Consider the following 144,179-nt stretch of genomic DNA (forward strand, 5'->3'; position numbering starts at 1 on the left):
CTGAATAATGTTCTCATCCTGTTTTTGTAGGGTCCCGGTCTCTGAGGCATATGTTAATGCAGGAAGAACGGTGGAGTTGAAGAGATGTGCCCAGAGCTGGAGGTTTTTCATCCTCTTAGCTATTTCTTCAACTCTTTTGAAGGTGTTCCAAGCCACTCTCTTCCTCCTGTGCAATTCAGATGCCAGGTCATTCATCATGTTGACTTCTTGACCTAGGTACACATAACTGCTGTATTCGGAGATGTTCATTCCGTTGAGAGTGAATGGAATGAACGAGTCCATTTCTCATGAACATTGTCTTTGTTAGATTCAGCTGCTGTCCAACCTTTCCACACTCATGGTCGAAGTCAGTCAGCATTGTGCCTCTTAGCTAATGTTTGGTGTTATTAGAACAATGTCATCAGCGAAGCAGAGGTGGTGTAGTTGCCGACTGTCTATCTTTACTCCCATTCCGTCCCATTCCAGTTCCTCACATGAAGTTCTCGAGGGTGGCACTGAAGAGTTTCGGTGAAATGGTATCACCCTGCAGAACCCCTCTCTTGATGTCGATGATCACTTCCTTGTAGAATGGTGAGACACTGGTAGTGAATCCATAATACAGCTCATGGAGGATCGAACGCCCTGTTTGGCTAGGTATTTGATGATCGTTTCAGTCTCAACCCCCACTTCCTCCACTACCCAGCCATCGTCATGCTGCAGGCCACTTTCCGGACCTCACATCATAAGACACTTACTACCGATCTTCCAAGATTTCGTCGATTTTTTCATTTCATCATCCTGTTATTCGTCGATTGCCTCGAGCAGGCCCCAGTAACATCTCTTTCATCCTAGCCCTGAGATTATATTCAAGGCTATTTAGGAGAATGAGACCCATCATTGTTACTGGTATCTGGCATATATGGTACGCCACGGGGAGTTTGCCAGACTCTGCCCTGTGGGCAGGCTACAATCGATAGCCTGCAAGTTTGTCCAAAGTAGTAATGAGACAATAAGATGTCATTTAAAAAGTTCTGATAAGATGTCTTGGCCGCTGATGGGATTACACGGCGCCACGGGGCCAGGTGGTGGGTGTGACCCCCACCTACTGGAATTTGGAGGATCTGGGTGGAAGATGCTCGACTCCAATTCGAGTAGGCTTGGAGGTCTCGGCCCCGGAACCCGCGTGGCTTTGTCCCTCTGCCAGTACCTTCATGTGTGCGGAGAGTGGTCTCAGCATGGTGGTGGCTGGTCCTGGAGGTCTTCGGCTGCCGGAGCCCTGGTCGGGGCGGGGAGGAAAGCTCAACCCGCTCCCCTCCAAGGGACTCCGGGAAGGAACACCCAGGCGCGGGGGCAGAGACTGCGCTGTTCTCGTTCTGGATCTGGATTTTATAGTCTCTGAGTCTTGGCCGCTGATGGGATTACACGGCGCCAGGGGGCCAGGTGGTGGGTGTGACCCCCGCCTACTGGAATTTGGAGGATCTGGGTGGAAGATGCTCGACTCCAATTCGAGTAGGCTTGGAGGTCTCGGCCCCGGAACCCGCGTGGCTTTGTCCCTCTGCCAGTACCTTCATGTGTGCGGAGAGTGGTGTCAGCATGGTGGTGGCTGTACCAAGATTACTGTACCATATTTGATGGGGTTCAAATATGATTTGAACCACGGGAACACCTGCAAGGGTGATTAGAGGCCGCCCTAAAAGCCTCTATCCCTCTCACAGACCCCTGCAAGCTACCCAGAATATCCTGCCCGCATGGCAGAGCCTGGCAAGCTATCCATGGCATATTCGATATGCCAAAAACATAAATACAATGGTTCTCATTCCCCTGACCCTGAAAGAGCCCCCAATACGGCAGCGTTAAATCAATTAAAATAACATTTTTTAAAAAGAAAATACAAAAATAAAGGTCCACATTAGCAAACAACAAAATTTTCAAATAAAAAGGAAAAGACTGACCAACCCAAACAAACATTGGTTCTGGAAAGACAAACAAAATTAACTAGGGGGAAAAGAGGCACTGTCTTTCCACTGTCCTCCCGTTGTTTGTCGATGTGCTCAAGCGGGCCCAGTAATATCTCCATTTTGAGACTTGTTGTTACTGTGTTTGGCATATTGAATACGTCACAGGTAGTTTGCCAGGCTTTGCTGTGCGGGCAAGATACTCTTGGAAGCTTGCTGGGCTCTCCGAGAGGGGCGGAGGAATCGAACCCAGCTCAGCCGGGCTGGCTGCACGCAAGGCAAACACCCTACCGCTGTGCTATCTTTCCAGGGGGAAAAGAGAAATGACCTTAAATGACAAACTTTTTTTTCCCTTCTTTTTCATGTAGGAGTACTGCTATTTACCCAGCCACTGATCAGCTGACTGAATTGGGAATGAACTCCACCTTAATTTTTCTTTTTTTATTATTTACAATGTTATCCATTGAATCACTGTGAGAGCAGTCACAAAGCTTTTGGGTTTAAGTCTCAGTCACACAATGAAACAACCGTACCCTCACCAGTGCCCATTCTCCACCACCAAAAACCCCAGTATACCCCCATACCACACCCTCCCCTTATCTGTGGGGCAGATGATTTCCACATTCCTCTCTCTCTCTACTTTGATCACATTTAACATTTTGACACCTGACTCACCATTATTATATGGGATTTTACCCCAACACTCAGATCTGCTGAAATGACAAACTTTAAATGAAAAGAGGAGACATTTAAATCAGTAACGGAAATGCAAAGGAAAATATTGAAAAATAGATTATGGGTGAAAAAAGGATTTTAAAAGATCTCGGGCAAATCGACGATCAACGGGAGGGTCTTTACCTTTACCTTTTACCTTTATTAGTTCTAAGTTTAATAAGTCAGTCATGAAAAATCTCCCAGCAAAGTAAAGCCCAATAGAGGGTAGGTTCAATGATGATTTTACCAAATATTTGGTGAGACCTCAAGCTTTACTCCTGCTGCTCAAACGCCCAGCTCTCAGTTCCACCAGCTTCCACCAAAAACAAATCATCTTGGAGTGAAGATCTCAAAATTAGACCAGCATCTACAAAACGCATTGAAGAAAACATGCAGAACTATTTTGGATAGGGGCTTCAGAAGTGATATTAGTGATTCCACTGGACAAAGAAATCAAGAGCAGAAATAAACAAATGGGATCACACCAAACTAAAAAGCTTTTGTATAGCAAAAAAAAAAAAAAGAAAAAAATGCTAAAATTAAAAGTTATCTTATTGAGAGGGAAAAAAACATTTGAAACCTATGCTTTTGATAAAGAAATTGATATCCAAAATATATAAGACTAAAAAACCAATAACTCCATAAAAATAAAAGATTGGTCTATAGTTACTGATGGCAACATGTATGTCCTTAGGGGTGATGCTACATGGAACACAGGATGAAAACCATATTGTATGAATACTACACCTGTACCTCATTTGCAAACACACCCACACTGAACTTTACTTCCCCCAGTACACAGGCACCGTAAACTCCTAAAGAGGCTCAGAAGGAAAATGAAGGATGCTGACCCTTCACCCTCACCCTTTTCTGTGTCCTGAAGGGGAAGCAGTAAAGCTTCCGTGACTGGCTACTCCCAGGAGAGGATCACACAGTAAACTGCAGTCTTCTTTGTGCCCGTAAAGCATCTTCCTTCCCGCTGGGGTTTCTCAAGACTCTTTCCAATTGCTCTTTGCTCGCCCTTTTGATAGCAGACATATCCTCCCCTGACAAAGTCCTGGTGGGGTAAAGGAACCAGAAGTAGCATTGTCCCGGTACCAGAAACGCCCAACACAATGGGTAATTCTTGTTTGATGGGTTCGATGTGCTCACCTCTAATCCAGCAGATTGCTTCCCCAAATAAAAAACACAAAATCCATGTCTCTACCCACTAGCCTTTCTAGTGCTCTCTTTGAAACTAAGGTGCTTGAACTGTCAGAGGTCTGGGATTGCAGCATCTCACTCATGTGCTTGTGTGAAGCAATGACTGAAGCGCCATTGCTCTCTGAAAAACAAGGATCTGTGTCGAACAGTATCATGGAAAAAGAGCAAACACTTTACAAACTAACAAAATACACCAAAAGTATAGTTCTATTGTCAATTTAATTTGCTCAACTGACTCTGAGCTTTTTGGATCACACCCAGTGATGCTCAGGGGTTACTCCTGGCTCTGCATTCAGGAATCACTCCTGGCAGTGCTTGAGGGACTGTGTGGGATGCCAGGGATTGAACCTGAGACAGCAGCACTCGAGGCAACACCCCACCTGCTCTCCAATCACTCTGGTCCCCAGACCTAATTTTTTATGTTTGCTTAACTCTTCCATCTCCTGCCACCTTAGGTACCAACTGCACCATAATTGGGCATTCAGGTAAAGATGATTTCATTACTCTTAGTCAAGAAATCTGTTTCATTTACTGAAAAGTGCTGAAACACAGATGTGGGTTTCTAATTCTTTTAGGAAAAGAAAAGCAAATTTATTTGAAAATAAATTGTCTTTCATTCATGTTGGGAACGGCATCTAGTTCATTCTGGAAAGCAGTGTGAAGATTCCTCAAAAAAGTAAACAAAGAACTTCCATATGACCCAGTGATTCCATTTCTTGGTATCTACCCCAGGAACACAAAAATATTAATTAAAAAATATACAGGCATACATATGTTCATTGCATTACTGAGGATAATAGCCAGGATATGGAAATAATTCAATTATCCAATAACAGATAATTGGATAAAGAAAATGTGATATATGTGTATACCTCCACTCCAAGAACACAAAAAATATTAATTCAAAAATATATAGGCACACCTATCTTCACTGCTGAATACAACAGCCAGGATATGGTAATAACCCAGTTATCCAATGACAGATGATTGGATAAAGGTTGATATATGACCGATGTGGCACAAAAACAATGAAAAAAAATCCTCAACAAAATCTTATGAAATTGAACAATCCATATTCATGTATTGGAAGAATCAACATTGTCAGAATGACCTTTCTACCTATTGTGTGGAGTCAATGACATTGTTATACTATTACTGTTGCTTCTTTGTTGTTTCATTGAATTATTTCCTTTTAATTTGTTTGAATTTAATTTGCTCCATCTTCCCAGCTTTTTTTTTTTAAGGGAGCCCATCAGCAGTGCTCTCCTTTGGAGAGAGTACAAAAATCCTAACAGCAATTGTTCTAATTTGTGGATAGTATCTTTTCGTTAGACCTCTCCAAAACTTTTTGGAGAGGTTTTGGCTTATTCAGCCTAGGTGTTGTAATTGTTATGTTTTCCAGGATTGACCCTGATTTTATTGCGAGATGATCTTCTATGTCTCATGTCACCATTTTTATTGCGAAATCTACTTTACATAATATTAGTATTGCCATTTCAACTCTGTTTACCCCTCGCATTCCCCGTCTTGTTCCAGTTTTTAAATTTCAATTTCTACATATCGCTGCGTTTGAATTATGTAACCTGTAAGTAGCATATGGTTACATCGTGGTTTTTTTTTTCTTTTTGGGTCACACCCAGCAATGCTCAGGGGTTACTCCTGGCTTTGCCCTCAGGAATTACTCCTGGCGGTGCTTGGGGCACCATAAGGGATGATTGAACCCGGGTGGGCCGCATGCAAGGCTAACGCCCACTGTGCTATCTCTCTGGCCCTCGTGGTTCTTTTTTAATATGCTGATCTCTGACTTTAAATTGGAATGATCAGTGTATCTACTTGATTTTAGTTTTGGTTTGGGGCCCACACCCGAGGTGTTCAGAGGCTACTCCAAATGTGGGGCTTCGGGGATCCCTCCCAGCAGCGTCAGAGGGACTGCGCGGTCCAGAGACCACACCTGGGAGCTGAAATGCAGTGGACACCGCCCTCCCGGTGTAGACACACCCCGAAGTGCGCACCACAGTCAGGGGCTCCAGACACGGGTGCGGGGTGTAGAGCCAACAGCCGGGCAACAACGCAGGGCAGAGACCCCTCCAGAGATGCCACTACTTGTCTATGTGCATAAGGGACCAGGATGCCGCCCCACGAGGCCGGGTAACTGGCCTGATGTCCGTTAAGGGTCCGCGCTTGGCAGTTGTGCACGTGACATCACGCTGACTTTGAGGGGGGCGGGGTAGGAAAGCCTTGAAGGATTCTGGGAGACGTTGGAGGGCGATCGTACCGCGAGACTGGGCACGGGGCAGACTGCAAGAGGGCCCAGGAGCTCCTGCAAGAGAGCCAAGCAACGGACTGCTGAGGGTTCCTGGGAGCTCCGGCCCTTTCACGCGAGCCTCAGTGCTGGCCCTCAAAATCAGCGCTGGTGGAAGGAGTCCTCTCGATTTTAAAATGAGAAATGCCCGTCCCACGCAGCTATCGTGAGCATTTTGGAGCGGGCTGAGGAAAAGACACTAGCCCCAAATGGGGGCAATTACTATTATGATTTTGGGGCTCAGTAGCAGTTGCAAAGGTCCCATAAAAGAACAATCCTGGCAAAAAACTCTAGACCCTATAAACATTCTTAGAAAGTACATGTCTCTGACTGTATTCAGAGTTTCCCCCAAAGCATTTTTATACTTAGAGTATTACTGTGGAAAAACAGTATTTCTCTTACAGCATTTGTTTAACACTTGGAGTTTACTATGAATTCTCATGCAACTCCTTTTAAATTCATATTCTTGTTCTTGTTTTTTTTTTTTTCAGGGACAAAACACTTTCTAAGTACCAACAAAAGTCCCTTTCAGAGAATGTTCACTAGGAGGAATGCTCCAAATCATTCCCCTCTTCCCACAAACCCTACTTTCTGTAGTAGCTCTACTTCTGCAATATTCAAGAGAAGAAATGTCTGCCATGAGATTTGGTCAAGCTCCTCTGAATCTGAAACACCTCCCTGCCTGTAGTCTTACTGCAAAACAAAAAACAAACCCACAAACATGCTTCCACATCATTGGACATCAACGATGGAAGTAGATGAAGGGGAAGATTAGAAGATGAAAGTAAGGATCAACAAGTCTCTTTAGGGGGCTGGAGCGATAGCACAGCAGGTAGGGCGTTTGCCTTGCACGTGGCCGACCCAGGTTCGATTCCCAGTATCCCATATGGTTCCCCGTGCACCACGAGGAGTTATACCTAAGTGCAGAACCAGGAGTAACCCCTGTGCAATGCCCGGGTGTGACCCAAAAAAGCAAAAAAAAAAAAAAAAACCCAAAACAAGTCTTTTTAAAGATTGCTACATAGATTCCATAAAGATAATATCACACACAATGATAATATGGATTCTAAAGAGCATGCATATGTGACGCCGTAAGGAAATACACTACACTTATTAAGGACTAGAGTGGCAATACAGGGGATAAGAGTCGACTTGCATATGACTGACTCTGGTTTAATCTCTGGCGCCATATGTTCCCAAGGTAATACAGGGAGTGATACTTGAGCACAGAGCCAGGTTTGCAATGCTGGAAATGACCCCCAAAAAAACTAAATCATGAAGAATTAACTAAATAACAAAAAAAAATCACTGAGAATATGAAGATGTGATTTCTCCTTCAAAGCTTTGGCTTCCTATGTGGATCAGAGATTATGTTCTGAATTTTACTAAGAAGAAGTAGACTTTGTTGAAGTAGGTCAACAGGGAGTGAGAATTTAAAGAGGTTTGAGGGCCACACAACTAGACTGGTACTAGATTGGTGAGTAAAACATTGAGGTACAGTGAAGAGCAAGTTAAACCTGTGTGCTGAGAATCTGGAAAGTTGCTAGAAGAGGCCATGTCAGCTGTGCTACCAACTGACCAGTTTGAAGGAAAGCTCTGGTTCTGGCCGTCCAATCAGAGCCCTTCACGGAATGTTTCCCCAGCCAGGCCCTCCTGGCCCTCCCCTCCCCCACGGTGGAATGTCTTGGGTCCGACATTCTGAGGTTTGAATTCAAACTTCACCCTCACCCACTTGGATCCTGAGCATCTGCGTGAGCAGTTAACCCTCTGATCCTGGTCCTGACTTTTGCCATTGTGAAGGCTGATAAGCTGCGGGGGCCCTGGCCTCATCTACATGAACGATGTCAGAAACAGGTAAGCCTGTGAGGGTGTACTTGTATGTGGTGTGTGTGGGTTTGAGAGGAAGTCTCAACCAACCTTAGATCCTCGGGATTCAAAGGGTCACACTCACTGGGGACTCCATCTTGTGAAGGTGTAAGAAGGGAGAGAGCCCTGGGCTACATGGATGTCTCACCTGTATATTGGGGAGAGCCCAGAAGAGCCTGAGCGGGTAGTCAGGTTTGGAGATAATAACAATAATCGTTATTATTTATAATTATTTGTTCTGTCCATGGAGGTGGGTCAGACTGATTCAGGGGAGATTCAGAGTAAGGCAGCAGGCACATTGCTTCTTCATGTATGTGTCTGTGCATGATGGAGGGAACGGAGCAGTTTTTCATGTGTTTGTAGGAGCCTTGGTGGCTGAGTCATGATTTTAATGGTGACATAGGGAAGGCCCAAGGATGCTGAGCCGCATGACATTGCCTCAACCCCACTGTGACTGTCTAAAGTATCTCAGCTAGGGTGAGCTAGACCTGATGGTGTGTAGTGTGTCCTGTGCCCATCACCGGGAGTGTGTAGTGTGTCCTGCGTGTCTGTCACTGGGAGTGTGTAGTGTGTCCTGTGTCTGTCACTTGGAGACCTGCTGTGGGCATCTCAGCAGAGATGGTCTGAGCCAGAAAATGATTGAGACTGTTTGTGTCCAGTTCTGCCATGAAATGTCCTCTCCGGAGCCGGGGCCTGACTCTCTCTCACTCCTCTCTTGGCCCAGGCAGCTGTCCTGGGTGGGCAGGGCTGGCAGACAGGCAACTTCAGCCTAGTTACTAGGACTTGAAATTCCGAGTTGCTCTGGATTGTTCTCCCTTTAGAGGAAATTCACTCTTCCTGTCTAGCATCTCGTGGTGCAGTCCCAACCTGCGTTTCAGCACTGAGGGAAAGACTGATTGAATTTCACATTCTCCGTCACAGACAGGGAACGTGTGTGTGTGTGTTTGTGTGTGTATGTTTGTGTGTGTGTGTGTGAGAGAGAGAAAGAGAGAGAGACAGAGAGAGAGAGAGAGAGAGAGAGAGAGAGAGAGAGAGAGGCAGACAGAGAGACAGCGACAGAGCCAGTGGGGCGTTGGGGGGCTGATTTTCCCAAGGAAACTCTGTGAAGGCCAATTTGTTAGAGAGCAGGTGGAGTGTAACAAGGCATAAAGACCATCTTCGGCAGTAGCAGGAATGTCAGGCCGCTGTCCTGACCATGATGTCCACAGGCTCTGGGTTCTCTCCTGCTACGCTCTCCTAGGCTCCTCAGCGCATGGATGGCTGCAGACGACATTGTCTCTCCTGGCAGCTGGCTAATGCCTGGTGTTTAGTGGCCCGTGTCTGTCCCTGGGAGCTTGTGGCAGGAGATCCACAGACAGTGTCACTTCATGTCCGATCTAACATGACAAGCAGTTCCAAGGAGTGTGATGGTGTATTCTCTGGCCTTTTCCATCCCTGCTGCCATCATGGGAACCCAGGGCCCCAGAACCACTTTATAGATCCCTCTCCTGTCAAAGGGACTTCTGAGGTCAGGAGTGACTCGGTGTCTGGGACAGTGTGGCAGTACCAGCCAGTGTGAAGAGTTTGCTGTGGGTCTGATAGCACAGGGCCGGGCAGTGAGTGGTGTGCACGTATCTGAGCCCTGGGCTCTTCCTGAGTAGGAAACATCCCCGAAGAGTCTCGTCTCCTTAGTCTGGGAAGCAGGAGGGTCAGCACTGAGCCCCAGAAACTGCCTCTCCCAGCACAGTGTTTTAGGCTCAGGGTCATGATGAATAAGAATCCAGCCGGCAGGTGAGGAATTCCACCTGGGGTCGGGGACCGAACGCTGAGGACACTGCGTGCTGCCCTGTGCCTTGTAAAAGGGCCTTAATAGGGACCATCAGGACTGATGGACACTGGGGAGTAGAGGGACACGGGCTGCTACGCCTGTACATTCTCCCTCTCATCCCTCCTTCCTTCCATTTCCACAGCGTCTCCAGTGCTGACCCCGGAGATGACCATGGACCTTGGGGTCTCTGGCTCTGCTTTCGGCGACTTCTTGCCCTTCCTCAATCCAGGACTCCCCCAGTCACCACCCTGGGAGCTGATCCAGACGCCCCCTCTGGTGACCTCGGCCATTGCTCCTCACAACCCTCTGGTGCTGTCACCTTTCCCCACAATGCCCGTGGTGGCAGGAACTGCTGGACATGGCCCCTGCGACCCTGGACCTTGCAAGGTCATCATCCAGGTCAGTTCTGAAGGGAAGATTCTGGAGTCAGCCCAGAACCAGTCTGTCACCCAGACACAGGCTCCACCCAACCAGGGTGCAACAGAGGCTCCATCTGGGCATCCTGCACCCATCTACTTGGCATCCTCTGTGCCAAACACCGTTACAACCACCCCAGCTACTACTGTCACCCAGTCTGGTATGGGAGACCATCTGCCTCATGCTCCACCACCAGAGGCTCAGATAGTCCCCACTCTATTCTTATCCTCCGGTGGGATACAGCCCCAGTGGTTTTGTGGGGACAGTGATCCAGTCCCTGCTTGGAGCCAGGCCCCTCCTGAAGCCTCGCGCAGGCCCAACAGTGTCTATGAGAACTTCCAGCGCTGGAAGCTTTTGAAGGCTCTGACCCGGAGGTACCTTCCCAGGACTCCTGACACTGAAGTCCTTTCCTGCTTCCTCATGTGAGTCTTTCAGTGGTCATCGGGTTCATGGAGCTTCCCAGGAGGGGACTGGGGTGACCCCCAGGGTAGGGTCCATGGGACAGATGTTCTCAGGGATGCCATCCCGGGATTCTGGCTCAGGAGCCCGTAGTGACCAGCCATGTCCGAAAGCCTCACCTCAGTCATCTCATCAGGGTTGGTCCTGATATGTGGTCTGAGGGACAGACATTCTGTTCCTAAGACCAGACACAGCACAGATGTGCCAGGGTTCAGACAGGCCGTGACTTCTCGGCCTTGGCATCCCATGACATATCCCCAGAGCTGAGGGTATACGCCAGTACAGCCACCAGGGTAGGGTGTGGTATGCGAGGTCCACTCTGGGAGGGGAGACCAGGCCACCATTGGAGGTCAAGGCAGTCAAGGTATGGATGTGGGGCAGTGTGGGCTCCTGGCAGATGCAGACCCTGACCAAGCCTGTCCTTGTAGCCCGGTGTTTCGCACTCTGGCCCGCCTGAAGCCCACCATGAGCCTGGAGGAAGGCCTGCGCCTGGCCCTTCGGGAATGGCGGGGCACGAGCAACTATGACCGCATGATCTACTCCGACATGGCGGCCAAGTGAGTCAGGCCTGGGCAGAGAGTGGGGGTCAGGGTGGCTGCAGGCCCGAGCTTCAGGGGCTGGTCCCAGATGGCCAAGGGGCAGGGAGGGCTAGGCAGCCCCAGGAGACCCTTCCCCTGCAGAAATTTGTTCCTCCCGGAGCCGGGACACTTTTCCCCAGCCCACTCCGGGGCTCCTGACCACAGTCTGAGGGTCACAGTCCCTGACCTGCTGTGACCCTCCAGGGCCAATGTGGGGGATCGCTGGGGGTGCTGGGGTCCGTGTCCACCCCATTCTCTACCCTCCTGGGGACTGGGCCATGAGCATCCCCTGTCCCTTACTCATCCTGCTCAGTCCCGTTCAACCCAACTCATCACGGCCTGTGTTCCCCACACCAGGTTCATGGAGTTCGAGGCCGAGGAGGAGATGGAGGTGCAGAAACTGCAGTGGACGAACGGGGTGCAGGGCCTGCCACTCCCCGCCCCACCCAGGCCTGGGCCTCAGGGGGCTCCAGGCCCACCGCCAGACCAGCAGACAGGTACGGACCCTGCTCCCAGCTAAGGGCCACAGGACCTGGGAAGGCCCTCGTGGGTCTTGACCTGACAGGGAGCCTTCACTCTCCCGATGAACCCCAGACCTGTGGTCAGCGGCCCCCTGTTCACGGGTTTCTCCCTCTCCTAGCACATCCCATGCTGCCTCAGGCGTCAGACTCACCTTTGAAGTGGGGTCGGAGACCCTGGGGACACAGTTGGTCCCTCCTCCCATTGAGGGCCACCTCATCCCTCACGCAGCCACTGGATTCCAGGGCCCTGATCCAGCCCACTGGGACCTGTCCCCAACTCTGTGCTCAGTGCTGTGTGTCTGAGGGCATGGACGCGGGGTCCCCTCACATCCCTCTCTTCTTTCTTCCTCCTCAGCCTGTGTCCCCAAGAAGGCCAGACCCCAGGCCCAGGCAGCTCGCCCCAAGACACACAAACCTCAGCAGCCCCCCAAGTCCAAGGCCCCCGAGGAGATCCCTCCTGAGGCCGTGCAGGAGTACATGGACATCATGGACGAGCTGCTAAAGGCCCCCGACTCAGTCTGCAGGGCGCCCCTCGGCCAACGGGCAGTGGACAGGGAGGAGCAGCAGGAGGAGCCTGGGACCTACCCTGACCCGGGGCTCTTGAGCTATGTGTACGAGCTGTGCTCCCAGGAGGACTTTGTCACCAAGGTGGGGGATTGGGTGCTGCTGTGGGGTAGGGAGGGTGCAGGGCTGCTTCTATCCAGGGCATGGCAGTGATGTGCAGTCTTTGCTTTGAGCTCTCTGTGTAAATGCACACCTGTGTTTGCATATTTCTGCTTGTGTTTGTACGCATGTGTGCACATGTCTCTCTCTGTACACAAGCAGTGGCCCTTGTTTGTGCATTTCTGAGTTTGGTCAATGTGTGAATATCTCTGTGTGTCTACATTTGTGTGTAATGTGTGGGCGCAGTGCAGACATGTGCAGAATCATGTACACGTACCTAGAGGTGGAAGAGAGTGTATCATTTGTATCAGGTGTGTGCTTGAATCCATTTGTGCTCACATGTGCTACTCTGTGAGAGTAGGTATATAGTTCGTGTCCCTTTGTGAGTGCGGGTGTGTACATGTCTCTGTGTGTGTGTGTGTGTGTGTGTGTGTGTGTGTGAGCGTTCCCGGCTTGTGTCTGTGTGAGACTGTGCAGCCGTCCAAGCTGGTGCAGCCGTCTAAGCCCCTGAACTGTGCTGGGGACAGGAGTGTTTGCTTCCTCATTCCCTCCTGTTCCCTATGAGGACCCTCACCCCTGCTTCCCTCTCCCAGGTTGAGGCGATCCTTCATCCCAGCTTCCTGGAGCTCCTGCTCTGCCCAGAGTCCCAGCTGGATCTCCTGGACCTGGCTGAGGAGCTGGAGAAGGAGGAAGGACTCACCCCCACACAGGTGAGGGCAAGTGGACCTCTGCAGGTTTGTGTCAGGGACCGGGGCGTTCAGGTAAGGAGGTGAGCAAGGACCCTGGGCAAACAAAAAGGAGTTTTCTGGGTTGGTTCGGGGAAGGAGAGTCTACGGGTTAGACGGTGACTAAGCCTGGGAACTCAGATAAGTGGGGCTGCATGGGTCAAGGAGGGGCGCCCCAGAAGCGAGTCCCAGCAAGTGCGATGCCCCCCATGCCCCCTTCATGTGAGGCTTCAGGGAGAAGAGGACATGAATACTGGGTGAAGTGAGGATGATGGAGAGTGAGAAGGCTCTAAGGGAGCCACAGAGCTCAAGCATCTTCTGCTGAGAGGAGTAGGAGTCACTCTCTGTCCCACCCTGCACCCCCACATGCCCACACTGTCCCTTCTCCCCCCAGATTGTGGACAAGCGTCTGCAGGCCTCAAAGGCTAAGGAGGTCATGAAGGCTTGTCCCCAACACCAGGTGACAATAAAAGACTCCTGCCCCCCTGAGACTGACTCTGGACATGCCTCATGGCCTGGGCAGGCTGAGGCCACTGTGATGGCACCTGGAACCTCTGCCCCCTCCCTGGGGAGACTGCAGTCCCCACCCCTGCAGGCAGGACCAGTGCCCTGTCCCAGCCTCACTGCCCCCACTCTGGACAGCAGGCCTCCCCGTATGCTGGGAGAGGTCCCTTCTGGCCGGGGGTCGCTTGGGGCAGCAGAGGGCTCCAGTGAGGAGAAAGAGAAACTGACCAGCCAGGTCTTCCTCCAAGCCTCTCACAACAGCCTGCTGCCCTGGGGCTTACCCAAGAGCCCTGGCCCTGACACTGGCCCCGACACTGGCCCCCACCTGCCTGGACGTCAGGGGTATCCCGAGCTTCCATCCACTCGCACAAGGGCCTTCAAGTCTAAGGCCCCTACCAGGAAGCATCCTGTGTGTGGGGGCCCAAGGCGGGGCACTGCTAAGAAGACCCACTGTCCCAGGGAGCACCCCACGGTGTCTAGTGGTTCAGCTTTGACTGAGAAGCTGGAGGGCCCCTCCCTGCCCCCCAAGAGAAAGTTCCAGCCTGCCATGGCCCAGAGGAGGGGGAGGGGGCACAAGAGACAGTAGGATATCGGGGGGCTCCTCCTGACCACCTCCCAGGGTCTGGCTGCACCCAGAAGCCTTGTGTTCCCCATGATCTTCAGCTAAGACTGCTCTGGAATGGGGGGGGGGGGACTGTACCTAGAATGGGGGGTTTGACTGGAGCAGCCTCTTTGTGTCATTGTGTAAATAGTGAATAAAATTCAGTTCATTGGAAACATCTCAGTGTCTGTCCTCTCACTTGTGCTCCTTGGGAGGCCTGAGAGCACAAAGGGTGAGGGGAATCACAGGGGAGGGGGGAACCCTGAGAGTACTGTGCTCCCTGGAGAGTGGAGGAGTCCTTCCCATCAGGAGGAAGATGTGCTCAGTCACCTGCAGGCCCACACCATCCTGAGGGCATAGACAAGGCTCACATCTTGCTGCATTAGCCTGGACCAAATAAAAAATTAAAGCTCATTGGGTATTTGCATATCATATTCTTCACTCACATAAAATGTACAATGCTTTGATTTGACATCATAGAATTTAAATGTTTTTGTAACCAGACATATTTGAACATTTGCCATCACTCTTAAAAAAATATGTGGGAGGGATAGTACAGCAGATATGTCACTTGCCTTGCCCATAGCCAATTCCCAGCACCCCATATAGCCCCCACACTGTGATAAATGAGTCTGTTCCGAGATCCAGGAGTAAGATGTGAGTATACCAGGTGTACCCCCAAAACCAAATAATCATATAATAATAATAAAGGGGGCCGATTTAATGTACTGATTTAATTGTTAAGTGTTTTACCATTTAAATATGGTCCTGGTACCTGTAGAGAAGGTGTTTGAGAACCATTCTTCATTTTCAGTGACAAGATATTTGAAACTCAGGACCTTAGAGATTCTCAGGGAATTAGACTACTAGTTTTTAAAAACTAGTTACAACTCTAATTATTGAGAAACAGTAGGAAAACAACTCTTCAGTGTTAAACATTTTAATTCTCTGCACTTATCACTACTAACGGGCTGGAGCAATAGCACAGTGGGTAAGGCGTTTACCTTGTAGGCGGCCAACATGGCTGACCCGGGTTCGATTCCTCCGCCCCTCTCGGAGAACCCAGCAAGCTACCAAGAGAATCTCGCCCACTGGGCAAAGCCTAGTAAGCTCCCCATGACGTATTCAATATGCCGAAAACAGTAACAACAAGTCTCACAATTTGTTGTGAGACATTACTGGTGCCCGCTTGAGTGAATCGATGAACAACGGGAGGACAGTGCTACTTTTAATGAGGGCTGGAGCAATAGCACAGCGGGTAGGGTGTTTGCCTTGCATACAGCCGACCCAGGTTCGATTCCTCCGCCCCTAGTAGAGACCGGCAAGCTACCGAGAGTATTTCGCCCACATGGCAGAGCCTGGCAAGCTCCCCGTGGCATATTCGATATGCCAAACACAGTAACAATAAGTCTCACATTTGTTGTGAGACATTACTGGTGTCTGCTCATGCAAATTGATGAACAACGGGAGGACAGTGCTACGGTGCTATTACTAATGAAAAGTTAAGCATAAAATGTGTTTCTTAAAATATTTAGTGAATTTGAATTCACGTAAAATTACATTGCAGAGAGGGAAGGGACGAACTAGAAATTACAAAAAGGCAGTGGCAGAGGTGTTTGGACACGTTAGTGGGGATGAAAGTGAATAACATGCACCCCCCAAACAGAATTATTAAAACAATTTGGGGGCAGTTGGGTCACACCCAGAAGTGCTCAGGCTCCTCATGGCTCTGTACTGAGGAGTCACTCTTTGTTTCTGTTTGTTTATTTGTTTGTTTTCTGTTTTAAGGAGAGGAAGCTTTTTGGGTCTCACACGGCCATGCACAGGGGTTACTCCTGGCTCTGCACTCAGGAATCACTCCTGGTGGTGCTCAGGTGACCATACGAAATTCTGGGAATCGAACCCGGGTTGGCAAACGCCCTACCCGCTGTGCTATTGCTCCAGCCCTGCTGAGGAGTCACTCTTGACTGCTCCAGTGAACATACGCTGTCCCGGGGACCAAACTTGTGAGCTTACCCTGCACTGCTGCTAAACCCTGGCAGACGTCTGGGGCCTCCTGGGGCCTTATTGCCTCAGAAGGTGCCCGTCTGCTGGTCCATACAGGACTGCCCCTCTGCGGGTGCTGCACCTGGGCAGAGGCCGGGGCACCTCGGCTGTGCTCCCCTGGAAGGCTATGTTGGCTGCTGGGCCTGCAGGAGGACAGGACACCCCCCTGAAAGTGGTTCTGGGCTGGGCGTGTGTCTGGCAGCACATGGCCTTTGCGCCCCTCAGTACGCATGTGCAGCCATTGGGCTGGTTTCAGGGTCTCTCTTGGGGTTGGTGGGGGGGGGGGTCTTCCCAATGAATGCTCAGGAGGTCTGGGGGCACCATGAGGGATTCTTTATATTTTTAAAACATTCGGTACCATGATTTCTAATGCTACTGCGATAGGGTTTCATGGACAGAGTGTCTCTCCACCACACCAGCACCAGAGTGCCCACCGCCCTCTGCTACAGTGATGGAGGTCCATGAACACAGTGTCCTACACACCAGCACCAGAGCACCCACTGCCCACTACGCACTGCTACAGTGATAGGGGACCATGGACACAGTGTCCTACACACCAGCACAAGAGCGCCTGTCTATCTGTCTGTCTGTCTGTCTCCCCCCCACCCCCTCTCACTTCCCTTTTAGGCAGTGTGGTTTGCAATACTGTTACTGAAAGGGTATCATGAGTATCCCTTTACCTCCTTTCAGCACTGCCCACTGCTACAGTGGTAGGGGTCCATGGACACAGTGTCCTACACACCAGCACCAGAGCACCCACTGCCCACTACCCACTGCTACAGTGATAGGGGACCATGGACACAGTGTCCTACACACCAGCACCAGAGCACCCACTGCCCACTACCCACTGCTACAGTAATAGGGGACCATGGACACAGTGTCCAACACACCAGCACAAGAGCGCCTGTCTGTCTGTCTGTCTGTCTGTCTCCCCCCCACCCCCTCTCACTTCCCTTTTAGGCAGTGTGGTTTGCAATACTGTTACTGAAAGGGTATCATGAGTATCCCTTTACCTCCTTTCAGCACTGCCCACTGCTACAGTGGTAGGGGTCCATGGACACAGTGTCCCTTCACCACACCAGCACCAGAGTGCCCACTGCCCTCCCCAGCCATGGCTCCAGTCCCCTCTCCCCCAGACCATCTTCCCCTGCCACCCAGGAAACTCCACTCTCTAAACTCTTCCTTAGTTTTTATTGTCTCTGGCATTTATTATTTCCTTATTACAACTCTTTATATGCCACATCTGAGGGATAGATCTATGCACACCTATGTAAACTTCATCACTGGCATTTCTTGGCCAATTCAATGGCAATTCAGTGGCAGGGTGCCTCCAGGGCTGCACCCAATGATGCATGCTGAACATGCTCCCAAACAGCTCTAAGAGCTCCCAGACCCATGGAGGTCAGTTCTTTCAAAGGGGTGATTAACAGGAAAGAGATCACTGATAAATACCCAAACCCAACAGGACTGGTGTCCTGATGAGAAGAGACACGGATTCACACAGAGGCACCCACACATGAAGTGGAGAGGCCTCGGGTGCGATCAGCCCTGCTGCCCCTGCATCTCAGACCTCCAGGTTCCAGAGATGTTTCCATCATTTGCGTTATGGGCCTGTCCTATTGTTTCTGAGAGAGGGCAGAGATTGATCATCATCTGGGAAGTTATGCTCACCTTCGACACAGGGGAGAGTCTACCAACGTGGACACAGACAACTCTTTTAGCAGGTGCCAGTGGCCTCAGTGGCCTGCCCTCCTGCCAGTCAGCCTTCCTGCCAGACCTCTTTCCTTGACCAGGGGTTCAGATGACCAGTCCACAGGAAGGGACATGCACCAATTTCAGAGCAAGGTGAGCCTTTATTTGGTTTTGCTTTATTTTTTCCAGGCTTGGGTTTGGGATCATAACAGATGGACAGAACCACAGAGATGGTGGCAAGTGTGAGGCTCCAGTAAGAATGCTGAGGACTGGGGCAAAGAGCAGGGACAGAATGTTCTTCGGTCACTAAAGGTCCTGCCACAGGGCCTTAAGCACTAAAAGCAACAGTAGCCAGAGCTGTAGAGGTCTGAGGGTTAATATCGATGAGCTGGAAACTGGCTAGGATTCATATAGAAATGGGACCTCAGGAGGAGCAGACAAGGAAACAGGAAGAGGCACAAGTCTCTGGATCTGGACGATCCACTTGATGAAATGGGCAACACTGGTGAAGACACTGAGGGATATGGGACGCTGGCAGTCCAGACCCCAACTGGCCAACCCCAGAAGAACCCAACTCTTGGAGAAGTTAAAGACCAGAAGGCCTCCAGAATCACCCTAAAAAAAGAGAGGGCAATCAGTGTGGACAATTGAGGTGGGGCTCAGAATTCTAATTATAAGGGCAGGTTATTGGGCACGGCTGTTTGGGTGTTTTCAGTGGTTCCCTGGGATGATCCTGATGCCAGTGTCCTAATATAGTTCTAGTGTCAGGGGTCGGAACTACCATCCTGCACTAGGAAGCTCCAAATTGATCCTTGGGACAGTCACAGATGGAAATCTATCAATCATGCAGTTAAACTTGGCCACTGGCCAAGGACCTTGTACTAACTCAGCATCAGAAGTGATGGTTAATGAATAAGGGCCGAGAGACTAAGCCTGTGAGAGGCACTGGGTGTCTGAAGCCACTATAGACCCTAGGCTTTTCAGAAAGCTGATTACAGCAGTATGCACCACCTAGAATCCTTCCTCTCAGTCACTTCAGGCTCTGGGTTTCTTAAAAATGTTCAGACTCTTTGGAAAATGCTCCTACCTAGGTGTGGTGGAGAAACTCTATAATGCTGGGGCCTGAGGGGTGGGGGGCGCGTCACCACAAAGCATCCTGAAATAATCTCAGGGAAACCAGTGTGGGCAGAAGCCCTCTTACTGCATCAAAGGGAAAGGCTCATCTAGGCAAGGGAGTTGGGGAGCAGGAACTATAGCTCTGAGGCTCCTCTAACCACACTGCAGACAAATGCTCCCTGAGTACCCTTGTGTGATTCCTAGTACTGGAGCTTTAAGGCACACAGGCACATACAGAGAAGACCAGAAACCTCTCTCAGATTGACACGTGCAATCAAATCTCATAAGAGAAGGGAGCTGTCTAGAAGGGAGAGGCGTTGCTCATTGCTGAGCTGGGATTCCAAGCAAGAAACTGAAAATGACCTTGTGATCCTGGAGTCAAGGGAGCAGAGGGTACAAAGAGGAGGGTCCAGTGTGGTAGGAAAAGCAGAAGCATTGTGGGGAGCAAGGAAGGCAGTTAGGGATTATACTGGTCAGCCAACCATGGAGAAGTAGATCTGCAGCCGGGCGGGTCTTGAATTACTATGAAGAAAAGACAGCACTGACTGAGAATTCAACAGAGGGGCTACAAGAGAATGTCAGACATCATAGATGAAGGAAGAGTTCCAAAGACCTGAGATTTGGGAGAATATTTACAGAAAGGCACTATGAGATCTGTGGGTTCTAACCATTCTCACCAGGGGAAGATAAAATCAGGTCCTGGGGTCTTGTGATCCAGTTGTTAGCAGGGAGGAACCAGGAGAAGAGCAGACAAGGCCAGTGGCCAATCCTATGACAGGAAACAGGGCCAACAGCCCTCCCTTATATTGGCGAGAAGAGTTGGGGACTCTTGCAGCCTGGGCAAGATCACAGCTGCCAAGGAAACAGACCACAGAGTGATGGGGGCAGAATGGAGACACAACTGGGTGTGGGGATCGAAGAAACAAAGGGTGAGTAGGGGGAGGAGACTCGGAAAAGGTAGAGCGAGGGATGGTGGCAGCAGATCAGAAGCTAATGGTATCTTCAAAGATGTCACGCCACTGGCCAAGCAAGTGAAAACAGAGATAGACAAATGGGACGATCTTAAACTAAGAAGCTTCTGCACCTCCAAAGAAACAGTGACCAAAATACAAAGACAGTCTAACAGAATGGGAAAGAATATTCGCCGAACACACATCTGACAAGGGGTTGATATCAAGGATATACAAAATACTGGTTGAACTCCACAAGAAGAAAACATCCAACCCCATCAAAAATGGGGCAATGAAAGGAACAAAAACTTTCTCAAAGAAAAAATCTGAATGGCTAAAAGGCACATGAGAAAATGCTCTACACCATTAATCATCAGGGAGATGCAGATCAAAACAACAATGAGATATCATTTCACACCACAGAGATGGGCCCACATCCAAAAGAACAAAAGCAACCGGTGCTGGTGCGGATGTGGCGAGAAAGGGACCCTCCTTTACTGCTGGTTGGAATGCCGACTGGTTCAACCCTTTTGGAAAACAGTATGGATGATTCTCAAAAAATTAGAAATTGAGCTCCCATTTGACCCAGCTGTACCATTCCTGGGAATATGTCCCAGAGAGGCAAAAACGTATAGTCGAAGTGACATCCGCACTTGTTTGTTCATTGTAGCACTCTTTACAATAGCCAGAATCTGAAAAAAACCCGAGTGCCCGAGAACAGATGACTGGTTGAAGAATCTTTGGTACATTTACACAATGGAGTACTATGTAGCTGTTGGAAAAGATGAATCATGTAATTTACATACAAGTGGTAATACATGAAAAGTATCATTTTAAGCAAAATGAGTCAGAAAGAGAGGGATAGACACAGAAAGATTGCATTCATCTGGGGAACATAAAATAACAAAATAGGAGACTAATACCCAAGAGTGGCCGAGATTAGTGCCAGGAATTTTGCTCCCTGACTTGGAGGCCAGCCACACGTGCTAGGGGAAAAGAAAGCTCAGATAGAGAAGGGAGCACCAAATAAAGGGTGTTAAGAGGATCCTCCCAGGATGGGAGAATCATGCTGAAAGTAGACTATAGACCAAACACAATTGCCACTCAATGCCTCTCTGGTAAACCACAGCACCCAAAAGGAGACAGAGAACAAAAGGGAATGCCCTGCTACAGAGACAGGGTGGGATGGGGGGGGTGGGGGATGGGAGGGATACTGGGACCCGTGGTGGTGGAAAATGGGCACTGGTGGAGGGATGGGTTCTTGATCATTGTATAACTGAAACCCAAACACAAAAATTTGTAAGTCTATAACTGTGCTTCAAGGTGATTCACTAATAAAGTAAATAAATAAATAAATAAATAAAGGCCGTTAGGGGTTGGAAGGCATTTGTCTTTCACGCGGCTGACCCACATTCGATTCCCAGCATCCCATATGGTCCACCGAGCATCGCCAGGAATAATTCCTGAATGCAGAGCCAGGAGCAACCCCCTGAGCATTGCTGGGTGTGACCCAAAAAGAAAAAGAAAGTAAGAAAGAAAGAAAAAAAGACAGACAGATGAAATAAAGAAAGAAAGAAAGAAAGAAAGAAAGAAGGAAAATTCAAAATAATGGTGGTGGGAAGGTCTATGGAGGTGGGATTAGTGTTGGAATATTTAATGTAATAAATTATTGTGAACAACTTTATAAAAATAAAAAAATTTAAAAGGCAAATAAATATTTCCTTTTCCCTAATCAGTATGCCATCAACATTTCACTAAAGTATAAACATACTTCTCTGAACAAGTTCATGTTTATACTCAATGTTTATATTTCTCATTTAACTGAAAACCTCCACAAAGTTTTGCCCTGTATTCACCCTTTATCTCCATTCACCTAACAAATCCAAGAGGCAGATAGGAGACAAAGGTTAGGAGAAGAACAAAACTTATGTGATGGAGCTGAGATAATTTCAGGCCATGATCGTTCTTCCCCGAGGTTCTTCAAGAGCTTTTTTCTTACTTTTACGTGTTCCTTCTGGAGCGACAGCACAGTGGTAGGGCGTTTGCCTTGCATGCAGCCAACATGGCCGACCTGAGTTCAATTCCTCCGCCCCTCTCGGAGAGCCCGGCAAGCTACCGAGAGTATCTCATCCGCACGGCAGAGCCTGGCAAGCTCCCCGTGACGTATTCGATATGCCAAACACAGTAACAACAAAGTCTCCAATGGAGACGTTACTGGGCCCGCACGAGCAAATCGACAAACAACGGGAGGGCCTTTACTTTACTTTACGTGTTCCTTCTATGGCCATGGAAAAATTAAGGTATTTCACAGTAGAAAGAGAAACACTCAGACAAATTAATTTCACAAAGTCATGTCTGATCTACATCAAATTGAAATATTAGAACCAAGGGGCTAGAAGCTAACAGAAGTATGAAATACATGCTTCTCACAAAATCATTGCCAGTCATATCTCTGTCATGACATGTTCCCTGAGCATCAAGATAAAGCCTTACAGGCCCTTGAGCACAACCAGACGTGGCCCAGAGGTTTCCCCAGCATCAGTGGGGTGGCCTGCAGGACCGAACAACACTGCATCCTCAAACTGAGAAGGTAGGCCATACACCAATAAGAGGAGTTCTCTGGCCACCTGAACAGCATTTTTGAGAAACCCTAAATCAATTAATTTATCAGTTAAATTTGGACACCCAAACCAGAGAAACTTTGAGATCCAGATTCCTGACTCCAAAAACCAAAGGACCCCAGAATTTCAGTGTCTTCAACTTGAGTAACTTTGAAGCTTTCAGAAGGACACATTTTTCACAAGAGGAACTAGAAGAGTCCAGCTCTCTGGAAATGAGGCACAAAGGGACAAGGTCCACTGGCCTCCATGCTAATTAGAGATTTTGATGAGCTAGAATCCCATTCCCCATCTCCCACCCACACCCACACCATAGCCACTCACTGTTCTCGGTGAGCTTTCCCCAGCCAGTTATCCAACAAGATGTGCCAAGGGGCAGCTCCATGCCAGGGGTTGGAAGGCAGACAGGAATGATATAGGAGCTGAAGTTCACAGGTTGGTGCAGTTGTAACACCGTTGCAAAATGGTGGAGCTTCTTAAAGTCTGGATGGATGATAATGCAGCTCACAGTCACCCTCCTGGCATATTGGGTGTCCTGGTAGAGCTGCGTACTTCCCCCGAACCCCCAGTAATCTTCAGGGGCATGAGACTTCCTGCAGGAGGGAAAGTGACAGTCATTATCTTCTGCATATGGCAGCTTGCGCCTCTACACCATCATCTGACCCCCAGCACTGCCTTGTCTGCACCACCCCACATGACTCTCCCTTTCTGTCAGCCCTTCTCTCTGGAGACCAGCGGCGGTTTTAAACAGAACTCAGCACACACCCACTACTGGAGGAAGGGATCACAGAGGGCTGGAGGCCCCCCATGAGGCTAGACAATCCTGACCTTCCTTGGGCACATGCAGAGAGCCCTGGCTCCGTCTTGGCTCTTGACCCGCCTTATGACCAAACTGCTCTAGCACCACTCCTTTCTCTCACTTCCTTCTTTTTTATTTTTTATTTTTATTTTTATTTGATTTTTGGGTCACACCCGGCAACGCACAGGGATTACCCCTGGCTCTGCACTCAGGAATTACTCCGGGCGGTGCTCAGGGGACCATATGGGATGTTGGGGATCGAACCCGGATTGGCCACGTGTAAGGCAAACGCCCTACCCACTGTGCTATCGCTCCCGCCCCTCACTTCCTTCTTGGTACTCACCTGTTCTAAAACTGCACAAAATCATTGGTCAATGGGAGACCATGTGTGCAGGATGTCCTGTGTTCTGACCATGAGGGAGGAAACATCCCACCTTCCACTCCACCACCTAGAAATTCCTCCCCACACAGTCGGTGACCAAACTCTTGCTTCCACAAGCTAACCTATGCCGCAGGAGCCTACCCATCTGACTTCCACACTCCAATGGTGTCAGCCCTGCTCATCCACAAGGGGAACTTTGGCTCTGACTAAATGGAGACACAGTGAGGTGGGTCAAGCCAACCTAATCCATAGTGAGTCTCAAGTGGGACACAGCACAGAGCAGATGCTTGTGGTTCTCTATGTACCGAAGATCCAGCTCCTGGTTACTGCCCCTCCCAAACCTATAGGAACAGCCAACCAGACCCAGGACAGAGAGCAGCTCTGTTCTTCTTCAAGGTCACGGACTCCATATCTAGTGTCCATGCAGCTGGCCAATAGACATGTGGTGAGCAGAGACCCCAGGCCAGAGACATGCCGAACACCAGCATCTGCCCCTGCATCCCAGGTTCCAGCCTCTCTCTGCCAACCAGGATTGCAGGGACATTGAGGGAAGCCCTGGTGTGAGGTGACAAAGAGCCAGCTCTCATTGCACCTGGGAGGCAGGATGAACACTGCCATCTCGGGGGCATACCTGTGTCGGGGGAAGGCACAGGGATGAGGATGGAAGATGAGCAAAGTCAGGTGAGGAGTGAGGACAATACAGGAGAGGACAGGTCACAGGCAGAAAGACTTGGACTAGAACGACACAGATTATCCCAGCACACAGCCTTGAGGACTTCGGAGCTCTAATCTCTTAACCCTCTCCCCCTGCCAGCCCAGCTGCAAGGAGTCAAGAAACAACTCACTTTGTAAAGCAGTGGGCGGTAGAGAACACCCAGTGGGAATCAATGAGCACAGCTCCACAGGGATGAATGCCCCGGTACTGCAGGCGGGCCTGCCATGGCCACTGGCCCTCCACGGCCTCCTGGCCACCAGTGATCATCCCTACACCCCTGGGCTTCCCGCACACTGTGGAGACCAGCCCGATGCCGTGTGGGAAACAGGGAGGTCCCGTTTCCTCTCCGGTAGACCCTGGACCACTTCTCGGTGGGAAAGTCAGGAGCAGGGCTCAACCAGCCCCAGAGCCACAGGGCAGCTTGGGGTCTGATGTCCCTGCCCGCTGCCTGGGCAGCAGGAACCTGGACAGCAGAGCCGCGTGAGCAAGCCCCGTGGGAGGACGCGGAAGGGATGTGGTGGCCACAGCTGGTTCCAGCCGCATCCCGGCGACCCCATGCCCACAGCGCCCCCCACCCCACTCCCACCCCGGCCCAGACACCAGCTTTGTGTGCGGGGCTGTCCTAGTATCCCGCCTCCACCTCCCCGCTGTCTCGGGAGGGGCGGTGGTGGGCCGTGTGGCCTGGACAGGGCGGGCCGGGTGTCCCAACCGCGTGGACGCAGTGGCTGGCTGCCCGCACAAAGACTGGGGAACACCGGGAGGAACAAACAGGCTGGGCCAGTCCACTCCAGGCTGTTCCCTGCCCAAGGCCATCCGCTCACCTGTGCCCAGGGCGCCCCAGGCACCTCCTGGGCCCCCGGGCTTTGGGGGCGGGACTTCCTGCCAGGGGCTTCCCGGTTCCGTGCCCAGGGCCAGAGTGGCCCCGCCCCTCTGTCCTCTGACCCCACCCTGACACTGCCCCCTGACCCTAAGACATACATGACCTCTCTAATCCCACCTCCTCCTTGGACACAGCTCTCTCCTGAGCCCTCCTTGACCTCCGACCTGCACCTGCAATGTCCCTGCCCTGGCCCCGCCCTGACCCCGCCCTAATCCCCTCGGACCCGAGCTCTCACACCCCACCTTGGCCCCACTCTGACCAGGTCAAGCCCTGGAGAGTTGGAGCAAGGTCCACGGAGCAGCTGAGTGCTTCTGCTCACTCAAGGGAGGACCTAGGAACTCCAGGTGGCTTTTGGAAGAGATCTGGGCTGGAGAGGTCGAGCTCCGAGTTGAGTAGGGGCCTCAGGCGCAGCTGGAGCTGCGGGATGGATCCATCCTGAGATGAGAACGTTGGAGCAGAACGGGAGACCCCAGGAGCGAGCCGAGAGGAGGGACCCAGGGAGGCAGGATTGTGCGAGGATGCTTCAACCCAGGAAGGGCAAGCCACACCACTAGATAAGGGATACGTGTCTTAGCTTGTTACAGAGTTCAACTGAGATAGAATTCATGTCATAAAATTCACCCATTAGAAGGGACAATTCCATAATTTTCAGTATCATTTAGAATTTTTCAGTAATGACTTTCACTAGAAATAATCTGAAAGATCCTTAGTGAGTGAATCATCAGGGAAAACAATATAATCCGTTGTAACAAATACTAAAGTCCAATATAAGAAACATTGATTCTATAACTGGATGTCAAGTGGATTTTGCTCAGTCATTTAGTCAGTAGTCATTTCTATAACATTTCATTTTCATAGCATGTATAGTCCCGTTTGGAGAATATCATTCTCAATAAGACGAAGTTATAACGATGGAAAACTGTGGCATGGTGATCACTTACCATGAAAACCGTCTTACTCAGAATATGAGATTTAAATATTGATGAAGTTCAGTTTATTCATTTTTAAGCTTATTAATCTGGTGTTTTCTATCATCGCTAAGAATTTTACTTTTGCACCTTTGTCAAAACCAATTTTGTTTTTCTGTTTATGTGTCTGGGATTGGCAGAAATTTCTTATAAATTGCTAAGTCTGGAAATTAGATTCTTCCTCCTGGTTTTCTTGGCTTACTGTAGTATTTTTTCCTCCCCTTTTGAAATCTACAATAATATATATGCTGATTTGGAGATTTTTCCAATTCGTTGTTGATTTTCTGTCGCAAAGCCTATTCCTTGTCGTGTGTAGTCAGTGATGTTTCTGTTCTTTACTTCATGTCCTCCCTGTGTCCATCTGAGCTCTCAGCTCCCTGAAACCCATTATAACACTAGTGAACAAGAGACAAGAAAATGTAATTCACATTTTCCTCTGCTGTGAAATGTCTTTTCTGTCAGATGAACCTACAGGAGAGATCAGAGGCAGCTGATGTCAGAAAGACCCTGTCTTTCATCTTCTCTGCTGAAACCTATGTTAAAACGCAAAGAAGTGGGGCTGGAGCAATAGCACTGCAGGTCGGGCGTTTGCCTTACACGTGGCTGACCCGGGTTCGATTCCCAGCATTCCATATGGTTCTCTGAGTAGCGCCAGGAGTAATTCCTGAGTGCATGAGCCAAGAGTAAACCCTGTGCATCGCTGGGTGTGACCCAAAAAGAAAAAAAGAAAAAAGCAAAGAAGAGCCAGAGATAGGTACAGAGTTAAAGGCTTGCATGTGACTAAATCGTGCTTTTTTTTTTTTTTATAATTTATTTATTTATTGAATCACTGTGGGAAAAGTTACAGAGCTTTCGGGTTTAGGTCTCAGTCATGTAGATACCGAACACATTTCCCTTTACCAATACTCATTTTTAACCCCAAACCCCAATAGACCCCTACCTCCCACCCCTCCCAATTCTTGTGAGGCAGATGAGTTCTAGTTAATACTCTATCTACTTTGACTAGATAGATTATTTCGATAGAAGATGCACAATTATTGTTTAGAGTTTATGACCCACCCCCCACAATCAGACATGCTGAGACAGCGTTGTGAAATGATTTGCTTTCTACAACTTGGTTTAAGAATAGAATGATGTCCCGCGGCCGCTATTGCGGCCGCGCGGTTTTGAATTTCTGCTATTTTACTTATTGGCCCTGGAAGAATTTCTATTAAAAGTTAGCTAGTTAAGAGATTGGTTTCTGTGCCCTGGAGTCGTGGCCGTGCCGGAGAGCCGCTCGTGGGGGGCAGCTGGCGACCTCGGTGGGGCGTGGGGGACGGCCCACAAAGCCCCCTAAATCGTGCTTTGATCCAGGAAACATTTATGGTCCTCTGAGCACTGCCAGGAATGATTTCTGAGCACAGAACCTAGAGTAGGCCCTGAGCACCACTGGGAGTGTTCCAAAAGCCAAATGGGAAGAGAAAAAAATAACAAAAAAAGTAAAGAGAGAATATCTCAGAAATTTACAGTCAAAGGCCCTTACTTTGTCATTTATGAGTTCCTAGAAAAAGAAGAATGCCTGAGATAGAATTTCTTTCTGCATCACATCCACCAGACACTTTAGGAATGAGATTCAAATAATTTGGGCTCCTATGTCATTTTAATTTTTGTTCATTTATAATCAAGGTCCTATCATTTCCTTCTGCTAATTTTTTCTTTCCGTCTCCATATTCTTCACATGTGACCTCAAATTGATTATTTGAATCTTTCTTACTTTTTCTTTTCTTTTTTTAAAAGTAGGCCTGTATCGCTTTGATCTTCCCTCATTCCCATCACTTTCTTTGCTGCATATCCTAGTTTATTTTTACTTTGTCTCCTGTTAATGTTCATACATCTTATTTATTTCCTCATTGTTTCAAGAGCTATTCAGAAGAATCTTGTTCTGCTTCTGTATAGTGTGATTCTTACTGTTTGCTTTTGGGTTGATTTTTTTTCCTTCATAACTTTGTAATGGGAAAAGATGCTTAATTTCACTTAAATGTTTATATTATTATTGATACTTTTGTAGAGATCTATGATTGAGTTGAACTGGACAACGATCCACATTCACTGAGAAAAATGTGAGTGTTTCCTCATAGGTTCGTTCATTCTCTTGAAGCCTTGCTAGCTTGTGATTTCTAAATAGCCTCTTTTTCCAATACCAGAAGGTGTCGCTGTGACCTTACTTCTGGGTTTCTTTTGGGTCCTGTTGGAGGAGGGGAAAGGCAAGCCAGAGACAACTTCCCTTAGCCATCCACAGCCCTGGGCACATGGACTATTCACCTATTCTCACAGAGAAGCACGTGTGAACACACATGGATTCATGCACACACCTGACATAAAGACACACACACTTCCACCTCTAGGTACGTGTACATGTATCTGCACATGTCCGCGCAGATCCCACACTGTACACACAGATGTTGACACCCAGAGATGTTCACACATCGATCAAACTCAGAAATGCACAAACAAGGGCCAATGTTTGTACACAGAGACACAAATACACACATGCACACAAACACAAGTAGAAATATTCAAGAACAGGTGTGCATACATACACAGAGCTCAAAGCAAAGATCACATGTCACTGCCAAGTCCTGACAGAAGCAGCCCTGCACTTTCCCACCCCACAGTAGCGCCCAAACCCCCACCTTGGTGACAAAGGCCTCCTGGGAGCACAGCTCTTCCACGTAGCTCAGGAGCACCGGCTCAGGGCAGTTCCCAGCTTTCTCGTGCTGCTCCTTCCTATCCGATGCCAGTCGGCCGAGATGGCCAACCTGGGTTCCATCTCAGTCATCCCAGATGGTACCTTGAGCACGGCCAGAGTAATTTCTGAGTGTGAAGGAATTACTGAGCACAGCCAGTGTGGTTTAAATCCAAAACAAAAGAATCTCAAAATAAAACAGCAATAAAACAGCAGGAGCAAACAAAGCCCTACTACCTTGTGGACATTTTCTTATGATGCAAAAGCAAACATAAAGTGTTTAGTTATTGAAAACTTTAGCCCTTGAACGTGAAGAAAGTCAGGTCAGTTGTAAATGGGGAAAATGGGAAGCTCTAACATATGTGAAAATACATACATAGAAAAGTTTCACCTTTGTTTCCCAAAACGGTTTGGAACCAACAATTAGGTTCCATCACTATTCCCTCATCAATAAATGAAACAGTTTTCTTGACTTAAAATAATGATAATAATCCTAATCTGACATCCAATTGTTGTGCAATTGGTAGCAGGGTACCTTCTTTTGTTTAAATAGCACGTTGAGATCATACAATATTTGTCCTTTCTCTGAATTATTTTGCTTGTCAGGATGCCCTCCATCCATCCATCCATCCATCCATCCATGCATCCATCCATCCATCCATCCATCCATCCATCCAAATTGCAGGAGTCTGCAAGATTTTACCTTTTCTTGTAGCTGAGTAGTGTTCTCTTGTGTGTGTTTATACTACAACTTTATCTGTTTGTGCGTCCATTTGGGGGTTTCCTGAGTATTGTACTTAGCACTGGAGTGAATATAGGAGTGCATATATCCTTTTGATTTTTCTATTAAGGGGTTTTGGAGGTAACATGCAAATGTGAAATCACTAGGTCTTTTGGAACCTATATTCTTGCTCCACTACCCAACTGCTGCCACAATCCAGGCCGCTTTCCAGACGCTTGGGCCAAGCCTCACATATGAGCGAACATATTCCTGGACAACACATCATAAGACACTCCCATATGTGTGTATATATATGTATACATATATGACATATATATATATATATATATATATATATATATATACACATTTCCACGAAGCCAACATGGCCAACCCAAGTTTAATTCCTCCACCCCTCTCGGAGAGCCCGACAAGCTACCCAGAGTATCTCGCCCGCACGCCAAAGCCTGGGAAGCTCCCCATGGCGTATTCGATATGCCAAACACAGTAACAACAAGTCTCACAATGGAGACGTTACTGGGCCTGCTCGAGCAAATCGATGAACAATGGGAGGACGGTGACATATATATATATATATATATATATATATACACACACATATATATATTATATCTCAGAGAATCCGGCAATCTACTGACAGTATCCTAGTCTCCTGCCCACACTGCAGAGCCTGGCAAACTACTCATGGTGTATTCAATATGCTAAAATCAGCAAAAATAATGAGTCTCATTCCCCTGACGCTGAAAGAGCCTCCAATCGTTGGGAAAGACGAGTAAGGGAAGGCTGCTAAAATATCAGGGCTGGGAAGAATGGAGACGTTTTTCATATATATATATGTATGTATATATATATACTCACACACATATACGTATATATCAGTTATATTTAGTTATACATAGCTAAAATATATGTCTTTCTGACTCATGTGACTTGAAATTCATTGCTTTTTAATTTTTGCTTTGCATTTCTTAGATAACAAGTGACTAGTAATATCTTTTCAGATGTCTGCTGGCTTTACTTAGCCATTTTGGGAAAATGGATACTCATCTCCAGTTTTTTTTTATATTTATTTATTTTTTAATAGTGAGGCACCATGAGGTACAGTTGTAGACTTACACATTTTTGTGCTTGGGTTTCGATTATACAATGCTCAAACACCCATCTCTCCACCAGTGCTCATTTCCCACCACCACGGATCCCAGCATTGGGATTCATTGATTTTTAATTTTTGCTTTGCATTTCTTAGATAACAAGTGACTAGTAATATCTTTTCAGATGTCTGCTGGCTTTCATTAGCCATTTTGGGAAAATGGATACTCATCTCCAGTTTTATGTAATTGTTGAGTGTTTCTAGTTGAGCTTTATAACACTTTATGTATATATAATATTTAACCCTTTACCAAAAGCATGGCTTTCAAATATTTTCTCCCATTTCATAGGAAGTGTTTTAATTTTAAGAAAGTCTGATTTTGATTTTAAGGAAGTCTGATCTTTTTGGCATGCATAAGCTTTCAGATGTAGGCCCATTTGTTTATTTCTGGTTTTATCTTATGTATTTTTTTCCTGAGTCAATCCTGTTTAGATTTGTTGGTGTACCATTGTTCACAGTAGCTGTATTCTTCTTTGTATTTTAATGTTGGTTTAAATGTTCACTTTTCAAGTTTTATCATTTTAGGCTATTTATTTATTTTTCTTCTCAATTTTGTTTATTATTCCAGAACCAACTGGTAGATTGGCTAATTTTCCCTTTCATTTGAGAATTTTCCTATATTTCTTTTTTTTAATTTTATTTTTATAAAGTAGTTCACAATATTTGATTACATTTAATATTTGATCACCAATCCCAACACCATTACACCTTCCCACTACCATATTTCGGATGTTTTCACCCCAAACCCCAACCCCTGCCCCAAAGTAGAACCAAAATAATTTATTTTGTGTTGTTTGTATGAATAAGCCGCTGAAAATGCTCCAAAAAAGTTTCCTTAGAGAAAAGTGTGTGACAATTGTTGTATTTCACCCAGGACCCACTAAGTCCTTCTATAAGACATTATGAGATTATGAGCATGTTGTTAAAGGTTGAGCCTTGTGTGTGTGTATGTGTGTGTATATATATATATATATATATATATATATATATATATATATATGGCTGGAGCGATAGCACAGCAGTAGGGTGTGTGTTTGCATGCGGCCCACCGGACCGTCCCGAGTTAAATTTCTGCATCCCTCTCGGATAGCCCAGCAAGCTACCGAGAGTATCTCGCCTGCAAGGCAAAGCCTAGCAAGCTACCCATGACGTATTAAATATGCCAAACACAGTAACAACAAGTCTCAAAATGGAGACATTACTGGGCCTGCTCAAGCAAATTGATGAACAACAGGAGGGCAGTGACAGTGAGATATATATATATATATATATACATATATATATTCATTTATATTTATATATGTGTAAAAATATATTTCCCTCTGGGATTGCTTGCCTTCCACTTTAAACCCCATCAAATGTGGTGTGCCACTCTTGGAAGGTGAGTGGTGTCAGGTATGAGATGCAGCCACACGGTCCAGGAATAGGTTCACTCATGGGTGAGGCTCAGCCTCAGCATGAGGAGAGCGGCCGTGAGCATGGCACCTGTTGAGTTCTGGAGGTTTTTGGCTGCCGGGGCTTGACGTAGACCTTCAATGCTGTGAAATTTCTCTTAACTATGCAGCATGTCATGTGTTTTAGAAAGCTGTGTTTACATTTTCATTTGTTTCATTTTTCCCCCTCTAATTGCCATTTAACTTTCTTTCTTGTGCCATTGGCTGTTCAGAGAGTTGTTTTATTTCCATGCATATATGTAGTTCTATTTTTTCTTTATGATTAATTTCTACTTTCTTGCCATTGTGTTCACATCAGTTACTTAGCATGATTTAGATCTTCTTAAACTTCCTAAGAAAATTTTTGTGGTCTGATAAAAAATTATCAGACCTAGCAAATGTCCCATGTGCACTTGAGAGAAGATTGTGTTGCATCGAATGCTATATATATATATGTGTGTGTGTGTGTACTAAATATGTATGCATGTATATTTTTCCTTCATTGCTTTAACTTTGATTTCTGATTCTCTAGCTCTGCTGTGTTGGTTGTGCTCTGGGTTATTTGCACTCTGACTCTGTAGGTGGAGACACCAGATAGATTTTTGTGTTCCCTTCCGCCCATTCCAGGCTTGAATGAGTCCTAAATACACCAAGAGACCAGCACCCACTGAAACCTAGCTCCCAAGTGGGTTGAACACCAAAGGAGTTTATGGATGTCTAAGATAGTTAAAATAATAAGCATAGTGTGTGCATAGTGTGACTCATGTGAAAACAAGAGAGAATTTTTCTCATTGGAAACCATCACTACTTCAGTCCGTAACATTTCAAGTCCTCATAAATGAGGATGATGAGTGACAGGTCTAACTTAAATCTTTGCAGATCATGTGTGCCTTCCCTGTTAACATAGAATTAATAACCAACAGTTCTAACCACTGCTTTGTTGGGGGAACAGTGTTTATTATTACAGTTGTTGCAATTCATACCACCAAAATGCCCAAGACTTTCCACCACTATCCATGTGCTACTTCCAGTTTCACCTCTTGTTTCATCCCAATCCTCCCCCAAGTGCATGGTAATCTCAGGTTTGCAATTCAAGGTCAAGGGGGTGCCATTATTTGACACTCTCTATTTCCTTGTTTTCTGACTCCCAATATCACAGATGAGTGAGATTTTGTGATTTTTGTCTTAATCCCTCTTACTTATTTCAACTCCAGTCACAGAGTTCATTATTTTTTAATAGCTTAGTGAAATTCCATTGTGTATGTCTGCCTGTGTGCACGTGTGTCCTAACTTCTTTATTCTTCCAACATTGACGTTTGCGTTGTCTCCATATCCTGGCTATTCTAATTAGTGTTTCAATGAACACAGGTATACATATATTTTTCCAAATTAATATTTTTTGGTTTTACGGGGCAATGCCAACAAGTGAAATCTCTGAATCATATGGAAATTATATTTTATTGCACTTTTTGACAAAGTGGAATAAAGTGGAATAATTTCCCCACAGACCACATAGAGTGGCAGGGTAAGCGTCATAGTTAGGATGCAAGGACCCGATGGAGCACGCCTATGCTTGAGCCCATTTCTGTGGTGTTTCACGTGTGACTTGTGGACATCATCTATTTCTCAGGTAATATCAGTTGTGTTCTTAGATTCGGCAATATTTATTTCCGTCACAACTTAACATACGGCATTCAACATTTTGGAATTAACTAGTATTGTTATAACTAGGGGCTGGAGTGATAGCACAGTGGGTAGGGCGTTTGATTTGCATGCGACCGACTTGGCAACCTGGGTCCAATTCCTCCACCCCTCTTGGAGAGCCCGGCAAGCTATCTCACCTGCACAGAAAAGCCTGGCAAGCTACCCGTGACTTATTTGATATGCCAAACAAGTCACAACAAGTCTCACATTGGAGACGTTACTGGGCCCGCTCGAGCAAATGATGAACAGTGCGAGGACCGTGCTACCCATTTTGGTGAAATCTCTGGAGTGTTTTCCCTAGAAGTTGAACTAGATCGTATCCTCAGTGAGGGATGCTTTTTCACATTGCTGCCAACAGTGGTTCTTTCTACTCTTTCTGACATATGCCATTCTCACTGGTGTGTGATAACATTTCATTGTTTTGGTTTGCAATTTCCTGGTAATACTTGATACTGAACATGTTTTCATACACTTATTGATCATTTGTATGTCTTCTTTGTAGATGGGTCTCACCTCACATTTTGTGATGTGATGATTAATGTTTTGTTGGGCTTTTGCTTGTTTTATACATCTTAACATTAGTCCTTCTTTTGATCTATGTTTGAAAATATTTTCTCCTGCTCAGTAAGGCAGTTTTAAAATTTTAGCCCACGTTTCTTTTGCTCTGTAATCACTTGTACATTTGCTTTCATCCCCTTTGTATTTTTATTTCTTTTACCAGTGAAGTCAAACTATTGCAGACACCCATGAGGTTCCTTTCCCAGACAGGTCTGCGTATGCTTTCGTGAATGTATTGTATGGATTCTGGTCCAATCTCAACATCTATAATCCACTTTGAATTAAGTTTAGGTGGATATGAGATACATATTTCTTTGTTTTTTTTACATTTTATTTTTCAGTTTTCCCAACATGTTAGTTGAAGAGGACTTGCCTGCCCCACTTTATGTACCCAGCAACTTTGTCACAGATTTTCAATAAATATGTGAGTTATATCTGTGTGTTGTCAATTCTACCCCATTGGCCTGAGAGTTTGCTTTTCTTTCAGTAGATCACAATTTTGATCACTATGCTTTGCAACATTGTTTCTGACATTTTCTTTAATGTGCCCCCTTCCAATCTTGATTCTTCCTGTATCTCCCTATCTTATTGGTTAACCCTATAGTCTCATGCTATCCCCACAACCACCTCCTCCAGTTAACTAATTTTCACCCCGGCCCCTTTGGGAATTGCTGGGGTCTCACTGAGAACCATACATTCTATAATGAGAAAATTTACTATAGTACAGTGTTAAGTCAGGAAATGCAATACTTCCCTCCTTTTTTCTTAGAATTGCTTTTAGTTCTCAGGGAGTTTTATGATTCCGTATTAATTTCACGAAAAAAATTTCTAAATCATTGATGAATGTCATCAGAATCTTGAACAACTGCATTAAATATGTATAATTTGGGTATTATCATTTGGGCAATGTTATTTTTTCAAATCCATAAACATGTAATATTTTCCCATTTCCAGGATTTCTTTCCTTTTCCTTTGTAAAATGACTGATAATACTCGTGTAAGTTTTTTACATTTGTTGTGAATATTAGGTTGATTTCTAGGTTATTGGGTTTTTTTTGCATCACTCCCAGAGGAGCTCAGGTCTTACTGCTGGCTCAGTGATCGTGAGTGACACCCTTGGGGCTTGGGAAAACATATGGGTGCTGAGGATTTGGGTTGGTTGCATGTTACTGAATCCATTCTGGATCTGTACTTTTGTTTGGGGAGGTTTGTTACTGGTTTTTTTTCATTTTAATTTTTTGTTTGGGGTCTACACCAGCAGTGCTCAGGGCTTACTCCTGGCTCTGTACACAGAGGTCACTCCTGGTGGAACTTGGGGGACCCTGTGTGGTGTTGAATATTGGATCCAAGTCAGCCTCATGCAAGAAAGAACCTTACCCGCTATACTATTGCATTTGTCTCTTTACTGTCCTTCTATAAATTCTATAATTCAGTGATTGTTTCTCTTCTGTTGTCAGTTAAATAGCTTACATTTAATTATTTAAAAATTTTCTTTTCTATATATAACCTCTTTTTTATTTGTTTGTGGGCCACATCCACAGGTGCTCTGGGTTCTGGGCTTACTCTGACTCTGACCAAATCCACTGCTGCTCTGGGCTTATTCTGACTCTGCATGCAGTGAACAATCCTGGCTGACTAAGCAGACCATATGAGGAACAGGGATCAAAAAGATCAGTCATGTGCAAACCTACCTGGTTTGCTATCTTTCTGAACTCCATCTCTTACTTATTGATGAGAACATGTGTATTGTCTTTTAAAAAATTGTTTTTATTGAATCACTGTGAGATACAGTTACAAAGCTTCCCTGTTTGAGTTTCAGTCATACAATGATCAGACACCCATCCCTCCACCAATGCACATCTTCCACCACTAATGTCCCCAGTATCCCCACTTCCTCACCCCTTCCCCTGCCTCTATGGCAGACAATCTCCCCTATATTCTCTTTTGTATTGCTAGTATGATTTGCATAAGATGTCATGTGGCCACAAGAGCGGCTGCATTCTCCTGGAATTCTAAAATTCTAGATAACTAGGGTGTGGAGAAATCTCTGTAGCAAGCTGCTCAATTCAGAGATTTTTTTTGTGTGTCTCTGGATCATGGCCATTAAGGAGCTTATGTAGCAGCCGGAGGCAGTTTGTGGGCATGACATCCAGAGTCCCATCAGAATGGGGGAAGAGAGGGATCGTCCCATCCACTATCTCTTGATGCCTGGAGTTTGTCATCTCTGAACCCACATACCTGCACTTCTCACTGGGTTCTGAAAGGTGACAGCCACCGGGGGGGGGGGGTGTTTAGGAGAAAGGTGGAGGGACAATGCCTGCCACCCTCCACCTGAGGCATCCCAGGTAATCTGGCCTGGCTTGAAGTCTGGAGGCATCTCTGCAGTGAGCTGCTCTGTTCGGAGATTCTTTTGTGTCTCTGGATCATCGCCCTTGTTTCCATCTTTTCAAGAGAAATTGGCATTATGCCCTGCAGGGCATGCCCACTCTCCCACAGTGCACCACTGGCCTTAACTATGGCTTTTTATCTCTTTCAAGATTTATGGGCTGGAGCGATAGCACAGCGGGTAGGGCGTTTGCCTTACAAGCGGCCAACATGGCCGACCCGAGTTCGATTCCTCCGCCCCTCTCGGAGAGCCCGGCAAGCTACCGAGAGGATATGCCAGACACAGTAACAACAAAGTCTCCAATGGAGACGTTACTGGGCCCGCTCGAGCAAATCAACGATCAACGGGAGGGCCTTTACCTTTACCTTACCTTTACCAAGATTTATGGATCTCTGAAATAAGTCCAATAAATGAGCCTGTATAGCTGAGCCAGTGGTAGTTTGTGGGTGAGGCTCCCACATACCTAACTTTTGGCGGTTTACTTTCTTGGTAAACTTGGCCCCAAGTTGTTGGGGTCCGACCAAAGGCACAGCGGCAATTTGGGGGTATCAGGAAGTGTGAAGGCACCATCAGGCTGCTAATGCACTCACCCGAAGCTACAGGTTGACCTGCTGGCAGCACCATACTCCCCCCCACCCAACACGTGTGTCACTAATTCAATTTTGGCTTGTTCCATTCTAATGCTGAGTCCTACTATTGTATTCTTTACCTCTTCTTTTTAATTATTTATTTTTTCTCCCCTCCAGTCTTTTTGCAGGTTCATTGACTCTTGTGATGATTTCGTAGTTCAGTGATTATGAAGAGTATTTTGTTGCTTTAGGTCATGTCACTCAGTGTCAGAATTTATGAGGCACTTGAGAAGTGTTCTGGGCTTCTGGCCCTGTCCAGAGAATGGTCGAATTTCTTAATTTTTTCATTGTTACTAATGCTTTTTGTGAAGTTTGGGTTTAACCCTGGGATCAAGGTGGTCTGAGCAGTGATCTACTGTTCCCATTGGTGTATCAGGCTAGTAAGGGTTAAATTGTACTTTTGCTCTGCTTCTGCTGTACCGCTTGAATTAAGAAATGCCTTTTCATGATGTATTCCTATAGTGACAGCAAAGTTAGAAATGTGAGCAGGAGCTAAGCACAGGTAACCAGGAGACAGCCAGAGGCAGGAACTCTGAGTGGCTCATTCTAGGAACCTAGCAAAGATGAATAGGTCATAAGTAATAAGTTATGGTTCAGAATGGAGTAGAAGGACCCAAGCCCACCTGTTACCCAGGTGGAGAAGTAGGCAAGGATCACAGAAACAATTAGTAAATTAATAGATGTCTCTATGGAACCTAAAACAATGTGTCTGTAACAAAGATTTCCAGCAACAAGAGTCCCACTCTAAGTCCCGTTTTGAGCCCATCCTGCCTCAGTGTACCTTAGTGTATTGTCATAACACAACCAATTGAGAAGCCCTATTTATTTGCTCTTCTTCTCTTTGCCCCTCGTGAGTGGTTTCAGGAATGTTCCTGTGTATAGTGCTCAGTGCCCCTGCTCTGGCTGCAGTTCCAGGAGATTGCCTGGTTGCAGTCTGTCTTGACATGAATTAATTCACTCTCCTTGTTTAATGTTCTAAAGTTTGTTTTGGTGTGATGGATTAATTGAACTGTCACATTTGGAGACCCTGGTAAGATGTTAAGACAACTTGAACTCCTGACTTGGTGAGTGAAAGGAGACCTAGGTCCTTATAGAAGGTGCCCGAGGGTACCAGCCTTCCTTAGCAGCCCACAGACTCCAGGAGAAGTTTGGCAGGCGGGCGAAGGAACAATGAGATTCACTGAGAACAGGTACCTTCCCGAACACCTTCTTACCTGGACAGACTTCCAGGAAAGCCCTTAGCTCCTCTCCCAGGGAGAGTTTGGATTCCAAGTCCTTTTCAGAATGTGAGGAGTGAATTTCCCTTCTGGATGGAGTTTGACTCTCAGGTGCCAGGACTGGCCCCAAGCGGCCCACAGAGTGCCTGGTCTGAACAACGCTTTGACAACGGTTTCTCACTCAGTGGCCAGGGAGAGACTGATCACCTACTCAATGTAGGGAATTGTTAATCAGCCACCCATGTCTAGTTTTTGTCTTTTTTTGTTTGGGGAATTCCCAAGGATCTGGTATTCATTTCCCTGCTCACCATCTTTTTCTCTTTCCTGTTACCCTACTTCATCTGGTGAGCTGAGACTTTCTTTTCGTATCACTCTGCATGTGGAGGAGTGAGCAACTTTTCTGTCTTAGGAGGCTGGGATGAAATATTTTGGAGTTACTCATCTTTCTTATCTATCTTCAGGAGCTCACCATTATTTTACCAAGATTTCCATTCCCCAGGAAGCCAGGGGTTAATAACTTCCCTGTAAGAAAGCATAAGAGATCCCTGACAGTTTGATTTTTAGTGGCAAGAGAACCAAGAACTCTTTCTCTCTATTGGTGTCATACAAGTTGCTTTGGTTATTTCTCTGAAACTTGTTAGCTGACAGGTTCCTACATGGAACACTGAGAAATCCTTCTTAAATTTTTTTTTTAATTTTATAAGGTAGTTCACAATAAATGATAGCACAGCGGTAGGTCATTTGCCTTATGCTCAGCCAGTCCGACCGAGCCGGGTTCGATTCCTCCGCCCCTCTTGGAGAGCCTGGCAAGCTACCAAGAGTATTCAATATGCCAAACACAGTAACAAGAAGTCTCACAATGGAGACGTTACTGGGCCCACTCGAGCAAATCGATGAACAACAGGAGGGCAGTTTGTTTGTTTTATTTAATATTCAAACACCAATCCCATCACCATTACACCTTCCCACCACCCAATTTGGGATGTTTTCATCCCAAATCCCAATCCCAGTCCCCAAACAAAACTGAAATAATATATTTTGTATTGTCTGTTATGAAAAAACTCTGAAAATGCCACAAAAAATATCCATAGAGGAAACAGTGTGAAGATTATTCTATTTTGGCAGGGACCATTAAGATATTCTTTAGGATATCACTAACAAGTGCTAATACAGAGGATTCCTACACTTGAGCTTTTGAGCTTTTGAGTTTGTTTTGCTTGAAAGACTGATAAGACCCAAGGAATAGGGTAAAAATGAGCTAATCTGAGATGTGAGATAAAATAACTAATTTTTGGCTTCCTCTGTCTGGAGAGAGAGGTGTCTTTTTTTTTCAAATTTTCTTGAATCACCATGAGATCGTTACAAGCTTTCACATTTGGGTTACAATAACACAATGATCAAACACCTGTCCCTCCACCAGTGCACATTTCCCAGCACCAATATCCCTGATATAACTCCCTTTCCCACCCTCTCCCTGCTTCCATGGTGTTGGTGGCACCCACCGCCCTCCTTCTTCTTCAGCAGAATGTAGCCCCTCCACCTGGTCACATAAGCTGCAGAAAGTCCGCCACCTTAAGACTCCTTGTTTGCTGAGAAAATGCCTCTATCAGAACTAGAAAAGCTGAGAATGGTTATGTACCACTGTCTTGGTTTTGTAATCACTTGTTCATGATTTATCTTTGCCAACTTGATGCCAAGAGAGCTCTTTCATGACCTCTTTCCCTAAGAGACAGACGGGGCGGAGGGGCATTTGGAGGGGGGGTGTCTGAAGGGACACTGGATGGTCTCAATAGGCCAACAGGGATCCATTTGCCCTGGGGACCACCCTATCTTTCTTGGTCTACCCCAAAGTCTTCTGGCCATTTGGGGAAGACGAGGGATCAGAGAAACAGCAAAATCAATCGATGGCCTATGAGTATGTATGTGTGTGCATGTGAGTTTGCACATGTTTGCAGTCAGTTTGTCCAATTGTCTGTGTGTAAAAGGCTAGAAAGTTAGGGCGAGGATGAAAGCAGAAGTAGAAGTCCCTCAAGGAAAGCCGCATGTGAAGTCATGAGTATCAGCAGCTTCTAATTTAGATTGAAGAAAAGAAAGTAGACAAAATGTTAAAAATATTTAGAACTATTTCAGGTTTTTGGCAACTTAAACTTTAACGATTGCAGGTTTACTGGATTAAGACTCAACTTTGATGTTTAGTGTTCTCATGGAGAAAAATATATACTCTGAGGACTTCTTATGATTCACTGTGAGCAGATCTGGAGCCCGTGCTAATTAGAGATGGTCACTCTAAAATATCAGCAGCCTGCAAGTGTGCTTCCTTTGCAGTTTTTATTAACAAATGAAGACTAAACAGTTAAGATAAATCATTCTAATCAACTAAGTTCAATTATGTATTTTGTTGTTAGTTTGATTAGTATGTATGTCAAATGAACTAAATAAGCTTTAGTCTTTCTTGTCTTTCAGAAAACCAAGTTTGTTTTGAAAGTTTTTCATTGTGTTGAAATAAATAAATAGGTATTATTTTGTGGTAACTTTTGGAAAACAGGGCTTCCCAGAACTAAACTCTAAAGAAAAATTTGAATTGGAAGAAAATAAGAGGGGGTGATGGTCTGAGAAGAGTTTCTAAGACAATCCATGAAATTTGCTATTTATAAATTCAGACCTTTTTGGAGTTTCATGGGAGGCATTGTCATTTTAAAAAAGGGGGGGGAGAGTTTAGAATTATGTAGCTATAAAATAAAGTTATGTGTTAACTAATTTCAGTCAGTTTCCCTTAGTTGAAAGGCAAACGTATAAACCAGAATTGACCATACTTAGAAATATTTTATTTTTGAGATTTTCTTGTAGTTTAAATTTTAGTGTTATTGAGTAAATTTAAAAGTAGCTCTGTTCCGTACTTTTCTCCACTCCTGACTGGAAGTAGTCTGCAGCTTAGGAATTCATTGTTTTCTACTTAAAAAGGAAAAAAGTACTAACCTTTTTAAGCTCATTATCTACTTAAAACGTTACTACTTAAAAAGTAGTAACCTTTTTAAGACCATGATCCAGAGACTCACAAATAAATTTTGGAAGAGAGCCAACATGCTACAGAGATGCTTCCGAACCCCAAACCACCATCCAGTTAAAAATGTAACTTCAGCTCTAGCACCCTATTTAAAAATTTAGAATTCCTGGGCATTTGATACTGTATGCCACTGATATACCAAGAGTAGCACAGCACATTTGATGGATGTAAGGTAGAAGGCCTCTGATGACATTGTTTTAATAACACCAAACATCAGCCAAGCGGCACAAATGCTGGCCGACTTTGACCGTGAGTGTGGAAAGGTAGGACTACAGCTGAATCTTACGAAGACAATGTTTATGAGAAACAGCCTTGTTCCTGACGCCCCATTCGCTCTCAATGGAATGACCATCTCCGAATGCAACAGCTATGTGTACCTAGGTCGAGAGGTCAACATGACAAATGACCTGGCACCCGAGCTGCGCAGGAGGAAGAGAGCGGCTTGGAACGCCTTCAAGAACGTCGAAGAAATAGCTAAGAGGACGAAGAACCTCCGGCTCCGGGCACATCTCTTTGATTCCACTGTTCTTCCTGCATTAACATATGCCTCAGAGACCTGGGCCCTATGCAAACAAGATGAGAACGCCATTCAGGTCTCCCAAAGAAGAATAGAAAGAGCTATGCTTGGAATATCACGTTTCACTCAAATGAGAGAACGAATCCGGAGTTCTGACATCCGTCGACGATCAAGGATCAGGGACGCTGTCTCATATGCCAAGGTGTCGAAAATCAGATGGGCTGGTCACGTAATGAGATTTAAAGACGACCGTTGGACTAGAGCTGTTACTGATTGGATTCCACGGGATGTCAAGAGACTGCGTGGCCGCCCACCTACCAGATGGTCAGACTTCTTTGTCAAGATCATGAACGATCGGTTTGAGGCCCTCCATGTTCCCGGAGCGAAGAGATGCCATTGGGCTACACTAGCACGCGACAGGGACAAATGGAGACGTTACTGGCACCCGCTCGAGCAAATCGACGACTAACGGGAAGTTAAGTGATTAAGTGATTAAGTGAAGGTAGAAGGCAACTGATGTTGATAAAAAAGTATATATATATATATGTATGTGTATATATATGTGTATATATGTGTATATATATATATATATAAATATGTATATATATATGGGCTGGAGCGATAGCACAGTGGTAGGGCATTTGTCTTGCACACAGCCAACATGGCCGACCCGAGTTCGAGTCCTCCTCCCCTCTCGGAGAGCCCGGCAAGCTACCGAGAGTATCTTGCCCGCACGACAGAGCCTGGCAAGCTACCCGTGACGTATTTCGATATGCCAAACACAGTAGCAAGAAGTCTCACGATGAAGACGGTACTGGGCCCACTCGAGCAAATCGATGAACAACGGGAGGACCGTGATATATATATATATATATATATATATATATATATATATATATATATAGGCACAAAAGGCTCAACCTGTAACAACATGTTAGTGATCTCCTAGGCAGTATAGCACTGTCCTCCCATTGTTTATCGATTTTCTCAAGCAGGCGCCAGTAACGTCTCCATTGTGAAACTTATTATAACTGTTTTTGGCATATCAAATACATCACGGGGAGTTTGCTAGGCTCTGCGATGCAGGCAGGATACTCTCGGTAGCTTGCCAGGCTCTTGATAGAGGGAACCTAGAAAGGTAAGCAGAAATATCAGGAAAAAATGATTTTAGTCACTAGCAAAGAAAGATTAATTCAGTCTTAAGAAGAAAATAAACACATTACTGTGGACTGAGTTCACAAAAAGGCTCCAGTAGTAGAGAACATGCCTTACACGTGGGAGGCCTGGACTCATTCCCAGCACCTCCTGACACCACAAACTGCCGGCCCAACAGGTGCCTCCAGCACAGGGCTTGAGTACCACTAGGTACCTGGGCAATGCCAAGGACGGTCCCCATAAAGAAACTGGTTATCACCAGCCCTACCTAGATCTTTCACAAAGGTATTTTCCCTTTTGTAGTTTAATTTTCTTGTGCATTTAAATAAAAGCACTTATTCTACGTAAAGGAACTAGAGAAATAAGAAAACCGGGGCAATGTTCATAACAAAAGGAACCACAAACTACAAATGAATAATAGCAAATCACCAACAGTCACAAAACCTGCATATAAATAGAGGTCTCAAAAAAGAAGAAGCCAGAGAGAATAAAAGGCTGCATCTGATAGGGTCTGCCACCCCTTCAGAAAAGGAACTTTAATGAAAAATACAACCAGCCAGTTTGAGAACAGTTATTGGCACTGCAACAAGTGTACGCATCTCAAGATGACATAAGAAATATCCAGGATTAGAAAGACTTCAAAGAGTTGGTCTAGTCTAGCCTCATGAACAGTCAAAAGTGACCTACCAAAGATCCCGTCCCAGACAAGGGCTCACATGCTAAAGTAAAAGTGCTAAGGATAAAAACAAAACTGAATGGGATGGGGGGAATAAAGACACAGAGAAGGCCCACAACAAAATATATGAAGAAAAAGAATGAGAGCATTTCAGAAAGCATCATTTCTAATACTCAATAATACCAACTAAACTAGGAAGCTGACCTGAACCTTGCCCCATTCTCAAAGTTCCCAATGCAAGTTACCTCCCATCAATATAAGGAACGAACTTCAGGGAGATGGCTAAGGGGACTGCTGTGCATGTTTTACATATGTGAGCCCTCGGTTCTATCCTTAGCAACACATGGTTCCCCAATCACTGCTGGGAGCTACCTGAACACTGAGCCAAGTACCATCAGTTGTGGCTCCAATAAATAAAGAAGTCAGAGGGGCTGGAGCAATAGCACAGCGGGTAGGGCGTTTGCCTTGCATGTGGCCTACCTGAGTTCTATTCCCAGCATCCCATATGGTCCCCCAAGCACCACCAGGAGTGATTCCTGAGTGCAGAACCAGGAGTAACCCCTTAGCATCGGCTGGGTGTGACCCAAAAAGCAAATAAATAAACAAATAAATAAATAAACAAGTCAGAGATTTACATTTGATGAGATGTAAGGTAGCAGGTTAACAGATCTTTTTATGTATTAGCTCACAAGGCTCAACCTGTAACAACATGTTAGTGATCTCCTATACAGGGGCTTAATGGCTGCAAGGTGAGATACAACAAATTTCACACACTTTTTTGGATAATTTTAAGTCTATTATTCATAATAAGCAATACAAAATAAATTATTTAGCATCTGCCTTTGGGGCAGGCTTGAGTGGTGGTGGGAAACTTCAAAATAATGATGGTGGGAAGGTGTAATGGTGGTGGGATTGGTGCTGAAATATAGAATGTAATAAAGTATTGTGAAAAACTTTATAAAATAAAATTTTTTAAAAAATAATTGAGCAAGAAATTTGGGAAATTATTGTAATCAGTGTTACAGATTATATTGCTAATTATTTTGCAAATGACCTGAAAGTGCCCCCTCTCGGTGAGCCAGGCAAGCTACTGAGAGTATTCAATATGCCAAACACAGTAACAACAAGTCTCAAAATGGAGATGTTACTGGGCCTGCTCGAGCAAATCAATGAACAACGGGAGGACAGTGAGACAGTGTGACTTGAAATTGCAATATATGAAGATGATTTTATGTTGTGTCAGCTTTGTTACCATGTCCTAAACTAGTCTTGGTTTTTTATTTTGTTTTTTTTTTTTTTATGTATTTTTGGTTTTGTTTTTCCTGGCTTTTGGGATCACACCTGGCAATACCCAGGGTTACTCCTGACTCTGCATTCACGAATTACTCCTGGCAGGAGACCATATGGAGTGCCATAGATAAAACCCGGGTCAGCCACATGCAAGGCAAATGTCCTACTGCTGTACTAGAGCTCCAGCCCCAAATTCTTGCTTGTTTATAATCATCTAAGTGAATGCTTTAAACCCTTCAATATTTGTCTTCCAAGAAATTAAACTTTGAAGGCTGGAGAGTGTATCCCGGTTAATTTACAGTACAGAGCAAACTTTCTGCCTAGTTTACTCTGTATCATAAGATATTTAATTGTAAGTAAAATCATTGATCATTTGCAAAAGTTATTGTGCCTATGTTTAAGATTTAAGCTTTGTCACATTGTAAACTTGGTTTTGTCTCTTGATTTACCACAATGTTGTCTTGTCTGTGCATGTGTTAGAATTTGAGAAAATGTGATTCTTAAAGCAGGTTTCTAAATACGTTTATTATTCTACTATTAGAACTATGTTGTCAAATATCTGGTAAATGGCATGAGAGACCTTGTGACCAGGTTTTCATGTTATTTCATAACACCATTGCATGCGCTCCTTGTGGAAGGGGTTGCACTGCATGAGTAGAAGGGGACACAGCATTGTCCTGTAGCAAGCATTATGCTACCCTGTCTTTGACATGAGATGGCCTACTCACCCACAAGAAATAAGTTTTTTTCTACAAAATTCTAGTGTAGAATTTCTATGTAGTGTAGAGCACAAGAAACCCTTAGCAACAGCAAGTATTTTGACAGAGCCAAAATAGATTCTTACAAATATCTGCAAAGATCATTCTTATGGTACTTGTAGTTTTATACTTGATAAAAGTTTACATGGACAAAAAAATTAAAACAGGGCTTTTATATTAGAAATACAATAATTTAGCCCTTGCTAAAGGTATTCAGTAAGAAAGTGGAGATATTTTTTAAATATTTTTATTTATAAGTTAGTTCACAATATTTGATTACATTTAATATTCAAACACAAGCCCCGATCCCTGTCCCAAACACAACTGAAATAACATATTTCATATTGTCTTTTATGTAGTACTGCTGAACATGCTTACCAAAAAAAGTATTCATATAGAAAACTGTGAAGAAATATATATATGCATATATATATTTCCCTCTATGATTTGTTGCCTACTATCTGAACCCCATCAAATGTGGTGTGGTAATCATGAAGACTGGGTAGGGGGTGTCTTTTGATGTGTCCAGGAATATGTTCACTCATATGTGAGGCTCCGCCTGAGCACGTAGGGAACAACCTTGAGCGTGGTGGCAGTAGGTTGTGGAGTTTTTTTGGCTGCCTGAGCTGGGTCTCTTGGGGCGGGGAGGGCTCTCACCTGCCCCGCTCTAAGGCGTTCCGTGTGAAACAGCCTGGCACGGAGTCCAGTGGTACGGTTATGGGGGCCTCATGTTATGCTCCCTTTTGGGAGAAGCAGCCGTGGGATCTGGCCGTGGCCGATGAAAGTGGAGATATTTTTATTCCCAAGTAACTTGGTTATTTTTATTCCCAGATAACTAATAGTTGATTCTCTCTCTACTACTGCTTTGATTCTCTCTCTACTACTGCTTCGTCGTCTGTCATGAGAACTCTTGTCTTCTGAACACTTGTCTGTTGAAGAAATATAATTTGTCAAGAGTACAATCATGGAACCGATTCTAACTCAAAGGAACAAGTGATAAGACTTTATGGGACAGGAAAAGCTTAAACAAAACCGACCTGAAGGTCTGTTGTATGGGAATATGACGGGATGTCCCCAGAAAAAATCACCCTGCTCTAAACTTTTACCCTGTTTCAGTTTTAGATGAAAGGAATTTGTGTATTACTTACTGTGTTTATGCAAAATAAGTAGCAGTATTTATCAGAAGTAAACGTAACCCATTATTTTGTGGATTATTTAGTGAATTACTAGTAGAGGAGAAGAGAAAGCAATGTTTCAGTCACTTCCCAATTTTTGTCATATTTAGAGCTTGCATTCACCAAGTGTGTGAGTGTGTCTTAGCAGGTTTACTTCAAGGAAACCCAGCAGACTCACCACTCAGGTTGAGGAAGCTACTCCTGAGGATTTCCAGGTGACTGAGAAGTTCTAGTGCTACCCCAGTCACATCCTGGGGACTATCTGGCCAGCAGTGCAGAAGCCAAGGAATGCTGCGTTGACCAGAGGTCAAAGTCTGTTACCTCTGTGCAGTGAGCTGACACTGAGTTTGGCTGTTGCTGGTGGGCATTAGCTCTGCTGCTAGCACAGAGCTGGTGGCCACTGCTCCTAAGGATTGGGACTGGACAGAAAATACTTTATTAGAGGCCTTATTTATTTGGTACCCTAATTTTCAATAGATGTTGACTGGATTAGCATGACCCTTATTTCTTAGGTTCTTAATCAATGATAGCTCATTGGTCCGTGGTGCATATTTCGCAGGTGCTGAACCTGACTTTGATGTCGGCACTGCATCCCCCTCCCTCAACACTGGGAGCTAAATAGACTTAAGAGTCCCCTGACCACCTCAAGGTGAGATGCTGGAGGCCCAAAGAGCACTGGAGCACTCTAGGTGTGGCCTGGTGGTCCCCAGCACCAGAAAGCCTGAACAGCTCAGCATTTGGGGGGTGGAAAAAGCAAACACTGTGTTTCAAATCCCTGAAGTCAGGCTGGAAAGGCAAACAAGGGTTTAGACATTTGCCTAGCATGTCACCAGCTGCAGTTTATTCCCAGGCACCACATATGCTCCCTGGAGAGTGCTCCTGAGCACAGAGCCAGGAGTACCACCTAAGCAAGGTAGAAGTGGACCCAACACCACCCACCTAAAAAAACTGAAATAGACACAGTGGATTTCAGTACAAGGAATAATACTAGATATAGTTAAGCCGGCATGTTGGAAAATGACCAATTAATGGAGACAGCAATTTGAATATAAAAAAATGTTAAATCACTTAATCACTTAACTTCCCGTTAGTGGTCGATTTGCTCGAGCGGGTGCCAGTAACGTCTCCATTTGTCCCTGTCGCGTGCTAGTGTAGCCCAATGGCATCTCTTCGCTCCGGGAACATGGAGGGCCTCAAACCGATCGTTCATGACCTTGACAAAGAAGTCTGACCATCTGGTAGGTGGGCGGCCACGCAGTCTCTTGACATCCCGTGGAATCCAATCAGTAACAGCTCTAGTCCAACGGTCGTCTTTAAATCTCATTACGTGACCAGCCCATCTGATTTTCGACACCTTGGCATATGAGACAGCGTCCCTGATCCTTGATCGTCGACGGATGTCAGAACTCCGGATTCGTTCTCTCATTTGAGTGAAACGTGATATTCCAAGCATAGCTCTTTCTATTCTTCTTTGGGAGACCTGAATGGCGTTCTCATCTTGTTTGCATAGGGCCCAGGTCTCTGAGGCATATGTTAATGCAGGAAGAACAGTGGAATCAAAGAGATGTGCCCGGAGCCGGAGGTTCTTCGTCCTCTTAGCTATTTCTTCGACGTTCTTGAAGGCGTTCCAAGCCGCTCTCTTCCTCCTGCGCAGCTCGGGTGCCAGGTCATTTGTCATGTTGACCTCTCGACCTAGGTACACATAGCTGTTGCATTCGGAGATGGTCGTTCCATTGAGAGCGAATGGGGCGTCAGGAACAAGGCTGTTTCTCATAAACATTGTCTTCGTAAGATTCAGCTGTAGTCCTACCTTTCCACACTCACGGTCAAAGTCGGCCAGCATTTGTGCCGCTTGGCTGATGTTTGGTGTTATTAAAACAATGTCATCAGCAAAGCGGAGGTGGTGTAGTTGCCGACCATCTATCTTCACTCCCATTCCTTCCCATTCCAGTCGTCGCATGATGTTCTCGAGGGTGGCACTGAAGAGTTTTGGTGAAATGGTATCACCCTGCCGCACCCCTCTCTTGACATCAACGATCACTTCTTTGTAGAATGGTGAGATCCTGGTAGTGAATCCGCAATACAGCTCACGGAGGTATATAAAAAAATGTTAAATATTTATTGTTAAATTTTATTTTAGCCACTGTTTGATCCTGCACAGCAGAGTCTGGCAAACTTCCCGTGTCGTACTCAATATGCCAAATACCAGTAACAATGATGGGCCTCATTCTCCTAGCCCTGAAAGAGCCTTGAATATGGCTCTTTTAAAATCTCAGGGCTGGGAAGAAGGAGACGTTACTGGTGCCTGCTCGAGGCAATGATGAACAACAGGATGATCGTGATCGTGACTGTTTGATAATTTTACAATATTTTTCAACAGTAAGGTTTCATACATAGAACATTCCAACACATATCAACAGTTTCCCCACCTGATAATGTCTCATTTTCTAATTTTTAGCTTTTTATTGAATATTCATGAGACAGACCATTACAAAACTGTTCATGATTGGATTTCAGTCATATTATGATCTAACACCCATCACTCTACCATTGTACTTTTCCCACCACCAATGTGCCCTGTTTTTCTCCATCTGCCAATGTATACCCCCACAGCCTCCCTCTATGTCAGGCACTTTTCCTCTTCTCTCTCTCTCTCTCTCTCTCTCTCTCTCTCTCTCTCTCTTCTCTCTCTCTCCTTTTGTGCATTATGATTTGCAATACAGATACTGAGGTCATCGTGTTTGTTCAGGGCATTCAGTATTTTTATTGGGAAGGTAAGGATGGAGTAGCTTTTTTATTTTAATTTTTTAAATTTTTATTAGTGAAACACGATGAGGTACAGTTGTAGACTTACAATTTTTTGTGCTTGGGTTTTAATTATACAATGTTAGAGTACCCATCCCTTCACCAGTGCCCATTTTCCACCTCCAATGCTCCCAGTATCCCTCCCACCCCCCATTCCCCCCCCCATCCCACCCTGCCTCTGTGGCAGGGCATTCCCTTTTGTTCTCTCTCTCCTTTTAGGTGCTGTGGTTTGCAAAAGAGTCATCGAGTGGAAATCATGTTCGGTCTGTAGTCTATTTTCAGCATGCATCTCCCATCCTGGGAGGATCCTATCTTAGTTTAAGATAGTCCCATTTGTCTATCTCCGTTTAACACCTTTATGGGTACTCCCTTCTGTATCTGAGCTGCCTTTTCCCCTAGCATGTACGGCTGGCTCCCAAACCATGGAGTGAACCTCCTGGCACTTATCTCGGATATTCTTGGGTGTTAGTCTCCTATTTTGTTACTTTATGTTCCCCAGATGAGTGCAATCTTTCTATGTCTGTCCCTCTCTTTCCGACTCATTTCGCTTAGCATGATACTTTCCATGTATGTATGTAAATTTTATGACTTCATCTTTCCTAACAGCTACATAGTACTCCATTGTGTAGATGTACCAAAGTTTCTTTAACCAGTCATTTGTTCTCGGGCACTCAGGTTTTTTCCAGATTCTGGCTATTGTAAACAGTGCTGCAATGAACAAACAAGTGTAGATGACACTTCAACTATACTTTTTTGCCTCTCTGGGATATATTCCCAGGAGTGGTATAGCTGGATCAAATTGTAGCTCTATTTGTAATTTTTTGAGAATCGTCCATACTGTTTTCCAAAACGACTGAACCAGTCGGCATTCCCACCAGCAGTGGAGGAGGGTCCCTTTCTCTCCACATCCGCACCAACACCGGTTGCTTTTATTCTTTTGGATGTGGGCCAGTCTCTATGGTGTGAGATGATATCTCATTGTTGTTTTGATCTGCATCTCCCTGATGATTAATGATGTAGAGCATTTTCTCATGTGCCATTTTGCCATTCGGATTTCTTCTTTGAGAAAGTTACTGATCATTTTGTTGCCCCATTTTTTGATGGGGTTGGATGTTTTCTTCTTGTAGAGTTCAACCAGTACTTTGTATATCCTTGATATCAACCCCTAGTCAGATGGGTATTGGGAGAATATCCTTTTCCATTCTGTAGACTGTCTTTGTATTTTGTTTATTTCTTTGAGGTGCAGAAACTTCTTAGTTTAAGATAGTCTCATTTGTCTACCTGTTTTCACTTGCTTGGCCAATAGCATGACATCTTTGAAGATACCATTAGCTTCGATGTCGTGGAGGGTTTTCCCAACTTTGTCTTCAATGTACCTTATGGATTCTGGTCTGATATTGAGGTCTTCAATCCATTTTGATCTTACTTTTGTACATGGTATTAGGCAGAGATCTGAGCCCATTTTTTTGCCAGCACAATTTGTTAAAGATGTTTTCTTTGCTCCACTTCACATTTCTTGCTCCCTTGTCAAAGATTAGATGATCATATGTTTGGGGGAGATGTCAGTATATTCAACCCTATTCCATTGGTCTGCAGCTCTGTCTTTGTTCCAGTACCATGCTGTTTTAATTATTACTGCTTTGTAGCAGAGTTTGAAGTTAAAGTGATTGATTCTTCCCGTTTTCTTTTTTCCCAAGGATTACTTTAGCTATTCTTGGGGGTGGAGTATCTTTTTTAACTGGGTGGCAATTTTTGGGCATGGACATGAATGCCGAGGCCTTCGAAAAGGAGGTGAGAAAGGTAGTCCATTCAGACCCCGAGAAAGCTTGGAGATTTCAGTCACAAAAAACCACATACCTGAATTTTCCGCAGATCATATCTCAGTGAGATCCATCCTGAGATGGTGATGTCTAGCCCAGAGCACGGTGGTGATTTTGGATTGTGGCAGCAAGCAGTTGGCAGGGGTTCTACTGGGGTGGGCATCAGGCTGACCCTGATGTAATATATTACATATATCCCTCTGATTTACTATATTTATTGTTCAGCTACATACAGGTCCAAGAGATTAACTGTGGCTTTTTAAAAAGTTGTTTTAATTGAGTTACCATTAGATAAGAGAAATACAAAATTGTTCGTGATTGCGTTTCATTCAAATACTGTTCCAACACCCATCACTCCACCACTGTAATTTCCCTGCACCAGCGTCCCCAGTTTTCTTCCCACCCTTTCAAGCCATACCCTACCCCAGCCTGCCTCTATAGCAGGCACCTCTCTTCTCTCAATCCCTTTTGTTTTCTCATTTTAGGCACAGATGCTGAAAGGTTATTACATATATCCCTTTACCTGCTAACAAGATTTAGTTCTTGTTCAGAGTGATAATTTTTAACTAGTGTTGTCATAATGGATTCTCCTTTATTTTAACTACCATCCCGTACCATTAACCAACCATTGATCAATCCTCCTGGCCTGTTTTCCCTGGCACTGGGCATTAGTGTCATACTACTGTCTACATATTTATATATATTTCTATTTTTATATATTTTATATATGTATACATATATATCTCACAAATAAATGCAGTAATTCTATATCTGTCCCTTCCTTCTAATTTCACTCAGTATGATACTCTCCACGTCTCTCCATCTATAGGCAGATTTCATGACCTCACTTTTCCTAACAGCTGTATAGTATTCCATTGTGCAGATGTACAATCGTTTCTTTATCCATACGTCTGTTCTCAGGCATTCAGGTTGTTTCCAGCTTCTGGCTATTGTGAATAGTGTTGCAATGAACACAGAAGTGCAGATGTTGTTTCTGCTGTGTGTCTTTGGACTCCGAGGGTATATTCCCAGAAGTTGTATTGCTGGGTCAAATGGGAACTCAATTTCTAGTTTTTTGAAAATTGTCCATATTGTTTTCCAAAAAGGTTAGAACAGTTGGCATTCCCACCAGCAATAAATAAGGGTCCCTTTCTCCCCACATTGGCGCCAGCACTGGTTGTTCTTGTTCATTTGTATGTGTGCCAGTCTCTGTAGTGTGAGATGATATCTCATTGCTGTTTTGATTTGCAACTCCCCGATTATTAGTGATGATTTTTAGAGCATTTTTTCATGTGCCTTTTGGCCATTGGAATTTATTCTTTGAGAACGTTTCTGTTCATTTCTTCTCCCCATTTTTAAGTTAACTGTGGCTTCTGATCTCTTTTGAGATTTATTGCTAGCTCTCTGAAGCATCGCCGATAAATGAGCTTGTATAACTGAGCCAGAGGTGGTTTGTGTGTGTGTGTGGGGGGGGGGGACTCTGATGTTTACAAGAGTATATGGAAGTGTGGGGGTAGCCCATCCAGACCCTGAGAAAGTCTGGAGATATTAGTCAAAAAACCCACATATCGGAATTTTCCTGGGATACAGGTGGACATGCTAGGGACACCTGACCCACAGGTCTCATTTTCTAAACCATTGTCCCTGGATCCTCTCTCAGCCCTCTCCTCTTTTTTTCTCCCCAACCCCACAGGTTTCTCTACTATGTAGCTCCATTCCTTGGATCAATTCATCACTGTATCACTGTCATCCTGTTGTTCATCAATTTACTTAAGCGGGATCCAGTAACATCCCCATTTGTCCCAGCCCTGAGATTTTAGAAGCCTCTCCTTACTTGTCTTTCCCAATGCTGCCATATTGGAGACTCTTTCAGGGTCAGGGGAATGGTACCCGTCATTGTTACTGTTTTGGGCATATCGAATATGCCACAGGGAGCTTGCCAGGCTGTTTAGCTTGCTAGGCTCTGTTTGGATCAATTCATAGGTTATTAACTTGATCCTTTGTTATTCCCTTACTGTGCTTCTGTTTTATCCCACAAATCAGTCAGATCATTCTGTGTCTGTCTCTCTTTGACTGACCTTTAGGAGAGAAGTAGTGATGTCTACACTCCAAAGCCACCACCCAGTTAAAAAAGGTATTCCAGCCTTATCTTCCCGATAAAAATACTGAACACCCTGAACAAACATGATGACCTCTTAGCACCTGTACTGCAAACCATAATACACAAAAGGAGAGAGAAAAAGAAGAAAAGTGCCTGCCATAGAGGCAGACTGGTATACTGGTGGTCAGCAGCGGGCGAGGGGGTTGGTGGGGGGTGGTGAGAAGGAAACAGTGGACACTGATGGAGAGATGTGTGTTGGATTCCTGTATGACTGAAACCTAATAGTGAACAGCTTCGTAATGGTCTCTCTCATGGATTTTGAATTAAAAGTTATGTACAATAATCTTCAGGATGCTTTTCCATGCATATAATTTCTTCTCCCCATTTTTTAAGTTAACTGTGGCTTCTGATCTCTTTTGAGATTTATTGCTAGCTCTCTGAAGCATCGCCGATAAATGAGCTTGTATAACTGAGCCAGAGGTGGTTTGTGTGTGTGTGGGGGGAGGGACTCTGGTGTTTACAAGAGTATATGGAAGTGTGGGGGTAGCCCATCCAGACCCTGAGAAAGAAAGAAAGGGAGTTCAGGATACCGCTCTGTCTAACGTTCATTGATTTAAAGAAGGCCTTTGATTCTGTTGAGACAGAAGCGGTCATGGAAGCCCTAGCCAATCAGGGCGTACAAACTCAATACATCAGGATTCTTCGTGAGCTCTATTGCAGATTCACTACCAAAATCTCACCATTCTACAAAGAAGTAATCATCCATATCAAGAGAGGGGTTCGGCAGGGTGATACCATTTCACCAAAACTCTTCAGTGCCACCCTCGAGAACATCATGCGACGACTGGAATGGGAAAACATGGGAGTGAAGATAGATGGTCGGCAACTACCCCACCTCCGCTTTGCTGATGACATCGTTCTAATAACACCAAACATCAGCCAAGCGGCACAAATGCTGAACGAGTTTGACCGTGAATGTGGAAAGGTCGGACTACAGCTGAATCTTAAGAAGACAATGTTTATGAGAAACAGCCTTGTTCCTGACGCTCCATTCGCTCTCAATGGAACCACCATCTCCGAATGCAACAGTTATATATACCTAGGTCGAGAAATCAACATGATGAATGACTTGGCACCTGAGTTGCGCAGGAGGAAGAGAGCGGCTTGGAATGCTTCAAGAGCATTGAAGAAATAACTAAAAGGACAAAGAACCTCCAGCTATGAGCACATCTCTTTAATTCCACTATTCTTCCTGCATTAACATATGCCTCAGAGACCTGGACCCTACGAAAACAGGATGAGAACGCTATTCGGGTCTCTCAAAGAGGAATCGAAAGAACTATGCTTGGAATATCACGATTCACTCAAATGAGAGATAGAATCCGGAGTTCTGATCTTCGTCAATGCTCAAGAATCAGGGACGCTGTCTCATTTGCCAAGACATCAAAAATCAGATGGGCTGGACACGTAATGAGGTTTACAGACAACCGCTGGACTAGAGCCATTACTGATTGGATTCCACGAGACATCAAAAGGTCACGTGGACGCCCACCTATAAGATGGTCAGACTTCTTCGTCAAGACCCTAAATGATCGGTTTGAGGCTCTGCATGTTCCTAGAATGAACAGATACCATTGGGCTACGCTAGCACGCAAACGGGATGAATGGAGACGTTACTGGCACCCGCTCGAATAAATCGATGAATGACAGGATTAATGATTAAGTGAAGTGATAATTCCAGCAACATACCCATGACTAGTGAACCTCCCTCCCTCTCCTAATGCTCCTAGTACCCTCCCTTTTAATTTTGCACCCCACCCAAATAACGCATAAAAGTGGGACTAGTTCTCCCACTGTGTAACCTTTGGACCCTGATGATAATTTGCTGTGTATCTTTACACCCCACACATGAAAGAGATCATTCTGTATTTATCCCTATTCTGACTGACTTCACTCAACATAATAGCCTCTGGATCACAGAAAACTGCACAATCAAGAATATACTTTAGGTTCTAAGACAGAAAAAGGTCAAAAATAAAAGGATAAACACATATAGAATATAAAGTGAATATTGAAGAGAGCTTGCATGCCGATGCTAATATCTCATAGAGAATTAAAATTAAACAGTGACTTGAAATGAAGAACGCCTTGTAACACAATTTATAATAATTTCTTTTCTATCAGAGAACCAAAAATATTGTTTATCTGATCAGTGCTGTGCACTGTTCCCACCACCAGAATCTACCTTGATTCCAAGAGCCCCTCTCACCCCCCCCCCAGCACCCTTGGTATATCACTGCTATGCCACTGATTCAGAGAATCCAGTGACATTAGGTATTATGGTCCAAGTAGGGAAATGGCCAGTACACGTCATCTCCAGGGCTACAGTGAGAACCCTATAGGGGATCCATGAGACCACCAAGCCGAAGGTTGCGGAGGTATCTCTTTTAATTCCTGCTCTCAGAATGATTGAAGGTCAGACCATAAGGCCTAAACTAAGTGCTAAACTATGATGCTGTTGAATCACGATAGTAAACAATCCTTGCCTCCACCAGGCAATATGGTGGTGCCCTCTGGGGGAGTGCTGGACGATTTGGGGCTCCTGAGAGGTATATAGGCTTCATGGGCCATATTCGTAAGTTGTAGCTTAGACAACAGAAGGGCACACAGAGTGCACAGAGTGCATTTCTTGCTTAAATGGGTGAAACAGTTGAGAGGAGCAGCCACAGCTGCGGCTCTGGGAGATGAAAATGCAAACTCAGAGTCCCTGGAAGATGAGCAGGTGTGCGACTACTGCCACAGGAGCATCTTTCCAGACCTTCCCTATCACACCGCTATGAAGATTGCGGAAATCAAGATGGAATGCTCCATCTTCTACACACACAAATGTGTTAAGAGACAAAAATCGCTTTATAAGTGGTCTAAGACTTATGGTTTGGTGTACTTTCTGCACTAGCCATGAGTTTTAATTATTCAGGGCTGTCATAATGAAGTGGCACATGCTTGAGGGCTTAAAGAAATAGATTTTCTCACAGTTCTATAGTTCTTTGTGCTCAAAGTAAAAGCCACTGTGTTGGCAGGTTTTCTCCATCCCCCCCCCCTCTTCCCACGTGTCTCCAGAAGGTCTCTTGGCTGTGTGTGCTTTTTTTTTAAATATTGTTTTCATAAAGTTCACAATAATTGATCATATTCAAGATTTCAACACCATTCTCAGCACCATTACACCTTCCCATCACCATTATTTTGAATTTTCCCACCGCCATTCAAGCCTGCCCCACAGGAAGATGCTAGATAATTTGTTTTGTGTTGCTTGTTATGTGTGTGTGCATTCTGCTGCCTCTCCTTATCCTAGAAGAAAATTATACTTATATATACTACTTAGGACACCTCACAATGACTCAAAACATTTACCTACTAAAGACCCTGACATGTAAAAAGTCATGTCATGGGGACTATCTTCAACACAATGAATTGGGTTTGGAGGGAAGGAGTGAATCCTCTGGTCTCTCAAAATTCATATTTTAACTATAAATATTCACCTTGTCAGTCCCACTCCCAAGATGTAACTCCACATTGAAAATCTCATTTAAATACTCTAAATCAAGCGTAGTGAGACTAGAAAAACATTTTATCCTAAAACAAAAAATCCGGTTCAGATAATGTCTGAGTCACTTACTACAGTGGCAGTACAGGCACAGAATTCTCATTCACATTCCTAAAGTGGAAAGAATCAATGAACGCAAAGTAAACTTATGACCTAAAATGGAAAATTTGAGGATTTCCAATAATCTTCCTGAATGCTGTGACACCTGGTTCTGTGGGTTGGGGCTGGGGTGGCAGTGGATCCTGGTGCCCTGAGATTATCCGAGAGACCTACTGGTACCTTCTGCTCTCTGAACATGCTGAGTCACACCTGCCTGCTGACCTCTGGGTCATCTTTGTGAGACATTATTTCTTCTTGACGGGTAGCATGCTCTCGTCCCCTTGCAGGTTCCCAGAAATCTGCCAGTCTGCCGTCAAGTACTGTCCTGCCTTCAGTCCAACCTGGAAGAGTGTGCTGAGATGGTTCATTCATTCCAAACGAGACTTTATTTTTTTTTTCTTAGAGTTGTGATGCAAGGATTGAACTGAGGACCTTTGTGTGACCTCCCCAACACTGAACTAGTCTTTCTGGTCTCTGTTCAGCCATGCCATTGTTCTTCAGAATAGACTTTTTGCTTTCCACAATATGGGCAGGGATGCTAACTAGTCCCTTCAATATCTTCTTCCTCTCATGTTATACTTGAACAAAGAAGGGGAAAACAGGCCTCACCTTTAACAGCCTGCCTATCTTTTCATCTAAATATTTTCACTTATGTCACAAGTTCATTCTTCTGTGTAACACAGGGACTCGCAATTTGGCCAGTTTCTTCAAAACCTTTAAAATGAGGATTATGTTTCCTGAATTTTTCAGTAACATCCAATACTAAACTAGAATTACTTTCAATGTTTACTTTCTTACCAACATACTCTTAAAGGCAATCCAGAACTATTAATGAAAAAGCCTTAAAACTTTTCCAGTCTCTACCTTACTTGTAATTCCAAAGCTACCTATTCTATTTTTAGGAGTGTCTTATAATGTTATCTGCCTCTCAGTTCAAGAATTATATCTTCTAATAGAGTTTCCATGGCAAAACAACACATGGATCTATGAATTGAACAGAATAAATGAATTTTTTCATGTTTGTGGAGACTGGCAATCCATGATCACGGTGCCAAGGGCTTGCTTTCTACTACAAATATTTCCTTGGCATGCAGACAGATGTCCTTCTCTGTACATGTGGCAGATAGAGCAAGTGAGCTATGGTGTGTCTTACTTTTGTATGGACACCACCTGATCAAAACAGCCCAATTTTCATTAAGTCTTCCCTACAACTATATTCAATAATGTCAATGTTGAGCTTCTACTGTAAACGTTTGGGAGAAATCCCATGCATAAAACATTGTGCTTTGAATCCTGCAGAATTTACAGGGTTGCTCTGACCTTCCCTCCATCCCCTTCATGAATATGAAGATGAAAGAATCACTAGGAAACGTCCCACTGACCTGAAAAAAATGGAGAAACAATTGCTTTCTTTCAATGTTTGTGAGAGTTTTCTAAGTTTCAGTCCTTAATTTACTGTTTATTTTACTTTATTTATGATGATATTTTATATTAACAACATGGGATTGAGGAAATTATTAAAATTTGTAATTAGTACAAATACAAATAAAAATTATGTAAACAACTTCACACCTGAACATGTATCTTTATTTGGCTACCACCAACCTTGTAAGAGGTATGGGCGAGTCACTGGGTACTGAGTTCTCCAATGCTGGTCTGTGTGAGAGGAGAGCACTAGAAAAGCCTTCATTATCATCTCTTCCAAAAGTCTGAAGCTAGTCCCATTCATCCCCACATCTTAGACACATTAGTTTAAAACCCTTCATCATGAAGCTCCATCCTCAGCTAATGCCAGAAGCCAGAACATAGTTCAAATCCTTCAGCTTCAACCCTTGTCAGCAGTGTTCCACTCATAGATCTGGAACACCCAACTTGGCATGCAGGTCAAGGAATTATCACTTGTTTCTCACTGTCTGATATCCAGAACCCAAATGTCTCAGAGTCTGATTGCTCTTGAGGCCTAAAATGGTCATGTCTCCTTGCCTGCCGTGACCGACCACTATACGATTATTCTCCCTAAGCTCAGAAATATTCCTGTGGTAAAGTATAGAGGCAATAAACATTCATGAATTTCTTATTAAAGTCTACTTTTTTTTGCTTAAGGGCCACACCAGCAACGCTCAGATTCTATCCTGGCTTTGTGCTCAGGTATCACTTCTGGCAGTGCTCAGAGGACTACATGACTGCTGGGCATCCACCTGCAAGGCAAATGAGCTACCCACTATACTATCTCCCTGGCCCCCATTCTGTCCACTTTTTTAAAAAAGGAAGCAAGAACACACAGTAGCAGTTTTTTCCCCGTCTTTATTACATTGAAGGTAATGAATTATATGCACTTTTTTACTCTTGTGTTTTAATGTAATAACATTTCCTTAAATCACCACATACTAATTCATTTTCTTCACCCTCATTGTTTTTATCAGATTCATTTTACTCTGTTGTGTGCACACACCAGTGTATTCAATTAGTTTACTCACGTAGCATCTAGATCTTACTCTTTAAGAATTTTTATGCTCTAATGGGTTCTCCAGCTTCTGGGACTACAGCTCTTTTCAATTTAGGGGGAAATGTGTATAAGGTGATCCTAGAATACCTTACTGGACCTGATAATAAGGAAGTGTAAAAAAACATGATGGAACAGTGGAGATATTTCAAAGGAGTTTTGACACACTGGCCAAATCTGGGAACAATAACTACTAAACCAAACAGTAAGCAAACGACTTTGAACAACTGGGGGCACAGAAAGAAACTTGTAATTCTATAATGAAATTATACAAACGAATGAAATCTCCATTTGGTCGGATAAAAACAACAACTGTTAGTTTGACATTTTTCTCTTAACATTAACATCTTACATAACTGCATTTATCAAAATTGGCATTAATTTGAGATGACAGTACGGGTAACTTCAGATGCAATTTGTATTCACAAGTTGTCCTTGACCAGATTTGAGATTTCAGATTGCAGTCAATCATATTGTTTAAATCTCTTTCGATCTGTGATAGATTCTTGGTGTACATCTTTGTGATCTCAGTATTTGAAGAGAAACCATGCTGCTGGACCCCGTGTCAGGCTGTTTCATTTGGCTCGCCCCAGAAGGGGGTGGAGTGAGACCCCTCCCTGCCCCAAGGGACCCAATCCCAGCAGCCAAAATCCTTGAAAACTCAACTGCCACCAGGCTCTCAGCCACTCTCCACATGCTCCAATCAAGCCTCACCCACGAGTGAGCCGCCTCCAGAAAACCCAGGTATGCGGGACTCTGTGACTGAGAACTCTGCGTTCAATGGGACCAGGAACAAGGATCCTTCACCCATATCCCCCTGTCTCTGGAAAATCAGCAGTCACACCCATAAGCCACCTCTGGCTGGCACCAGATAATCTCCTCATCAGTCACCACACAGTCACATGTGCTTCTCTCCCAGAAGGGAGCATAACATGACACACACCATAACCATGCCGCCAGACCCATGCCAGGCTATTTCATTCGGAGCACCCCAGAGGGGGGCAAGTGAGACTCCTCCCCACCCCGTCAGCTAAAAACTTCCAGAACTCACACTCTACCATGCTCACTGCCACTTTCCACATGCTCGGGCAGAGCCTCACCCACGAGTGAACCTATTCTTGGACTGTGCGACCACAGATGCATACTTGACACTTCATACCACACAACCTACCCATACTCCAAGAGTACTGCACCACATTTAATGGGGTTCAAAGTAGGGGACAACAAATCTTAGAAGAAAATTTTTTATAATTTATTTATTTATTGAATCGCTGTGGGAAAAGTTACAAAACTTTCAGGTTTAGGCCTCTGTCATGCAGATATCAATCACATTTCCCTTTACCAATACTTATTTTTCACAACAAAGAACCCCAATAAACCCCCACCCCCAACCCCCTAATGCCTGTGGGGCAGGTGAATTCTAGTTAACACTCTGTCTACTTTGACTAGCTTCATTGTTTCGATAAAAGTTGCACCATTATTATTTAGACTTTACCCCTAACCCCCCCCCCAAAAAAAAAAAACAGCCATGCTGAAAAAGCATTGTGGAATGATTTGCTTTCTACAGCTGGGTTCAAGAGTTAAATGATGTTTTGCATTTGTTTTTGTTTTGTTTTGTTTTTGTTTTGGATTTGTTTTGGATTTGATGTTTTGGATTTCTGCTATTTTATTTATTAACCCTGGAAGTATTACTACTGAGAGTCAGATAATTACGAGATGGTTTCCGTGCTTCTGGGGCTGTGGCCATACCGGAGAGCCGCTCGTGGGGGGCAACTGGTGACCTAGGTAGGGCGTGAAGGATGGGCCGGAGCGCCCCCCCCCCATGAGGTTTCAGTCGCGCCCCCACCCAGACTCATACCTGCTCTCCACCAGGCTCCCGTGCGGCCGCCATCTTTCTTTCCAGAGTGGAGAGGGCAGAAGTGAGCAACACCCTTTCCCCCTCCGGGCAGGCAAGACGGCACGGATTAATGCATAGTCCATTTGCTTTTCTGCTCCAAGCTGCTGGATTTCTGTATTAAGTCAAGAGGAAAATTTTTTACACACACACACACACACACACACACACATACACACACACACACACATATGCACACAAGGCTCAACCTTTATTTTTATTTATTCTATCTATTTATTAATTTTGTTTTTTGGTATCACCCGGTAGTGCACAGAGGTCACACCTGGCTCTGCACTTAAGAATTACCCCTGGTGGGTAATTCAAAAAGATCATACACCATGACCAAGTAGGATTCATCCCAGGGATGCAAGGATGGTTCAACATTCGGAAATCAATCAACATAATCCACCATATCAACAAAAGAAAAGATAAAAAGCATATGATCATATCAATAGATGCAGAGAAAGCATTTGACAAGGTCCAGCACCCCTTTATGATGAAAACCCTAGCCAAAATGGGTATAGAGAGGACTTTCCTCAACATAGTTAAAGCCATCTACCACAAGCCCACAGCAAGCATCATCCTCAATGGGGAAAAACTGAGAGCCTTCCGTCTAAGATCAGGGACGAGACAAGGATGCCCACTCTCTCCACTGCTGTTCAATATAGTACTGGAAGTACTTGCAATAGCGATTAGGCAAGAAAAAGATATTAAGGGCATTCAGGTAGGAAAGGAAGAAATCAAGCTCTCACTATTCGCAGATGATATGCTACTATACTTAGAGAACCCAATAACCTCCACCAAAAAACTCCTAGAAACAATAGACTCGTATAGTAAAGTTGCAGGCTATAAAATCAATACCCAAAAGTCCATGGCTTTCCTATACGCAAACAGTGAGAGAGAAGAAAGCAACATGAAAAAAAATCCCGTTCACAATTGTGCCCCAGAAAATCAAGTACCTAGGAATCAGCTTAACTAAGGAAGTAAAGGACCTGTACAAAGAAAACTACAAAACGCTACTTCAGGAAATAAAAGAGGACATGAGGAAATGTCCTGCTCATGGGTCGGGAGACTTAACATTGTCAAAATGGCAATACTACCGAAAGCATTGTATAAATTCAATGCAATCCGTATAAGGATACCCATGTCATTCTTCAAAGAAATGGAGCAAACACTCCTGAAATTTATATGGAACAATTAGCCCCCACGAATAGCTAAAGCAATTCTTGGGAAAAAGAAAATGGGAGGAATCAACCTCCCTAACTTCAAACTCTACTACAAAGCAGTAATAATTAAAACAGCGTGGTACTGGAACAAAAGCAGAACTGCAGACCAATGGAACAGGGTTGAATACACTGACATCTCCCCTCAATCATATGATCATCTAATCTTTGATAAAGGTGCAAGTAATGTGAAGTGGAGTAAGGAACGCCTCTTTAACAAATTGTGCTGGCATCACTGGACAGCTACATGCGAAAAAATGGGCTCAGAACTCTGCCTAACACCATGTACAAAAATAAGATAAAAATGGATTAAAGACCTCAACATCAGACCAGACACCATAAGGTACATTGAAGACAAAGTTGGCAAAACCCTCCATGACATTGAGGCTAATGGTACTTTCAAAGATGCCACGCCACTGGCTGAGCAAGTAAAAACAGAGATAGATAAATGGGACTATCTTAAACTAAGAAGCTTCTGCACCTCCAAAGAAACAGTGACCAAAATACAAAGACAGTCTACAGAATGGGAAAGGATATTCACCGAATACACATCTGACAAGGCGTTGATAACAAGGATATAAAAAATACTGGTTAAACTCCACAAGAAGAAAACATCCAACCCCATCAAAAAATGGGGCAATGAAATTAACAGAAACTTTCTCAAAGAAGAAATCCGAATGGCAAAAAAGCACATGAGAAAATGCTCTACATCATTAATCATCAGGGGGATGCAGATCAAAACCACAATGAGATACCATCTCACACCTTAGAGACTGGCCCACATTCAAAAGAACAAAAGCAACCGATGCTGGTGTGGATGTGGCGAGAAAGGGACACTCCTTCACTGTTGGTGGGAATGTCGACTAGTTCAGCCCTTTTGGAAAACAGTATGGACATTTCTCAAAAAATTAGAAATTGAGCTCCCATTTGACCCAGCGATACCACTCCTGGGAATATACCCCAGAGAGGCAAAAATGTGTAGTCGAAGTGACATCTGCACTTGTTTGTTCATTGCAGCACTCTTTACAATAGCCAGAAACTGGAAGAAACCTGAGTGCCCAAGAACAGATGACTGGTTAAAGAAACTCTGGTACATCTACACAATGGAGTACTACGTAGCTCTTAGAAAAGATGAAGTCATGAAATTTACATACAAGTGGTACAATATGGAAAGTATCATGCTAAGCGAAATGAGTCAGAAAGAGAGGGATAGACATAGAAAAATTGCATTCATCTGGGGGATATAAAGCAACAAAATATGAGATCAATACCTAAGAATAGCTGAGATCAACACCAGGAGGATTACTCCATAACTTAGAGGCCAGCCGGATATTCTAGGGGAAAGGGCAGTTCAGATAGAGAAGGGAACACCAAATGAAAGGTGTTTGGAGGATCCTCCCAGGAGGGGAAATGCATGTTGAAAGTAGACTATGGACTGAACATGATTGCCACTCAATGCCTCTTTTGCAGACCACAACACCCAAAAGGAGAGAGAGAACAAAGGGGAATGCCCTGCCACAGAGGCAAGGTGGGAGGGGGGGGGTGGGGGGAAATGGGCACTGGTGGAGGGATGGGTATTTGATCATTGTATGACCGAAACTCAGGCACAAAGATTTGTAAATCTACAACTGTACCTCATGGTGCTTCACTAATAAAAAAAAATAAATTAAAAAAAAAAGAGTTTGAGGCACAAAAAAACTGGCAAAAATGACTTGGATACTATAAATTGAGTGGAAATTTTGTGTACAGATATATCAAATATTATAGTCATTTAAATTGCTGCATGACCACCTTGGAAATGAGGGAAGAGCCTAAATAAATTTATCTACATTAAAAAATAATAAAATTCAATTAAAAGGTTGGGGATGAACTGTCAGCTGAAGAAAAATGAATCATCTCCTTTTCCATAAACATGTACAAACTTTCAACACAAGTAAAAAAGCATCATCCATTTTAGGTCAATAATCTCTAAACAGGGCTGGAGCAATAGCACAGCGGGTAGGGCGTTCGCCTTACAAGCGGCCAACATGGCCGACCCGAGTTCGATTCCTCCGCCCCTCTCGGAGAGCCCGGCAAGCTACCGAGAGTATTCGATATGCCAGACACAGTAACAGCAAAGTCTCCAATGGAGACGTTACTGGGCCCGCTCGAGCAAATCGATGATCAACGGGAGGGCCTTTACCTTTTTACCTTTACCTAATCTCTAAACTATAATTCCCTTTTTCACAACCATACTATTTAAAAGGTGTGCACATCTAAAAATGTACTTTTAATTTATGAGAATGTTTAGTTCCATATAATTGTTCCACATGTGATGTACTCTGTCAGTGATCAGGTAAAGAGAAATTTAGTGAGTTGTAAACATGAAGTAAATATGGCATTGGGGGTCTGTGGAAGATCTGTATGGTAGAAACCAGAATATCACAGCCTTGCAAAAGGGCCTCTACCTTTTAATCTTATTTCAGCTCAGGGGTTTTAAAAAAGATCTTCTTAAAACTTTAAAATACATATGATTTTCCATAGATAGCTATCACTAGAATCTGACTTCCAATGAGCATTTGACAATGTGATAAGAGAGTTGTGAAATTAAAGTTGTGCTATCAAGTTAACAGAACCTCAGAATTAATACACTGTGAGATGACAGAACCATTGGGAGATGTGATCATTTAGGTCTTTCTGTGAGAACTGGCACAGGAGACATCACGGGTGTGGAACCCCAGACCTAAGTCTAATCTTGGCTTGACAATATCCTAGAGGTCACAACGTCAAGATATTTAGTGTTTGAAGTTCATGGCTAAACTGTGTCTGTGAATACTTATTGTGAAATCAGCATTCATTTCTGACATTTCTGGATTCCAATCATATGCTGTGATCAATAAACCAACATTTTTGCCTTGAAAAAAAAAAAAGAATTACCCCTGGCGGTGCTCAGGGGACCATATGGGATGCTTGGAATTGAACCCGGGTCAGCCTCTTGCAAGGCAAACGCCCTATCCGTTGTGCTATCGCTCCAACCCTAAGGCTCAACCTTTAACAACATGTTAGTGATCTCTTTTAGAAGGACTTAATGGCTCCTCAGTGAAGAACAACAATCTTCACAGTCTTTCCTCTAAGGAAACTTTTTTTGTGCATTATCAGCGGTTTTTCATAACAAACAATACAAAACATATTATTTCAGTTCTGCTTTGGGGCAGGGGTTGGGGTTCGGGATGGAAACCTCCAAAACATGGTGGTGGAAAGTTGTAATGGTGGTGGGATTGGTTTGAATATTAAATGTAATCAAATATTGTGAACTACTTTATAAAATAAAAAAATATTTAGAGAGAATATGTCGGGTATTTGATAGAGGGCACCAGATTTGAGATTATGTGATGTCTTTTCATTACTAGATTTTCATTATTGAGTTTGGGAGAAATATCACAGAAGTGACTTTCTAAGACCAAGAGATACAAGACACGAGCATATAATAGGCTTAGCTCCATAACTAATCTCAAAGAGGCACCAAACTGTTGAATAATCCTAGTTCTACAGTTCCTGGAGCACATATGCAAATGTGACACCTCCAAATCTCACAGTGCTAACAGCCCAGTAGGAGCACAGCAAAAATGGGAAGGTTGCTGAGAAGCCCACAAAGGTCAATGAGCAAAGACAATAAAACAGAAGACTCAACTGACATATCCCTGCTTAGTAAATCCTCAGAGTATGACTTAGCAATACCATTGTGGGATATAACAATTTTCACAAAATTTCTGTTATTGGGATATTTTTTGATACTTTGCCATTTTGTTCTAACAAGCAATATAAAGTCAATTATTTTGTGCCTTCTAAGGGGGCAGCCTTGGGATGAGTGGGAAACTGAGAACATAGGTTGTGGGAAGGTCATACTTGTGGTGGGATTGGGGTTGGACCATTAAATTCCTGAAACAACTGTATTATGAAAAACTTTATGAATTGCAGTGTTTAAATAAAGCTTAAGATGCTAAAAATACTTCAAATAAATGAGATACCTGAGAGAATTCCAGTTCCAATTCAACCTGAAGCCAACTGTTCATAGAGAGCTTCACAGATTTCACATACTTGCTTCACAGACACTTCTTAGGACACTGTTAACCATGAATCTATGAAGAATAGATCAAGCATCTTATAGAATCAAAAAGATATGAGAAAAAACAAGAAATAAAGTAGGGATTAAAGTACACTAAGTGGGGACTGGAGCAATAGCACAGCGGGTAGGGCATTTGCCTTGCACTCGGCCAACCTGGGTTCGATTCCCAGCTTCCCATATGGTCCCCTCTGCACCTCCAGGGGTAATTCCTGAGAGCAGAGCCAGGAGCAGCCCCTGTGCATTCCTAGGTGTGACCTAAAAAGCAAAAAAAAAAAAAAGTACACTAAGCCACTACATCTACTTTACTAACTGTAATATAAGTTTAGTCTGATAAATAGAAACAAATAGTTTTAAGCAAAATGAGGAGATATATATATCCCAAAAGAAAGATTGAGATAAAACATCAAAAAGTGAACAGAAATGATCAATATTCATAAAATTTATTCATAAAATATCAATAAAAATTTCAAATGCCCAGATAGTATCTGTCAAAAAAGGACAAAAATGAATATAGGAAGAACATCAATGCAGATACAAAAATAATAAAGTGTCAATCATAGATCAATGCTGATGAAGAATAACTAAACAACAGAGGGTTTAACAGCAGACAAAAAGAATGGATAGGTAAAAGGAATGAATAGGTGATTTCTAAAGAAAGTGTCAAAGGAAACCACCAAAATAAGGCACCAAAGGTAGTTAAAAATATATTGGGTGGTGACATGTGGTAACTTAACACTATTGTAAACATATGACTTTAACTGCTCTAATTTAAATTTATGTTTCCACATATATATGCATCAATATAAATATATGTAGTTTGTATGATATTTGGGAACACATAAGGGCCCCACATTTACACAGTAGGGACCTCCGGGGCAAAGAAAAATAACTATGAAAGTACTTGGTGGAAAAAAGGATGGAAAGGTTTCCCTGAACAGGAGAAGGAAACAGACACTTTACCCTTAAGACACACACACACAAAATGAGGGTAAATGAGGGAAAAGATGTTTTATTCAAACAAGCAAATCCCACAAATAGCTAACATTAAATTATATGAAACAATTTTAAAACGCTAAAATTAGAACAAGGAAATCATTATACATAAAGGGGATAGTAATTACATAAATAGAAATATTTGGAATTTTTGTCTAGGGTTGGGATAGAGAAGGAACCACTATGACCATGATAGTTGTAAATGTTTACTCGGATAAGAACTGAGTGCTAAAAGTAGGTCACAATCACAATCACAATCACAACCATCTTGTTATTCGTCGATTGCCTCGAGCAGGCCCCAGTAACGTCTCCTTCGTCCTAGCCCTGAGATTTTTTTAAAAAGTGTCATATTCAAGGCTCTTTCATAGTTAGGAGTATGAGACCCTTCATTGTTACTGGTATTTGGCATATTGGGTATGCCACGGGGAGTTTGACAGACTCTGCCATGTGCGCAGGTTACATTCGGTAGCCTGCCAGTTTGTCCAAAGTAGGAATGAGATGATAAGATGTCGCGCGGCCATAAATGCAGTCACGCGCTTCTGGGAGCTGGGTTTTATAGTCTCTCAGTCTTGGCTGTTGATGGGATTACACAGCGCCATGGGGCCAGTTGGTGGGTGTGAGCCCCGCTTACTAGAATTTGGAGGATCTGGGTGGAGGATGCTCAGCCCCGATCTGAGTAGGCTTGGAGATCTTAGCCCCGGGACCCGCGTGTCTTTGTTCCTCTGCCAGTACCATCATGTGTGCAGAGAGTGGTTTCAGCATGGTGGTGGCTGGTTCTGGAGGTCTTCGGCTGCTGGAGCCATGGTCGGGCGGGGAGGAAAACTCAACCCGCTCCCCTCCAAGGGGCCCCGGTGAGGATAGCTAGGCGCAGGGGCAGGAGACTCTGCCAAAAACTAGGTAAAGGAACAAATATGATAACCTCTCAATATTTATATTGCAAACTAATAATGTGTGTGTGTGTGTGTGTGTGTGTGAGAGAGAGAGAGAGAGGAAAACTGGAATAGAGGTAGGCTGGGGGTTGAGGGTGGCAGGACAAAACTGGGGGACACTGGTGGTGGGAAATGTACACTGGTGGAGGGATGGGGGTCAGAACATTGTATGACTGAAACTGGATCATGAACAGCTTTGTAACTGAGTATCTCGTGGTGATTTAATTAAAAAATCATAGTAATAAACCTTTTGTGGCTATCTCTCTCTTGGCGTTCCTCGCACATTCATGGAGGTGCTGAACCAGTCGATCGTATTCCTCGTCAATATTGTCAATAATGGCATCTTCCCATGTTGCCGCAATAGTGCCAAAGAGTTCCCAGTTGGTGGTCGTTCTGGGAGTTCTCTTTTTGAACTTTGCAGCCCTTTCTCCCCGCTCTGTGAAGCAGAATTTTGCACGAAGGAGACGGTGGTCCAATCCTGTTCAAAATTTTGGGACAACAGCGACATCAGTCAGGCAAAACCATCGATTGAATATTATGTGGTCTACTTCGTTGTGGAATCGTCCACCGGGAGAATCCCATGTCCAACGTTTAGATTCTGCCTTCTGGAACTGTGAGTTACCATGGATGGTCCCGGTTGACATGATGAACTCAGACAGTCTCTCACCCTGAACGGCAATGGAGAAGATTATCCATGACTTCTACTCAAATCTCTTCCATAGCCATGTCCACTTGCCGACATACCAAATTCCACAGGATGGATATGTCGTTCCCAATGTTCTCCCTCCCGAAATCCGACACGCCATTTCGTCGGTAAAGAAACAAACAGCACCCGGCCCAGACAAGGTCAGACCTGAACACCTGAAGAACCTGACATCAGTACTCATCAATACATTGGCTCGGCTCTTCACACGCTACCTGTCTGAATGCAAGGTTCCGTCCCAGTGGAAAACCAGCAGGACCGTACTACTGTTCAAGAAGGGAAACATCCATGACATTGGCAACTATCGCCCGATCTGCCTATTGTCTGTCCTCTACAAGTTGTTCACTCGAGTCATCCTAAATAGGATTGGCAGAACACTAGATGAAGGACAACCATGCGAGCAAGCCGGGTTCCGCAAAGGATTCAGCACCATCGACAATATCCACATGATAACCAAGCTCATTGAGGTTTCTCGGGAGTTCAAGATGCCACTCTGTTTAACGTTCATTGATTTAAAGAAGGCCTTTGATTCTGTTGAGACGGAAGCGGTCATTGAAGCCCTAGCCAATCAGGGCATTCAAGCCCAATACATCAAGATCCTCCATGAGCTGTATTGCGGATTCACTACCAGAATCTCACCATTCTACAAAGAAGTGATCATTGATGTCAAGAGAGGGGTTTGGCAGGGTGATACCATTTCATCGAAACTCTTCAGTGCCATCCTCGAGAACATCATGCAACGACTGGAAAGGGAAGGAATAGGAGTGAAGATAGATGGTCGGCAACTACACCACCTCCACTTTGCTGATGACATTATTTTAATAACACCAAACATCAGCCAAACGGCACAAATGCTGGCCGACTTTGACCATGAGTGTGGAAAGTTAGGACTACAGCTGAATCTTACGAAGACAATGTTTATGAGAAACAGCCTCGTTCCTGATGCCCCATTCGCTCTCAATGGAACGACCATCACCGAATGCAACAGCTATGTGTACCTAGGTCGAGAATTCAACATGACAAATTACCTGGCACCCGAGCTGCGCAGGAGGAAGAGAGTGGCTTGGAATGCCTTCAAGAACCTCGAAGAAATAGCGAAGAGGACGAAGAACCTCCGGCTCTGGGCACATCTCTTTGATTCCACTGTTCTTCCTGCATTAACATATGCCTCAGAGACCTGGGCCCTACACAAACAGGATGAGAACGCTATTCAGGTCTCCCAAAGAAGAATAGAAAGAGCTATGCTTGGAATATCACGTTTCACTCAAATGAGAGAAAGAATCCGGAGTTCCGACATCCGTCGACAATCAAGAATCAGGGACGCTATCTCATTTCCCAAGGGGTCAAAAATCAGATGGGCTGGTCACGTAATGAGATTTAAAGACGACTGCTGGACTAGAGCTGTTACTGACTGGATTCCACAAGATGACAAAAGACCGCGTGGCCGCCCACCTACCAAATGGTCAGACTTCTTCGTCAAGATCATGAACGATCGGTTTGAGGCTCTTCATGTTCCCAGATGCCATTGGGCTACACTAGCACGCGACAGGGACAAATGGAGACATTACTGGCGCCCGCTCGAGCAAATCGACGACTAACAGGAAGTTAACTGATTAAGTGATTAAGTAATAAACCTTAAGCACAATTGGATATGATTCCAAAACCCAAATACCACCCCAACCCCTGTCCAAAAAAAAAGTTGACTAACAAGTAAAATACAAAAATGGGTTCTTGCGTTGGAGAAGTGGCTCCAGTAGTAGAGAACATGCCTTACACGTGGGAGGCCTGGGCTCATTCCCAGCACCTCCTGACACCACACACTGCCGGGCCAACAGGTGCCTCCAGCACAGGGCTTGAGTACCACTAGGTACCTGGGCAATGCCAGAGACGGTCCCCATAAAGAAACTCGTTATCACCAGCCCTACCTATATCTTTCACAAAGGTATTTTCCCTTTTGTAGTTTAATTTTCTTGTGCATTTAAATAAAAACATTTATTCTATCTAAAGGAACTAGAGAAATAAGAAAACCGGGGCAACGTTCATAACAAAAGGAACCACAAACTACAAATGAATAATAGCAAATCACCAACGGTCACAAAACCTGCATGTAAATAGCGTCTCAATAAAGGAGAAGCCAGAGAGAATAAAAGGCTGCATCTGATAGGGTCTGCCAGCCCTTCAGAAAAGGAACTTTAATGAAAAATAAACCAGCCAGTTTGAGAACAGTTATTGGCACTGCAACAAGTGTACGCATCTCAAGATGACATAAGAAATATCCAGGATTAGAAAGACTTCAAAGAGTTGGTCTAGTCTAGCCTCATGAACAGTCAAAAGTGACCTACCAAAGATCCCCTCCCAGACAAGGGCTCACATGCTAAAGTAAAAGTGCCAAGGATAAAAACAAAATTGAATGGGATGGGGGGAATAAAGACAAAGAGAAGGCCCACAACAAAATATATGAAGAAAAAGAATGAGAGCATTTCAGAAAGCATCATTTCTAATACTCAAAAATACCAACTAAACTAGGAAGCTGACCTGAACCTTGCCCCATTCTCAAAGTTCAATGCAAGTTACCTCCCATCAATATAAGGAACGAACTTCAGGGAGATGGCTAAGAGGACTGTTGTGCAGGTTTTATATATGTGAGCCCTCGGTTCTATCCTTAGCAACACATGGTTCCCCAATCACTGCTGGGAGCTACCTGAACACTGAGCCAAGTACCATCAGTTGTGGCTGCAATAAATAAAGAAGTCAGAGGGGCTGGAGCAATAGCACAGCGGGTAGGGCTTTTGCCTTGCATATGGCCTACCTGAGTTCTATTCCCAGCATCCCATATGGTCCCCCAAGCACCACCAGGAGTGATTCCTGAGTGCAGAACCAGGAATAACCCCTGAGCATCGGCTGGGTATGACCCAAAAAGCAAATAAATAAATAAATAAGTCAGAGATTTACATTTGATGGAATGTAAGGCAGAAGGCTACAGATCTTTTTATGTATTAGCTCACAAGACTCAACCTGTAACAACATGTTAGTGATCTCCTATACAGGGGCATAATGTCTGCAAGGTAAGATATAACAAATTTCACACACTTTCCTTTAAGGAAGTCTTTTTGGATAATTTTAAGTCTATTATTCATAATAAGCAATACAAAATAAATTATTTAGCATCTGCCTTTGGGGCAGGCTTGAGTGGTGGTGGGAACCTTCGAAATAATGATGGTGCAATGGTGGTGGGATTGATGTTGAAATATTGAATGTAATAAAGTATTGTGAACAACTTTATAAAAATAAAATTTTTAAAAAATAATTGAGCAAGAAATTTGGAAAATTATTGTAATCAGTGTTACAGATTATATTGAGAATTATTTTGCAAAGTACCTGACAGTGCCCCCTCTTCGTGAGCCCGGCAAGCTACCGAGAGTATTCAATATGCCAAACACAGTAACAACAAGTCTCAAAATGGACACATTACTGGGCCCGCTCAAGCAAATCAATGAACAATGGGAGGACAGTGAGACAGTGTGACCTGAAGGTGCAATATATGAAGATGATTTTATTTTGTGTCGCTTTGTTACCATGTCCTAAACTAGTCTTGGTTTTTTTTATTATGTTTTGTTTTGTTTCATGTGTTTTTGGTTTTGTTTTTCCTGGCTTTTTGGATCACACCTGGCAATACTCAGAGTTGCTCCTGACTCTGCATTCACGAGTTACTCCTGGCATTGCTCAGGGACCCTAGGGGGTGCCAAAGATCAAACCCGGGTCAGCCACATGCAAGGCAAATGTCCTACTGCTGTACTACAGCTCCGGCCCAAAATTCTTGGTTGTTTATAATCATCTAAGTGAATGTTTAAACCCTTCAATATTTGTCTTCCTAGAAATTAAACTTTGAAGGCTGGAGAGTGTATCCCGGTTAATTTACAAGACAGAGCAAACTTTCTGCCTAGTTTACTCTGTATCATAAGATATTTAATTGTAAGTAAAATCATTGATCATTTGCAAAAGTTATTGTACCTATGTTTAAGATTTAAGCTTTGTCACATTGTAAACTTGGTTTTGTCTCTTGATTTACCACAATGTTGTCTTGTCTGTGCATGTGTTAGAATTTGAGAAAATGTGATTCTTAAAACAGGTTTCTAAATACGTTTATTATTCTACTATTAGAACTATGTTGTCAAATATCTGGTAAATGGCATGAGAGACCTTGTGACCAGGTTTTCATGTTATTTCATAACACCATTGCATGCGCTCCTTGTGGAAGAGGTTGCACTGCATGAGTAGAAGGGGACAGAGCATTATGCTACCCTGTCTTTGACATGAGATGGCCTACTCACCCACAAGAAATAATTATTTTTCTACAAAATTCTAGTGTAGAAATTCTATGTAGTGTAGAGCACAAGAAACCCTTAGCAACAGCAAGTATTTTGTCAGAGCCAAAATAGATTCTTACAAATATCTGCAAAGATCATTCTTATGGTACTTGTAGTTTTATACTTGATAAAACAGTTTACACGGATAAAAAAAAAAATAAAAGAGCTTTTATGTTAGAAATACAATGGTACATAATTTAGCCCTTGCTAAAGGTATTCAGTAAGAAAGTGGAGATATTTAAAATTTTTTTTTTATTTTATAAGTTAGTTCACAATATTTGATTACATTTAATATTTAAACACCCTTCCCACCACCATTACATCTTACCACCACCAAATTCAGGATGTTTTTATCCCAAACCCCGATCCCTGTCCCAAACACAACTGAAATAATATATTTCATATTGTCTTTTATGTAGTACTGCTGAACATGATTACCAAAAAAGTATTCATATAGAAAACTGTGAAGAAATATATATATGCATATTTGTATATTTCCCTCTAAGATTTGTTGCCTACTATGTGAACCCCATCAAATGTGGTGTGGTAATTATGGAGACTGGGTAGGGGGTGTCTTTTGATGTGTCCAGGAATATGTTCACTCATATGTGAGTCTCCGCCTGAGCACGTAGGGAACAACCTTGAGCGTGGTGGCAGTAGGGTTGTGGAGCTTTTTGGCTGCCGGAGCTGGGTCTCTTGGGGCGGGGAGGGCTCTCACCTGCCCCGCTCTGAGGCACTCCGTGTGAAATAGCCTGGCACGGAGACCAGTGGCACGGTTATGGGGGCCTTATGTTATGCTCCCTTTCGGGAGAAGCAGCCGTGGGATCTGGTGGTGGCCGATGAAAGTGGAGATATTTTTATTCCCAAGTAACTTGGTTATTTTTATTCCCAGATAACTGATAGTTGATTCTCTCTCTACAACTGCTTTTATTCTCTCTCTACTACTGCTTCGTCGTTTGTCATGAGAACTCTTGTCTTATGAACACTTGTCGTCGAAGAAATATAATTTGTCAAGAGCACAATCATGGAACAGATTCTGACTCAAAGGAAACAAGTGATAAGACTTTATGGGACAGGAAAAGCGTAAACAATACCGACCTGAAGGTCTGTTGTATGGGAATATGACGGGTTGTCCCCAGAAAAAATCACCCTGCTCTAAACTTTTACCCTGTTTAAGTTTTAGATGAAAGGAATTTGTGTATTTCTTACTGTGTTTATGCAAAATAAGTGGCAATATTTATCAGAAGTAAACATAACCCATTATTTTGTGGATTGTTTAGTGAATTACTAGTAGAGGAGAAGAGAAAGCAATGTTTCAGTCATTTCCCAATTTTTGTCATATTTAGAGCTTGCATTCACCAAGTGTGTGAGTGTGTCTTAGCAGGTTTACTTCAAGGAAACCCAGCAGACTCACCACTCAGGTTGAGGAAGCTACTCCTGAGGATTTCCAGGTGACTGAGAAGTTCTAGTGCTATCCCAGTCACATCCTGGGGACTATCTGGCCAGCAGTGCAGAAGCCAAGGAATGCCGCGTTGACCAGAGGTCAAAGTCTGTTCCCTCTGTGCAGTGAGCTGACACTGAGTTTGGCTGTTTCTGGTGGGCATTAGCTCTGCTGCTAGCACAGAGCTGGTGGCCACTGGTCCTAAGGATTGGTACTGGACAGAAAATACTTTATTAGAGGCCTTATTAATTTGGTACCCTAATTTTCAATAGATGTTGACTGGATTAGCATGACCCTTATTTCTTAGGTTTCTAATCAATGATAGCTCATTGGTCCGTGGTGCATATTTCGCAGGTGCTGAACCTGACTTTGATGTCGGCACTGCATCCCCCTCCCTCAGCACTGGGAGCTAAATAGACTTAAGAGTCCCCTGACCACCTCAAGGTGAGATGCTGGAGGCCCCAAGAGCACTAGAGCACTCTAGGGGTGGCTTGGTGGTCCCCAGCACCAGAAAGCCTGAACAGCTCAGCATTTGGGGGGTGGAAAAAGCAAACAATGTGTTTCAAATCCCTGAAGTCAGGCTGGAAAGGCAAACAAGGGTTTAGACATTTGCCTGGCATGTCACCAGCTGCAGTTTATTCCCAGGCACCACATATGCTCCCTGGAGAGTGCTCCTGAGCACAGAGCCAGGAGTACCACCTAAGCAAGGTAGAAGTGGACCCAACACCACCCACCTAAAAAAACTGAAATAGACACAGTGGATTTCAGTACAAGGAATAATACTAGATATAGTTAAGCCGGCATGTTGGAAAATGACCAATTAATGGAGACAGCAATTTGAATATAAAAAAATGTTAAATATTTATCGTTAAATTTTATTTTAGCCACTGTTTGATCCTGCACAGCAGAGTCTGGCAAGCTTCCCATGTCGTACTCAATATGCCAAATACCAGTAACAATGATGGGTCTCATTCTCCTAACCCTGAAAGAGCCTTGAATATGGCTCTTTTAAAATCTCAGGGCTGGGAAGAAGAAGACGTTACTGGTGCCTGCTCGAGGCAATCGACGAACAACAGGATGATCGTGATCATGACTGTTTGATAATTTTACAATATTTTTCAACAGTAAGGTTTCATACATAGAACATTCCAACACATATCAACACTTTCCCCACCCGATAATGTCTCAGTTTCTCTTTTTTAGTTTTTTATTGAATATTCATGAGACAGACCATTACAAAGCTGTTCATGATTGGATTTCAGTGATACGATGATCTAACACCCATCACTCTACCAGTGTACATTTCCCACCACCAATGTGCCCTGTTTCCTTCCATCTGCCAATGTATACCCCCTCCAGCCTCCCTCTATGGCAGACCCTTTTCTTCTTCTCTCTCTCTCTCTCTCTCTCTCTCTCTCTCTCCTTTTGTGCATTATGGTTTGCAATACAGATACTGAGGTCATCGTGTTTGCTCAGGGCATTCAGTATTTTTATTGGGAAGGAAAGGATGGAGTAGCTTTTTTATTTTAATTTTTTAAAATTTTTATTAGTGAAACACCATGAGGTACAGTTGTAGACTTACAATTTTTTGTGCTTGGGTTTCAATTATACAATGTTGGAGTACCCATCCCTCCACCAGTGCCCATTTTCCACCTCCAATGCTTCCAGTATCCCTCCTATCCCCCATCCCCCCCATCCCATCCTGCCTCTGTGGCAGGGCATTCCCTTTTGTTCTCTCTCTCCTTTTAAGTGCTGTGGTTTGCAAAAGAGTCATCGAGTGGAAATCATGTTCAGTCTATAGTCTACTTTCAGCATGCATCTCCCATCCGGGGAGGATCCTATCTTAGTTTAAGATAGTCCCATTTGTCTATCTCTGTTTAACACCTTTATTGGTACTCCTTCTCTATCTGAGCTGCCTTTTCCCCTAGCATGTACGGCTGACCTCCAAACCATGGAGTGAACCTCCTGTTACTTATCTCGAATATTCTTGGGTGTTAGTCTCCTATTTTGTTACTTTATGTTCCCCAGATGAATGCAATCTTTCTATGCCTGTCCCTCTCTTTCCTACTCATTTCGCTTAGCATGATACTTTCCATGTAGTGCCATTTGTATGTAAATTTCATGACTTCATCTTTCCTAACAGCTACATAGTACTCCATTGTGTAGATGTACCAAAGTTTCTTTAACCAGTCATCTGTTCTTGGGCACTTAGGTTTTTTCCAGATTCTGGCTATTGTAAACAGTGCTGCAATGAACAAACAAGTGCAGATGACACTTCGACTATGCTTTTTTGCCTCTCTGGGATATATTCCCAGTAATGCTATTGCTGGATCAAATGGGAGCTCAATTTCTAATTTTGTGCGAATCGTCCATACTGTTTTCCAAAAGGGCTGAACCAGTCGGCATTCCCACCAGCAGTGGAGGAGGGTCCCTTTCTCTCCACATCCGCACCAACACCGGTTGCTTTTGTTCTACTGGATGTGGACCAGTCTCTATGGTGTGAGATGATATCTCATTGTTGTTTTGATCTGCATCTCCTTGATTAATGATGTAGAGCATTTTTTCATGTGCCATTTTGCCATTCGGATTATTTCTTTGAGAAAGTTTCTGTTCATTTCATTGCCCCATTTTTTGATGGGGTTGGATGTTTTCTTCTTGCGGAGTTCAACCAGTACTTTGTATATCCTTGATATCAACCCCTTGTCAGATGTGTATTTGGCGAATATCCTTTCCCATTCTGTAGACTGTCTTTGTATTTTGGTCATTGTTTCTTTTGAGGTGCAGAAGCTTCTTAGTTTAAGATAGTCCCATTTGTCTATCTCTGTTTTCACTTGCTTGGCCAGTGGCATGACATCTTTGAAGATACCATTAGCTTCGATGTCGTGGAGGGTTTTCCCAACTTTGTCTTCAATGTACCTTATGGATTCTGGTCTGATGTTGAGGACTTCAATCCATTTTGATCTTACTTTTGTACATGGTATTAGGCAGAGATCTGAGCCCATTTTTTTTGCCAGAACAATTTGTTAAAGAGGTTTTCTTTGCTCCACTTCACATTTCTTTCTCCCTTGTCAAAGATTAGATGATCATATGTTTGGGGGAGATGTCAGTATATTCAACCCTATTCCATTGGTCTGCAGCTCTGTCTTTGTTCCAGTACCATGCTATTTTAATTATTACTGTTTTGTAGCAGAGTTTGAAGTTAAAGAGATTGATTCTTCCCATTTTCTTTTTCCCAAGGATTACTTTAGCTATTCTTGGGGGTGGAGTATCTTTTTTAACTGGGTGGCAATTTTTGGGCATGGACATGAATGCCGAGGCCTTTGAAAAGGAGATGGGAAAGGTAGTCCATTCAGACCCCGAGAAAGCTTGGAGATTTCAGTCACAAAAACCCACATACCTGAATTTTCAGCAGATCATATCTCAGTGAGATCCATCCTGAGATGGTGATGTCTAACCCAAAGCACGGTGGTGATTTTGGATTGTGGGAGCAAGCAGCTGGCATGGGCTCTACTGGGGTGCACATCTGGCTGACCCACCCCCTCGATTTACTATATTTACTGTTCAGCTACATACAGGTCCAAGAGATTAACTGTGGCTTTTTTAAAAGTGGTTTTAATTGAATTACCGTGAGATAAGAGAAATACAAAATTGTTCATGATTGCGTTTCATTCATACACTGTTCCAACACCCATCCCTCCACCACTGTAATTTCCCTGCACCAGCATCCCCAGGTTTCTTCCCACCCTTTCAAGCCATACCCTACCCCAGCCTGCCTCTATAGCAGGCACCTCTCTTCTCTCAATCTCTTTTGTTTTCTCATTTTAGGCACAGATGCTGAAAGGTTATTACATATATCCCTTTACCTGCTAACAAGATTTAGTTCTTGTTCAGAGTGATAATTTTTAACTAGTGTTGTCATAATGGATTCTCCTTTATTTTAACTACCATCCCATACCATTAACCAACCATTGATCAATCCTCCTGGCCTGTTTTCCCTGGCACTGGGCATTAGTGTCATACTACTGTCTACATATTTATATATATTTCTATTTTTATATATTTTATATATGTATACATATATATCTCACAAATAAATGCAGTAATTCTATATCTGTCCCTTCCTTCTGACTAATTTCACGCAGTATGATACTCTCCAGGTCTCTCCATCTATAGGCAGATTTCATGACCTCACTTTTCCTAACAGCTGTATAGTATTCCATTGTGCAGATGTACAATCGTTTCTTTATCCATACGTCTGTTCTCAGGCATTCAGGTTGTTTCCAGCTTCTGGCTATTGTGAATAGTGTTGCAATGAACACAGAAGTGCAGATGTTGTTTCTGCTGTGTGTCTTTGGACTCCGAGGGTGTATTCTCAGAAGTGGTATTGCTGGGTCAAAAGGGAACTCAATTTCTAGTTTTTTGAAAATTGTCCATATTGTTTTCCAAAAAGGTTAGAACAGTTGGCATTCCCACCAGCAATAAATAAGGGTCCCTTTCTCCCCACAGTAGTGCCAGCACTGGTTGTTCTTGTTCATTTGTATGTGTGCCAGTCTCTGTAGTATGAGATGATATCTCGTTGTTTTGATTTGCAACTCCCCGATTATTAGTGAGATTTTTAGAGCATTTTTTCATGTGCCGTTTGGCCATTAGAATTTCTTCTTTGAGAACGTTTCTGTTCATTTCTTCTCCCCATTTTTTAAGTTAACTGTGGCTTCTGATCTCTTTTGAGATTTATTGCTAGCTCTCTGAAGCATCGCCGATAAATGAGCTTGTATAACTGAGCCAGAGGTGGTATGTGTGTATGTGTGGGGACTCTGGTGTTTACAAGGGTATAGGGAAGTGTGGGGGTAGCCCATCCAGACCCTGAGAAAGTCCGGAGATTTTAGTCACAAAACCCACATATCGGAATTTTCCTGGGATACAGGTGGACATGCTAGCGACACCTGACCCACAGGTCTCATTTTCTAAACATTGTCCCTGGATCCTCTCTCAGCCCTCTCCTCTTTTTTTTCTCCCCAACCCCACAGGTTTCTCTACTATGTAACTCCATTCCTTGGATCAATTCATCACTGTATCACTGTCATCCTGTTGTTCATCAATTTACTTAAGCGGGCTCCAGTAACATCCCCATTTGTCCCAGCCCTGAGATTTTAAGCCTCTCCTTACTTGTCTTTCCCAATGCTGCCATATTGGAGACTCTTTCAGGGTCAGGGGAATGGTACCCATTATTGTTACTGTTTTGGGCATATCGAATATGCCACGGGGAGCTTGCCAGGCTGTTTAGCTTGCTAGGCTCTGTTTGGATCAATTCATAGGTTATTAACTTGGTCCTTTGTTATTCCCTTTCTGTGCTTCTGTTTTATCCCACAAATCAGTCAGATCATTCTGTGTCTGTCTCTCTTTGACTGACTTTTAGGACAGAAGTAGTGATGTCTACACTCCAAAGCCACCACCCAGTTAAAAAATGTATTCCAGCCTTATTTTCCCGATAAAAATACTGAATGCCCTGAACAAACATGATGACCTCTTAGCACCTGTACTGCAAACCATAATACACAAAAGGAGAGAGAAAAAGAAGAAAAGTGCCTGCCATAGAGGCAGACTGGTATACTGGTGGTCAGCAGCGGGCGAGGGGGTTGGTGGGGGGTGGTGAGAAGGAAACAGTGGACACTGATGGAGAGATGAGTGTTGGATTCCTGTATGACTGAGACCTGATAGTGAACAGCTTCGTAATGGTCTATCTCATGGATATTGAATTAAAAGTTATGTACAATAATCTTCAGGATGCTTTTCCGTGCATATAATTCCAGCAACATACCCATGACTAGTGAACCTCCCTCCCTCTCCTAATGTTCCTAGTATCCTCCTATTTAATTTTGCCCCCAACCCAAATAACTCATAAAAGTGGGACTAGTTCTCCCACTGTGTAACCTTTGGCCCGGATGATAATTTGCTGTGTATCTTTACACCCCACACATGAAAAAGATCATTCTGTATTTATCCCAGTTCTGACTGACTTCACTCAACATAATAGCCTCTGGATCACAATTCCTGCACAATCAAGAATATACTTTAGATTCTAAGACAGATAAATGTAAAAAATAAAAGGATAAACACATATAGAATATAAAGTGAATATTGAAGAGAGCTTGCATGCCTATGCTAATATGTCATAGAGAATTAAAATTAAACAGTGACTTGAAATGAAGAACACCTTGTAACACAATTTAAAATAATTTCTTTTCTATCAGAGAACCAAAAATATTGTTTTATCTGATCAGTGCTGCTCACTGTGCCCACCACCAGAATCCACCTTGATTCCAAGAGCCCCTCTCACACACCCCCCCCCCCCCACCCCAGCACCCTTGGAATATCACTGCTATGCCACTGATTCAGAGAATCCAGTGACATTAGGTATTGTGGTCCAAGTAGGGAAATGGTCAGTACACGTCATCTCCAGGGCTACAGTGAGAACCCTATAGGGGATCCATGAGACCACCAAGCCGAAGGTTGCGGAGGTATCTCTTTTAATTCCTGCTCTCAGAATGATTGAAGGTCAGACCATAAGACCTAAACTAAGTGCTAAACTATGATGCTGTTGAATCACGATAGTAAACAATCCTTGCCTCCACCAGGCAATATGGTGGTGCCCTCTGGGGGAGAGCTGGACGATTTGGGGCTCCTGAGAGGTATATAGGCTTCATGGGCCGTATTCGTAAGCTGTAGCTTAGACAACAGAAGGGCACACAGAGTGCACAGAGTGCATTTCTTGCTTAAATGGGTGAAACAGTTGAGAGGAGCAGCCACAGCTGCGGCTCTGGGAGATGAAAATGCAAACTCAGAGTCCCTGGAAGATGAGCAGGTGTGCGACTACTGCCACAGGAGCATCTTTCCAGACCTTCCCTATCACACGGCTATGAAGATTGCGGAAATCAAGATGGAATGTTCCATCTTCTACACACACAAATGTGATGAGACAAAAATCGCTTTGTAAGTGGTCTAAGACTTATGGTTTGGTGTACTTTATGCATTAGCCATGAGTTTTAACTATTCAGGGCTGTCATAATGTAATAGCACATGCTTGAGGGCTTAAAGAAATAGATTTTCTCACAGTTCTATGGTTCTTTGTGCTCAAAGTAAAAGCCACTGTGTTGGCAGGGTTTCTCCATCCCCCCCCCCCCCTTCCCACTTGTCTCCACAAGGTCTCTTGGCTGTGTGCTTTCTTTTTTTAAATTTTGTTTTCATAAATTTCACAATAATTGATCATATTCAAGATTTCAACACCATTCTCAGCACCATTACACCTTCCCATCACCATTATTTTGAATTTTCCGTCATTCAAGCCTGCCCCACAGGCAGATGCTAGATAATTTATTTTGTGTTGCTTGTTATGTGTTTGTGCCTTCTGCTGCCTCTACTTATCCTAGAAGAAAATTATACTTATATATACTACGTAGGACACCTCACAATGACTCAAAACATTTACCTACTAAAGACCCTGACATGTGAAAAATCATGTCATGGGGACTGTCTTCAACACAATGAATTGGGGTTGGAGGGAAGGAGTGAATCCTCTGGACTCTCAAAATTCATATTTTAGCTATAAATATTCACCTTGTCAGTCCCCCCCCGAGATGTAACTCCACATTGAGAATCTCATTTAAATACTCTAAATCAAGGGTAGTGAGACTAGAAAAACATTTTATCCTAAAACAAAAAATCCGGTTCAGATAATGTCTGAGTCACTTACTACAGTGGCAGTACAGGCACAGAATTCTCATTCACATTCCTAAAGTGGAAAGAATCAATGAACGCAAAGTAAACTTATGACCTAAAATGGAAAATTTGAGGCTTTCCAATAATCTTCCTGAATGCTGTGACACCTGGTTCTGTGGGTTGGGGCTGGGGTGGCAGTGGATCCTGGTGCCCTGAGATTATCCGAGAGACCTACTGGTACCTTCTGCTCTCTGAACATGCTGAGTCACACCTGCCTGCTGACCTCTGGGTCATCTTTGTGGGACATTATTTCTTCTTGACGGGTAGCATGCTCTCGTCTCCTTGCAGGTTCCCAGAAATCTGCCAGCCTGCTGTCAAGTACTGCCCTGCCTTCAGTCCAACCTGGAAGAGTGTGCTGAGATGGTTCATTCATTCCAAACAAGTCTTTTTTTTTTCTTAGAGTTGTGATGCAAGGATTGAACTGAGGACCTTTGTGTGACCTCCCCAACACTGAACTAGTCTTTCTGGTCTCTGTGCAGCCATGCCATTGTTCTTCAGAATAGACTTTTTGCTTTCCACAATATGGGCAGGGATGCTAACTAGTCCCTTCAATTTCTTCTTCCTCTCATGTTATACCTCAACAAATAAGGGGAAAACAGGCCTCACCTTTAACAGTCTGCCTATCTTTTCATCTAAATACTTTCACTTATGTCACAAGTTCATCCTTCTGTGTAACACAGGGACTCACAATTTGGCCAATTTCGTCAAAACCTTTAGAATGAGGATTATGTTTCCTGAATTTTTCAGTAACATCCAGTACTACACTAGAATTACTTTCAATGTCCACTTTCTTACCAATATCCTCTTAAAGGCAACCCAGAACTATTAATGAAAATGCCTTAAAACTTTTCCAGTCTCCACCTTACTTGTAATTCCAAAGCCACCTATTCTATATTCAGGGGTGTTTTATAATGTTATCTCCCTCTCAGTTCAAGAATTATATATTCTAATAGAGTTTCCATGGCAAAACAACACATGGATGTATGAATTGAACAGAATAAATGAATTTTTTCATGTTTGTGGAGACTGGCAGTCCATGATCATGGTGTCAAGGGCTTGCTTTCTACTACAAATATTTCCTTGGCATGCAGACAGATGTCCTTCTCTGTTCATGTGGCAGATAGAGCAAGTGAGCTATGGTGTGTCTTACTTTTGTATGGACACCACCTGATCAAAACAGCCCAATTTTCATTAAGTCTTCCCTACACCTATGTTCAATAATGTCAATGTTGAGCTTCTACTGTAAACTTTTGGGAGAAATCCCATGCATAAAACATTGTGCTTTGAATCCTGCAGAATTTACAGGGCTGCTCTGACCTTCCCTCCATCCCCTTCATGAATATGAAGATGACAAAATCACTAGGAAACGTCCCACTGACCTGAAAAAAATGGAGAAACAATTGCTTTCTTTCAATGTTTGTGAGAGTTTTCGTTCTAAGTTTCAGTCCTTATATTACTGCTTATTTTACGTTATTTATGATGATATTTTATATTAACAACATGGGATTGAGGAAATTATTAAAATTTGCAATTAGTAAAAATACAAATAAAAAATTATGTATACAACTTTACACCTGATACACATGTATGCTTTGTATTCATACAAATAAAGATAGACATGTATCTTTATTTGGCTACCACCAACCTTGTAAGAGGTATGGGCGAGTCACTGGGTACTGAGTTCTCCAATGCTGGTCTGTGTGAGAGGAGAGCACTAGAAAAGCCTTCATCATCATCTCTTCCAAAAGTCTGAAGTTAGTCCCATTCATCCCCACATCTTAGACACATTAGTTTAAAACCCTTCATCATGAAGCTCCATCCTTTCAGCTAATGCCAAAAGCCAGAACATAATAATTCAAGTCCTTCAGCTTCAACCCTTGTCAGCAGTGTTCCACTCATAGATCTGGAACACCCAACTTGGCATGCAGGTCGAGGAATTACCACTTGTTTCTCTCTCTCTCTGATATCCAGAACTCAAATGTCTCAGAGTCTGATTGCTCTTGAGGCCTAAAATGGCCATGTCCCCTTGCCTGCCATGACTGACCACTATACGATTATTCTCCCTAAGCTCAGAAATATTCCTGTGGTAAAGTATAGAGGCAATAAACATTCATGCTTTTCTTATTAAAGTCCACTTTTTTGCTTAAGGGCCACACCAGCAACGCTCAGGTTCTATCCCGGCTTTATGCTCAGGTATCACTTCTGGCAGTGCTCAGAGGACCACATGCACTGCTGGGCATCCACCTGCAAAGCAAATGAGCTACCCACTATACTATCTCCCTGGCCCCCATTCTGTCCACTTTTTTAAAAAAGGAAGTAAGAACACACCAGTAGCATTTATTTCCCCGTCTTTATTATATTGAAGGTAATGAATTATATGCACTTTTTTACTCTTGTGTTTTAATGTAAAAACATTTCCTTAAATCACTACATACTATTTCATTCATTTTCTTCACCCTCATTGTTTTTATCAGATTCATTTTACTCTGTTGTGTGCACACACCAGTTTATTCAATTAGTTTATTCACGTAGCATCTAGATCTTACTCTTTAAGAATTTTTATGCTCTAATGGGTTCTCCAGCTTCGGGGAATACAGCTCTTTTCAATTTAGGGGGAAATGTGTATAAGGTGATCCTAGAAAACCTTACTGGACCTGATAATAGGGAAGTGTAAAAAAACATGATGGAACAGTGGAGATATTTCAAAGGAGTTTTGACACACTGGCCAAATCTGGGGACAATGAGCACTAAACCAAACAGTAAACAAACGACTTTGACGAACTGGGGGCACAGCAAGAAACTTGTAATTCTATAATGAAATTATACAAATGAATGAAATCTCCTTTTGGTCGGATAAAAACAACAACTGTTAGTTTCAGATTGTTCTGTTAACATTAACATCTTACATAACTGCATTTATCAACATTGGCATTAATTTGAGATGACACTATTGGTAACTTCAGATGAAATTTGTATTCGCAAGTTGTCCTTGACCAGATTTGAGATTTCAGATTGCAGTCAATCATATTGTTTAAATCTCTTTCAATCTGTGATAGATTCTTGGTGTACATCATTGTGATCTCAGTATTTGAAGAGAAACCATGCTGCTGGACCCCGTGTCAGGCTGTTTCATTTGGGTCGCCCCAGAAGGGGGTGGAGTGAGACCCCTCCCTGCCCCAAGGGACCCAATCCCAGCAGCCAAAAACCTTGAAAACTCAACTGCCACCAGGCTCACAGCCATTCTCCACATGCTCCAGTCAAGCCTCACCCACAAGTGAGCCCCCAGAAAACCCAGGTAGGCGGGACTCTGTGACTGAGAACTATGGGTTCAATGGGACCAGGAAAAAGGATCCTGCATCCATATCCCCCTGTCTGTGGAAAATCAGCAGTCACACCCATAAGCCACCTCTGGCTGGCGCCAGATAATCTCCTCATCAGTTACCACACAGTCACAAGTGCTTCTCTCTCAGAAGGGAGCATAACATGACACACACCATAACCATGCCGCCAGACCCATGCCAGGCTATTTCATTCGGGGCACCCCAGAGGGGGCAGGTGAGACTCCTCCCCACCCTGTCGGCTAAAAACTTCCAGAACTTACCCACTACCATGCTTACTGCCACTTTCCACATGCTCGGGCAGAGCCTCTCCCAGGGGTGAACCTATTCTTGGACTGTGCGACCACAGATGCATACTTGACACTTCATACCACACACCCTACCCATACTCCAAGAATACTGCATCACATTTGATGGCGTTCAAAGTAGGAGACAACCAATCTTAGAGGGAAATTTTTTACACACACACACACACACACACACACACACACACACATATGCACACAAGGGTCAACCTTTATTTTTATTTATTCTATTTATTTATTCATTCTATTTATTTATTTATTTATTTATTTTGGTATTTGGGTATCACAGAGGTCACTCCTGGCTCTGCACTTAAGAATTACCCCTGGCGATGCACAGAGGTCACTCCTGGCTCTGCACTTAAGAATTACCCCTGGCGGTGCTGAGGAGATCATATGGGATGCTAGGAATTGAACCCGGGTCAGCCTCGTGCAAGGCAAACGCCCTATCCGTTGTGGTATCGCTCCAACCCTAAGGATCAACCTTTAACAACATGTTAGTGATCTCTTTTAGAAGGACTTAATGGCTCCTCAGTGAAGAACAACAATCTTCACAGTCTTTCCTCTAAAGAAAATTTTTTTGTGCATTTTCAGCGGTTTTCCATAAGAAACAATACAAAATATATTATTTCAGTTCTGCTTTGGGGCAGGGGTTGGGGTTCGGGATGGAAACCTCCAAAACATGGTGGCGGAAAGTTGCAATGGTTGTAGGATTGGTTTGAATATTAAATGTAAATCAAATATTGTGAACTACTTTATAAAATAAAAAAATATTTAGAGAGAATAAAAGTAAAGGCCCTCCCGTTGATCGTCGATTTGCTCGAGCGGGCCCAGTAACGTCTCCACTGGAGACTTTGTTGTTACTGTGTCTGGCATATCGAATACTCTCGGTAGCTTGCCAGGCTGGTATTTGATAGAGGGCACCTGATTTGAGATTATGTGATGTCTTTTCATTACATTACATTTTCATTATTGAGATTGGGAGAAATATCACAGAAGTGACTTTCTAAGACCTAGAGATACAAGACACGAGCATATAATAGGCTTAGCTCCATAACTAATCTCAAAGAGGCACCAAACTGCTGAATAATCCCAGTTCTACAGTTCCTGGAGCACATATGCAAATGTGACACCTCCAAATCTCACAGTGCTAACAGCCCAGTAGGAGCACAGCAAAAATGGGAAGGTTGCTGAGAAGCCCACAAAGGTCAATGAGCAAAGACAATAAAACGGAAGATTCAACTGACATATCCCTGCTTAGTAAATCCTCAGAGTACGACTTAGCAATACCATTGTGGGATATACCAATTTTCATAAAATTTCTTTTATTGGGATATTTTTTGATACTTTGCCATTTTGTTGTAACAAGCAATATAAAGTCAATTATTTTGTGCCTCCTAAGGGGGCAGCCTTGGGATGAGTGGGAAAGTGAGAACATAGCTTGTGGGAAGGTCATACTTGTGGTGGGATTGGTGCTGGACCATTGAATGCCTGAAACAACTGTATTATGAAAAACTTTATGAATTACAGTGTTTAAATTAAGTTTGAAATGTTAAAAATACTTCAAATAAGTGACATACTTGAGAGAGTCCATTTCCAATTCAACCTGAAGCCAACTGTTCATAGAGAGCTTCACAGATTTCACATACTTGCTTCACAGACACTTCTTAGCACACTGTTAACCATGAATCTATGAAGAATAGATCAAGCAGCTTATAGAATCAAAAAGATATGAGAAAAAAACAAGAAATAAAGTAGGGATCAAAGTACACTAAGCGGGGACTGGAGCAATAGCACAGCGGGTAGGGCATTTGCCTTGCACTCGGCCAACCTGGGTTTGATTCCCAGCATCCCATATGGTCCCCTCTGCACCTCCAGGGGTAATTCCTGAGAGCAGAGCCAGGAGCAACCCCTGTGCATTGCTAGGTGTGACCTAAAAAGCAAAAAAAAAAAAAAAGTACACTAAGCCACTACATCTACTTTACTACCTATAATATAACTTTAGTCTGATCACTTGATCACTTGACTTCCCGTTGTCGATTTGCTCGAGCAGGCGCCAGTAATGTCTCCATTTGTCCCTGTCGCGTGCTAGTGTAGCCCAATGGCTTCTGTTCTTTCTAGGAACATGAAGAGCCTCAAACCGATCGTTCACGATCTTGATGAAGAAGTCTGACCATCTGGTAGGTGGGCGTCCACGCGGTATTTTGACATTCCGTGGAATCCAGTCGGTAACGGCTCTAGTACAGCGGTCATCTCTAAATCTCATTACGTGACCAGCCCATCTGATTTTTGACGCCTTGGCAAAGGAGACAGCGTCCCTGATTATTGATTGTCGATGGAGGTCGAAGCTCCGGATTCTTTCTCTCATTTGAGTGAAACGTGATACTCCAAACTTTCAACTCCTCTTTGGGAGACCTGAATAGAGGTCTCATCCTGTTTCTGTAGGGCCCAAGTCTCTGAGGCATATGTTAATGCAGGAAGAACAGTGGAGTCAAACAGATGTGCCTGGAGCCTGAGGTTCTTTGTCCTCTTAGCTATTTCTTCAACGCTCTAGAAGGCGTTCCAAGCTGCTCTCTTCCTCCTGTGCAGCTCGGGTGCCAGGTCATTTGTCATGTTGACTTCTCGACCTAGGTACACATAGCTGCTGCATTCGGAGATGGTCTTTCCGTTGAGAGCGAATGGAACTAATGACTAAATGACTAAATTATTTAGTCTGATAAATAGAAACGAATAGTTTTAAGCAAAATGAGGATATATATCTATATATATATATATATATGAGGAGATATATATATCCCAAAAGAATGATTGAGATAAAACATCAAAAAGTGAACAGAAATGATCAATATTCATAAAATTTATTCATGAAATATCAATAAAAATTTCAAATGCCCAGACAGTATCTGTCAAAAACAGGACAAAAATGAATATATAACATCAATGCATATACAAAAATAATAAAGTGTCAATGTCAATCACAGATCAGTACTGATGAAGAATAACTAAACAACAGAGGGTTTAACAGCAGACAAAAATAATGGATAAGTAAAAAGAATGAATAGGTGATTTCTAAAGAAAGTGTCAAAGGAAACAACCGAAATAAGGCACCAAAGGTAGTTAAAAATATATTGGGTGGTGACATGTGGTAACTTAACACTATTGTAAACATATGACTTTAACTGCTCTAATTTAAATTTATGTTTCTACATATATATGCATCAATATAAATACATGTAGTTTGTGTGATATTTGGGAACACATAAGGGCCCCACATTTACACAGTAGGGACCTCAGGAGCAAAGAAAAATAGCTATGAAAGTACTTGGTGAAAAAAGGATGGAAAGGTTTCCCTGAACAGGAGAAGGAAACAGACACTTCACCCTTAAGACACACACACACAAACTGAGGGTAAATGAGGGAAAAGATGTTTTATTCAAAGAAGCAAATCCCACAAATAGCTAACATTAAATTATATGGAACAATTTTAACACGCTAAAATTAGAACAAGGAAATCATTATACATAAAGGGGATAGTAATTGCATAAATATAAATATTTGGAATTTTTTTCTTTTTGGGTCACACCCTGCTATGCTCAGGGGTTACTCCTGGCTCTGCCACTCAGGAATTACTCCTGGTGGTGCTCAGGGGACCATATGGGATGCTGGGAATCGAACATGGGTCAGCCACGTGCAAGGCCAACGCCGGACCCGCTGTGCTATCGCTCCAGCCCCTATTGGGAAATTTTTATGTTTGCAATTGTATTTATTTATATGTTAATCATCAAAGCACTAATAGAGGAAAACTAAACATATTAATAGTTTAGAGCTTCAACAGTGATCAGAGAATCATAAAATACATTTAAAACACTGTAGCACTGTCCTCCCATTGTTCATTGATTTGATCAAGCAGGCCCAGTAACGTCTCCATCGTGAGACTTGTTACTGTGTTTGGCACATTGAATACGTCACAGGTAGCTTGCCAGGCTTTGCCGTGCAAGTGAGATACTCTCAATAACTTGCCAGGCTCTCTGAGAGGGGTGGAGGAATGGAACCTGGCTCAGTTGGGCCGCCTGCATGCAGGCAAACACACTACCGCTGTGCTATTGCTCCAGCCGATTTAAAACACTAAAGGACAAAAATACACATGTAAACTGATATAGTACACATACACACACATATATAATGCTATATAAATATATATATAGCATTCTATGCATCACAATCTTCTCAAGTGCATTTGAAATACTTCCCAAGACTGACCATACCTCAGACCACAAAAGATTCTTAGAAATTTCAAGAAGATCAAAATTACATCAAGTAACTCATCTTAACACAGTGGCAAAAAGTATACATAAGCAAGAAAATAAAAATTGGAAGTTCACATACACATGTAAATGAAACCATTCTTCAGAACAGATAATGGAACAAAAAGGTGGAGTAGAAGTTAGGAAAATGTATAGAGACTAATGAAAATGGAATCATAACACTGAGATGCTGTACAGTGAGAAAGTTTATATGGGGCAGGAAAGATAGTACAGTGGGTAAGGTGCTTGTTTGTTTTACTTGCAAAAACCTGGATTTGAATTCCTAGCACCACATATAGTCCTCTGATCTTTCAAGAGAAATTTCTGTGCACAGAGCTAGTAGTTAATCCTCAGCACTGCTGGACTAACTAATGCATGAAGTATCCATCATACATATGTTCATTGTATGATGATGAACTGTCACTGTCACTTTCCTCCCGTAGTTCGATTTGCACAAGCAGGTCCAGTAACGTCTCCATTTTGAGACTTGTTGCTACAAATATTTACCATTACAAACATTTTTGCCCCCCCACCCCAAAAATGTGTGTAAACTCAAAAAAGGGGCACAGATCTCAGACTACAGTGCTCAGGCCAGATAGTCTTTCCCACCCCTAGCAGGATCCTAGTCTCGTCGTTACTTTTGGATCATGACTGCATTTGTCTATGATCAAACTCTTAACTTATAGATAAGAATCGTGGCACTTTGGCCTGGTCCATTTTGATGCCAGGGTAGCTCACCGCTTGCCCTGGGTCCATTGAGTCCCTTGTCCGGACTCTGCTTTTGGGAGTTAGGAACTAAGGGCAACTGAGGCTTAAGTCGAGAAAGCAGATGCCCGGGAGTGAATAATATTCAAAGCCAATTAAATCCTAAATTACAAAGCATAATGTTAACAGTCTTCCTGTATCCATACAAAAAGGGCATTGCTTTAAAGTAAACTATTCATAAGGCATAAGGAGAGGAGAAAGGCAATATTTCACTCATACATATAAAATCATAGATTTCTGAGGAATCTAACCTTACAAGTTAACAGAGTCTGATTAGGGAGAAAACTGATTAACTGGTCGGGGAGGAGAGCATAGGGAAAAATTCACAGATAAACACAATGGAATGGAAATGCCTCAGGAGCACTGTGATGGGAGCACTGTGATTGGTGTAACCAAATAAACCGAAGCTCCTTGTAGAGAAAGGAAGAAAGGACAAGGCAATGTCATCCTACAGAAAGAAGTTCACATTGGAGTATGTCATACTGAGTGAAGTCAGACAGAAGGAAGGGACAGATACAGAGTGATGTCGCTCATATGTAGGCCTGAATGACACACAGCAAGGTAGCAACAAAAGGCCAAAGGCAACACAATGGGAGAACTGATCCTGACATTGAGTTGGTGGGATGGAGGGGGAGAGAGGCGATGATGTTAAAAATGTTAAAGGAGGTGTTAAAATTATGCGCATGCAAAAACTCGTTAACAGTATTGTAAAGAACTCTAATAAATTAAAATCACTTGATCACTTGACAGCCCGTTACTCATCAATTTGCTCGAGTGGGTGCTAGTAATGTCTCCATTTGTCCCTGACACGTACTAGTATAGGCCAATGGCGTCTGCTTGCTCCAGGAACATGAAGAGCCTCAAACTGATCATTTAGGGTCTTGATAAAGAAGTCTGACTATCTCATAGGTGGCAGCCATGCGATCTTTTAACATTCCGTGGAATCCAACTGGTAATGGCTCTAGTCTAGCGGTCATCTCCAAATCACATTATGTGTCCAGCCCATCTGATTTTCGACACCTTGGCAAACGAGACAGCGTCCCTGATTCTTGATCGTCGATGAAGGCTGGAACTCTGGATTCTTTCTCTCATTTGAGTGAAGCGTGATACTCCAAGCATAGCTGTTTTGATTCCTCTTTGGGAGACCTGAATAATGTTCTCATCCTGTTTTTTTAGGGCCCCTGTCTCTGAGGGATATTTTAATGCAGGAAGAACGGTGGAATCGAAGAGATGTGTCCAGAGCTGGAGGTTCTTCATCCTCTTAGCTATTTCTTCAACGCTCTTGAAGGTGTTCCTAGCCCCTCTCTTCCTCCTGTGCAACTCAGATGCCAGGTCATTCATCATGTTGACTTCTTGACCTAGGAACACATAACTGCTGTATTCGGAGATGTTCATTCCATGGAGAGTGAATGGAATGTCAGGAACGAGTCCATTTCTCATAAACATTGTCTTTGTGAGATTAAGCTGTAGTCCAACCTTTCCACACTCACGGTTGAAGTCAGCCAGCATTTGTGCCGCTTAGCTAATGTTTGGTGTTATTAGAACAATGTCATCAGCGAAGCAGAGGTGGTGTAGTTGCCGACTGTCTATCTTTACTCCCATTTCTTCCCGTTCCAGTTCCTCGCATGAAGTTCTCCAGGGTGGCACTGAAGAGTTTCGGTGAAATGGTATCACCCTGCAGAACCCCTCTCTTGATGTCGATGATCACTTCCTTGTAGAATGGTGAGATACTGGTAGTGAATCCATAATACAGTTCATGGAGGATCGAACGCCCTGTTTGGCTAGGGATTCGATGATCGTTTCAGTCTCAACCCCTACTACCTCCACTACCCAGGTATCGTCAAGCTCCAGGCCACTTTCCAGACCTCACATCATAAGACACTTAATACCCATCTTCCAAGATTACTGCACCATATTTGATGGGGTTCAAATATGGCTTGAACCATGGAAACACCTGCAAGGGTGATTAGAGGCTGCCCTAAAAGCCTCTATCCCTCTCGCAGACCCCCGCAAGCTACGCAGAGTATCCTGCCCGCATAGCAGAGCCTGGCAAGTTAACCATGGCGTATTTGTTATGCCAAAAACATAAATACAATGGTCCTCATTCCCCTGACCCTGAAAGACCCCCCAATACGGCAGCGTTAAATCAATTAAAATAGTATTTTTAAAAAAGAAAATACAAAAATAAAGGTCCACATTAGCAAGCAACAAAATTTTCAAATAAAAGGGAAAAGACAGACCAACCCAAACATTGGTTCTGGAAAGATAAACAAAATTAACAAGGGGGAAAAGAGACACTGTCTTTCCACTGTCCTCCCTTGTTTGTCGATTTGCTCGAGAGGGCCCAGTAACATCTCCATTTTGAGACTTGTTCGTACTGTGTTTGGCATATTGAATACATCACAGGGAGCTTGCCAGGCTTTGCTGTGCAGGCAAGATACTCTCAGGAGGTTGCTGGGCTCTCTGAGAGGGGTGGAGGAATCAAACCCAAATCAGCCGGGCTGGCTGCACGCAAGCCAAACACCCTACCATTGTGCTATCGTTCCATGGGGAAAAGAGAAATGACCTTAAATGACAAACTTTTTTCCCCCTTCTTTTTCATGTAGGAGTACTACTATTTACCCAGCCACTGATCAGCTGACTGAATTGGGCATGAACTCCACCTTACTTTTTCTTTTTTTTATTATTTACAATGTTATCCATTGAATCACTGTGAGAGCAGTCACAAAGCTTTTGGGTTTAAGTCTCGGTCACACGATGAAACACCCGTACCCTCACCAGTGCCCATTCTCCACCACCAAAAACCCCAGAATAACCCCATACCACACCCTCCCCTTACCTGTGGGGCAGATGATTTCCACATTCCTCTCTCTCTCTACTTTGATCACATTCAACATTTTGACACCAGACACACCATTATTATTTGGGATTTTACCCCAACACTTAGATCTGCTGAAATGACAAACTTTAAATGAAAAGAGGAGACATTTAAATCAGTAACAGAAATGCAAAGGAAAATCAGGCTACTGAGAACAACTCTACACCAACAGATATTGAAAAATAGATTATGGGTGAAAAAAGGATTTTGAAAGATCTATTACTTCTAAGTTTAATGAGTCAGTCATGAAAAATCTCCCAGCAAAGTAAAGCCCAATAAAGGGTAGTTTCGATGATGATTTTACCAAATATTTGGTGAGACATGAAACTTTACTCCTGCTGCTCAAACGCCCAGCTCTCAGTTCCACCAGTTTCTACCAAAAAAATCATCTTGGAGTGAAGATCTCAAAATTAGTCCAGCATCTACAAAATACATTGAAGAAAACATACAGAACTATTTTGGATAGGGACTTCAGAAGTGTTATTAGTGATTCCACTGGACAAAGAAATCAAGAGCAGAAATAAACAAATGGGACCACACCAAACTAAAAAGCTTTTGTATGGCAAAAAAAAAAAGAAAAAAAGGCTAAAATTAAAAGGTATCTTATTGAGAGGGAAAAACACATTTGCAACCTATACTTTTGATAAAGAAATTGATATCCAAAATATATAAGTCTAAAAAACCAATAACTCCATAAAAATAAAGATTGGTCTATAGTTACTGATGGCAACATGTATGTCCTTAGGGGTGAGGCTACATGGAACACAGGATGAAAACCATATCGCATGAATACTGTATTTACATGGAAACTACATGGAACTACATGGAACTACATGGAACACGGGATGAAAACCATATCGCATGAATACTACGCCTGTACTTCATTTGCAAACACACCCACACTGAACTTTACTTCCCCCAGTACACAGGCACCGTAAATTCCTAAAGAGGCTCAGAAGGAAAATGAAGGATGCTGACCCTTCACCCTCACCCTTTTCTGTGTCCTGAAGGGGAAGCAGTAAAAGCTTCCGTGCCTGGCTACTCCCAGGAGAGGATCAAACTGCAGTCTTCTCTGTGCCCATACAGCATCTTCCTCCTCGCTGAGGTTTTGCAAGACTCTTTCCAATTGCTCTTTGCTCGCCCTTTTGATAGCAGACATATCCTCCCCTGACAAAGTCCTGGTGGGGTAAAGGAACCAGAAGTAGCATTGTCCCAGTACCCGAACCGCCCAACACTATGGGTTCTTCTTGTTTGATGGGTTCAATATGCTCACCTCTAATCCAGTAGATTCCTTCCCCAAAAAAACAACACAAAATCCATGTCTCTACCCACTAGCCTTTCTAGTGTTTTCTTTGAAACTAAGGTGCTTGAACTGTCAGAGGTCTGGGATTGCAGCATCTCACTCATGTGCTTGTGTGAAGCAAGGACTGAAGCACCATTGCTCTCTGAAAAGCAAGTATCTGTGTCAAACAGTATCCTGGAAAAAGAGCAAACACTTTACAAACTAAAAAAATACACCAAAAGTGTAGTTCCATTGTCAATTTAATTTGCTCAACTGACTCTGACCTTTTTGGATCACACCCAGTGATGCTCAGGGGTTACTCCTGGCTCTGCATTCAGGAATCACTCCTGGCAGTGCTTGAGGGACCGTGTGGGATGCCAGGGATTGAACCTGAGACAGCAGCACTCGAGGCAACACCCTACCTGCTGTTCAATCACTCCGGTCCCCAGACCAAATATTTTTATGTTTGCTTAACTCTTACACCTCCTGCCAACTTAGGTACCAACTGCACCATAATTGGGCATTCAGGTAATGAAGATTTCATTACTCTTAGTCAACAAAACTGTTTCATTTACTGAAAAGTGCTGAAACACAGATCTTGGTTTCTAATTCTTTTAGGAAAAGAAAAGTGAAGCTCTGAGGAGATGTGTTAGCACTAGTACATTTTCCCCATGTACTGCTGTGACCTGAGACACTTCTTGCTCTAGGAATAAGGATTTCAAATTAGGAACAACTTTCGGCTGGCTTTTGCATCACTCCAAACTGGCTCACAAGGCAGCAGAGGTTTGTTTTGTTTTGGTTTTCAGGCACACTAGCTATGCTCAGTAATTGCTTCGCACTCAGGAATTACTCTGGCGGTACTCAGGGTACCATCAGGAATGACTATGATGGAACCCAGGTTGGCCACGTGCAAGGCAATCACCCTACCCCGCTGCACTATCGCTCTGGCCCCAAGCAGCAGTTAGATTTGTCCCAAGACGCCTTTACCTCCCTGGCGGTCAGCATCCGGATCCAGAAACGACCTGGCGCAGGTGTGCGGCAGTGCCCACAGCCTGGGGGAGACGCGCCACCGCAGAGAGCTGGACAGGGCCACACACCACTCTGTTGAGCCCGACACAGGCATGGGTGCGAATATCCCAAAGGTGTAATGATTCCCTTTTGGGGCATCATTACACCCATAGCCTGTAGGACGTTGGCGGCTGCAGACCCCGCGAGAGATGCAGGTGCGCGTGCGTGTCCGTTACCTCTAACTGCTTAGAACTGACCCAGGACAGCCCCGACGCGCGCGCACCTACTGGCCACGGTGGGTGGTAACGTCCGCCAGTCACGCGCAAGCGTCTCCATAATTATTGGTGGCTTTTCAGGACACAGCAAGGAAGCAAACATAAAGCCTTGATTGATGCCCGAGGACAAAGTTCAATCTCAAAATCCATCTCATGAGGAATCCTTGGCTGAAAATCAAGTCTAGGTTCTTCGTGACCGAAGTGGAAGTCCCAAGAAATGTCTGGACTTTCCTGTGTTTCCTGTGTCCAACATCGTTTGGGGAAGGATGTTCCTGATGTTGATAGAATTCTTATGACTTGGATATCCCTACTGAACCAATGTAGAGTGCACAGAGCAGCTGCTGGGAACCGTCCAGAGATCGGTGTCTGCAAAGGCAGCCTCGGTGCTGCAGAGAATGGAATGATCTGACGGCTATGGACGTAGCAGGACATTCCCTCCATAGCGACCAAACAGTGCAATGAATGTTGGATTTAAATGCATAATCCCAAAACCTTTCAGACTGAGAGTTTGGGAAGATCTTATAAATTGTTCCAAAATTAGACTGAAAACTCTCTTTCTTATAAACACTGGAGAAAAGAGTGTAGAGGAAATCTGAACTCAGGGTTTCCCAACCATGGAAAAAATTATGTAGAAGGTAACTTTGTTGAGGATCTGAATATTGAAGTCAGTTGCACATCCATTCTTCTCCACTTCCTAATTCAGACCTCCCTATTCCATCGGCCACTGAATTGCCAGGCAGTGTAAGGATTCAGTTAGGAATGGCAGAAGTTTGTGCTGTGGGGATGGAGTCTCCTAAAGGAGAGAGAAGCCGTTTAAACAATATAAAGAAATCACTGCACATGCCAGCGGGTAGAACATACATGTACTTTTAACCAGAGAGGAAAACAATTATGAGTTCATAAAAATGGGATACTTTTTGGGTTTCAGCAAATAGTGCATGTCTAGAAATATGTTAACAACAGAATACCAGTTCTGTGTGGGAGAGAGCATTGTACTAATCAGAGAAAGTTGAAGGGAACACCCAGCACTGCATTAAACACACATCATTGAGCCTTTGGCAAAACTTAGCTTTGAACAATGAAAGATATTCCTCAATTCAACATTATATTTAGGAGGCAGATCATCCATAAAATGAATAGCAAATGCAAAGAAGTAAGTTTGAGTCTGGTCATTGTCTCAACTTGAGGCTTCATGGCTATTCCAGGAAGGGTAAGAGCTTCCAGTAGAAAGAAACTTTGAAAATGTTAGTCAAACATGCTAGACAAATCTACATTCCTTTCAGTCCTAGGGACTGGACCCTAATGAATGATCAGGAAACAAACAAACAATAAAGCAAAACCCACTGCTTTTGCTGGGGAAAACTCCTCTCAAATTGTGACCTCCATTGGGTTCACAAATCACTAATGACTGAATTTTTCAAAGAAAGAGTAGCCTCTGTTGAAGGAGGTCAACAGGGAGAGAGGAAGGAGAGAGATTTGAGGGGCACACAACTAGACTGGTGGATAAAGTATTGAGATCCAGCAAAGACCAAGCCAACCTGTGTGCTGAGAATGGGGAAACTTTGTCTAAGTTGCTAGAAGAGGCCATGTGAGCAGCGCTGCCACTGACCAGTTTGAAGGAAAGATCTGGTTCTGGCCCACCAATCAGAGCCCTTCATGGAATGTTTCCCCAGCCAGGCCCTCCTGGCCCTCCCCTCCCCCACTGCAGAATGTCTTGGCCCAACATTCTGAGGTTTGAATCCAAACCTCTCCCTCACCCACTCGGATCCTGAGCATCTGCGTGAGCAGTTCACTGTCTGATACAGGTCCTGCCTTTTGCCATTGTGAAGGCTGATAAGCTGTAGTGGCCTCTGGCCTCGTCTACGGGGATGGCGTCAGAAGGAGGTAAGCCTGTGAGGGTGTCTGTGTATGTGAGAAAGTCTCTGCCACCTTGAAAGCCTTTGGGTTCAGAGTTATCCTGACTGGGGACACCAAGTTTTGAAGGGGTAAAAGAGGAGAAAGGCCTGGGCTCCATAGATAGCTCACCTGCACAGCAATGGGAGCCCAGGAGGACCTGAGGGGACTGGGAGGGCATCCGTGGAGGTGTGTCAAATGACAGGGGGAAGGTCATGGGTATGGACAGAGGGAGGTAGCAGGCATATTGTTGCTTTGTGTGTGAGTGTCCCTGCTTGTGGATGGGGGAACAAGGCCATTTGTCGTGTGTATGGAGGGTCTGTTTGGTGGTGGCACAGGGAACACCGAGGCATGCTGAGTCCTTGTCCCCTCCTGTGCTCTAGAATAAGTTTAGAAGGATTTGGACTTGGGCTGAGCTCAACCTGATGTGGGCAGCTCAGCAGAGATGGTCCAGCCTGAACCTTGTTGAGTGAGGTTGTCTGTGTGCACTTCTGCCATGATGCGTCCACTCCAGAGCTGGGCTACAAGTGGCTAACTGCCACAGTCAGAGCCTGACCCCCCTGCGGATGGGAACTCTCTCCTGGCTGAGCCCAGTAGCTGTCCTGGGTCAGCAGACTGGGAGACAGGTGACTTCAGCGTAGTTATGACTCAGACTCTTGAGTTGTTCTGGATTGTTCTTTTGGTGAAGTTTGTTCTTCCATGGTCTGGCATTTCATGGGGACCAGTCTGCATTTGAGCTCTGAGGTGAAGAATGATTGGTAATCACATCCCCCCTCATACCCTAGAGGGGGGTAGAGATGAATGTGTGTGTGTGAGAGAGACAGAGAGAGAGAGAGAAAGAGAGAGAGAGGGAGGAAGGGAGGGAGAGAATGTGTGGGGGTGTGTGAGGGGGTGTCTCTATGTCTGTGGGTGTGATTTGTTGGGTTTTCCTGAGTAAAGCCTGTGAAGGTCTGTTCCTTGAGGGGAGGTGGAATGTGCTGAGGCAAAATGATAGCATCCTCAGAGCAGTTGGAGCCTCAGGGCCTCTGTCTTGAGCGTGATGCACACAGGCTCTAGGGCGTCTCTAGGACCAGTCTCTGCCTGAATTCCTCGTGTGCAAGTATGGTTGCAGACAATTTTCTCTCTCCTGGCACCTGGTTTATGCCTGATGTTTAGGATCCTGTCACTGGGATAAAGTCTTAGATTATTTAGAAGATGTCACCAATTTTCAATCTACCATGACCACCAGCTCCAGAACTCTGGAAACCTCCCAGAGTCTGACTGGTGAAATCTCTGACCTTTTCCATCCTTGCCATCGTCCCTGATGGAACTGGCGTAACTCATGGAGCCCAGGACCACTTTCCAGGCCACTCTCGTGGGAAGAGAATGTTGGAGGTAGAAACTGTGACTAAGTGTTCGAGAGACAGGGTGGCAACACCCGCCAGTGTGGAGGGTTGACTGTGGGTTTACTGTGCACAGGCTAGGCAGTGGGTATTGTGCTCCTGTCTGGGTCCTGGGCACTTCTTGGGAAGAACACATTTTCAGAGGTGTTTGCCTTCTTAGTGAAGCAGGAGGCCCTGATGAGCCTACAGCCTGAGTAGACAGTCTGTCCTTTAGACTCTGTTGTCATGGGACCCTGTAGGTGCTGAGCACCTGTGGTGCGGCTGGTCCAGTCTCTGTGACTGACCCTGCAGGGTCTCTTGCCGACAGACCAGTGTGTCCAGGTACATGTTGGGAAGCTCCAAAGTGGCTGGAGGGCAGGGTGTGAGAGGTCAGTGTGGTCAGCACAGAGGCCATCCCAGGACACAAGGACCCTGGCCTTAGGATCTCCACAAAGCATAACGCAGTTGGAGGGGAAGGATGGCCTGTGTCAGCAACTCAGGGCTGAGACAGGGCATGCTGCCTCATTCCCATCAAAGGGCCTGATCTAGAGATGGTTAAGCCAATGAGGCACCGCTGCTCCCTGTACCATCCCCCTCTCATTCCCCCTCCCTCCTCTCCTCGGTGTCTTCAGGGTCGGGTCTTGCCCTTTCTCAATCCAGGGCCCCCCCAGCCACCACCCTGGGAGCCGATCCAGATGCCCCCTCTGGTGACCTCGACCAGCGTTCCCGGCAACCCTCTGGTGCTGTCACCTTTTCCCATGATGCCCGTGGTGGCAGGAGCTGCCGGTCCTGGCCCCCACAACCCTGGACATTGCAAGGTCATCATCCAGGTCAGCCCTGAAGTGGGGCTTGTGGAGTCATCCCAGAACCAGCCTGTCATCCTGACACAGGCTCCACTCAACTGGGGGACCACAGAAGCTCCTACTGCGGTGGCCGGGCATCCTGCACCACTCTACTTGGTGTCCTCTGGGCCGGAGACAATTATGCCCACCCCAGCTACTACTGTCACCCAGGCTGGGACAGAAGACCATCGTCCACAGGCTCCACTGCCAGTGGCCCAGGTGGCCCCCATCACCCTCCCATCCAGCAGTGGGACACTGACCCAGTGGGTTTGTGGGGACAGTGGTCCGGCGGCCACCCGGAGCCAGTCACCGCCTAAAAGCTCCAGAAACCCCAACAGCGTCTACGAGAACTTCCGGCGCTGGCAGCGCTTCAAGGCCCTGGCCCGGAGGTACCTTCCTCAGACTCCGGACACTGAGGCCCTTTCCTGCTTCTTCATGTGAGTCCCTCGGGGGTCCTAGAGCTAATGGGAGTTTCCCAGGAGGGGACTGGGGTGACACCCAGGGTAGGGTCCATGGGAGAGCTGGAGGAAGGATGAGGACCCTGTGCCCAGGGATAGCACATACAGGAATCACCCTCAGTGCATCATGGCCTGTAGGACCGGTGGCCACACTGCCCAGCACCTCAGCACAGCCCCACTCACTGGCTGTACTCAGGAATGCCATCCTGGGGTTCTGGCTCAAAGGCCCGTAGTGACCAGCCATGCCCTAAGCCTCACCTCAGTCCCCTCATCAGGGTTGGTCCCGACCTGTGGTCTGAAGGGCAGACATTCCGTTCCCAAGACCAGACACAGCACAGATGTGACAGAATTCAGACAGGCCATGACTGCTCGGCCTTGGCGTCTCATGACGTATCCCCAGAGCTAAGAGTGGATGCCAGCAGGGCCACTGGACTGGGGTATAGGAGGCAGAGTCCACTCTGGGAGGGGAGATCAGGCCGATATCGGGGGTCAAGGCATGGGTGTGGGGCGGCGGGGGCTCCCGGCAGACGCAGAGCCTGACCGAGCCTGTTCTTGCAGCCCGGTGCTGCGCACCCTGGCCCGCCTGAAGCCCACCATGAGCCTGGAGGAAGGCCTGCACCGGGCCCTGCAGGAATGGCAGGGCAAGAGCAACTATGACCGCATGATCTACTACGACATGGCGGCCAAGTGAGTCAGGCCTGAGCAGAGAGTGGGGGTCAGGGTGGCTGCAGGCCCGAGCTTCAGGGGCTGGTCCCAGATGGCCGAGGGGAAGGGAGGGCTTGGCAGCCCCGGGAGACCCTTCCACTGCGGAAACTTGTTCCTCCCGGAGCTGGGACACTTTTCCCAAGCCCACTCTGGGGCTCCTGACCACAGTCTGAGGGTCACAGTCCCTGACCTCCTGTGACCCTCCAGGGCCAATGTGGGGGATCGCTGGGGGTGCTGGGGTCCGTGTCCACCCCATTCGCTACCCTCCTGGGGACTGGGCCATGAGCATCCCCTGTCCCTTACACATCCTGCTCAGTCCCGTTCAACCCGACTCATCAGGGCCTGTGTTCCCCACACCAGGTTCATGGAGTTCGAGGCCGAGGAGGAGATGGAGGTGCAGAAACTGCAGTGGACGAACGGGGTGCAGGGCCTGCCACTCCCCGCCCCACCCAGGCCTGGGCCTCAGGGGGCTCCAGGCCCACCGCCAGACCAGCAGACAGGTACGGACCCTGCTCCCAGCTAAGGGCCACAGGACCTGGGAAGGCCCTCGTGGGTCTTGACCTGACAGGGAGCCTTCACTCTCCCGATGACCCCCAGACCTGTGGTCAGCGGCTTCCTGTCCACTGGTTTCTCCCTCTCCTAGCACACCCCACGCTGCCTGAGGCGTCAGATTCACCTTTGAAGTGGGGTCGGAGACCCTGGGGACACAGTTGGTCAATCCTCCCGTTGAGGGTCACCTCATCCCTCACACAGTCACTGGATTCTAGGGCCCTGATCCAGCCTACAGGGACCCGTCCCCAACTCTGTGCTCAGTGCTGTGTGTCTGAGGGCATGGACGCGGGGTCCCCTCACATCCCTCTCTTCTTCCTTCCTCCTCAGCCTGTGTCCCCAAGAAGGCCAGACCCCAGGCCCGGGCAGCCCGCCCCAAGACACACAAACCTCAGCAGCCCCCCAAGTCCAAGGCCCCCGAGGAGATCCCTCCTGAGGCCGTGCAGGAGTACATGGACATCATGGACGAGCTGCTAAAGGCCCCCGACTCAGTCTGCAGGGCGCACCTCAGCCGACGGGCAGTGGACAGGGAGGAGCAGCAGGAGGAGGCTGGGACCTGCCCTGACCCGGGGCTCCTGAGCTATGTGTACGAGCTGTGCTCCCAGGAGGCCTTTGTCACCAAGGTGGGCCTGGGGTCTGGCCTTCTTGGGGACACAGGCTGAGGAGGAAGGAAGAAGAGAGGGATGTGAGGGGACCCCGCGTCCATGCTGCTGTGGGGTCGGGAGGGGGCAGGGCTGCTTCTGTCTAGGGCTTGGCAGTGATGTGCGGTCTCTGCTTTGAGCTCTGTGTGTAAATGCACACCTGTGTTTAGATATTTCTGCTTGTGTTTGTGCGCATGTGTGCACGTGTGTCTCTCTGTGTATAAGCATTGGCTCTTTCTGTGCCTTTTTGGGTTTGGTCAATGTGTGAACATCTCTGTGTCTACCTCTGTGTGTACTGTGTGGGCTCTGTGCAGACACGTGCAGATACATGTACATGTACCTAGAGGTGGAAGAGTGTGTGTCTTTGTGTCAGGTGTTTGCATGAATCCATGTGTGTTTACATGTGCTTCTCTGTGAAAGTAGGTGAATAGTCGGTGTGCCTTTGTGGGTGAGGGTGTGTTTGCATCTGTGTGTGTGTGTGTATGTGTGTGTGTATGTGTGTGAGTTCTCCCGGTGTGGGTCTGTGTTTGACTTTGTGCAGCTGTTCAAGCCCCTGCACTGTGCTGGGGACAGGTGTGTTTGCTTCCTCATTCCCTCCTGTTCCCTACGAGGACCCTCACCCCTGCTTCCCTCTCCCAGGCTGAGGCGATCCTTCATCCCAGCTTCCTGGAGTACCTGGTCTCCCCAGAGTCCCAGCTGGATTTCCTGGCCCTGGCTGAGGAGCTGGAGGAGGAGGAAGGACTCACCCCCGCACAGGTGAGACAGATGGGTCTCTGAGGTCCATGTGGGGCCCAGGGGAGTAATGCGAGGGATTCCTGTAAGTTAGTGGGCAGCAAATCAGGACAAACAGGAGGCATATTTCACATGATTCCTGGGAAAGAGACCCTGCAGGGGACACAGTGGACAGGGCCCAGGGCACTCAGAGCAGCAGGTGGGTCGTGAGTCAGGAGGGGCGCCCTAGCGCCCTGGGTCTTGGTCACTTGGTGGCCTCCCTGCCCATGTCATGACCAGGCGCCTCCCTCTGAGTCCTCAGGTGAGAGGAGGACGTGAATATGGGGTGAGGACCCTTAGTGGGACAGAGATCTGGTTTTTCTGTTTCGGGAGGAATCAGGGTCACTCTCTGACCCACCCTGCACCCCCACATGCCCACAATGTTCCTTCTCTCCCCAGCTTGTGGAAAAGCGTCTGCAGACCCCGCAGGACAAGGAGGTCATGAAGGCTCGTCCCCAACACCAGGTGTCCCTAAAGGACTCGAGTCCAGCTGAGAGTGCAGCAGGCTACTGCACCCCAACACCTACCTGGGGCCACAGGCCAGGGGCCAGCGCTGAATCTGAGACTGACTCTGGACACGCCTCACGGCCTGGGCGGGCCGAGGCCACTGGGATGGCACCTGGAGCCTCTGTCCTCTCTCTGGGGAGCCTGGAGTCTCCACCACTGCAGGCAGGACCGGCCCCCTGTCCCAGCCTCACTGCACCCACTCTGGACAGCAGGGCTCCCCGCATGCTGGGCGAGGCCCTTCCTGGCCAGGGGTCTCCTGGGCCAGCAGAGGGCTCTAGTAAGGAGGAAGAGGACCTGACCAGCCTGTCCTTCCTCCTAACCTCTCACTACAGCCTGCTGCCCTGGGGCTTACCCAGGAGCCCTGGCCCTGACACTGGCCCCGACACTGGCCCCCACCTGCCTGGAGGTCAGGGGACTCCCGAGCTCCCATCCACTCGCACAAGGGCCTTCAAGTCTAAGGCCCCTACCAGGAAGAATCCTCTGTGTGGGGGCCCAAGGCGGCGCACTGCTAAGAAGACCCCCTGTCCCAGGGGGCACCCCACGGTGTCTACTGGCTCAGCCTTGACTGTGGAGCTGGAGGGCCCCTCCCTGCCCCCCAAGAGAAAGTGCCAGCCTGCCATGGCCCAGAGGAGGGGGAAGGGGCACAAGAGACAGTAGGATATCGGGGGGCTCCTCCTGACCACCTCCCAGGGTCTGGCTGCACCCAGAAGCCTTGTGCTCCCCATGATCTTCAGCTAAGCCTGCTCTGGAATGGCAGGGGTTGTACCTAGAATGGGGGTTTGACTGGAGCAGCCTCTTTGTGTCATTGTGTAAATAGTGAATAAAGTTCAGTTCATTGGAAACATCTCAGTGTCTGTCCTCTCACTTGTGCTCCTTGGGAGGCCTGAGAGCACAAAGGGTGAGGGGAATCACAGGGGAGGGGGGAACCCTGAGAGTACTGTGCTCCCTGGAGAGTGGAGGAGTCCTTCCCATCTGGAGGAAGATGTGCTCAGTCACCTGCAGGCCCACACCATCCTGAGGGCATAGACAAGGCTCTCATCTTGCTGCATTAGCCTGGATCAAATAAAAAATTAAAGCTCATTGGGTATTTGCATATCATATTCTTCACTCACATAAAATGTACCATGCTTTGATTTGACATCATTGAATTTAAATGTTTTTGTAACCAGACATATTTGAACATTTGCCATCACTCTTTAAAAAATAAGAGGGAGGGATAGTATAGCAGATATGTCGCCTGCCTTGCCCATAGCCAATCCATGCACTCAATTCCCAGCACCCCATATAGCCCCCACACTGTGATAAATGAGTCTGTTCAGAGATCCAGGAGTAAGATGTGAGTATACCAGGTGTACCCCCAAAACCAAATAATCATATAATAATAATAAAGGGGGCCGATTTAATATACTGATTTCATTGTTAAGTGTTTTACCATTTAAATATGGTCCTGGTACCTGTAGAGAAGGTGTTTGAGAACCATTCTTCATTTTCAGTGACAAGATATTTGAAACTCAGGACCTTAGAGATTCTCAGGGAATTAGACTACTAGTTTTTAAAAACTAGTTACAACTCTAATTATTGAGAAACAGTAGGAAAACAACTCTTCAGTGTTAAACATTTTAATTCTCTGCACTTATCACTATTAACGGGCTGGAGCAATAGCACAGTGGGTAAGGTGTTTACCTTGTAGGCGGCCAACATGGCTGACCTGGGTTCGATTCCTCCGCCCCTCTCGGAGAACCCAGCAAGCTACCAAGAGAATCTCGCCCACTGGGCAAAGCCTAGTAAGCTCCCCATGACGTATTCAATATGCCGAAAACAGTAACAACAAGTCTCACAATTTGTTGTGAGACATTACTGGTGCCCGCTTGAGGGAATCGATGAACAACGGGAGGACAGTGCTACTATTAATGAGGGCTGGAGCAATAGCACAGCGCGTAGGGTGTTTGCCTTGCATACAGCTGACCCAAGTTCGATTCCTCTGCCCCTAGTAGAGCCCGGCAAGCTACCGAGAGTATTTCGCCCACATGGCAGAGCCTGGCAAGCTCCCCGTGGCATATTCGATATGCCAAACACAGTAACAACAAGTCTCACATTTGTTGTGAGACATTACTGGTGCCTGCTCAAACAAATCGATGAACAACGGGAGGACAGTGCTACGGTGCTATTACTAATGAAAAGTTAAGCATAAAATGTGTTTCTTAAAATATTTAGTGAATTTGAATTCACGTAAAATTACATTGCAGAGAGGGAAGGGACGAACTAGAAATGACAAAAAGGCAGTGGCAGAGGTGTTTGGACACGTTAGTGGGGATGAAAGTGAATAACATGTACCCCCCAAACAGAATTATTAAAACAATTTGGGGGCAGTTGGGTCACACCCAGAAGTGCTCAGGCTCCTCATGGCTCTGTACTGAGGAGTCACTCTTTGTTTCTGTTTGTTTATTTGTTTTCTGTTTGAAGGAGAGGAAGCTTTTTGGGTCTCACACGGCCACGCACAGGGGTTACTCCTGGCTCTGCACTCAGGAATCACCCCTGGCGGTGCTCAGGTGACCATATGAAATTCTGGGAATCGAACCCGGGTTGGCAAACGCCCTACCCGCTGTGCTATTGCTCCAGCCCCGCTGAGGAGTCACTCTTGACTGCTCCAGTGAACATACGCTGTCCCGGGGACCAAACTTGTGAGCTTACCCTGCACTGCTGCTAAACCCTGGCAGACGTCTGGGGCTTCCTGGGGCCTTATTGCCTCAGAAGGTGCCCGTCTGCTGGCCCATACAGGACTGCCCCTCTGCGGGTGCTGCGCCTGGGCAGAGGCCGGGGCACCTCGGCTGTGCTCCCCTGGAAGGCTATGTTGGCTGCTGGGCCTGCAGGAGGACAGGACACCCCCCTGAAAGTGGTGCTGGGCTGGGCGTGTGTCTGGCAGCACATGGCCTTTGCGCCCCTCAGTACGCATGTGCAGCCATTGGTCTGGTTTCAGGGTCTCTCTTGGGGTTGGTGGGGGGGTCTTCCCAAGGAACGCTCAGGAGGTCTGGGGGCACCATGAGGGATTCTTTATATTTTTAAAACATTCGGTACCATGATTTCTAATGCTACTGCGATAGGGTTTCATGGACAGAGTGTCTCTCCACCACACCAGCACCAGAGTGCCCACCGCCCTCTGCTACAGTCATGGAGGTCCATGAACACAGTGTCCTACACACCAGCACCAGAGCACCCACTGCCCACTACCCACTGCTACAGTGATAGGGGACCATGGACACAGTGTCCTACACACCAGCACAAGAGCGCCTGTCTATCTGTCTGTCTGTCTGTCTCCCCCCCACACCCTCTCACTTCCCTTTTAGGCAGTGTGGTTTGCAATACTGTTACTGACAGGGTATCATGAGTATCCCTTTACCTCCTTTCAGCACTGCCCACTGCTACAGTGGTAGGGGTCCATGACACAGTGTCCCTTCACCTCACCAGCACCAGAGTGCCCACTGCCCTCCCCAGCCATGGCTCCAGTCCCCTCTCCCCCAGACCATCTTCCCCTGCCACCCAGGAAACTCCACTCTCTAAACTCTTCCTTAGTTTTTATTGTCTCTGGCATTTATTATTTCCTTATTACAACTCTTTATATGCCACATCTGAGGGATAGATATATGCACACCTATGTAAACTTCATCACTGGCATTTCTTGGCCAATTCAATGGCAATTCAGTGCCAGGGTGCCTCCAGGGCTGCACCCAATGATGCATGCTGAACATGCCCCCAAACAGCTCTAAGAGCTCCCAGACCCATGGAGGTCAGTTCTTTCAAAGGGGTGATTAACAGGAAAGAGATCACTGATAAATACCCAAACCCAACAGGACTGGTGTCCTGATGAGAAGAGACATGGACTCACACAGAGGCACCCACACATGAAGTGGAGAGGCTTCGGGTGCGATCAGCCCTGCTGCCTCTGCATCTCAGACCTCCAGGTTCCAGAGATGTTTTCATCATTTGCGTTATGGGCCTGTCCTATTGTTTCTGAGGGATGGTAGAGATTGATCATCATCTGGGAAGATATGCTCACCTTCGACACAGAGGAGAGTCTACCAACGTGGACACAGACAACTCTTTTAGCAGGTGCCAGTGGCCTCAGTGGCCTGCCCTCCTGCCAGTCAGCCTTCCTGCCAGACTTCTTTCCTTGACCAGGGGTTCAGATGACCAGTCCACAGGAAGGGACATGCACCAATTTCAGAGCAAGGTGAGCCTTTATTTGGTTTTGCTTTGCTTTTCCAGTCTTGGGTTTGCGATCATAACAGATGGACGGAACCACAGAGATGGTGGCACGTGTGAGGCTCCAGTAAGAATGCTGAGGACTGGGGCAGAGAGCAGGGACAGAATGTTCTTCGGTCACTGCAGGTCCTGCCACAGGGCCTTAAGCACTAAAAGCAACAGGAGCCAGTGCTGTAGAGGTCTGAGGGTTAATATCGATGAGCTGGAAACTGGCTAGGATTCATATAGAAATGGGACCTCAGGAGGAGCAGACAAGGAAACAGGAAGAGGCACAAGTCTCTGGATCTGGACGATCCACTTGATGAAATGGGCAACACTGGTGAAGACACTGAGGGATATGGGACGCTGACAGTCCAGGCCCCAACTGGCCAACCCCAGAAGAACCCAACTCTTGGAGAAGTCAAAGACCCGAAGGCCTCCAGAATCACCCTAAAAAAAGAGAGGGCCATCAGTGTGGACAATTGAGGTGGGGCTCAGAATTCTAATTATAAGGGCAGGTTATTGGGCACGGCTGTTCGGGTGTTTTCAGTGGTCCCTTGGGATGATCCTGATGCCAGTGTCCTGATATAGTTCTAGAGTCAGGGGTCGGAACTACAATCCTGCACTAGGAAGCTCCAAATTGATCCTTGGGACAGTCACAGTTGGAAATCTATCAATCATGCAGTTAAACTTGGCCACTGGCCGAGGACCTTGTACTAACTCAGCATCAGAAGTGATGGTTAATGAATAAGGGCCGAGAGACTGAGCCTGTGAGAGGCACTGGGTGTCTGAAGCCACTATAGACCCTAGGCTTTTCAGAAAGCTGATTACAGCAGTATGCACCACCTAGAATCCTTCCTCTCAGTCACTTCAGCCTATGGGTTTCTTAAAAAACGTTCAGACTCTTTGGAAAATGCTCCTACCTAGGTGTGGTGGAGAAACTCTATAATGCTGGGGCCTGAGGGGTGGGGGCCTCGTCACCACAAAGCATCCTGAAATAATCTCAGGGAAACCAGTGTGGCCAGAACCCCTCTTATTGCATCAAAGGGAAAGGTTCATCTAGGCAGGGGAGTTGGGGAGCAGGAACTATAGCTCTGAGGCTCCTCTAACCACACTGCAGACAAATGCTCCCTGAGTACCTTTGTGTGATTCCTAGTACTGGAGCTTTAAGGCACACAGGCACATACAGAGAAGACCAGAAACCTCTCTCAGATTGACATGTGCAATCAAATCTCATAAGAGATGGGAGCTGTCTAGAAGGGAGGGGCGTTGCTCATGGCTGGCGGCAGAAGGCTTTGCTGAGCTGGGATTCCAAGCAAGAAACTGAAAATGACCTTGTGATCCTGGAGTCAAGGGAGCAGAGGGTACAAAGAGGAGGGTCCCAGTGTGGTAGGAAAAGCAGAAGCATTGTGGGCAGCAAGGAAGGCAGTTAGGGATTATACTGGTCATCCAACCATGGAGAAGTAGATCTGCAGCGGGCGGGTCTTGAAGTACTATGACGAAAAGACAGCACTGACTGTGAATTCAACAGAGGGGCTACAAGAGAATGTCAGACATCACAGATGGGGGAAGAGTCCCAAATACCTGATATTTGGGAGAATATTTACAGAACGGCACTATGAGATCTGTGGGTTCTCACCATTCTCACCAGGGGAAGATAAAATCAGGTCCTGGGTTCTTGTGATCCAGTTGTTAGCAGGGAGGGAGCAGGAGAAGAGCAGAGAAGGCCAGTGGCCAATCCTATGACCAGGAAACAGGGCCAACAGCCCTCCCTTATATTGGCGAGAAGAGTTGGGGACTCTTGCAGCCTGGGCAAGATCACAGCTGCCAAGGAAACAGACCACAGAGTGATGGGGGCAGAATGGAGACACAACTGGGTGTGGGGATCGAAGAAACAAAGGGCGAGGAGGAGGAGGAGACTCGGAAAAGGTAGAGCGAGGGATGGTGGCAGCAGATCAGAAGCTAATGGTATCTTCAAAGATGTCACGCCACTGGCCAAGCAAGTGAAAACAGAGATAGACAAATGGGACGATCTTAAACTAAGAAGCTTCTTCACCTCAAAAGAAACAGTGACCAAAATACAAAGACAGTCTACAGAATGGGAAAGAATATTCGCCGAACACACATCTGACAAGGGGTTGATATCAAGGATATACAAAATACTGGTTGAACTCCACAAGAAGAAAACATCCAACCCCATCAAAAATGGGGCAATGAAAGGAACAAAAACTTTCTCAAAGAAAAAATCTGAATGGCTAAAAGGCACATGAGAAAATGCTCTACACCGTTAATCATCAGGGAGATGCAGATCAAAACAACAATGAGATATCATTTCACACCACAGAGACAGGCCCACATCCAAAAGAACAAAAGCAACCGGTGCTGGTGCGGATGTGGCGAGAAGGGGACCCTCCTTTACTGCTGGTTGGAATGCCGACTGGTTCAACCCTTTTGGAAAACAGTATGGATGATTCTCAAAAAATTAGAAATTGAGCTCCCATTTGACCCAGCTGTACCATTCCTGGGAATATGTCCCAGAGAGGCAAAAACGTATAGTCGAAGTGACATCTGCACTTGTTTGTTCATTGTAGCACTCTTTACAATAGCCAGAATCTGAAAAAAACCTGAGTGCCCGAGAACAGATGACTGGTTGAAGAACCTTTGGTACATTTACACAATGGAGTACTATGTAGCTGTTGGAAAAGATGAATCATGAAATTTACATACAAGTGGTAATACATGAAAAGTATCATTTTAAGCAAAATGAGTCAGAAAGAGAGGGATAGACACAGAAAGATTGCATTCATCTGGGGAACATAAAGTAACAAAATAGGAGACTAACACCCAAGAGTGGCCGAGATTAGTACCAGGAATTTTGCTCCATGACTTGGAGGCCAGTCACACGTGCTAGGGGAAAAGAAAGCTCAGATAGAGAAGGGAGCACCAAATAAAGGGTGTTAAGAGGATCCTCCCAGGATGTGAGAATCATGCTGAAAGTAGACTATAGACCAAACACAATTGCCACTCAATGCCTCTCTGGCAAACCACAGCACCCAAAAGGAGAGAGAGAACAAAAGGGAATGCCCTGCTACAGAGGCAGGGTGGGATGGAGGGGTCGGGGATGGGAGGGATACTGGGACCCGTGGTGGTGGAAAATGGGCACTGGTGGAGGGATGGGTTCTTGATCATTGTATAACTGAAACCCAAGCACAAAAATTTGTAAGTCTATAACTGTACTTCAAGGTGATTCACTAATAAAATAAATAAATAAATAAATAAAGGCCGTTAGGGGCTGGAAGGCATTTTTCTTTCACGCGGCTGACCCACATTCGATTCCCAGCATCCCATATGGTCCACCGAGCATCGCCAGGAATAATTCCTGAATGCAGAGCCAGGAGCAACCCCCTGAGCATTGCTGGGTGTGACCCAAAAAGAAAAGGAAAGTAAGAAAGAAAGAAAAAAAGACAGACAGATGAAAGAAAGAAAGAAAGAAAGAAAGAAAGAAAGAAAGAAAGAAAGAAGGAAAATTCAAAATAATGGTGGTGAGAAAGTGTATGGAGGTGGGACTGGTGTTGGAATATTTAATGTAATAAATTATTGTGAACAACTTTATAAAAATAAAAAAAATTTAAAAGGCAAATAAATATTTCCTTTTCCCTAATCAGTATGCCATCAACATTTCACTAAAGTATAAACATACTTCTCTGAACAAGTTCATGTTTATGCTCAATGTTTATATTTCTCATTTAACTAAAAACCTCCACAAAGTTTTGCCCTGTATTCACCCTATATCTCCATTCACCTAACAAATCCAAGAGGCAGATAGGAGACACAGGTTAGGAGAAGAACAAAACTTAGGTGATGGAGCTGAGATAATTTCAGGCCATGATCGTTCTTCCCCAAGGTTCTTCAAGAGCTTTTTTCTTACTTTTACGTGTTCCTTCTGGAGCGATAGCACAGTGGTAGAGCGTTTGCCTTGCATGCAGCCAACATGGCCGACCCGAGTTCGATTCCTCCACCCCTCTCGGAGAGCCCGGCAGGCTACCGAGATTATCTCACCCGCACGGCAGAGCCTGGCAAGCTCCCCGTGACGTATTCGATATGCCAAACACAGTAACAACAAAGTCTCCAATGGAGACGTTACTGGGCCCGCTCGAGCAAATCGACGAACAACGGGAGGGCCTTTACTTTACTTTACGTGTTCCTTCTATGGCCATGGAAAAATCAAGGCATTTCACAGTAGAAAGAGAAACACTCAGACAAATTCATTTCACAAAGTCATGTCTGATCTACATCAAATTGAAATATTAGAACCAAGGGGCTAGAAGATAACAGAAGTGTGAAATACATGCTTCTCACAAAATCATTGCCAGTTATATCTCTGGCATGACATGTTCCCTGAGCATCAAGATAAAGCCTTACTGGCCCTTGAGCACAACCAGACGTGGCCCAGAGGTTTCCCCAGCATCAGTGGGGTGGCCTGCAGGATCTAACAACACTGCATCCTCGAACTGAGCGGGTAGGCCATACATCACTGAGAGGAGTTCTCAGGCCACCTAAACAGCATTTTTGAGAAACCCTAAATCAATTAATTTATCAGTTAAATTTGGACACCCAAACCAGAGAAACTTTGAGATCCAGATTCCTGACTCCAAAAACCAAAGGACCCCAGAATTTGAGTAACTTTGAAGCTTTCAGAAGAACACATTTTTCACAAGAGGAACTAGAAGAGTCCAGCTCTCTGGAAATGACGCACAGAGGGACAAGGTCCACTGGCCTCCATGCTAATTAGAGATTTTGATGAGCTAGAATCCCATTCCCCATCTCCCACCCACACCCACACCATAGCCACTCACTGTTCTCGGTGAGCTTTCCCCAGCCAGTTATCCAACAAGATGTGCCAAGGGGCAGCTCCATGCCAGGGGTTGGAAGGCAGACAGGAATGATATAGGAGCTGAAGTTCACAGGTTGGTGCAGTTGTAACACCGTTGCAAAATGGTGGAGCTTCTTAAAGTCTGGATGGATGATAATGCAGCTCACAGTCACCCTCCTGGCGTATTGGGTGTCCTGGTAGAGCTGCGTACTTCCCCCAAACACCCAGTAATCCGCAGGGGCATGAGACTTCCTACAAGAGGGAAGGTGACAGTCATTATCTTCTGCATATGGCAGCTTGCGCCTCTACACCATCATCTGACCCCCAGCACTGCCTTGTCTGCACCACCCCACACGACTCTCCCTTTCTGTCATCCCTTCTCTCTGGAGACCAGCGGCGGTTTTACTCACAACTCAGCACACACCCACTACTGGAGGAAGGGATCACAGAGGGCTGGAGGCCCCCATGAGGCTAGACAATCCTGACCTTCCTTGGGCACATGCAGAGAGCCCTGACTCCGTCTTGTCTCTTGACCCGCCTTATGACCAAACTGCTCTAGCACCACTTTCTCTCACTTCCTTCTTTTTTATTTTTTATTTTAATTTTTATTTGATTTTTGGGTCACACCCGGCAATGCACAGGGATTACCCCTGGCTCTGCACTCAGGAATTACGCCAGGCGGTGCTCAGGGGACCATATGGGATGTTGGGGATCGAACCCGGGTGGGCCACGTGTAAGGCAAACGCCCTACCCACTGTGCTATCGCTCCCGCCCCTCACTTCCTTCTTCGTACTCACCTGTTCTAAAACTGCACAAAATCATTGGTCAATGGGAGACCATGTGTGCAGGATGTCCTGTGTTCTGACCATGAGGGAGGAAACATCCCACCTTCCACTCCACCACCTGGAAATTCCTCCCCACACACAGCCGGTGACCAAACCCTTGCTTCCACCAGCTGACCTATACCCACAGGAGCCTACCCATCTGACTTCCACACTCCAATGGTGTCAGCCCAGCTCATCCACAGGGGGAACTTTGGCTCTGACTAAATGGAGACACAGTGAGGTGGGTCAAGCCAACCTAATCCATAGTGAGTCTCAAGTGGGACACAGCACAGAGCAGATGCTTGTGGTTCTCTATGTACCGAAGATCCAGCTCCTGGTTACTGCCCTTCCCAAACCTATAGGAACAGCCAACCAGACCCAGGACAGATAGCAGCTCTGTTCTTCTTCAAGGTCACGGACTCCATATCTAGTGTCCATGCAGCTGGCCAATAGACATGTGCTGAGCAGAGACCCCAGGCCAGAGACATGCAGAACACCAGCATCTGCCCCTGCATCCCAGGTTCCAGCCTCTCTCCGCCAACCAGGATTGCAGGGACATTGAGGGAAGCCCTGGTGTGAGGTGACAAAGAGTCAGCTCTCATTGCACCTGGGAGGCAGGATGAACACTGCCATCTCGGGGGCATACCTGTGTCGGGGGAAGGCACAGGGATGAGGATGGAAGATGAGCAAAGTCAGGTGAGGAGTGAGGACAATACAGGAGAGGACAGGTCACAGGCAGAAAGACTTGGACTAGAATGACACAGATTATCCCAGCACACAGCCTTGAGGATGCGGGGGCTCTAATCTTTTAACCCTCTCCCCTGCCAGCCCAGCTGCAAGGACCCAAGAAACAACTCACTTTGGAAAGCAGTGGGTGGTAGAGAACACCCAGTGGGAATCAATGAGCACAGCTCCACAGGGATGACTGCCCCGGTACTGCAGGCTGGCCAGCCATGGCCACTGGCCCTCCACGGCCTCCTGGCCACCAGTGATCATCCCTACGCCCCTGGTCTTCCCGCACACTGTGGAGACCAGCCCGACGCCGTGCGGGAAACAGGGAGGTCCCCGTTTCCTCTCCGGTAGACCCTTGACCTCTTCTCGGTGGGAAAGCCAGGAGCAGGGCTCAACCAGCCCCAGAGCCACAGGGCAGCTTGGGGTCTGATGTCCCTGCCCGCTGCCTGGGCAGCAGGAACCTGGACAGCAGAGCCGCGTGAGCAAGCCCCGTGGGAGGACGCGGAAGGGATGTGGTGGCCACAGCTGGTTCCAGCCGCATCCCGGCGACCCCATGCGCACAGCGCCCCCCACCCCACTCCCACCCCGGCCCAGACACCAGCTTTGTGTGCGGGGCTGTCCTCGTATCCCGCCTCCACCTCCCCGCTGTCTCGGGAGGGGCGGTGGTGGGCCGTGGGGCCTGGACAGGGCGGGCCGGGTGTCCCAACCGCGTGGACGCAGTGGCTGGCTGCCCGCACGAAGACTGGGGAACACCGCGAGGAACAAACAGGCTGGGCCAGTCCACTCCAGGCTGTCCCCTGCCCAAGGCCATCCGCTCACCTGTGCCCAGGGCGCCCCAGGCACCTCCTGGGCCCGGGGGCTTTGGGGGCGGGACTTCCTGCCAGGGGCTTCCCGGTTCCGTGCCCAGGGCCAGAGTGGCCCCGCCCCTCTGTCCTCTGACCCCACCCTGACACTGCCCCCTGACCCTAAGACATACATGACCTCTCTAATCCCATCCTCCTCCTTGGACACAGCTCTCTCCTGAGCCCTCCTTGACCTTGGACCTGCCCCTGCGCTGTCCCCGCCCTGGCCCCGCCCTGACCCCGCCCTAATCCCCTCGGACCCGAGCTCTCACACCCCACCTTGGTCCCACTCTGACCAGGTCAGGCCCTGGAGAGTTGGAGCAGGGTCCACGGAGCAGCTGAGTGCTTCTGCTCACTCAAGGGAGGGACCTCGGAACTCCAGGTGGCTTTTGGAAGAGATCTGGGCTGGAGAGGTCGAGCTCCGAGTTGAGTAGGGGCCTCAGGCGCAGCTGGAGTTGCGGGATGGATCCATCCTGATATGAGAACGTTGGAGCAGAACGGGAGACCCCAGGAGCGAGCCGAGAGGAGGGACCCAGGGAGGCAGGATTGTGCGGGGATGCTTCAACCCAGGAAGGGAAAGCCACACGGCTAGATAAGGGATACGCTTCTCAGCTTGTTACAGAGTTCAACTGAGATAGAATTCGTGTCATAAAATTCACCCATTAGAAGGGACAATTCCATAATTTTCAGTATCATTTAGAATTTTTCAGTAATGACTTTCATTGGAAATAATCTGAAAGATCCTTAGTGAGTGAATCATCAGGGAAAATAGTATAATCCGTTGTAACAAATACTAACATCCAGTATAATAAACATTGTTTCTATCAGAGGATGTCAAGTGGATTTTGCTCAGTCATTTAGTCAGTAGTCATTTCTATAACATTTCATTTTCATAGCATGTATAGTCCCGTTTGGAGAATATCAATCTCAATAAGACGAAGTTATAAAGATGAAAAACTGTGGCATGGTGATCACTTACCATGAAAACCATCTTACTCAAAATATGAGATTTAAATATTGATGTTCAGTTTATTCATTTTTAAGCTTATTAATCTGGTGTTTTCTATCATCGCTAAGAATTTTATCTTTGCACCTTTGTCAAAACCAATTTTGTTTTTCTGTTTATGTGTCTGGGATTGGCAGAAATTTCTTATAAATTGCTAAGTCTGGAAATTTGATTCTTCCTCCTGGTTTTCTTGGCTTACTGTAGTATTTTTTTCCTCCCCTTGTGAAATCTACAATAATATATATGCTGATTTGGAGAGTTTTCCAATTTGTTGTTGATTTTCTGTCGCAAAGCCTATTCCTTGTCGTGTGTGGTCAGTGATGCTTCTGTTCTTTACTTCATGTCCTCCCTGTGTCCATCTGAGCTCTCAGCTCCCTGAGACCCATTATAACACTAGTGAACAAGAGACAAGAAAATGAAATTCACATTTTCCTCTGCTGTGAAATGTCTCTTCTGTCAGATGAATCTACAGGAGAGATCAGAGGCAGCTGATGTCAGAAAGACCCTGTCTTTCATCTTCTCTGCCGAAATCTATGTTAAAACGCAAAAAAGTGGGGCTGGAGCAATAGCACAGCAGGTAGGGCGTTTGCCTTACACGTGGCTGACCCGGGTTCGATTCCCAGCATTCCATATGATTCTCTGAGTCGCGCCAGGAGTAATTCCTGAGTGCATGAGCCAAGAGTAAACCCTGTGCATCGCTGGGTGTGACCCAAAAAGAAAAAAAGAAAAAAAAGAAAAAAGCAAAGAAGAGCCAGACATAGGTACAGAGGTAAAGGCTTGCATGTGACTAAATCGTGCTTTGATCCAGGAAACATTTATGGTCCTCTGAGCACTGCCAGGAATGATTTCTGAGCACAGAACCTAGAGTAGGCCCTGAGCACCACTGGGTGTGTTCCAAAAACCAAAAGGGAAGAGAGAAAATAACAAAAAAGTAAAGAGAGAATATCTCAGAAATCTACAGTCAAAGGCCCTTACTTTGTCATTTATGAGTTCCTAGAAAAAGAAGAATGCCTGAGTTAGAATTTCTTTGTGCCATCACACCTACCAGACACTGTAGGAATGAGATTCAAATAATTTGGGCTCTTATGTCATTTTAATTTTTGTTTATTTATAATAAAGTTCCTATCATTTCTGTCTGCTAATTTTTTCTTTATGTCTCCATTTTCTTCACATGTGAGCTCAAATTGATTATTTGAGACTTTCTTACTTTTTCTTTTTTTTTTTTTTTTCCCCTTTATTTTATTTTATTTTTTTTAAAGTTGTAGATTTACAATTTTTTGTGCTTTGGTTTCAATTATACAATGATCAGATACCCATCCCTCCACCAGTGCCCATTTTCCACCACCATGGATAATATCCCTCCCAGCCCCATCCCCCCATCCCCCCTGTCTCTGTGGCAGGGCAATCCCCTGTGTTCTCTCTCTCCTTTTGGGTGTTGTGGTCTGCAAAAGAGGCATTGAGTGGCAAACATGTTCAGTCCATAGTCTACTTTCGACATGCATCTCCCCTCCTGGGAGAATCCTCCAAACATCCTTTATTTGGTGCTCCCTTCTCTATCTGAACAGCCCTTTCCTCTAGGATACCCGGCTGGCCTCTAAGTTATGGAGTAATCCTCCTGGTGCTGATCTCAGCTATTCTTGGGTATTAATCTCATACTTTGTTACTTTATATCCCCCAGATGAATGCAATCTTTCTATGTCTATCCCTCTCTTTCTGACTCATTTCGCATAGCATGATACTTTCCATATTGTACCACTTGTATGTAAATTTCATGACTTCATCTTTTCTAAGAGCTACATAGTACTCCATTGTGTAGATGTACCAGAGTTTCTTTAACCAGTCATCTGTTCTTGGGCACTCAGGTTTCTTCCAGTTTCTGGCTATTGTAAAGAGTGCTGCAATGAACAAACAAGTGCAGATGTCACTTCGACTATACATTTTTGCCTCTCTGGGATATATTCCCAGGAGTGGTATTGCTGGGTCAAATGGGAGCTCAATTTCTAATTTTTTGAGAATCGTCCATACTGTTTTCCAGAAGGGCTGAACCAGTGGACATTCCCACCAACAGTGAAGGAGTGTCCCTTTCTCGCCACATCCACGCCAGCATCGGTTGCTTTTGTTCTTTTGAATGTGGGCCAGTCTCTGAGGTGTGAGATGGTATCTCATTGTGGTTTTGATCTGCATCTCCCTGATGATTAATGATGTAGAGCATTTTCTCATGTGCTTTTTTGCCATTCGGATTTCTTCTTTGAGAAAGTTTCTGTTCATTTCATTGCCCCATTTTTGGATGGGGTTGGATGTTTTCTTCTTGTGGAGTTTAACCAGTATTCTGTATATCCTGGATATCAACCCCTTGTTAGATGTGTATTCGGTGAATATCCTTTCCCATTCTGTAGACTGTCTTTGTATTTTGGTCACTGTTTCTTTGGAGGTGCAGAAGCTTCTTAGTTTAAGATAGTCCCATTTATCTATCTCTGTTTTCACTTGCTCGGCCAGTGGCGTGGCATCTTTGAAGATACCATTAGCTTCAATGTCATGGAGGGTTTTGCCAACTTTATCTTCAATGTACCTTATGGTTTCTGGTCTGATGTTGAGGTCTTTAATCCATTTTGATCTTACTTTTGTACATGGTGTTAGGCAGAGTTCTGAGCCTATTTTTTTGCATGTAGCCGTCCAGTGATGCCAACACAATTTATTAAAGAGACTTTCCTTACTCCACTTCACATTACTTGCACCTTTATCAAAGATTAGATGAGCATATGATTGAGGAGAGATGTCAGTGTATTCAACCCTGTTCCATTGGTCTGCAGTTCTGCCTTTGTTCCAGTACCATGCTGTTTTAATTATTACTGCTTTGTAGTACAGTTTGAAGTTCGGGAGGTTGATTCCTCCCATTTTCTTTTTCCCAAGAATTGCTTTAGCTATTCGTGGGGGCTTATTGTTCCATATAAATTTCAAGAGTGTTTGCTCCATTTCTTTGAAGAATGTCATGGGTATCCTTATAGGGATTGCATTGAATTTATACAATGCTTTCGGTAGTATTGCCATTTTGACAATGTTAAGTCTCCCGACCCATGAGCAGGGGATATCTTTCCATTTCCTCATGTCCTCTTTTATTTCCTGAAGTAGCGTTTTGTAGTTTTCTTTGTACAGGTCCTTTACTTCCTTAGTTAAGCTGATTCCTAGGTACTTGATTTTCTGGGGCACAATTGTGAATGGGATTGTTTTTTTCATGTTGCTTTCTTCTCTCTCACTGTTTGCGTATAGGAAAGCCATGGACTTTTGGGTATTGATTTTATAACCTGCAACTTTACTATACGAGTCTATTGTTTCTAGGAGTTTTTTGGTGGAAGTTATTGGGTTCTCTAAGTAGAGTAGCATATCATCTGCGAATAGTGAGAGCTTGATTTCTTCCTTTCCTACCTGAATGCCCTTAATATCTTTTTCCTGCCTAATCGCTATTGCAAGTACTTCCAGTACTATATTGAACAGCAGTGGAGAGAGTGGGCATCCCTGTCTCGTCCCTGATCTTAGAGGGAAGGCTCTCAGTTTTTCCCCATTGAGGATGATGCTTGCTGTAGGCTTGTGGTAGATGGCTTTAATTATGTTGAGGAAGGTCCCCTCTATACCCATTTTGGCTAGGCTTTTCATCATAAAGGGGTGCTGGATCTTATCAAATGCTTTCTCTGCATCTATTGATAGGATCATATGCTTTTTATCTTTTCTTTTGTTGATACGGTGGATTATGTTGATTGATTTCCGAATGTTAAACCATCCTTGCATCCCTGGGATGAATCCTACTTGGTCATGGTGTATGATCTTTTTGATGAGTAGTTGGATTCTATTTGCTAGTAGTTTGTTGAGGATCTTTGCATCTGTGTTCATCAGGGATATCGGCCTGTAATTCTCTTTCTTTGTGGTATCTCTGTCTGCTTTTGGTATCAGTGTGATATTTGCTTCGTAGAAACTGTTTGGAAGTGTTTTTGATATTTCAATTTCGTGGAAAAGCTTAAAGAGCATTGGGAGTAAGTCCTCTTTAAAGATTTGGAAGAATTCACTAGTGAATCCATCCGGGCCAGGACTTTTGTGCTTGGGGAGACTTTTTATTACCATTTCAATTTCCTTGATGGTGATAGGTCTGTTCAGGTATTCCAGGTCTTCTTGGTTCAGCCTTGGGAGTCTGTAGGAGTCTAGGAATTTATCCATTTCCTCGAGGTTTTGATGTTCCGTGGCATAAAGCTTCTCAAAGTACTCCCTGAGGATCCTCTGAATTTCTGTGGTTTCTGTTGTAATGACCCCCTTTTCATTTCTGATTCGGTTTATTAGGGTTTTCTCTCTCCCTTTCTTTGTGAGTTTTGCTAGAGGCTTATCGATCTTGTTAATTTTCTCGAAGAACCAGCTCTTGGTTTCATTGATCTTTCGGATTGTTTTTTGGGTTTCCATCTCGTTAATCTCTGCTCTGAGGTTTATTATTTCCTTTCTCCTGTTCGGGTTGTGCTCCTTTTTTTGGTCCTTCTCCAAGCTCTTAAGCTGTGAGGTTAGGTTACTTATGTGTGCTCGCTCCTCCTTCCTGAGGAATGCTTGTAGAGCTATAAACTTTCCTCTTAACACAGCCTTTGCTGTGTCCCATCAGTTTTGGTAACTCGTGTTCTCATTTTCATTCGTTTCTAGGAATCTTTTGATTTCCTCTTTGATTTCCTGTCTAATCCATTCGTTGTTCAATAGTGCACTGTTTAATTTCCAGGTGTTTGATTTAGTTTTCTGTTTTTGTGTGTGATTTACTTCTAATTTCAGCGCATTATGGTCTGAGAAGATTGTTGATACAATCTCTACCTTCTTGATTTTATGGAGGCATGTTTTGTGGCTCAGCATGTGGTCTATCTTGGAGAATGTTCCATGTACGCTTGAGAAGAATGTGTATTCAGCTTTTTGTGGATGAAGTGTCCTGTATATATCTACTAAGTCCCTTTCTTCCATTGTTTCCCTCAAATGAAGTATGTCCTTGCTAAGCTTGAGCCTGGTTGATCTATCAAGAGGTGACAAAGCAGTGTTGAAGTCTCCCACTAGTATTGTGTTGCTATTGATGTCTTTTTCCAAATCTATGAGTAGTTGTTTTAAGTACTTTGCTGGTCTCTCATTAGGTGCATATACATTTATTATTGTAAGTTCTTCCTGTTGTACAGATCCTCTGATCAATAAGAAATGGCCTTCACTGTCTCTTATGACCTTCCTCACTCTGAAATCGATGTGGTCTGATATAAGGATGGCTACCCCAGCTTTTTTATGGGAACTGTTTGCCTGTAGGATTGTTTTCCAGCCTTTGACTCTGAGTCTGTGTTTTCTTTGACTATTGAGATGCGTTTCTTGCAGGCAGCAGAATGTTGGGTTCAATTTTCTAATCCATCCTGCCACTCTATGTCTTTTAATTGGTGCGTTTAGCCCATTGACATTGAGAGAGATTATTGTTATGGGATTTTGTCCCATTGTTCTGTTAAAATTTGGTGTATTTGAGGGGCCTTTCTTGCCTTAAAGTAGCCCATTTAGTTGTTCTTGTAACCATGGTTTTGAGTCTATGAAGTTCCTGAGCTGTTGTTTGTCTGTGAAACTGTGTGTTGTTCCTTCTATTATGAATGAGTCTTGCTGGGAAAAGTATTTTGGGGGAGGCATTTATTTCATTGAGTTTTTTTACTATGTCCCACCACTGTTTTCGGGCCATGAGGGTTTCATCAGAAAAATCAGCTGTGAATTTTAAGGATGCTCCTTTGTAAGAGATTTCTTTCTTCGATCTTGCTGCTTTCAGAATTTTGTCTCTGTCTAAGGTTTTGGTCATTTTGATCAGAATGTGTCTTGGAGTATTTTTATTCGGATTTCTTCTAGCTGGTACCCTTCGGGCCTCCTGAATGTGGTCACAAGTTTTCTTCAGCTCTGGAAATGTTGTAGCAATGATGTCTTTGACAGTTTCTTCTTCATCGAGGTTTTCTTCCTGTCCCTCTGGGACTCCAATAATTCTTATGTTACCCCTCTTGGCTTCATCACGATCTTCTCTTGCCATCTGTTCCCGAATTGTGAGTCTCTTTTCCATTTTCTGCTCTTTTCTGGAGAGTCTCTGAACTTGATCTTCGAGCTCACTGATTCTGTTCTCAGTCGCTCTTACTCTGCTGCTGAGGCCTTCCACTGAGCTTTTCAATTCGCCTATGAGATTTTTCAGGTCTGACATTTCTGATTGCATTTTCCTCATTTCTGCCTTCAGATCCTCTTGTCTTCTATTGGCATTGCTTTCCATTGTTTCTTTTAATTCCCTAAGCATCCTAAGTAGCTCCCTTCTGAATTCCTTGTCAGAGAGGTTGTCTAACACTACAGTACTGTTGGTGTCATCTGGGCTAGACTCTTCAATATGAATGTTTGGTGGGCTTTTGCGTTGCTTTACCATTGTGAGAGGTGTGGTTTAGTCCTTCACGTTCAGTGTTACTATTCTGCTTGATATGCAGTGTGAGTTAAGATAGGCTTATGAGTTATTGGCAACTGTGTTTCTAGTGGCTGAGCTAAAATAGAGAAGTTTCCATCTAAGAAGTTAGCTTATGGTTCCTATGGCATATGTAGTGGGAAAATATTTCGCGGCCGCGTTAGCGGCCGCGGCTCCGGAAAGAATCCCTGGCACTGGGCGAGGAGTTGGGAATGTCTCCTGTTTGGAATTGGAGCTGTTCAGCTTTGTTGCCCAGAGCTGGGCCTCTGTGCCCGTCCCACGCAGATCAGGGGTTGAAAACCGGCTGTCTAGGGGCTGTTTCTAGCTGCGCGTGCCCAGAGAGGAACCCAGGCCCTTGGGGGCGGGCTGTACCTGTTGGAATTGGAGCCGGTCAGCTTTGTTGCCCAGAGCTGGGCCTCTGTGCCCGCCCCACGCGGATCAGGGGTTGAAAACCGGCTGTCTAGGGGCTGTTTCTAGCTGCGCGTGCCCAGAGAGGAACCCAGGCCCTTGGGGGCGGGCTGTACCTGTTGGAATTGGAGCCGTTCAGCTTTGTTGCCCAGAGCTGGGCCTCTGTGCCCGTCCCACGCAGATCAGGGGTTGAAAACCGGCTGTCTAGGGGCTGTTTCTAGCTGCGCGTGCCCAGAGAGGAACCCAGGCCCTTGGGGGCGGGCTGTACCTGTTGGAATTGGAGCCGTTCAGCTTTGTTGCCCAGAGCTGGGCCTCTGTGCCCGCCCCACGCGGATCAGGGGTTGAAAACCGGCTGTCTAGGGGCTGTTTCTAGCTGCGCGTGCCCAGAGAGGAACCCAGGCCCTTGGGGGCGGGCTGTACCTGTTGGAATTGGAGCCGTTCAGCTTTGTTGCCCAGAGCTGGGCCTCTGTGCCCGTCCCACGCAGATCAGGGGTTGAAAACCGGCTGTCTAGGGGCTGTTTCTAGCTGCGCGTGCCCAGAGAGGAACCCAGGCCCTTGGGGGCGGGCTGTACCTGTTGGAATTGGAGCCGTTCAGCTTTGTTGCCCAGAGCTGGGCCTCTGTGCCCGCCCCACGCGGATCAGGGGTTGAAAACCGGCTGTCTAGGGGCTGTTTCTAGCTGCGCGTGCCCAGAGAGGAACCCAGGCCCTTGGGGGCGGGCTGTACCTGTTGGAATTGGAGCCGTTCAGCTTTGTTGCCCAGAGCTGGGCCTCTGTGCCCGTCCCACGCAGATCAGGGGTTGAAAACCGGCTGTCTAGGGGCTGTTTCTAGCTGCGCGTGCCCAGAGAGGAACCCAGGCCCTTGGGGGCGGGCTGTACCTGTTGGAATTGGAGCCGTTCAGCTTTGTTGCCCAGAGCTGGGCCTCTGTGCCCGTCCCACGCGGATCAGGGGTTGAAAACCGACTTCCCATTTTCTAAGAGCACTGTACCAGGAGTCTGGACAATCTGTCCAATATCTTTTCCATAAGAGCTTACCAAAAAGGCACTAGAACAATTCTGCAGGTGTACTTTAAAGTTTTTTATAACAATACAGTTTGATCAGTTCCTTTTCTTAAAACACAACCTCAAATCCTCTGCACATTCCTTTACATACATTCTGTAACTTTCATTCATTTAAAAATCAACTTCACTTTAACAGAATTCCTTTCCCTTTTCCCACTGACGATATCTCCATCCATTATCTTTCTGACTTTTGACATACATCTATACTGAACTTAGCACAACATGATCTCCCAAGTTTGGAACACCAGTTACCAATCATCTCATTTAACATTGACAAAAATACTCTGCAGTACCATTTCAAAAGCATTATATCAGTTCTATAGGTATGTAAAAGGCTTTAGAGATGCTCACAACTAAAAAGTTCTTACAACATACATTCACTGGGCAAAAGTTCACTTCACATTAGAAATTAATCAAGAGACATCTTAGAATTCTGATTTCTAGGAAAACACAGATATAAAGAGCAAAACACTCATAGATTACCATGAAACAGAAAGGATTTCACACTTGAGGACAAAGCTCTCTGAAGGTCAGGACTAGGTTGATACCTGGAGACAAAGCTTGGCATAAAATAAAATTATCAAAATAATAGCATGCACTTTTAAGCAATAGACAGGCTGATTAACAACATAGTTAGTAAAATTTCCCACATTTTCCATGCAATTCTCCATTCTCAGAAACTATTACAGAAGGCTGACATCTGAGGTGAACCCATTTTATAACTCTTAGTAGTTCTAGAAATTTGAGTTACCAAGAGTCTCAGAGATCATATAGAGCACTGGTAGAACAAACTTTGCAACCAATTTTATAACTCCAGAAACTCATGTTTAAACTAAACCATTACTTTTTGAACCTGTTTTCATGTGTCATAGTTATTTTAACTCCTTCTAGGTCAAATATTCTAATCCAATGCAGATACAAATATGTACATTAACATAACAGCATAAGACCTGTAAACAATCAAATTTTATAAAACATGATAAAACCTACTTTGGCTCAATTTCAATAGTTCTTGTACCTTAATTATTTAAAATCATGAGCTTTCTACACCAGATACTTTTAACAATTCCATGAGAATACAAACATGCTTTCAGAAACAGAAAAAGTCCTTTGGATTTTTTTTTTAACCAAACTTTGATATTAGCATAAGAAAATATTTAAACCTTTCACAAGTACTTTCACAAGCTAAGAGCACTTGGGACCAGTCTGCTAGAGCTTGGAATCTACATCCCAAAGACAAGTATCTGAGCTTTGTATACCAAAGACTAGCCTGGCTAGAGCTGCAAATCTACATCCCAAAGATCAGGCCTGGCTAGCACCTGAGATCTGCATATCTAAAACCAGCTAGGTTTCTGTGAGGAAAGGGAACTGCCTCTTACAAATTTTTCATAAAAGTTAGCTGAGGCTTGTAAGATAAGTTCTTGCTTTCTCTGAACTTTATTTCAGTTTAGTTTCAGGCTCTAGTTCCATAGCTCTTCTAGATAGCACAGATTGTTAAGTTCAAAAAGGATTTCAACTGTTAATAATATAATCATCAATGTTCTTCTAACAAGAAATTTAGATTGAGAATTCTGCTTTCTCTGTAGGCTCAACCTTCTGATAAGGATTAACCCTTGTCTAACAGGTTCCAAAAACAACTGAATTTCTTAAATCACTGGGTTGCATTGTTAGGTCCCTAGGGACCCTAAGGGAGATTCCAGAGTTAAAACTCTATAAATTTTAACTCTCCCTTTCCTGCCCTCCTTATCTGTTACCTCCCTTAAGAACTATTCCCTTATCCACCTCCGGAATGCAGGGCTGAGAATCAGAGGAAGCAAGGTGATAACCAAATGTCCAAGTTACCTGATGCCCACTAGTCACAATGCCTATGTACGTAAATGCTGATCTTTGAATCTATAGGCTAAGGAGTGATGTACTTCTACATGGATTGGTTAAGAAAGCATATGTTGTTACAAATCTATTGGCTATGAAATGCGCGGGCTTTGCTGTAACGGCCAGTGAAGGCCTATATAAGATCCCCTTTGAAGAGGTTCGGGGTCTTGCCTCACCTAACTGACCTGCGTGTCCGTGTAGGCGGCTTGACCCTGGCTAGCCAGTCTTACAATAAACCTTGCTTGCTGTTTGCAGTCTCTGGAGTCTCTTTGTCGTTAAAGGGAGATCACGATCCGCGCCCTAACATTTGGAGGCCCCAGCGAGATCTCCCAACGGCAAATGGTCCCAGAGAGCGGGTTTTGAAAAGGCCTTAAAAAAAAAAAAAATTCTGGGGAATATTCCATCTGTTCTGTGGGGGGACGGTGTCCCCTTCTGGACCGCGGCAGAGAAGTAGCTAACCCTGTGAGGACTTGGGGGGACATAGGGTTTCCTCGGGTCCTCGTCTGTCTGTTCTGGAGGCCTCGTCTGTTCTGGACCGCGGCAGGGAAGTGGCCAACCCTGACTGGGAGGACTTGGGGGGACATAGGGTTTCCTCGGGTCCTCGTCTGTCTGTTCTGGAGGCCTCGCCTGTTCTGGACCGCGGCAGGGAAGTGGCCAACCCTGACTGGGAGGACTTGGGGGGACATAGGGTTTCCTCGGGTCCTCGTCTGTCTGTTCTGGAGGCCTCATCTGTTCTGGAAAATCCGGCGCCGGGAGAAGACCTGGAAGAGCTAAACCCTCCGGAGGTGAAAATCACGTGCACGCCCTTTGGGCATATTCGGGAATCCCAGGGTGACTGGTGAGTGTGGTGCGCACCTGTGTGAGAGAGTGGACCGGTCCGAGCGAGTGCAGGAGTGTGATCTGTGCGTGTGTCCTTAGTGTGTGTATTTGTCTTATTATCCTTCTCTTAGTTCTGTTTATTGAGATTGTTTAATATGGGTCAGAATCAATCGACCCCCAAGGCTTTAATTCTTGATCACTTCTCTGAGATCCGCAGGAAAGCTCAGAATCTGGGCTTGATGATCAAGAAAGGTAAGTTTGCCAATTATTGTTCATCAGAATGGCCTTCCTTTGGTGTGGATTGGCCCCCAGGAGGTTCCTTCTCTCCAAACCTTGTGGCTCGGATAAAGGAGGCAATCTGTGGAAGATCTGCTGTGAAGGTATGCTCCCTTGGAAATCTCTAGGGGGACTGGGGGAGGAATGTGATAACCTCTGTGTGAATGTGTGTGTGTCTGAGCACCCTGATAGGTCCTCCTGTCGGGCGTGATTTTGTAGCTCCACGACCTGGCACTCTTAAAGTCCCTCTAAAGTCAGGGAGCTCGAGTGGGCTGCCTGAGATTCCATGGAGAACATACGGTCAATGGTGGCACTGGCATAGTTGCCAGTCGCAAGTCACAATGCTGAACCACTAAGGCTAAGTTCTCCTCCGGCCAGGCAAGCATCTGAATGGTCTCTGCAAAGAGGCACCCCTCCTTTGTCTGTCTCGAGTCACCGTCCACTATGGGAGGAGAGCCCACTAGTGAGAAGATCCTGGGAAACTAAGGCAGATCAATTTCTAGTTAGAAATCCCTTTCCCCAAGCATTCTAACCAGCAGAATCAGCTAGAGGTCAATTCAAATGCTAATGGAGACAGTCAGCAGGTTTAGCCCTAGGCAAAGTGAAGCAGAGAAAAAAAAGAGGTAAAAAGACAGGCAAGAAGTTTGTGGAAGAAAGCGTCAGCCGGGAACATTGGAATATGTGGCAAGCTAAGAAAGGCAGAACTTTTTCTCTTCTCCCCTTAATAGGCTTCTTGGAAACCCATGGCACTCTAGGTATGGCTCCACATGTGCAAGCTATGGTTGTGTGGACGCTCGGGAGGCAGGACCCAGGGATTCCTAGGATGACTCAGAAATCTCTAAAGGAGACATCCTTTAAAGAGAGATTTTTCTGATGGGCTGGCATGCAGTTGTGGTCGTGTCCGTGCTCTCTCTAGAACCACAACACTAGAAACTATTAGGAGGAGAGCTTGCTAAGGAATTATCCTACCCTAGATTTTTCTTTTCCCTCCCTTTCATAGGTTATTGCTGACACTTAGGAGATATGGGAAATTCTACATCAGTACCTAAATATTCTCCTTTGGGTTGCTCCTTAAAACACCGGAAGAGCTTCCAAGTAGATGGTTTAGATAAGGAGTATCTTGTTGACCTCTGTAACACCACGTGGCCTGAGTGTAAGTTAGAATATTGGGAAGGATATACAGTGAATGGCAGTTTGCATTACCAGATCATTCTGCAGTCAGATCTTTGTAGGTAACAAAAGAAATAGGATTATCAAAGCAGAGGAGGCAGGAAAATGCAAGATCATGATACTAGCTCCCTGCCTCAGAACTAGCCTTGACCAAAATATGGTAACATATTTGTCATAGTTTATTTTGCCGGCTTATATCAACAAAAGCGCTTTCTTGACCCATTTTTAACAAGCGGGAGACTGGCTAGTCAGGCTGGGAAATGGGGAGCAGAGTTCCCAATCAGCAATAAGGTTTCTTCGCCCTGGGGACAGTCCCTTCCTTTCTCAGTCCATCAGTTTCTCCCTGCCATTTTTTGAAGGGTCAGATTGATCGATCAACTACAGATGTGTGCACATGTATGTGTGGTGTTTTAGTCAGTTTATTGTCTTGTTTGTCTGTCTGTCTGTGTCTGTCTATCTGTCTGTCTATGTGGAACACTCGAGTGTTGGGACCAGGCTGAAATCAGGAGTAGAAATTCTTGAGAAGTTAGTGATATGCAACCCAGTGACTTAAAAAAATGCAGTTGTTTTTGGAACCTGTCAGACAGGGGTTAAAAGAAGAATCCTTATCAGAAGGTTAAGCCAACAGAGAGAGTAGAATTCTCAATCTAAATTTCTTGGTAGGAGAACATTAATGATTATGTGATTAACAGTTGAAATCCTTTTGAACTTAAGAATCTTGTACTATCTAGAAGAGCTATGGAACTAGAGCCTGAAACTTAAGTGAAATAAGAGTTCAGAGAAAGCAAGACCTTATCTTATAAGCCTCAGCTAACTTTAATGGAAAATTAGGCCGCTTTTACAAACTACAGAGGTACAGAAGCCATTAAAATGAAGTTTCCTTATTTTCCTAAACAGTGGCAATTTATAGGATAACAATTGGATCTGTCCATTCTCCCTTGACACAAGGAGCTAAGGTTTATCATGTTACACCCATCACAGTGCTCCTGAGTCACTTCCATTCCTTTGTTTTTCTGTAACCACTTCTCTATGCTCTCCTCCCCAGCCAGTTAATCAGCTTTCTCCCTAGTCAGAATCTGTTAATTTGTGAGATCAGATCCTTCCAGGACACTGAACTTGTATTGTAAATTGTGAGTTGATCTGCTAAGTGAGAATCTGTCCTAGAAGAGTGTCCTGACTAGTTTGGATGAGGGTAAACAATTTTCCCTTTCAAACTGCCTTCAGTAAATAATTTCAGTATACTGCAAGAGGCAGCTTCCCTTATCTCACAGAGCAGATCTCAGGTGCTAGCCAGGCCTGATCTTTGGGACATAGATTCCCAGCTCTAGTCAGGCTACTCTTTGGGATGCAAAGCTCAGATACTTGTCTTTGGGAAAGGTTTCAGTTTGGTTTCATATCTTCTTTTCGGAGGCCAAAATTACTGGCCTGCAGATGTATGTTTTGCTGCCTCAATGTTCTTTCTCCTTTTGATGACATCACTGTATTGCCCCTTTAGAAGTACCATGAGACTTTGGGCCTCTCCACTAGGAGGTCTGAGAGAACAGGGGAAAACATGCTTGAGAGAACCTGAGTTCCTTTTATGGGATATAATGAGACTGCAAGAATGGGCGGCTAGGAGAGGCAGGAGAGTTACGAGTGGAGAAAGGATTGGAATAAACTGCAACTAAGATCAAGCAGCCTGGCCATAAGATTTCCTTCCTTTTCTTGCCCATCTCCATCTACCTCCCTGGAGTGGGGGAAACTACCGAATGCGGGCGGTGGGAAAGATAGATTGTTGCCATCCTTTTTGTGCTCACACAGCAATTCAAATATTTCTTATGCTGATATCAAAGTTTGGTAAAAAAAAAAAAATCCAAAGGGCTTTTTCTGTGTCTGAAAGCATGTTTGTATTTTTGTGGAATTGTTAAAAATGTCTGGTATAGAGAGCTCATGATTTTAAATAATTAAGGTACAAGAACTATTGAAGTTAAGCCAAAGAAAGTTTTATCATGTTTTATAAAAATTGATTGTTTATAGGTCTTATACTGTTATGTTAATGTACATATTTGTATCTGCATTGGATTAGAATATTTGACCTAGAAGGAGTTAAAATAACTATGACACATGAAAACAGGGTCAAAAAGTAATGGTTTAGTTTAAACTTGAGGTTTCTAGAGTTATAAAATTGATTGCAAAGTTTGTTCTACCAGTGCTCTATATGATCTCTGAGACTCTTGGTAACTAAAATTTCTAGAACTACTAAGAGTTATAAAATGGGTTCACCTCAGATGTCAGCCTTCTGTAATAGTTTCTGAGAATGGAGAATTGCATGGAAAATGTGGGAAATTTTACTATGTTGTTAATCAGCCTGTCTAGTGCTTAAAAGTGCATGCTATTATTTTGATAATTTTATTTCATGCCAAGCTTTGTCTCCAGATATCAAACTAGTCCTGACCTGAGAACTTTGTACCTAAATGTGAAATGCTTTCTGTTTCATGATAATCTATGAGTGTTTTAATCTTTTTGTATTTGTGTTTTCCTGTAAATCAGAATTTTAAGATGTCTTCTGGTTAATTTCTAATGTAAAGTGATCTTTTGCCCAGTGAATATACCTTGTAAGAGCTTTAATTGTGAGCATTTTAAAGGCTTTTTGAATATCTATAGAACTGATCTAATGCTTCTGAAATAGCAATGCAGAGTACAGCTTTGTCATGTTAAGTGAGATGGTTGGTAACTTGTGTCTAAATTTGGGAGATCACATTGTACATTGTACTACTGTAGATGTATGTCATAAGTCAGAGAGATAATGGATGGAGATATCGTCAGTGGGAAAACAGGACAGAATGAATGTTAAGGAATGTGCAGAGGGTTTGAGGTTGTGTTTTAAGAAAAGGAACTGATCAAATTGTATTGTTATAAGAAACTTTAAATTACACCTGCAGAATTGTTCTGGTGCCTGTTTGGTAAGCTCTTATTGAAAAGATATTGGACAGATTGTCCAGACTCCTGGTACAGTGCTCTTAGAAAATGGGAAGTCAAGGTTTAAATGGTTAGTCAAGGTTTAAAAATGCTGCCAAATTGTACCCTTTATTGCTACAGATTTAAGCTTATTTTGACTAGGACCCACAGCAAATGGGTGTATTACACCTCACTGTGAGTAAGGTGAAAAGCTTGCTTTTCTCTTCTTTTGTACCTTCAGATGTTTTTGATGCTTTATGGCACTACGTTGGTTTGCATAAATACAGATAAGTCTTTCCTCTCTGTAATAGGGTCTACCCCTCATGCAGACAGGAAAAACCAGCCATGGGACCCCAAAGCCCTCTTTCAGGGAAACAGTCAGGGGATCTGTCTAAATGACAGGAGCAGGGACTAAACAGGTACTGTTTCAAGTACCCTATAAACCTCAGGGCGACCCTAGAGGCAGGCCGGCTCAAGAAAAGACTGGAAATTATCACTGCTATAGAGAATGAGGAATCTAGGATTCTGCAATGACTAACTCAGTCTGGGCCTGGTGTCAAGGAAAAACCTGGAAACCTGGATTTCTCCCACCCCTGAAGAAGGGATGGGATGGACTCCTTTCTGCCAGGGCATCTCTGTAGAAAATGAGGCCCAGAGTCGTATCCAGCTCAACTTGAAGGCTCAAAGACATCCATCCAGTTCATCGGGGGACATCTTCTGGCCAGGCCTGGGTAGCTCTGACGTGCCAGATAAGATTAATGCCACTTTTGGTGTGTCTCCTGTCTTTAGCCAATTCCCAGGACTTCTCAGTAAATAATGGGGTATCCCAAATGGAGAGTTCTCTAATCTTACTGTGTTTATGCAAAAGAACAAGCCAGGTTTGTTAAGCTATCTTGCAAAGTTTTAAAATGAAGGTGGAGAGAAAACCATGTTTCTGTAACTTTCTTTTTGTAAGAATCAGATTCTAATTCTACAGAGATGATTGGGTAAATGTGTGAATTGGCCAATGTTGCTTTGGTTTCTGTTGCTTTAACTCTTTTTAAGACTGCATGGAGAAATCTCTAACATCCCTGCCCGAGATAGTCTTCCCAAAACCTGAGAGGACTCGACCTTCAACCTGTTGTTCCTCAAGAACAGAGGGTTCTGCACTGATCTGGTGGAAGAATGCGGTTTCTATGCAGACCACACTGAGGTTGTCAGAGACTCCATGGCCAAGCTACGGGAAGGCCTTGAACAACGTCGGAGAGAAAGGGAGGCCTGGGAGAATTGGGTTGAGTCTTGAAAATCCTCCTAATTCTGGGTAACAATACTGGACTCTGCCCACTGAGGAAATTACTCCTCTGTATGAAGAGCCCACTGAGAAAGATTCCTCAATATGAAGTAGAGAAAGGGAGGAATGTTAGGTCCCTAGGGACCCTAAGGGAGATTCCAGAGTTAAAACTCTATAAATTTTAACTCTCCCTTTCCTGCCCTCCTTATCTGTTACCTCCCTTAAGAACTATTCCCTTATCCACCTCCGGAATGCAGGGCTGAGAATCAGAGGAAGCAAGGTGATAACCAAATGTCCAAGTTACCTGATGCCCACTAGTCACAATGCCTATGTACGTAAATGCTGATCTTTGAATCTATAGGCTAAGGAGTGATGTACTTCTACATGGATTGGTTAAGAAAGCATATGTTGTTACAAATCTATTGGCTATGAAATGCGCGGGCTTTGCTGTAACGGCCAGTGAAGGCCTATATAAGATCCCCTTTGAAGAGGTTCGGGGTCTTGCCTCACCTAACTGACCTGCGTGTCCGTGTAGGCGGCTTGACCCTGGCTAGCCAGTCTTACTGTTGGGATCGGGAGTTCCCTGGCCCTGGGAGGCGCGGAGAGACCAGATAGACACAATTCCTGCAGGAGTAAAAACGGGGTTTATTTAGACCAGCATGCTGGGGCTCTGCAGCATACCCCAAAAATGGGCAGTGGCTGAGAGCCCCGAACTTCTTCAAAGGGGATCTTATATAGGCCTTCACTGGCCATTACAGCAAAGCCCGCGCATTTCATAGCCAATAGATTTGTAACAACATATACTTTCTTAACCAATCCATTTAAAAGTACCTCACTCCTTAGCCTATAGATTCAAAGATCAGCATTTACGTACATCGATTGTCAGCACAAGCAAGGTTATAGCTGGAATCATTAAGCCTTAGGTAATCTCCCTTGACCATCCTCCTTTTGTGTTACCCAAGTCTGCAGGGTGCTTTAGTGAGACAATACATTCCAGGAAAGGGCAATTTCCCCCAACCACCAGCATCCTGAGTTAGCCTTTACCCAAATCTGCAGGGTGCTTTACTGAGACAATACATTTCAGGGACAGTAAATACACCTGAATCTTGTAGAAAGAAGTTATGCCCTGTTCACTTTGCAAGTCCCCTCTCCCCCAGGTGCAAAGCAGCCAAGCAGTTTTACAGAAAGCAATGTTGCAAGTTAGCTAAAGTACACAAAAATTTGATGCCCCAATATGGATTCCTTCATTACAATAAACCTTGCTTGCTGTTTGCAGTCTCTGGAGTCTCTTTGTCGTTAAAGGGAGATCACGATCCGCGCCCTAACAGCATGTCACTAACTTCTTTAAAATTTCTACTTCTGATTTCAGCCTGGTTCCAACACTCGAGTGTTCCACATAGACAGACAGATAGACAGACACAGACAGACAGACAGACAAACAAGACAATGAACTGACTAAAACACCACACGTACATGTGCACACATCTGTAGTTGATCCTTCAATCTGACTCTTCAAAAAAATGGCAGGGAGAAACTGATGGACTGAGAAAGGAAGGGCGAAGAAACCTTATCGGCTGATTGGGAACTCTGCTCCCTATTTCCCAGCCTGACCAGCCAGTATCCTGCTTGTAAAAAATGGGTCAAGAAAGCGCTTTTGTTAATATAAGCCGGCAAAATAAACTATGACAAAGATGTTACCATATTTTGGCCAAGACTAATTCTGAGGCAGGGAGCTAGTATCTTATCAGACATGGGGATAGGCTTCTTTGTTTCTGATGTCAAACAGTTAATCATAAGATCTTGCATTTTCCTGCCTCCTCTGCTTTGATACTCTCCTATTTCTTTTGTTACCTGCAAAGATCTGACTGCAAAATGATCTGGTAATGCAAACTGCCATTCACTGGCTATCTTTCCCCACTATACTCAGGCCACATGGTGTTTTACAGAGGTCAACAAGATCTTCTTATCTAAAACTACCTAGTTGGAAGCTCCTCAGATGTTTTCCTAATTGCAAGCAATAATCTATGAAAAAGGAGGAATCCTTGGCAAAACTTCTCCCCAGGTCTATCACTTTGGCCTTTATTCAGAGGCTCATGTCCACCTGGGCGGGCCTGGCATTGGACAGACCCACAGCTGTGTGCCCGACGAACTTCGTGCTGTGGTCTTAAAAACTCTGCTCCTTAAAAAAACAGTTCTGCCTTTCTTAGCTTTCTACTTTTCCCACTTTTTGCTGGCTTGCTGCTTCTGTCCCTTTACCCTTTTTTTTTCTGCCTTACAATTGAACTGCCTTCATTAACATTTCAATTGACCTCTCTGCCTGGAAATTGCTCTGCCTTAGTTTCCCAATCTTCTCACTAGTGGGCTTTCCTCCTGTCCCTCCCATAGTGGATGGTGATGCAAAACAGACAAAGGAGGGGTGCCTCTTTGCAGAAACCATTCAGATGCTTGCCTGGCCAGGGGAGAACTTAGCCTTAGTGGTTCAGCATTCTGAAGCCCGATGGGAGGACCTATCAGGGTGCTCATACACACACGCATTCACACAGAGGTTATCACATTCCTCCCCCAGTCCCCCTAGAGATTTCCAAGGGAGCATACCTTCACAGCAGGTCTTCCACAGATTACCTCCTTTATCTGAGCCACAAGATTTGGAGAGAAGGAACCTCATGGGGGCCAATCCACCCTGAAGGAAGCCCATTCTGATGAACAATAAGTGTCAAATTTACCTTTCTTGATCATCAAGCCCAGATCCTGAGCTTTCCTGTGGATCTCAGAGAAGTGATCAATTCTGACCCGTATTAAACAATCTTAATAAACAGAATTAGGAGAAAGATAATAAATACACACACTATGGATACACGCACAGATCACACTTCGGCACTCGCTTGGACCGGTCCACTCTTTCACACGGGTGCGCACCACACTCACCAGTCACCCTGGGACTCCCGAATATGCCCAAAGGGCGTGCACATGATATTTCACCTCCGGAGGGTTTAGTTCTTCCAACTGAAGAGATCGGAAGTAGGGAAAGGCCAATGCTGGCCCGGGAGTGGCATTATAGAGTTCGGGGTTCAGGGGCAGAGGAGGAGCAGAGTCAGTGGGGGTCCCTTCTCCCGCCCAGGACTCCTGCCTAAGGCTCCTGGTCCGGGTGCCCCCGGGGAGCAGGCTGGTAGATGACTCCCTTGACCTGGAAGATAAGCGGCAAGTGGAACAATCCCTCGGGGGCCCAACCAACCTGGAAGGTCGGCCATCCTGCTGAGCAAAAGGTCTGCCATTTAGGCTTTTTAACAATCAGAAAAGATTCTGAACATGAGAGCGGACCTCTGACCAGTGGGAGAGAGTGAGTGAGAGAGGATTCGACGGAGATTGTCCCATGGTTCCAAAGACGGTGTCTAGGAAGAGAAAAAAGACGAGCGTGATCCAACCTACAAAAAAGAATGACGCAAGCACAAGGAAAGAAGAATAGAGAAGTAATAGAGCAGAGGATGATTCCTTTGACACACCCGATGTAGCCTCTCCGAGGCTACCACAAAAGAGGCTTCCAGGCGTCCCTGGCCCTCATCCACCTCCGGGGTGTCCCCGAGGGCTGCGGCCCATGTCTATTCCGGACACGTCTGTCAGACACAAGGCTCACACACATACCACAGTGCCACCGATTGGGCATGATTGCCACTCAGTTCCTCTTTTGCAAACCACAGCACCCAAAAGGAGAGAGAGAAAAAAGGAGAGTGCCCTGCCACAGAGGCAGGGTGAGATGGGGGTGGGTGGGAGGGATTCTGGGATTAGTGGAGGTGGAGAGTGGGTACTAGTGGAGGGATGGGTACGCAATCATTGTATAACTGAAACTCAAGCACAAAAATTTAAAGTCTAAAAATATTTGTAGGGGCTGGAGAGATAGCACAGCGGGTAGGGCGTTTGCCTTGCACGCGGCCGACCCGGGTTCAATTCCCAGCATCCCATATGGTTCCCTGAGCACCGCCAGGAGTAACTCCTGAGTGCAGAGCCAGGAGTAACCCGTGTGCACCACCAGGTGTGACCCAAACAGCAAATAAAATAAAATAAAAAATAAAAGTGTTTGTAAAACAAAATCACTTCTCTCTCTCATTTTTAGTTTTGAAAAATATAGCCAATTCCATAAAAAATGTTATTTATATTAAGAAATACTGGGCTTGTATCTGTATTGCAAATCATAATGCCTAAATGTAGAGAGAGAGAGTATGGAACAAATTGTCTGCCAGGGAGGCAGGGGGAGGGTGGGAAAGGGGGAGTATACTGGGGAGACTGGTGGTGGGAAATGTGCACTGGTGGAGGGATGGGTGTTTGAACATTGTATGATTGTAACTCAAATATGAAAGCTTGTAACTGTATCTCACGATGATTCAATAAAATTTAAAAAATAAATAAATGAATGAATAAAAATTAAATTAAAAAAAAGAAAAGGAACAGGGGGGCTGGCTGGAGTGATAGCACAGTGGGTAGGGCATTTGCCTTGCACGCGGTCGACCCGGGTTCAATTGCCAGCATCCCATATTGTGCCCCGAGCACCGCCAGGAGTAAAACTTGAGTGCAAAGCCAGGAGTAATCCCTGTGCATCGCTGGGTGAGACCCAAAAAGCAAAAAAGACAAGACAAGACAAGACAAGAAAAAAAAGAAGAAAAAGAACAGGGAGTGGAAGGGAGTTACCTTGTAGTTTCTCGGTTTGGCATCACGAGGTTCTGGGGCCATGATGGAACCTAGACACAGCACAAGGTCCCAGAGGTTTCCCTTCCGCAATTCTCCGCCCGGCTCCCGAGCCTGACACCAGGACTGCTCTGAAGGCACCTTGTCCCCTGAGTGTCCTCCTCCAGGCTAGCGTCACAGCCTGAGTCAGACCACAGCCCCGCCCCTGCAAGTAGGAGCGAGCAGAGCAGCGGCGCCCCCGTGTGGCCATAAAGCAGAAAGCCCCTCAGTTTGGTTGTGGTGACCGAGGCTAGGCGTGTCATTCTCAACAGCACATCAGGGAGTGAAGGGGTCACTTGGTCATTACTAACAATTGTCACCCTCGCCACCTAATTAGACACATTCCTCAGGTTCTCCCATTGAAGACACATGTTTTACTTTATACATACAAACATTTATTGCTGTAGTTAAGGTGATACATCTAGTGTTAATGTACAGTTACTGCATCTCTCCACCCCCAAAGTGCCTAATACCATCCACCATGTCCTTATATTATTTTTGGGTTTTGCATTTTCTTGCCATTCCCCAAACTACTCCCCAGAGAGTCAAAAGTTTTCTTTTCCTCTTTCCCTCACTGCTTCTTTAGAAAGAACACTATGGGCTGCTCTGCAGCTTTGTGTGAAACATTCTATTTTGTTTGTTTATTTTGGTGCCACACCTGGCCATGCTCAGGGTTTACTCCTAGTAGGACTCGGGGGACCATATGCGGTGCTGAGGGTTGAACCTTGGTCAGCTGCATGTCAGGTAAACACCCTATCAGCTGTACTAATATTCACCATCTCTGATGTTTCTCCTTTAGCCAGATGACTATGGGCCTATTTTTGAATCTCAGTGTAAAATTTAAGATTATAAGTAAATATATCTTCAGTGGTTTTTGTTCCGAAGGAAAGAAATGCCTTGTTTCCAAAGAAGGAGAACTGAAGCTGACATTGGTGAAGAGATTGGTGATAAAATATTAACTACAGTAACTTTATAAATCATTGTTCTTTAATGAATAGAAAAAAAATTTTAAGGAGAATCATCAGAGGTGGTAAACTGGTTCCTCTTAGCTAGAGTTCTATCATCTCTGCGGGAACAGCAAGCCCAGTCTAGGATCTCAGTTTCAGTTTGCAGCTTATTTTCTCTAATTTCAGATGATATTGATTTTCTCCTTCCTTCCTTCCTTCCTTCCTTCCTTCCTTCCTTCCTTCCTTCCTTCCTTCCTCCCTCCCTCCCTCCCTCCCTCCGTTCCTTCCTTCCTTCCTTCCTTCCTTCCTTCCTTCCTTCCTTTCCTTATTCCTTCTTTCCCTTCTTTCTTTCTTTCTTTCTTTCTTTCGTTCTTTCTTCTTTCTTTCTTGGTTTTGTAGTTTTGGGGGGCCGCACCCAATGGTGCTCAGCCTTTTTCCTGGCCCTGTACTCAGGGATCACTCCTGGTGGGCTTGGGGGGCCATGTGGGGTGCTGGGGATTGAACTCGGATCAGTTCCATGCAGAGCAAACACCCTCCCTGCTGCTTTGCCCTCCAAATGATGTTATACCGTCTATTTCATGCTAATATTAAAAATACCTATAACACTGTATGAACATAAATGACCAATCATATATATCTTGTTTGTTATTAGAACCATATTGACAGGAGGTAGGAAATGAACAAAGACTTATTGGTGAAGCATTCAGGAGCCTCTCCTCCAGTGTTAGAAAATGTCAGATGGAGGCAGAGTTGTTGTGAGAGGGGGTTCAGATCTCTGCCCCTGAGATAGAGCTTGGAGACTGAGATTTGGAGGGGAGAGATGCTCAGCCATTGTCTGCGACCCCAAGGAGATGTGCACACCAGGGGAGACTGAGTGATGCTGAGTGAGGGAGCCCCCTCCAACTCTGAGTTGTATTAAGACATTTGGTTCACCCAACCAGCTCCCACTGCTGAACAGGGACCCTCCAAAGTATTGTGCTGCTCACACCCGGCAGAGGCAGAGAACTGATCACCCCATGCAAATTCCTGTTCCTAGTTGACATTGTCAATGACTTCTGGCTATTCTTCCTGGGGGAAAGTTGTTCCATGGGACATCGAACAGAATGCAGACCCTAAGGAGTTTACTAGTGTTGTTTGAACTCAGTAAATGAATTTTTTCCTACCTTTTTCATACCTTAGTAGGCTTGGATAAAAAATATCATCTATGGTCCTGGAGCTCCCGGTTCCATATGCTGTTCTAATTTTATTTCTAGCTAAGAGGTTTTGAGGAAAGATTATTAGAGTTGTTGCCAATTTGTAGCTTAAACTTTGTGACAATCAACTTACACGCACTGTAGGACGGAGCCACCTGTATGAGAACTGTCACTCCAGTGGCCGAATCTCCAGTTGATCTCTATGCGTCTATGATGGAAAGTGTCAAGAAGAGACAACACTCCAGCTGCTTTCCCACATCTCCAGCCTCTGTTTATACTCCTGAAAATCGTGGTTGGGTCAGAAGTCCTAGGTTTACATCCATGTTTTATCACCTACTTGCCTTAATAACCTTCACAATTGACTTTCCTTCATCTGTATAATTAGAATGATTTGTAAAATCTTTGCTAGCTCAAATTCCAATATTTTTTGACAGCCTTGACTTTCTGTCCCTTCACTATCTTTATTTTGTATTAATTTTTCAGGGCTGAACAGGGAATCAAACTGCCAGGAGTGACAGTAAGACGGTACCGGTTCCTGTCTGAGCATGAAGAAGCTCCCCGAAGTGGGAAGAGAAGTAGCTGAAGAAACTTTCATCACATGTACTGAGAGCAGGAAGGAAACGTTGCTCCTCCTAATGTCAGGTGGGAGCTTATTCTCTCTAGATGTCCCATCTCTCCAGGGACTCTCCTGGGCGCTTTCTCCTGGAGCTTAAAGCACTCGCAGGTTTCCCTAGTGGTTGAAGTGCTCTGGCTTCTGGGAGAAACTGAGGATCCAGCACTTTGGACTGAGAGTTCACACTGAAGAGGAAAAAGGGACAGGAATCTGCCGTGAGAGGCCCTGGCATTAGGTTCAACCTATTTTGGGCAACATCCTGCTCAGTGTGCCCATAAAGTTGACCAAACATTTTTTTGTTGTCTTTTTTTGTCTGTAGTTAAGGCAACATTGTTACAATAATGCTAATTCTTATGGTTTCAGTCTAAAAATGACTGTACTTCCTCCATCGTCAGAGTGCTTAAGATCCACCTGCACTGCACTTGTTATTTTTATTTTTGTCAAGTTATCTTTTATGTTTCATACCTATGCTTTTTAATATCAACCAAAACTATCTGTACAGAAGACCTAAGATCAACCAAGCAGCAAAACATGTAAAAGGCACAAGTATCTTTCCAAATGAAATGGAAATATTTAATAATGCTTTGAAGGTAAAATTAAGGCAGAAATTAAGGAATATACCTTATTCTAGCTAATTTCATGTTTCCCAAGTATTGCCTATTCAAGTGTACAACTTAAATTGCCCATTCAAGTGTACAACTTGAACAAATTAGTGTTGAGACTAAAGAGTATAACACACCTTCAGGTTGTTTATTTGAAGATAATAAAATAACAATGTCAAACTTGCATTCTGTTACTTAAAGAGACATCAGTTCAATTCAAAAGATTCAAAAGCATTGTAGTGATAATATATGTGTGGTCAGGAAAAAATGGTCTCTACACTTAAAAGATAAAGACAAGATCCTTAATCTTCTATATTTCAAAAATCATATGTATTGTACACACATACAGTAACATTCTTTTAAAGCCTTTATTAAAGTATTTTGTAACAAAATTATTTGAAAGCACACATTACTCACTTGTTTTTCTCAACCATGCTATAAAAAGCACAGCGGGTAGGGCGTTCGCCTTACAAGCGGCCAACATGGCAGACCCGAATTCGATTCCTCCGCCCCTCTTGGAGAGCCCGGCAAGCTACCGAGAGTATTCGATATGCCAGACACAGTAACAACAAAGTCTCCAATGGAGACGTTACTGGGCCCGCTCGAGCTATAAAAAGACACGAAATACATAAATTTCTTCAAGATACAGACCATTAGAAAGTCCTCTTCTTGAGATTGCAGTGTGTATTTAATTACCTATACAAATCTGCTGTTTTTAAAGTAATTATCAAAATATACACAGAACTAGAATACAATTTTTATATTTAGCCCAATTGAAGCTCTCTTTACTACTTTATTAGCCATCCTTGAGAGTAAAGATGCTATTATTATCTTTTTATAATACATTGAACAAATTTTTTATTGAACGATGTGAAAATATTTTTAAAATATGAAATATGCCTTATATTACTTTAGTAAGAAAGAAGAAAACTTTGCAAAGATTACCACTTATTCCTCTTTTTACTGGGAAATTTATATTTCTGCCACTCATGTATCTCTTATTTCCTCAAAGCATATCCCCTTTTCATCATATATGATACCAGGAACATTTAATAGGCAATAAAACAAAAAGAACTTAAATGAACCACTGAAGTGAGAGTTCTATTCCCCTCTGGTACAGGGGGATAGAATATAAGTTACACATGTTGTAAGGGTTTTCCTTCTTATCTTTTTCTATCCTTCTTGAGCAAACACAAACAAATAAACACTGTTCTCCTGTTCATCGATTTTGCTCTAGCGGGCCCAGTAATGTCTCCATTTTTTTTTTTTGAGACTTTTTGTTACAGTGTTTGTTTTTGGCATATTGAATACATCACGGGTAGCGTGCCAGGCTTTGCTGTGCGGGCGAGATACTCTCGGTAGCTTGCCAGGCTCTCTGAGAGGGGCAGAGGAATCGAACCCTGCTTGGCCGGGCTGACTGTATACAAGGCAAACGCC

At 44.8% G+C, this 144,179-nt stretch overlaps 2 protein-coding genes across 2 annotated transcripts; both read left to right on the forward strand.

Annotated features, from left to right (window-relative positions):
* The first annotated feature begins 7,994 nt into the window (after positions 1–7,994).
* Positions 7,995–99,998, forward strand: LOC130034933 (NUT family member 2G-like). Its single transcript, XM_056126445.1, has 9 exons — positions 7,995–8,007; positions 9,969–10,102; positions 10,487–10,665; positions 11,131–11,259; positions 11,638–11,740; positions 12,207–12,449; positions 13,058–13,159; positions 13,584–13,649; positions 99,960–99,998. Exons 1-9 carry the CDS (start codon positions 7,995–7,997, stop codon positions 99,996–99,998), a joined length of 1,008 nt encoding a protein of 335 aa, XP_055982420.1.
* Positions 99,999–100,022: 24 nt separating this feature from the next.
* On the forward strand, positions 100,023–110,053 carry LOC130034934 (NUT family member 2G-like). The gene is made up of 8 exons (XM_056126446.1): positions 100,023–100,038; positions 102,186–102,687; positions 103,267–103,395; positions 103,774–103,876; positions 104,307–104,585; positions 105,243–105,359; positions 105,774–105,839; positions 109,904–110,053. The coding sequence occupies exons 1-8, from the start codon at positions 100,023–100,025 to the stop codon at positions 110,051–110,053; spliced, it is 1,362 nt and encodes a 453-aa protein (XP_055982421.1).
* The last annotated feature ends 34,126 nt before the right edge of the window (positions 110,054–144,179 follow it).

This window comes from Sorex fumeus, unplaced genomic scaffold, assembly GCF_029834395.1.
Source record: "Sorex fumeus unplaced genomic scaffold, SorFum_2.1 ptg000063l, whole genome shotgun sequence".
Taxonomy (NCBI): Eukaryota; Metazoa; Chordata; class Mammalia; order Eulipotyphla; family Soricidae; genus Sorex; species Sorex fumeus.

Bases quoted from the DNA above. Each gene is read 5' to 3' on its own strand.
- LOC130034933 (XM_056126445.1), top strand. The intron at 11,741-12,206 runs CAGGGGGCTCCA...GCTCGCCCCAAG, and splicing joins CCCCACCCAGGCCTGGGCCT to ACACACAAACCTCAGCAGCC. The intron at 13,650-99,959 runs GTGACAATAAAA...TGTCTGATACAG, and splicing joins AGGCTTGTCCCCAACACCAG to GTCCTGCCTTTTGCCATTGT.
- LOC130034934 (XM_056126446.1), top strand. The intron at 102,688-103,266 runs GTGAGTCCCTCG...CTGTTCTTGCAG, and splicing joins GCCCTTTCCTGCTTCTTCAT to CCCGGTGCTGCGCACCCTGG. The intron at 103,877-104,306 runs CAGGGGGCTCCA...TGTGTCCCCAAG, and splicing joins CCCCACCCAGGCCTGGGCCT to AAGGCCAGACCCCAGGCCCG.